A 137,402-nucleotide genomic window follows, 5' to 3' on the forward strand; every position below is an offset into this window, starting at 1 on the left:
ATCTCTTCTCTTTTCTTTTTTTTTTTTTTTTTTTTTTTTGAGATGGAGTCTCGCTCTGTCGTCGCTCAGGTTGGAGTGCAGTGGCGCCATCTCGACTTACTGCAAGCTCCGCCTCCTGGGTTCATGCCATTCTCCTGCTTCAGCCTCCCCAGTAGCTGGGACTACAGGCGCCCGCCACCACGCCCAGCTAAGTTTTTGTATTTTTAGTAGAGACGGGGTTTCACCGTGTTAGCCAGGATGGTCTCGATCTCCTGACCTCGTGATCCACCAGCCTCAGCCTCCCAAAGTGCTGGGATTACAGGCGTGAGCCACCACGCCTGACCTGAGGTGATCTCTTAACTACCAAGTGATGTGCCTGGAGTAAGGCTCTGTTTGTTTCCTTTCCTGTATAACTGTGCATGCAAAAGTATAACACAGTAAGTAAAGAAGTCAGTCAGCTTGCACATACTAAGAACTAACCAAAGGAGTTTATCATTTTTTTTTCCAACTTCCATGATAGGTAATTAGGTAGTGGAGACCTCTGCTGGCCAATATGGTAGCCACTAACCGCACATGGCTCTTCCAATTAAAATTACATAAAGCCAGAAATGTAACTCCTCTGTCTCATTTGTGGTATCTCCAAGGCTGGATAGCCACACATGGCTGGTGGTGTCTGGATTAGCTAGTGCATATAAAACATCACTGCAGAAAGTTCAGCTGGGCAACACTGAGTTAGACAGCCTCTGAAGAGGATGTCCCACAGAGAGAATCCAGAACTCACGATCTTTTTTTTTTTCCTTTGAGACGCAGTCCTGCTGTGTCATGCAGTCTGGAGTGCAGTGGTGTGATCTCGGCTCACTACAACTTCTGCCTTCCAGGTTCAAGCGATTCTCTTGCCTCAGCCTCCCTAGTAGCTGGGACTGCAGGCCCGTGCCAACATCCCCAGCTAATTTTTGTGTATTTTCAGTAGAGATGGGGTTTCACTATGTTGGCCAGGCTGGTCTTGAACTCCTGACCTCATGATCGGCTCGCCTCGGCCTCCCAAAACACTGGGATTATAGGCGTGAGCCACCGTGCCTGGCCAACTCAGGATCTTTTGGGACGGTTGGCTCACCTTGCAGGAGAGGTGGCTGGCATGAGCAGTAGGAGCCCAGAGTGGAACCAGGGCCTTCTGGTTGTTAAGTGGACTTGCTGTGTGACCTCGTGTGAGTCTCTGCCCTCTCTGAGCCTCTCACTCCTCACCTGAGATGAGAGAGTTGGCTGCGGTGATGCTGATGCCCCTCGCAGCTTTGACCTCCTGTGATTCAGGGGCCTGTGTGGTACCTGGTGGCACACAGATGGCAGGGAGGATGTGAGATGGCCACACACGGGTATGAGGCAAAGCCACAGCCCCCCAACACACACACACGGGCTAGTCACTGGGACACACACAGAGCTCAAGGCCACAGGGCGGGCGTGGGTTTCCCTCTTTCCTTGTTTCTGTTTTTCTTAGCCTGGGCGCCTCCCTCCCTCCCCCTCTCTCTCTCTCTGGCTCCTTTAGCCTTGGTTTGTTACAATCTCCCTTTCCAAGCCAGCCTCTGTCCCTCCTACTCAACCTGCTTTTATCTCTGGGCCTTCCTCCTTCCTCTTTCACAGTCTGGCTTCTCACATTGTCACTCTAGGTATGCGCTTCCCGTTGATTTCCTCTTTTTCAGTGGCCTCTCATCCCGCCACCCCCAGCCTTCCTGGGGACATGAACCCTCTCCCCGCACCTGGGAAGCCTTCTTGGAACCCGGATCCGGGGAATCCCCACGGAAGCCAGTTCCAAAAGGGATGAAAAGGGGGTGTTTTGGGCACTGGGAGAAGCCTGTATTCCAGGGCCCCTCCCAGAGCAGGAATCTGGGACCCAGGAGTGCCAACCTCACCCACGGTATAATTAGACAGAGGGAAAGGGAGGGAGGGAGCCCGGGGGTGGGGGTAGGGGAGGGCGGAGAAGCTTCCGGACTCCTCAGGGTTAAAAGGGAAGGTCCGGCCAGGGGTCCCTGGGCAGAGGATACCAGCGGCGGACCACAGGCAGGGCAGAGGCACGTCTGGGTCCCCTCCCTCCTTCCTATCGGCGACTCCCAGGTAAAGCTAGTTGCACCTCACCCGGGTTGGGGTGGATTGCGAGAGGATGGGTGGGGACCCCCGGGCCACAGGCAGCAGCCTGCTTGGAGCCTCGGTTTCTCCACCTGCGGGACGCGGAAGTCCCCCCGCTGTAAGGTTGAGAAAGAGGCTCCCACTGGCTCCGAGCCTCGGATCCCCACCCCTCGCGAGAAGGAGGGGGAAACCCCGGGCGCGGCGTGGCTGCAACCGGGGCGCGGAGAGTGCTCCCCTCCGGCACAGGGAGGACGGAGAGATGCTGCGAGGGGCGTCATTAGGGTAATTGCGCTCATTACCGCTGTTCCAGCCCGAATCTCCCATCTGTCTGCCCCTGGGGTTATCGGCTGCAGGTCAAAAGGGTGCTCGCGGGCTGGGGTGGCCCAGGCTGGGCGAATGAGCACGGTGAGGTGGGGGTCTCTAACGGAGCATCTATTTTAACCCGCCCCCCCCCAACACACACACACCCTAGCAGATCCTGGCCATGAGACCCCCGCACCTCCACCTCTCCGCCGCCTCTGGCGCTCGGGCTCTGGCGAAGCTGCTGCCGCTGCTGATGGCGCAACTCTGGGGTGAGGCGGGGGACAGAGGGCCGCGAGAGGCGCGGGTGGGAGGCGCGGGCGGGAGGAGAGTGCGCTCCGGTCACCAAGCTCCGCGCACCTCTCCTCCCCCGGGACCGCAGCACCCACCCAGCGCTCCGGAACAGGGCCCGCCCCCAAGTCAGCTGGGCCCTTCTGGCTTGGCCCCTGGCTGTCCCGCCCCACTCAGGCCCCGTCCGATTTCTGCCACCCGGATCCTCGCTCTTCCGTGGACTCTTCGCCGAGTTCTTTCTCCTCCTCTTACACCACCCCATCCCGGCCCCGCCCCATTTTGCACCACCGTGTTTTATCCTGAGTCTTGCCTTACCGCTTTTTTGCCCTCTCCCTTCATTTTTTCCTTCTTTTTCTTTTCTTTTCTTTTCTTTCTTTCTTTTCTTCTCTTTCGTTCGTTCTTCCTTTCCTTTTCTTTCTTCTTTCTTGTTTTACTTTCTCGTTTTTCTTTCTTTCTTCTTTCTTTCTTTCCCTCTCCTTTCTCTCTCTCTCTCTCTCTCTTTTTTTTTTTTTTTTTTTTTTTGAGACAGGCATGCTCTGTTTCCACGGCTGCAGTACAGTGGCCCAACCAGAGTTCACCGCAGCCTCGACCTCCTGGGCTCAAGCATGCTCAGCCTCCCAAGTAGCTGGTACCACAGGCATGCACCACCACACCAGCTTTTTTTTTTTTTTTTTTTTGAGACAGGGTCTCACTCTGTCGCCCAGATTGGAGTGCAGTGGCCCAATCTCGGCTCATTGCAACCTCCACCTCCTGGGCTCAAGCGATTCTCCCACCTCAGCCTCCCAGGTAGCTGTGACTACAGGCGCATGCGTCCGCGACTGACGTGTGTGTGTGTGTGTGTGTGTGTGTGTGTGTGTGTGTGTGTGTGTGTAGAGACTGGGTCTCGCTGTGTTGCCTAGGCTGGTCTTGAACTTCCGGGCTCAAGCGGTCCAACTGCCTCGACTTCCCAAAGTGCTGGTGTTACAGGCGTAAATCACTGCGCCCCGCCCCTCTCCCGGTTTTCAATCCCGTTTTGTTATTCCCACCCCTTCTCCTCCCCGCTCCCCGAATTCTATCCCCTCTCCCTTACCTCCCCGCCGCGTTCAATCCCCGCCCCTCTATCTAGAACCTGCGGCGCTCTAGCCAGCTCTCTAGGCACGCTGCGTCCATTCCCTGCCCTCCAGACCCGCCCTATTCTATCTCATTACTCCACACTACCCTATCCCAGCTTCCTTCCACTTTCACGCACTTCTTCTCCTCCCATTCCCTTCGGTGCACGCGAAACCCCCCATATTTCCCTACCACCCTCCCATTCTGGCTGCGTCCCCCGTCCCCGAACGCAGTCCAGTCCCACAGCCCAGCTCCGACCCCAAACCCAGCCCCTGCCCTCCTTGCTCTGATCCCATCTCCTTTCTTTCTCCAGCCGCGGAGGCGGTGCTGCTTCCCCAAAACGACACGCGCTTGGACCCCGCAGCCTACGGCGCCCCGTGCGCGCGAGGCTCGCAGCCCTGGCAGGTCTCGCTCTTCAACGGCCTCTCGTTCCACTGCGCGGGTGTCCTGGTGGACCAGAGTTGGGTGCTGACGGCCGCGCACTGCGGGAACAAGTAGGAGGAGATCCATCCCCGAGGACGCCACGGGGGGGCTGTGGAGGTGGCCTCCAGGGAGGAGCGGGCAGGGCCGGGGCACTCGGAACTCCCACAGCTGGAGGTGCGGTCCCTGGTGTCCTTCCAGCAGGAGGAGAGACAGGGCTTGCGCTGTGGCCGCCAGGGGGCGGTGTGGTCCTTCTCCGCTTTTCTGGGCCCGTCACGCTTGTCCCGCTGATTCTCCTTGAGCTTTAGGAGGAGGTGGTTGCCCGCAAGAGACAGAAGCCAGGGTCCGGTGTGGTCAGGAATTTAGAACTAAAGGAAAAGGTTCACTTCGTGAGTCCCCACTGAAGGAGGAAGGGCTGGGTATGATCACAGAGAAAATGTGGAGTAGGTCCGGGCTCCGTGACTCACGCCTGTAATCCCAGCACTTTGGGAGGCCGAGGCGGGTGGATCACCTGAGGTTAGGAGTTCAAGACCAGCCTGGCCAACATGGTGAAACCACGTCTCAACGAAAAATACAGAAAACAAACAAACAAAAAATAGCTGGGCGTGTGGCGGGCGCCTGTAATCCCAGATACTCAGGAGGCTGAGGCAGGAGAATCGCTTGAACCTGAGAGGTGGAGGTTGCAGTGAGCCGAGATCAAGCCATTGCATTCTAGCCTGGGTGACAAGAGCAAAACTCTGTCTCAACAAATAAAAGAAAATGTGGAAGGCTTACCTAGGTGTCCAGGCCCCCAGCCCCCTCAATTCCTGCAGATCCTTGAAGCTCAAATACCTGATTTCTACTCCCTACGTCCACTGAGGTCCGATTCTCCCCCAAGACCCTCTTCCCTCAGACCCCTCCTATCTACGGGCCCCAGTATCTGCCCTCACCCCACTGCCCACGCCCGCTTTCCCAGTCCCTATGAAAGGTTTGCCTTCACATGCCTCTTCCTCCTCCCAGGCCACTGTGGGCTCGAGTCGGGGATGACCACCTGCTGCTTCTTCAGGGCGAGCAGCTCCGCCGGACCACTCGCTCTGTTGTCCATCCCAAGTACCACCAGGGCTCAGGCCCCATCCTGCCAAGGCGAACAGATGAGCACGACCTCATGTTGCTGAAGCTGGCCAGGCCCGTAGTGCCGGGGCCCCGCGTCCGGGCCCTGCAGCTTCCCTACCACTGTGCCCAACCTGGAGACCAGTGCCAGGTCGCTGGCTGGGGCACCACGGCCGCCCGGAGAGGCAAGAGCTGGGGCCCTGAGGCTGGAATCTCAGGAGGAGGGGGCTGGGGGCCTGAACCCCTGGATCTGAGGAAGGATGGGCTGGGGACTGGACTCCTGGGTCTGAGGGAGAGGGACTGGGGTCCTGGATGCCTGGGTCTGTGGGTCTGAAGGAAGGAGGGGCTGGGGACCTGGACTCCTGGGTCTAAGTGGGGAGGGGCTGGGGCCAGGATTCTTGAGTCTGAAGGAGGAGGAGCTGGGGCCTGGAATAGAAACAGTCTTGTATCTGGATTCCTGGCTCCCCAAGGATTGGGAGCTGGACCCAGTGATTACTGGCATATTCTCCCTTTAGTGAAGTACAACAAGGGCCTGACGTGCTCCAGCGTCACTATCCTGAGCCCTAAAGAGTGTGAGGTCTTCTACCCTGGCGTGGTCACCAACAATATGATATGTGCTGGACTGGACCGGGGCCAGGACCCCTGCCAGGTAGGGTCTGAACAAGGAGAGTCTCTGACTCCTGGGAGGGGAGGACAGGGAGGTTATGGGAAAAGAGCAGACCCTGTCCCCGCTCCCCAACTCCATTCCCAAACCCATCCTTGACCCCAACTCCTTCCCAGTCCTAACCCCCTCCTCATCCCTAACCTGGATCCCATTTCCATCCTAACCCCGCCCCATCCCCATTTCCAAGCCCGTCTCCATCCCCTCACCTTCCATGAACTACAATCCTAACCCCAGTCTCACTGTGTCTTCATTCCCGTCCCCCCGTCAACCCCCCATAACCTGAAGTCAACCTCCATTCTCACCCTCCAGCCTCATACCTAATTCCAACCCCATCCCAACCTCGTCTTTATCCCAACCCAACCCCTTCCTTCCCCACCTTCAAGTCCACAGGCTGTGCCTGAGGGAGTCAGGAAAGGCTTCTCAATGAGGGGACATTTGTGTAGGGGTTTAAAGGATAAGTAGGAGTTCACCAGTGATCCTTCTGGGATCGCTTTTGCCCCAGATCCCAAAGTGACAGTTCTCATGTTGGCACATTTATTTGAGCTCTCCTTCCTGCCACCCGCAGAGTGACTCAGGAGGCCCCCTGGTCTGTGATGAGACCCTCCAAGGCATCCTCTCATGGGGTGTTTACCCCTGCGGCTCTGCCCAGCATCCAGCTGTCTACACCCAGATCTGCAAATATATGTCTTGGATCAATAAAGTCATACGCTCCAACTGATCCAGATGCCCAGAGGCTCCATCGTCCATCCTCTTCCTCCCCAGTCGGCTGAACTCTCCCCTTGTCTGCACTGCTCAAACCTCTGCCACCCTCCACACCTCTAAACATCTCTCCTCTCGTCTCATTCCCCCACCCATCCCCATTGTCTGACTGCACTGAAGCTGAAATGCAGAGAATCATTATTCCAGAGAAGCGAGGAAGCCAGTCATCGCCCAGTCTCTGACAGCAGTTGTTGGGGTCACCCAACCTGACTTCCTCTGCCACTCCCTGCTGTGTGACTTTGGGCAAGCCAAGTGCCCTCTCTGAACCTCGATTTCCTCATCTGCAAAATGGGAACAATGATGTGCCTACCTCTTAGCCATGTTGTGAGGAGACTATGATATAACATGTGTATGTAAATCTTCATGGTGATTGTCATGTAAGGCTTAACACAGTGGCTGGGGAGCTCTGACTAAAGGTTACCTGTTGTCATGATCTGACCACATCCCAGTGAGAGCATGTCCAGGGAAGAAGTGCACAGCGTAGCCCCCAATCCCAACCCTGCGCCCCCATCCCTTAGGGATGATGGAAGAATCATTTTCCCCACCCCAGTTCCAAGTCCCAGGAACCACCTTTTAACCACTTCCTTCTCATCTCCCACTGTTTCCCACTTCTGGTTCCACCCAACACCAGTTCCTCCTGTCTTGGTAGGAACTAGGCTGGCCGTGAGTCATAGAGCACCTTCTCTGCCTTCAGGGGGCCGTTGGAACTCAAGGGACCTCACCTTGCTTCCATCCTAGCCTCTAAGACCAGAGGACCGAGGGGTAGTGAAGATTGGGGAACTCTTGCCACCTCAACTGCCAAGTTTGTGCCAAGAAACTTCCCTCTGACATTTAGGGGAAAAATCTTTGGTTTGTCTGTTATGAATTGGCTGTGAGATTTTCGTCCTGAAAACTTGGGAGGAGGAATTTTTTGACTCTCCCTGAAATTGGGGGAGGAGAGGGGAGTTAATACACAGAGTCCAGGTGAAGCTAATAGAAGTTTGAGTGTGTACCGGGTGCAGTGGCTCACGCCTGTAATTCTAGCACTTTGGGAGGCCGAGGAAAGTGGATATCTGAGGTCAGGAGTTCAAGACCAGCCTGGCCAAAATAGCAAACTCTCATCTGTACAGAAAATATAAAAATTAGGCTGGCATATAATCCCATCTACTTGAGAGGCTGAGGCAGGAGAATCACTTGAACCCCGGGGGCGGAGGTTGCAAGGGGCCGAGATTGCACCATTGCACTTCAGCCTGGACGAAAGAGCAAAACTCCGTCTCAAAAAAAGAAGAAGTTTGAGTGTCTCAGCTTATCCTGAACTTTGAAGCAGTAACATAAGCTAGCTGAATATAGGCACAGTAGAAATTTCCCATTAAGCACTGGTTTGTTTGTCCTTTCAGTCACCAATTTATGGAGCATCTAGTATGTGCCAGGCCCAGTGCTGGGTGCTGCGGACATACACAGGGGTGATCACAAGGTCCCTCCCGCTGCAAAACCCACAGGAGATTGACATACAAGGTCTGAGCACAGAGTCTGGTACATAGCTCCCTTCCGTGGCCTCTTTCCCATTCTGCCCCCATTAGCACACCCAGGAAATGTCAGTCAGTCATATCAGCTGGGTTTGTCATCCAAGGATCAGAAGCGAGGTCAGTGCAAATTTGAAAACTCGACTCATTTTTAAAGGCAACTCACCCATCCCTTTAGTCACTCCACGATGTTTATCGAGCCACGTCTTATGCCAGGCCTCAAAGATGAATCAGATCAGGCACTACCCTCAAGGAGTTGCTAGTTAGGTCAGGGAGAGAGGCCAGCCTTACATTCCTGTCATTCGGGTGTCCACTCAAAAGTCACCTCCTCCAGGAGGCCTTCCTGAATTGCCCAGGCTAGAGGAGTTCACTTTTGGTCACCCAGTCCTGATGCTCCGTTTATTTTTTTATAGCACCTATTATACCTGAAATTATCTCATTTATGTTTACTTGATAATGGTCTATGTCACCCTTCCCCACAAATTCTGTGAGGGCAGTGATTCAGATATTTGTTCACTGTGATTTTCTAAGCACCTGCATTGTGCCCGGCACACAGAAGTCACCCCCATTGCTGTGTGAACACAGCACAAATAGATCAGTGCTGTAACAGAAGGGGGTATGGGGTGCACCACATCAAGTCCACAGGCTGTGCCTGAAGGAGTCAGGAAAGGCTTCTCAATGAGGGGACATTTGTGTAGGGGTTTAAAGGATAAGTAGGAGTTCACCAGGTAGGGAAGGAAATGCATTTCAATCACTTTGCTGTATGACTTCGAGCAAATTACTTGAATGCACTGTCTTCCTCAGTTTTCACTCTGTGAAATGGAGACACCTGCTTAATTAGACTCTCGTGAGAGTTAAATGAGATAGGCCGGGCGCAGTGGCTCACACCTGTAGTCCCAGAACTTTAGGAGGCTGAGGCAGGTGGAGTGCTTGAGCTCATGAGTTTACGATCAGCCTGAGCAACATAGTGAAACCTCATGTCTACTAAAATAAAAAAAAAAAAAAAAAAATTAGCCCTACATGGTGGTGCACACCTTGTAGTCCTAGCTACTCAGGAGGCTGAGGCAGGAGGATTACTTGAGTCCAGGAGATTGAGGCTGCAATGAACTATGATCATGCCACTGCACTCCAGCCTTGGCAACAGAGACCCTGTATCAAAAATAATAATAATAATAAAAACTAAATGAGATAATATACATGCAAAGTTTACCTAACACCAGGCACTGATAACACAGTTGGTAAAGGTAGCTATTAAAATGTTCCTTGTTTTTTCCTTTCTTTCTTTTCTTTTCTTTTCTTTTCTTTTTTTTTTTTTTTTTTTTTTTGAGAGTCTCGCTCTGTTGCCCAGGCTGGAGTGCAGTGGCACAATCTAGGCTCACTGCAATCTCCGCCTCCCGAGTTCAAGCAATTCTCCTGCCTCAGCCTCCCGAGTAGCTGGGATAACAGGCACCTGCCACCATACCTGGTTAATTTTTGTGTTTTTAATGGAGATAGGGTTTCACCATACTGGCCAGGCTGGTCTCGAACTCCCGACTTCAAGTGATCCACCTGCCTCGGCCCCACCAAAGTGCTGAGATTACAGGTGTGAGCCACTGCGCCCGGCATGAGCCACCGCACCTGGTCTAAAATGCTCTTAATAGCAATTAAGGTGGCACTTAGCACATAGTGGATACCCGATCCCTAATCTCAAGGGCTTCCCTGTCTGGCAAGGGAGTGGGACAACTGCAGGCAAGGGTGAAATGCGCTATGATAAAGGCACCGCAGGTTTCTGCAGCGGATGCATAGACATTGAAAGTTTACCATGTGTCAGACACCGTTGTGCTCCATGTGTGTAAATTTGCTTAATCCCCCCAACAACCCTTGTTATTACTGCTACTTAACAGATGGAGCAGGCCTGGCGCCGGTGGCTCACTCCTGTAATCCCAGCACTTTGGAAGGCTGAGGCGGGCGGATCACGAAGTCAAGAGTTCGAGACCAGCCTGGCCAACATGGTGAAACCCTATCTCTACTAAAAATACAGAAATTAGCTGGGCATCGTGGCACACGCCTGTAGTCCCAGCTGCTTGGGAGGTTGAGGCAGGAGAATTGCTTGAACCCAGGAGGCGGAGGTTGCAATGAGCCGAGATCATGCCACTGTACTCCAGCCTGGGTGACAGAGCAATACCCCATTTTGGAAAGCAAAAAACAAAAAAACAAAAACAAAACAAAACAAAAAAACCAGATGGAGCAACTGAAAGAGGTCTGGTGACTTGCCCAAAGTCACACACCTCATCACTAATCACACCTAATCATTGAGATTTGGATACATGTGGTTCAGTTCCAGAGTCTGTGCTCCAAACCATGACAACATAGTGAGAGAACATTCAAGGGGAGCCCAGACCCAGCTTCATAACCAGGCCTGTGGGCAGGAGAAAGTGGAAAGGATTGTAAGTGCCCAGGGGAGGCAAAGATGGACTCTGCCTGAGGAAACCAGAGATTTCCTGGAGGAGGGAGCATTGAGGTTGGGTGTTGAAGGGTGAGTAGGAGTTCACTAGGAAAAGAAGGATATGGAGAAAGACATTCACTCATTCAATGAACATCTCCTGAGGACTTCTGTAAGTCCTGTTCCACCTGGAACTGGGTGATGCTGGGACACAGAGATGACTCAGACCTGAGCCCAGCCCTCCAGAAGCTGTCCACCTGGTGAGAAGGAATGATGAGGAGAGAGGCAGGGAGGATGAGGTGATGGAAAGGACAATGGGGTGGGGGTCAGGGAGATGGATGAAAAAGATATATAGCAAATGTTCTCAGGATTTGGCAAAGATCAGGATGTACTAAGAGACAGCACAAGGCACTTGCTTCCTGGAGGGTTGGGCAGCTAGGTCCTTGGGTGGTGGAGCTGTGGGGAAGGGGGCAGGTTATGACAAGAGTGGGTTAATCCAGATGGAACCAGATTTCTCAACATTCTAGGAGAGGGCCTTGTCCTTGTGGGAAGAGGCCCAAATCCCCAGGGCAGGGAAGGTTCTGCGAGGTATGTAAACCTGTGCAGCTGCCTGTGGTCTCTGCCTCTCTCCACCTGTGTTTCCCTCAATCTTTCTTGTGTTCTCTCTCCTCCTCCCGCTCCTCCTCTCACCTGGGGTCCTTCTGTGCCTGTACCTCCCTCTCTTTGTATCTTCCGCTCTTGTGTCTGAGTCCTGACTCTGTCTCCCACCCCTAGCCTGCTTTCTGGTGGTCCTCCTGCACATCCCTCCAGCCTGTTCTGGGAGGTTAGTCTCTGCACACCACTGCTTTGTCCAAAATAAACCTGCTGCACCCCAGGGCCTTAGGCCTCAAGGATCTTCCTACTTTTCCAGGACACAAAAGATTCTGTATCTTGTAGCCCGAGGTGATGAGGAATGAGGGTTCCTACTCTGAAGACCCCAGAGGAGGTGCCCACAACCTCTCCACACCCCCAGCACTCCTCCTCCATTCAGTCAAGCTCTGGCCCAGCAAGCCGCCAGATCATCCCAAAAGGGGGTCCCCCTGCACTTACCTCCTCTCCCAAGGCCCCTGTCACAGCCCCAGGGCTTCCCCCTCCCCCAGGGACATTTCCCAATCCCAATTAATCACAGGGGCGGCCCCATGAAGGAGGAAGGAGATGGCATGGCTTACCATAAAGCAGCACTGGGCGCCGGGTGCACGTTCCAGGATCCAGGTGCCCAGGGGTCATGAAGCTGGGACTCCTCTGTGCTCTGCTCTCTCTGCTGGCAGGTGAGGCTCCGGGCTGGCTGCCCCTTCACGGCTGTACTAAGGTCATCTTGCTCTTCCCTCCCGTCCCAGGCTTCTGCCTCCTGCCCCCTAGGCTTCTCAGCATCCTCTCCCTGCCCTCCCAGACTGCTCCTCGCTGACCCCTTTGTCCGTCATCCCCACCCCAGGGCATGGCTGGGCAGACACCCGCGCCATCGGGGCCGAGGAATGTCGCCCCAACTCCCAGCCTTGGCAGGCTGGCCTCTTCCACCTCACCCGGCTCTTCTGTGGGGCGACCCTCATCAGTGACCGCTGGCTGCTCACAGCTGCCCACTGCCGCAAGCCGTGAGTGACCCGGGCTGGCCACGCTGGGGAGGGGCGGGGGCTGGGGGTCAGGAGAGAGTGAGGGGTGCTATAGGCCGGAAGTGTAGAGCCTCCACTTCTGATACCAAAGGTTCAACTCTTAGAATTAGGAAGGGTAGCCTCCCAAATCTTAAAATTCTAGAGTCCGACAACATCTCGTTTGAGGAGTGTAAGATTCGAAACTTAGGTTCTTCGAATCCTAGACTGATCCAGAGAAATCCAGAATCGTAGAATCCTAAAATCTTGAATTTATGAAATTCTGCAATAGCTTCTTCAAATTCTAGAATCACAGATTCGCAGACTATTAGAATCTTAGCAGTCTGGGTCAGCACTGCCCCGAGGGATTGTGATGCCAGTCACATGTGTAAGTTTAAATTTCTGGTGGACACATTTAAAAAATAAGGAATGAGTAAAATTAATTCGAATAGATTTAACTTGACACACTCAAAAACTTATTTTGACATGTAATCAATGTTTAAATAAGTATGAATGGTACAGTTTACTTTTGTTTTGGTACTAAGCCTTTGAAATCTGTTCTGTATTTTACACATATAGCCTGTTACAAAACGGACTAGCCACATTTCAAGTGTTCAATAGCCATAATGGCTAGTGTGATCCTACAATCTTAAATTTAGAGCTTTCTAGATTCACTGAATATTGAAACTCACAGTACTAGAATCTTTGACACACAGTATCCTAGAATATTGAGTTTCAGAGAATTCTGGAGTCTTAAACTATTTGAATCCCAGACTCTTAAATTTCTAAGGTTATAGGTTTACAGAATTATGAAATTCTAGTCATCTTTTTTTGAGACGGAGTCTTCCTCTGTTGCCCAGGCTGCAATGCAGTGGCACGATCTCAGCTCACTGCAACCTCTGCCTCCTGGGTTCAAGCAATTCTCCTGCCTCAGCCTCCTGAGTAGCTGGGATTACAGGCGTGTGCCACCACGCTAGGCTAATTTTTTTTTTTTTTTTTTTTTTTTTTTTTATTTTTAGTAGAGACAGGGGTTTCACCATATTGGCCAGGCTGGTCTCGAACTCCTGACCTTGTGATCTGCCCGCCTTGGCCTCCCAAAGTGCTGGGATTACAGGCATGAGCCACTGCACCTGGCCAAAATTCTAGTCTTTTTGTCCCAGAATATTAAAATTCTAGGTTCAAGTCTTAGATTTAATTCAGATAACGTTAGAATCCTGGAGTTTTTTGATCCAGGGGAATCTGGAATATTAGGATCTTGGATTCATAAAACTCTAAACCTTGAGCCTCAAGATTGTAGAATCATGGATAATAGGGTGTCAGAATCTGAGAATTCGAGAATCTTAGATTCTGGGCATTCTAATAGAATCCTGGAAGCTACCTGATGCAGGAACCCTCTCTCCATTGCCTCTGAAAAGTGACCATCCATACTGTTCCCATTTTCTTCCCTCCAGGAATAAAGCACTGATGCTGGTAAGAGATGCTGTGTGGGAATTTCCCATCACGCATTGCTCCATGATGGGCCCTCTTTTAACTTAGGCCTGTACATCAGGCTGGGACAACAATGTTCAGTTTCAGCCGAAAGTCAAACAGGAGAAATGCAGAGATATGAAGGTGGAAGAGAGTCAGAGGCAGGGGAAGGGTAGGGGGATGAGGGGATATAGAGTTGAGGACTATTTTCCCAGATCCAGAGCCAAGACAGCAAGAATGACAGAGAGACAGAGACAGATGTCTCTGGTTCCCCAACCATGAATATGCAGTCATTAGCCTGCTGCCTAATGTCAGAGGTTAGAGGCTGGGGAATAGACTTGTCGACCCCAAAAGGATCCCAGCTGTCTAGGGCATGGCCAGAACGGGAAAAAGTGGGCTGGAACTGTGGTAAGGGCTTAAGGTTAGACACCAGGAAGACATGCATTGAAGGGTGAAGGATATGATAGACAGGAAAAGCTAAGGCCAGAGATGACCCCCAAGTCGGGGATTTTCCATATGCCATCCCCTTTCACACATATGCACACATATACACACACACCACTCAGACATACAGAGCCACTCCCACAGAAGCCACCAGACCTGTGGGGGCAGGGGTGGGGCTGTTGTTATGTGGTAGGTGGGGCCCCCCGTGCCCACACCGTTCCTGGGGACCCAAGTCACCACCAAGGCTCCAGGTGAGTAGGGAGGAAGGTGGCTCACTCAGCCTGGGACTAGGAGGGGGTGCTGTGTGGGGACAGCTACAAAGGTGGGGGCACACAAAACATCAGCGTGAGGACCAGGGACACAGAAGAGGTGTGTGCCTTGCTTAAAATAACAGTACCCTGGGCTAGACATAGATGATGAGGGCCCAGAGAGGGTGTGTGGCTTCTGTAGGGTCACATAGCACCCTGATGGACAGGAAAAGAGGGCTGGGACTGAAAGGACCTTTACCTTCACCCGGCTTGACCTCTGAGGCCTGTCCCAGCAGGTATCTGTGGGTCCGCCTTGGAGAGCACCACCTCTGGAAATGGGAGGGTCCAGAGCAGCTGTTCCGGGTCACAGACTTCTTCCCCCACCCTGGCTTCAACAAGGACCTTAGTGCCAATGACCACAATGATGACATCATGCTGATCCGCCTGCCCAGGAAGGCACGTCTGAGTCCTGCTGTGCAGCCCCTCAACCTCAGCCAGACCTGTGTCTCCCCAGGCACGCAATGTCTCATATCAGGCTGGGGGGCCGTGTCCAGCCCCAAGGGTATGACCTGGCCCAGACCTCTCTCTGAAATCTTTTGCCCAGGATCTGGCTCCCTCACCTCTCTGTCTCTGCCTTTTCATCTCTATCTTCTTCCTTTCTCTCTCCTCTCTCTCTCTGTCAGTCTATCTATCTGCCAATCGATATATTTAATCAAATCTAAGGTGCTATGATTTTTTTTTTTTTTTCTTGAGACGGAGTCTCACTCTATCGCCCAGACTGGAGTGCAGTGGTGCAATCTCAACTCACTGCAAGCTCTGCCTCCCGGGTTCACGCCATTCTCCTGCCTCAGCCTCCTGAGTAGCTGGGATTACAAGCGCCCACCACCACGCCCACTAATTTTTTGTATCTTTAGTAGAGACGGAGTTTCACCGTGTTAGCCAGGATGGTCTCGATCTCCTGACCTCATGATCCACCTGCCTCTGCCTCCGAAAGTGCTGGGATTACAGGCATGAGCCACCGCGCCTCGCCGATGCTAGAATTTTTAAGATGTGCCATTATTTTATGAACTCGAAGAAGGAGAAAGGGGAGAAGGAGGAGGAGGAGAAGAGGAGGAGGAGAAGGAGGAGGAGGAGGAGGAGGAGGAAAGATCCCATTGATTATATAACATCATTTTCTGGAAAACACATTCTAATTTCAGAGTTTTTGTTTGTTCGCTTGTTTGTTTTTGAGACAGGGTCTCGCTTTGTTGCTCAGGCTAGAGTGCAGTGGTGTGATCACGGCTCACTGCAGCTTTGAACTCCTGGGCTCAAGCGATCCTCTCTCTTCAACCTCCCAAGTAGCTGGGATTACAGACATATGCCACCACATCCCACACCCGGGTCATTTTTTTATTTTTAGCAAAGATGAGGTCTTGCTATGTTGTCCAGGCTGGTCTCAAACTCCTGGCCTCCCAAAGTGCTGGGATTACAGGTGTGAGCCACTGTGCCTGGCCCAGAGATGTTTAAACATGAAAATACATTCATCTTAGAATGGGAGTAAGGCCATGTCTCTCAGAGTCACGGATCACTGACCCGTTAGCCAAACTGGGTCAGTGGATTGCAAGAACAGTCTGAATTTGTTGCTGCCAATATCTAAAACTTGGAAGGTTTTATACAAAAGCCAGTTTCTGGATTCACTTGAAAAAGTTTGAAGAACTCACATTTCCAAAATAGCAAGCACTGGGCTGAGTCAATGGAGGCTGCCCCCTTTCAGCCAAGACAAGTTCTCTGATCCACTCCAATGGACCCCAATGGCTCCTGTCTCCCTGCACAGCCGCCATCCCCAACTTCCGTTGACCAATTCTGTTTTTCATGTCCCTTGATGCATCTGAGTCTGCACTCATGTCTTATACAGATGCACATATGTATTATATACCCATATCCACATCTATACTGACCACACTGTATCTGGTATTTCTATGTCTCTGTCTCCATCAGTGCCCATCTTCCTGTGAATCTCTTTCCCTTTATCTCACTGCCTTCCTTCCACCCCTTGAGGTCTCTGGGTCTTGCTCTATTTCTTCCTTTTTTTTTTTTTTTTTTTTAACAGATGGAGTCTCACTCTTGTTGCCCAGGCTGGAGTGCAGTGGTGTGATCTCAGCTCACTGCAACCTCCACCTCCTGGGTTTTAAGCAATCCTCCTACCTCAGCCTCCAGGGTAGCTGGGACTACAGGTGCACAACAGCACGCCCAGCTAATTTTTTGTATTTTTAGTAGAGATGGGGTTTCACCATGTTGGCCAGGATGGTCTCAATCACTTGACCTTGTGATCTGCCCGCCTCAGCCTCCCAAAGTGCTGGGGAGTTATATATGCATCTCCTCTTGTCTCTTGGCTCTCTGCATGCATCTTTCTGTTTCTCTTCCTTTCTTCTTCTTTTTCTTTTTTTTTTCTTTTCTTTCTTTTTTTTTTTTTTTGAGATGGAGCCTGGCTCTGTCTCCCAGGCTGGAGTGCAGTGACCAGTCTCGGCTCACTGCAACCTCCACCTCCCAGGTTCAAGTGATTCTCGTGCCTCAGCCTCCCGAGTAGCTGGGATTACAGGCGCCTGCCATCATGCCAGGCTAATTTTTGTATATTCAGTAGAGACAGGGTTTCACTATGTTGGCTGGGCTGGTCCCAAATTCCTGACCTCAAGCGATCCGCTGGCCTCGGCCTCCAAAATGTTGGGATTACAAGTGTGAACCACTGTGCCCGGCCAGCCTCTCTCTCTTCTTGGCCCTCTTCCTCCTTGTGTCCATTTGTTTCTCTTGCATGCTATGACTGTCTCTTTGTCACCGTCTGTTGTCTCTATCTTTGAGAGTCCTAAATGTGGCTCCATGGGTCCTTTGGAGAAGCTGCAGGGAGGACTCAGGGCGGTGGGGTGCAGTGTGTTGGAGACAGTTGCGGATCCTTGACAGTTCTCTTCCCTGACAGCGCTGTTTCCAGTCACACTGCAGTGTGCCAACATCAGCATCCTGGAGAACAAACTCTGTCACTGGGCATACCCCGGCCACATCTCGGACAGCATGCTCTGTGCGGGCCTGTGGGAGGGGGGCCGAGGCTCCTGCCAGGTGAGACCTTATTCTGGGGAAAATGAGGCTGTCCTGCCAAGCTTTCTAGGATTTAGGGGAGCAGAGGGGTCGGCCCCCAGCCTTCCTGGGTCAAAATGAGAAGGAGACTGGGATACCTGGTTCCTGGGAGAGGACGGGACCAGGGCCTGGACTCCTTAGTGTAAAAGAGAAGAGGTCTGGAGCTCCAGACTTCTGGATCTGCAGGAGGAGTGGGCTGGGCGTCCAGAGTCCGAGTCCTGGGGGAGGAGGTGGTTAGCTCCTGCGGGCAGGTGGGGGCTCTGAGCTTTTACTCCTGGGTCTGAGGGAGGAGAGGCTGGAGATGGGGGACTCTCAGATGTTGGAGGAAGAAGGGGCTGGGGCCTTTCTGGGAAGGAGGAAGTGGCCTGTGTAATTGTCATGAGCAGAGTGGCCTAACAGTTCCTCTGCCCTTCTCTCGCGTACAGGGTGACTCTGGGGGCCCCCTGGTTTGCAATGGAACCTTGGCAGGTGTGGTGTCTGGGGGTGCTGAGCCCTGCTCCAGACCCCGGCGTCCAGCAGTCTACACCAGCGTATGCCACTACCTTGACTGGATCCAAGAAATCATGGAGAACTGAGCCTGCGAGCCACAGGGGCACCTTGGAAAACCAAGAGAGGCCGAAGGGCACGGGATCGGGGGTTCCCGCAGGGTGCCAGCCTCAATGGTTCCCGCTCTTGACTGCCGGCTGCCCTGAGACTCCCCTCTGGTCACTGAGACTCCGCCCCTGAGGCTCCGCCCCCTCACGAGGTCAAGCAAGACACAGTCGCGCCCCCTCGGAACGGAGCAGGGACACGCCCTTCAGAGCCCGTCTCTATGACGTCACCGACAGCCATCACCACCGTCTTGGAACAGCACAGCCTGTGGCTCCGCCCCAAGGAACCACTTACACAGAATAGCTCCGCCCTTCGGAACTTTGCCCAATGGGACTTCCCCTCGGGACTCCACCCCTTGTGGCTCCGCCTCCTTCACCAGAGATCACTCCTTCGTGATGTCAGGGGCGCAGTAGCTCCGCCCACGTGGAGCTCGGGCAGCGTCGAGTTCAGCCCCTTGTGGCTCCGTCCTGGGCGTGTCCTGGGTTTGAATCCTGGCGGGGACTTGGGGGGAAATTGAGGGAGGGTCTGGATACAGCCAATGGATGATTTTACAGTAAACGCGGGAAACCGCACCTTCTTTCTGCATGAGCTGTGAGACGAGTGGAGGGCAAACGGGTGGGCGATGAAGGGCAGATGAGGGCACCGGTACCGCCTTGCAACTCCCCCTTAAACCCCTAGTAAGTCCTGCCTAAAGTCTCTCTCCATCAGCCCTATTGCAGCAAGACTCCTGGGTTCTGCTTGGGTTGGTCTTGCCGCCTCCAGGGGAAGGGGAAACCAGGTCACAGTGCCTCCCAAACCTGCCCTCCCAGATCCCGGACCTCTCAGGGGGCAGCAGGCGGGGCCTGATCCACCCTCTGGTTTCTGACCCAGGAAGACCTGCCTTTCTTCGGTTCCGGGTTACTGGCAGCAGCCCCTCCTCCCACAAAAGATCAGGCTCCAAGCTGCTCCTTTTAAAAGTACTTAGAATTTAGCCCCCAGCTCCCTCCTCCCTCACACCCAGGAATCCAGGCCCCCAGCCCCTCCTCCCTCAGACCCAGGAGTCCTGGCCCCTATCAGGCCCCTCCTCCCTCAGACCCAGGAGTCCTGGCCCCTATCAGGCCCCTCCTCCCTCAGACCCAGGAGTCTCAGCCCCTAGCAGCCCCCTCCTCCCTCAGACCGAGGAGTCTGGGCCTCCAGCCCCTCCTCGCTCAGACCTAAAAGCCCAGGTCCCAGCCCCTCCTCCCTCAGATTTAGGAGTCCAGGTCCCCAGCCTCTCCTCCCTCAGACCCAGGAATCCAGGTCCCCAGCCTCCTCCCCTCTCAGAACTAAATTCTTGGCCCCCAGCCCTTTACGTTTCAGATCCTAGAGTCTCAGCACCGAGTCCTTCCTCTCCCTAGCCTCAGAAGTCTGAGATTCCAGCCCCTCCTCCCTCAAGATTTCACATTCAGCCCCCTCCGCCCCTTCTCACTCACACCCAGTGTTCCAGTTCCCAGAAGCTCCCCAGGCTCTAGTGCAGGAGGAGGAGGAGCAGGAGGCGGAGATTCCCAGTTAAAAGTCTCCAAAATCGAGCTAAAAGCCTCCAGAATCGTGTACCAGGCAGTGAGAACTGAAGTACCGGGGCCTCCTCCACTGGGTCCGAATCGGTAGGTGACCCCGGCCCTGGATTCTGGAAGGTGAGGTGCAGAGGTACTCAGACACAGACATCAGGCCCCCGACCCTTCTTCTCCAGATTCCAGGACCCGAGCCTCAGATGCCCTTCTCTCTCCAGACCCAGCAGTCTGGACCCCGGCTTCCTCCTCTCCCAAATTTAGGAATCCCAGCTCCCAGCTGCCTTTTCCCTCAGACCCAGACATCCAGGACTCCCTCCTCCCTTGGAATGTGGGAATCCGGTCCCCCAGCCTCCCCCTTCCTCCAGAGAAGCCCAGAACAACTCCAGATATTCTCGGCTCCCTTCCCCGTCCCCAAATCCAGAACTGGGGTTTCAGGCTCCTCCTTCCTGTCTACCGGCCCCGCCCTCTCCATTTACCAGACCTCACCATGGGATGCCCCCGACCTCGTGCAGCCAAGACGTGGATGTTCCTGCTCTTGCTGGGGGAAGCCTGGGCAGGTGAGGAGGGTTGCGGAGGCCTCCGGAGGGCAGGGCTCTGAAGGCAGCTGTGGGGCTGGGGAGTCTGTGGGAATGCCGCCGTGGTTATGTGGGTGCGTGTGCACGAATGTGAAGAGTATGATATGATGCAGGAGCTTCTGTGGGCTTTCCTCAGGGTAGACAGAGGCAAGAAACAGGTAGCAGCAGGTAGGAGGAGGTTTGGTGATGCTGTAAATTGTCTGAATACCTACAGCCTGTAGGGGGCTGCTTGCTTGGGGGCATAGATTCACATGGGAGTACACGGGGCATGTAGACTCAAGTGGAAGCATGTGGGGGCATTCTGTGGTGTGTGACTCTTGTATGATGACACACGGACTGAAATGAGTGTGCCTGTGTGGCAGCGTGTGGATGCCTGGACCTCCCTCACTAAGCTGTATGCGGAGAACTTGCTGTGTGTCCATTTGAACCCACAGTGGCCTTCCCAGCCCTGGCACTGCCCCAGAGGGTGGCGATCCAACCCTCTCCCTCCTGCTGCAGGACACTCCAGGGCACAGGAGAACAAGGTGCTGGGGGGTCAGGAGTGCCGACCCCATTCGCAGCCTTGGCAGGCAGCCTTGTTCCAGGGCAAGCAACTACTCTGTGGCGGTGTCCTTATAGGTGGCAACTGGATCCTTACAGCTGCCCACTGTAAAAAACCGTGAGTGGATGACGGGTCCTGAGGTCGGCTGGGGCTAAAAGGAAAGAGGGGGCTGGGGTTTCGACTCAGGAAGAAGAAAGCTGAGGACTGGACTCCTGGCTCTGAAGGAGGAGGGGACTGGGTTCAATACCACTGCCTGGGTCCCAAACTATTCCCGCCATTACAGGAAATATACAGTACGCCTGGGAGACCACAGCCTACAGAATAAAGACGGCCCAGAGCAAGAAATACCTGTGGCTCAGTCCATCCCACACCCCTGCTACAACAGCAGCGATGTGGAGGACCACAACCATGACCTGATGCTTCTTCAGCTGCGTGAGCAGGCATCCCTGGGGCCCAAAGTGAAGCCCATCAGCCTGGCAGATCATTGCACCCAGCCTGGCCAGATGTGCATCATCTCGGGCTGGGGCACTGTCACCAGTCCCCGAGGTAGTGGGCTTGTCCACTAATGGGAGGGAGAGGAGGATCTGGTTGGCTCAGTGGACCCCAAGCTATTAGCAAAGCTTGGTCCCCCAGAGGGAGACAAGGAAGGGAAAGTGATCATGATGTTGAGATTCACAAGCAGGAGTCATATTAGAAGCCTCGAAGACCAGACTACTAACAAGAGTGGTGAGAGAAAGAGAACCAACTAGCAGATTGCTAAGCAGGCCAGAAAAGCCTCCTTTATGGCGGAGAGCGCTATCCTATGAGAACTTTGGTTGTATAGGATTTTATATAATCTTAACACACTTGGGATATTTGGACTTCTCAGAGGCCCAGGAAAAGAGGCTCCTAAGCACCTTCCCCCCGACCCTCCTCCTTTTTTTTTTTTTTTTTTTTTTTTTGCTGGGGGAGACAGTTTCACTCAATTGCCCAGGCTGGAGTGCAGTGGCATGATCTCAGCTCACTACAATCTCCGCCTCCCGGGTTCAAGTGATTCTCGTGCCTCAGCCTCCCGAGTAGCTGGGATTATAGGCACCCGCCACCAAGCCCAGCTAATTTTTGTATTTGCTATAGAGATAGGGTTTCGCTATGTTGGCCAGGTTGGTCTCAAACTCCTGACCTCAAGTGATCCGTCTGCCTCGGCCTACCAAAGTGCTGGGATTACAAGCATGAGCCACTGCCCCCGGCCTTTTTCTCCTTCTTGAACCCAGGAAACCTGGGCCCTAGTCCCCTCTTCCCTCAGAACCAGGATTCTAGGCCCTTCTTCTCCCAGGATCCAGCAGTCCTAGCTCCCTCTTGACTCTGGACCCCAGAGTCTGGACCTCCAATGAAGCTGTCCCTTTGGGACTCCAGAATCCAGACAGCCCCTCGTCTTCCTTCACAGTGAAAACATTGGGACTCCGCTCAGAGAGTCAAGGAGCTTCTCCAGGAAGTGGCAAAATTGGCATTCGGGTCCCTGCCTGCCTCGCTCCTGCTCTGAATGCTTCCGATGAGACAGTTTGCTGCTGTAGAAACACACATGCTCGCAAATCAAGTGGATCAGTTCAAACTATCGCTCTGCCCCTTCCCCCTGGGCAAATTCCTTTCCATCTCTGAGCCTCACTTTCGTCATCTGCAAAATGGGAATCACTAACCAATAGATTTTTTTAGCTACGTGAGGGTTCAGGTTCCATCAGTTTTCTTCATTGTGTTCTGGTGCTCAGAATGGTGCCTGCTACATGGTAGATGCTCAATAAATATTTGTGGAACGGATGGCTGGATCAAGAAATAATGAAATGAATGAATGCATCCCTCCTTCAAAGCGCTGTTGGGAGGATTAAATGAGATTATGAGCATATTGCATTTGGCACATAGAGATGCCAGATGGAAGGTTTTCCCCCTCAGAGAGGCTTTGAAGAAGTCTATTCCTCAAAAGAGGTTAATAAAAAAGATCAATTCCACTTTCAATCATTAATTCAACTCTTGTTTATTGAGCACCTATTACGCCCCAGGTGCTGTTGCAAGCACTGGCTATACAGCCATGAGCAAACTGTACAAAGTTCTTGTCATTATGGAGTTGCAAGCTAGGTAGGAGAAACAGACAATAAACAAATACACATAAAATATTAGGTAGAGTTAAGTGCTGTAAGGAAATATTGTGGAGCGTAAAAAGATAGGGAGTAATGCAGGGATGGTATTTTTTAATTTGAGTGATCAGGGAAGGCTTCCAGGAGGAGGTGACATTTGGAAGGAGCAGAATTTAGCACAGATGGAGGACCTGGCTGTCTGACGGCAGGAAGACTGGAAAGAGAGGCTCAGAGGTATCATCAAGGGGTGCCTCCAACTAACCCCCCTGCCCCTTGATTTGAAATTGGCTCAGGGCAAGAAAAAACATGTGAGATCCGAGAGCTCCTCTCTAGATGGAGAAAGCCCAATAGCAGTGAGTACAGCTTTGTTTCATGTGGTGAGAAGTGAGGTCCCCTGTGCAAGTGTCAGAAAATTCCCCCAGGCAGCTGGAAAACTCCCCCATTACATCCTGGAAAGAAAGGGGGTTCGATCCAGACAGGGATGAAGGCAAACGGCTGCTCTCTCAGGGAATCTTACAACCTCTTCCCCCTCAGAGAATTTTCCGGACACTCTCAACTGTGCAGAAGTAAAAATCTTTCCCCAGAAGAAGTGTGAGGATGCCTACCCAGGGCAGATCACAGACGGCATGGTCTGTGCAGGCAGCAGCAAAGGGGCTGACACGTGCCAGGTGAGCGATTTCTGAGATCCTCCTCCTCACTCATCCCTCATGGCCCTCTAGAGGTTCAAGGCTTGGATGGGGGTGGGGGTGGTAAGGGGAGTGACCCCAAAGACTTAGCACCCGGAGTGGTTGCCCCTATCTCTACGGAGTGGGAGCCAGGTTCAGAGAAGGCCAAACTTTCTCTGAAAGTCACACAGCATAGGGGTTAGAAGGATTTAATTGCTACTGTTTTCTTTCGAACCCTTACCTACAGGACAGGGTGCAGAGCTGGGGGCTATAGAGGGTGGGGTAGATGTCCAGGAAGGAGAGAGTCTGAGGCTAGAGGTGAGGTGAGTTCCCTGCTCTCGTTCCCAGCATTACATCATGGAATTTGTGCCGACTTTACCACTGGCCAGGTGATCAGCCACTTTTCTTTGAGACCAGGCTAGAATCCCAAGGCTGGTTCCCTTCCGTGATTGGTTCCTTGGGAGACAATGGTGTCTTCCCAGTTGGCTGGGGGAAATGGTGCCATTGACTTCAGTGCCTCCTCAATAAGCTCCCATCCCTTTCTCTTGGGATTGATTATAGATATAACTCTCCTAACTGCAACTTCGTTGTTCCTAGCACTTACCCCTGGCTTTGTCCCCTTCCTGGAAGCCCCACCGCCTTTGTCAATGATTGGTCCCTAAAGACAATGCTTTCTTCCCCATTGGCCAAGAATGGAGTCATTTCCATCAGCGATACTGCCATGAAAGCTAGTCTCTCTGGATTGTTCTATAGAGACAGTGGTGTCTTCCACAAAGATTTCAGCCATTGTCCCTTGGGGATATGGTGTGTGTGTGTGTGTGTGTGTGTGTGTTCACAAGAATCTTGATCCTTTCTCCTGTGTTTGGCAACTGCAATCAATGATGCCTTCACTATTGACCAGGAATGGAGGAAACTTAAGCTCGGTCCTCTACATGTAATCCCTACTGTCTTCTCCCTGGATTGGACCCTCGAGAACTTTCTTTTTTTTTTTTTTTTTTGAGACAGAGTCTCGCTCTGTCCCCCAAGCTGGAGTGCAGTGGCACAATCTTGGCTCACTGCAGCCTCTGCCTCCCGGGTTCAAGCAATTCTCCCACCTCAGCCTCCCGAGTAGCTGTGATTACAGGTGTGCACCACCACACCCAGCTGATTTTTGTATTTTTAGTAGAGACAGGGTTTCACCATGTTGGCCAGGCTGGTCTGGAACTCCTGATTTCAAGTGATCCACCTGCCTCGGCCTCCCAAAATGCTGGGATTGCAGGCGTGAGCCACCAAGACTGGTTGGGATTTCATTCTTTCCCCTCTTCTGTCAGTGTTTTGACCACTACCCTTAGACACCATGTCTGTCTGTACATGGAAGCCCCAAGCCCTGTCCTGACTGGTCTCAGGTGACAATGCTTTTATCCCCATTGGCTACAGGGGACCAGTCATGCTAAAGAACTGGTAAAACGCTGGCACAGCAGGAAAAGGGATGTTGTGGACATCTCAGATGCAACCCTGTTCTCATTCTCCCTGTCTAGGGCGATTCTGGAGGCCCCCTGGTGTGTAATGGTGCACTCCAGGGCATCACATCCTGGGGCTCAGACCCCTGTGGGAGGTCCGACAGACCTGGTGTCTATACCAACATCTGCCGCTACCTGGACTGGATCAAGAAGACCATAGGCAGCAAGGGCTGATTCTAGGATAAGCACTAGATCTCCCTTAATAAAACCAGCCATCTCTGGTTCCTCGCCTGTCTGTGTTTTGGCCCTGCGGGGAGGGCTGGATGGGGATCTGGGGTTGTTCCTGCTGGCAGGCTAGGTGGGGATCTGCAGAGACCAAGTTCTCATGGTTACTTTGGCCATCACCACTGCCTAAAGTGATCCCTCATTTTCCCGGAAGAACTTGGGTAAGAGCTTTATTTCACGGGAGAAAACACAGGTTTTCAAACATTCAGTGGGTTGGTATGTGAAAGACAGTTTTGAAAGAGTTTGTGTTTAGTTTTCCTGGGCAAAGTGTTCACAAGCTTTGGAGGTAAAATTTTCCACGTATAAAAAAATAATTGACCAGGCGCGGTGGCTCAAGTCTGTAATTCCAACACTTTGGGAGGCCAAGGCGGGTGGATCACCTGAGGTTAGGAGATCGAGACCAGCCTGGTCAACATGGCAAAACCCCGTCTCTACTAAAAATACAAAAATGGGCCAGGTTTGGTGGTGGGTGTCTGTAAACCCAGCTAACTCAGGAGGCTGAGGCAGAAGAATCGCTTGAACCCAGGAGGCAGAGGTTGCAGTGGGCCGGGGATTATGCCATTGTACCCCAGACTGGGTGACAAGAGCGAGACTCGGTCTCAAAATAATAATAATAATAATAATAATAATAATAATAATAGTGCCAGCTATGGTGGCTCATGCTTGTAATCCCAGTACTTTCACAGGCTGAGGTGGGAGGATCACTGGAGCCCAGGAGTTCAAGACCAGCCTGGGCAACAATGTAAGACCTCACCTCTATTTTATTTAAAAAATAATAACAAAAAAGGAAAGAGAAAAAATTGTGAGATATGCATAGAAAAGAGTGCAGAAAATATATGAAGAGCTTAAATATTCACAAATGAACAACCATGAAACCACCACTCGGGTCAAAAATCTTGAGAGCTCCCAAAAGTCCAGATAGAACTCTTTCTCACAGCCTAGAGCCATCTGGTGGTGTCTGCTGTGGTAGAAGGAAATGAGTGGTGTGTGCAAATTGAAAGGGCATTTTGGGAAGTTTTCATTAAAGCAAAGGCTTAACTTGTTTTAGGGAAAGACGAGTGTGGAGGAAGTAGTTATTATAAGGATATAAATAGTCACTCTCCTAGTGGTGCAGGTCAGGTGAGCCCAAAACTGGAGCTCAGCCAGGGAGGGTTCCTGGCTTTGCCCAGCAAATAATTCAAGGGCAACCCAGTGATGTTAGTGACTTTTCTTGAAACAGTACTGCATAGTAGCAGAGGCACTGCTCCTTGCAGAGCAGGGCTACCCCATAGGCATTGAGCACAAAGTAGCAACTCAGGGCCAGTTCTGTAGTCATATTTAGTCCCATTTTCAATTACATGCAATTTAAGGGTTGGGTTATTCAGCAATTTCTAGAAAAGGGCTGGTAAATTCTGGGTGTTGTCATGGCAATGGTAAACTGTCATGGTGCTGGTGGGCACATCTTATGGAGAGGTGCTTTTGGTGCCTTTTCCCTGTTCCAGCAGTCTTCAATCTAGTCCAGAGTCAAACCCCGCCTCCTCTTTCACTAGGATCTCTCAGATAATAGTCTCAGGAAAGAGAATATGATCCGTCTCGCTCACCTTTTCTTCTTCAGCCATATCATTGGTCACTGAATGGCCAATCATTTGATCGCATCCCAGTCAGGTGACCAAATCTTAGCCAATCAGTGGCTGCTTGGAGTCATGTGATATGAAACATGGCCACTTAGTGCTATGAGAAGGCAGTGCCCCACAAGGGGCCTGGGTGTGTGAGATACCTTGCATTCATCAATCTCCCTGATGCTTTATGACAGTTCCCCCATACCAGAAATTCTGAGGAAGCCTTTCAAGCATGGCATTAAACTTCTGATGCCAGGGATGCATTTCTGGGTGGACATCTCCACTCAAAGAATTGTTTTATAATTTTTATTGTGGAAAATTTCAAACATATGTAAAATAGAATAACATAATGTATCTTCATATACCACCATCCAGCTTCGATAATGAATGCAAGGTCTGGTGCAGTGGCTCCTGCAACCCCAGCACTTTGAAAGGCTGAGGCACGAGGATTGCTTGAGCCCAGGAGTTCAAGACCAGCCTGGGCAACATAGGGAGGCTCTGGTCTCTACAAAAGATTAAAAAATTAGCCGTGCATGGTGGCATGCATCTGTGGTCCCAGCTACTCAGGAGGCTGAGGTGGGAGGATCACTTGAGCCTGAGAGGTTGAGACTGCAATGAGCTATGATTGTACCACTGCACTCCAGCTTGGGTAATGGAGTGAGACCCTGTCTCAAAAAAAAAAAAAAGAAAAAAGAAAAAAGAAAAAAAAAAGTTAATGCAAAACCAATTCTTGTTTCACCTATACTCCCACCACACACTTCCCTAATGCCAGAATATTTTGAAGCAAATCTCAGTCATCACATCATCTCATTCTTAAATATTTTAGTATGCATTTTTAATACAGGGGATGGCAAATTACAGCTGTTGGACCAATTTCCCTGCTCCAAAAATACTTTTTTTTAATTTTTTGAGACAGAGTTTCGCTCTTGTTGCCCAGGCTAGAGTGCAATGGCGTGATCTCAGCTCACTTCAACCTCTGCCTCCTGGACTCAAGCAATTCTCCTGCCTCAACCTTCTGAGTAGCTGGGATTACAAGCATGCACCATCACGCCCAGCTAAAATGTTTTGTATTTTTAGTAGAGACAGGGTTTCTCTAGTTGGTCAGGCTGATCTTGAACTCCCGACCTCAGATGATCCGTCCACCTCGGCCTCCCAAAGTGCTGGGATTACAGGCATGAGCTTGATAAGGAATAGTAACAAAAAAATTTGTACTAAATTATCATTACTACATTTTGAATTTCATCAATTAAAAATTGTGAATTTTTTTCTCTCTTGCTATTAAATATCTACATAGTAGCTTCCATTTTTCTCTCTTAGTCCACATAGGCTAAAGTATTTACTGTCTGGCCCTTTATTTTAAAAATTTGCCAATCCTTGTTCCAAAAGAGACTCGTTTTAAACATAACCAACTTCCATTATCACACCTTACACAGTTGATACTTTCTTAGTATCATCCAATGCCCAGGAGATTTTTTTCTATTTTGAGACAAGGTCTTACTCTGTTGCCCAGGTTAGAGTACAGTGAGCATTGCACAAACAATGCTTAAGGCAGTTTCTACCTCCTGGGTTTCAGCCATCCTCCCACCTCAGCCTCCTGAGTAGCTGGGACCACAGGCATGTGCCACCACGCCCAGCTATTGTTTTTTTTTTTCAGTAGAGCTAGGACTCTACCATGTTGCCCAGGCTGGTCAAGGAGAACTTTAATGTCTCCAATGGAATATAAGCCTGAAAAGACTTGGTGATTGATTTATTCAATCTTAGGTAGTAAGGAGGGGCATGGAGGGAACATAGCAGCTACTAACAGAAACGAAAATCTCCTTTCTCTTGGCATCTTGATATTAATCCCAGGGAGGAACTCTAATTGGTCCAGTTTGAACTGGGCCAACCCCTTGAATCTGTCATTGTTGCCAGAGAGAAAACACTAATCTTGTTGGCTTGGCCTGGGTCATTTCTCCACCTCAGTGGTTGGGTGGAGTTGGAGAACTATAATTGACAGTTTCACCATGACTATAAGAAATAAGGCGGCATCTCCCCCAAAAGAAATGGGGTTCTGCCGGGAGGCGGAGGTTGCAGTGAGCCAAGGTCGCACCACTGCACTCCAGCCTGGGTGACAGAGTGAGACTCTGTCTCAAAAAAAAAAAAAAGAAAGAAAGAAAGAAAAGATAAAAGGAGGAGGAGAATCCATGAAGTATGAAACAATGGGCCATCAGAACCCATGGGCTGAGTCAGGAGGTACGAGGGTCACAGTGTTCAGAATCCCTCAGGGAAGGGCACAGCTGGCAAGATTGTCAGATGCCAGTTCTCAGGTGTGATCATGAGCTAGAAGATGAGTCATTTAACAAAGGCTCAGGACGTAGGTCTGAGGGCGACAGAGATATAGGGCTGGGTGTCTGGGTGAGACTTAGCAACAGGTGCTGAGACTAAATGCAAAGGGCACAGGGGGCCTGGATTTGGGCCTCTCTCTGACATGGGGGTATGCATCATTAATAGACCAAGGGTAATCCAAGTCTGTTTTGAACCAAATGAGACTCAGAGGGTATATGTGGATGTAACAGGGAAATTTCCTTCTCAGAGTATGGATTTGTGCAGTAGTGATACCATGGGCCTTTGAATCCCAATGTTCAAATTCTGACTTTTCTTTTTTTTTTTTTTTTTTTCCTAAGATGGAGTCTTGCCTTGTCTGGACACCCAGACTGGAGAGCAGTGGTGCAATCTTGGCTTACTGTAACCTCTGCTTCCTGGCCTCAAGTGATTCTCCTGTCTCAGCCTCCTGAGTAGCTGGGAGTATAGGCACGTGCCACCACATCTGGCTAATTTTTTATATTTTTAGTAGAGATGGGATTTCACCATGTTGGCCAGGCTGGTCTCGAACTCCTGACCTCAAGTGATCCACCCACCTCGGCCTTCCAAAGTGTTGGGATTACAGGCTTGAGCCACCGCGCCCAGCTGAATTCTGACACTTCTGACTCCTTAGCTCTGTGACTTTGCTCAAGTGATCTAGCCTTTTTTAAAATCTCCATTTTCTCATCTATAAAATGGGGATGATGGGGCAAGGGGCGAAAAATAAAAGTGAAATGGAGATAACAATCCTCACCTGGACCGATGTGAGGAAAACAGATGAGGTCCGTGTAGCACCTGACACACCACACTAAATATAGGGGAAAATAAAAATGGGAGCTGCTTCTTCATTCCGTGGGTGATGGGCTGAGGGAACTCTTGTTCATTCAGTACCTGTTGCATGCCCATCAATTTCCCATTCATAATTTTATTTAATCCTCCCATTTGCCTCGATAAATAGGTTTTGCTCTCTTCCACTTTAGAGAGGGGCAAAGTCAGACTCAGAAAAATGAAATCACTTACCCGAAGTCACAGGGTGGGCAACCAGGATTCAAATTTGGGTTGAAGGTCCAAGTTCTTTCTAGTTCTTTCTGTCACACCGCATGGTGGAATGGCTCAGGGATCAAGGCGGGACTGAATCTAAGGCCTGTGGACCTGTAGATGCCAGAGGTTTGCAGACTAGTATTTATTTAAGTACCTCCTATGTTCTCCGGTCAGGGCGGGGTGCTGAGAAAAAAAAAAAAAAGAACCCCACACACATTTCTTCTGCTTGTGATGACCAGTGTTTGGCAACAAAATCAGGTTAAATAATTAAGAATATAATTTACAGAATGATAGATGATGAAAAGCAGAGGATAGACGTTTTGGTGACTTTGGAGTGAATAGCAGGGCTCTAGAGTAGCCCAGCTCCTTCCTCTTTCTAACAGGTGCTGAGGAGGCAGAGGACTGAGGGAGTAGAGAATCTAAGGATGAAGATGCAGGCCGTAGATAATACACTAGAAGTCTTGCTACCATTTCTCTCTTTGAGAAGCCGGGAAGGAAAGATACAGATTGCTGAGTCATGGAGCTGTGAGGTCAACTGGGCTGCAGTCTGCTTCTCCTTGATTTGGGAGCCCAGGTCAGGAATGTCGACACCCTTCACAATCAGAGTCCTGCTGTGGAATGGGCAGGGCTAGATGTCCAGGTTCTGGGATCTAATATTGGATTTGATGAGAGTAAATGTCTCAGAAGATTTGGGGACTCGGCTTGAGTTGGGTATTATAGCATCAATGCTAGCAAGGTAATAGTTGGCAGACTTTATTTTAGAGTGTTTGCAAAATGAAGGGTCAAAGTTGTGTGGGGAGCTGGAGAAATAAAAACAGAATTGGGAAAAGAATTGGGGATGGAAATGAGAATGGGATTTTAGGTAGCAATTGGGTTGAGGATGAGAATAGGGGTGGGACCGGGGTGAGAGTGTTAGAACTGGTGTTGGATGTGAGGGGATGGGTTCATGGGGGAGGATATGAATGTGGGCTTCCTAGAATATGATGGGAATGGAGACTAGTGTCTGAATTATCCTGGGGCAAGTTTGATACTCAGGCTATGGTGACATTCACTGCTCAGGTCAAGGTTGAATTTGGCTTGTGGCTAAAGGTTCGGGATTCAGGTCAGGAGGGTTAAGGTTGGTTGAGGTCTGGATCCTAGCCTGAGTTGATATTTGCAGTCAAGAACTCAGTCAAGGTTTAGGTTATTGGTTGAGATACAAATTGGCGTTGATCAAGGATAAAGCAGAATTTGAGGTTCAGGATTGGGTACAGATGAAGGTTTGGGGTTAAGACTGGAGCTTACTAAAAAGTCAAAAAAACAATAGATGTTGGCATGGATGTGATGAAAAGGGAACGCTTCTACACTGCTGGCGGGAATGTAAAGTAGTACAACCTCTATGGAAAACAGTATGGCTATTTCTTAAAGAACTAAAAGTAGATCTACAATTCAATCCAGAAATACCACTACTGGGTACCTACCCAAAGGAAAAGAAGTCACTATATCAAAAAGACACATACACACATATGTTTATCGCAGCACAAGTCACAATTGCAAAGATATGGAACTAAACTAAGTGCCCATCAACTGACGAGTGGATAAAGAAAATGTGATGTGTATGCACCATGGAATACTACTCAACCATAAAAAGAATCAAATAATGTCTTTTGAAGCAACTTGGATGGAGTTGGAGGCCATTATTCTAAGTGAAGTAACTCAGGAATGGAAAACCAAATGCCTTACGTTCTCACGTATAAGTGGGAGCTAAGCAGTGGGTACACAAAGGCATACAGGTGGTATAATGGACATTGGAGACTCAGAAGGGGGAGGGTATGAAGAGAATAAGGGATAAAACACTATAAACATTGGGTACAATGTACACCACTTGGGTGATGGGTGCACTAAAATCTCAGACTTCACCGCTATACAATACATCCATGTAACCAAAAGCCACTCATACCCCAAAAGCTACTGAAACAAACAAACAAACAGACTGGGGCTTATGTCAAAATACGTGTTCGGAGTTGTGTCAAAGTAAAGGTTGGAGTTAGAGTTCTGCTTGAAGTCAGGGTCTGAGGTCTATTCTTGCCATATCAGAACCATTTGACCATATCTCCCATGTCTCCTCAATGAATGGCGTCACTGTCCATCCAGCAAGAGACTTTGAAATCTTAACATCTCCCACTACCTCAACACAACCTTCATTCTGTCTATCACCAAGGTCTGTTGGTTCTGTCTCCTAAGTGCATTTTGAATCCATGTACTTAACATCGGCTCCACCTTTCAACCACCTGTATCCAAGTCACCATCTTCCCTCGTCTAGACAACAACAATGACTTCCCCCTATGGTTGCCCAGTGTCTTCACATCCCACCCAAAGCCAGCTTTCACAAAGCCACCAGGTTGATGTTTTGAAAATACAAATCTTGTTATGTTATTTCCCTGACTAAGGTTCAAATGGTTCTTCATTATCCATAGGATAAAGCAAGACTCAGAATGACATACAGCTTGTCATTATGTGGTCCCAGTTAAGCTCTGGCCTCTGAGCTCCAGCCATAATGCCTTCTATCTTGGGCCTTTGCACATGTTGTTTTCTCTACACAACACACTCCCCATTCTCCTCTCATTTTCTTCTGGTTACCAGAAGAAATTTTCTTCTAGTTTACTATTTCTAGTTACTAGAAAATTTATTCTAGTCTACTTCTAGTTACTAGAAGATTTCTTCTAGTTTACTATTCTTTCAAATCTCAGCTCATAGTCAATTCCCAGGTCGAAACCCTCTGGAAGTGCCTTCATAATACCTTGCACCTTTCTTTCAGAGCATGCCTTGTTGTTGTAATTTTACACTTGTTTATGAATTATTTGACTGTCTTTCTTTTATATGAGACTGTCAGCTCCTTGAGGGAAGAGACCCTATCTAGATTTGTACACCATGATATCCTCATTGGTAGAGAGCTACCACCCAATACATATTTGTTAAATATATAAAGGATTGGTGTTAAAATATTGCATAAACAATCAACAACTTTTCATTAAAAAAAAACAAAAAATGCACAATATAGAAGAAAAACTAAGAAAAAATAAATTTAGATGAGAGGTAGTCAGGTATATGATCAAAATTACTATTTTTTTAAAAAAAGACTATTAATCTAAAAATTAAATTGGCCATCTTCACATTAACAATGGCCAAAATGGAATATGGGCTGAAATGGGATACAGGAATGAGGGCTGGGAAGAGAGCTAAGACTGGAGGCATGGTTGAGTTTGTTGATTTATGTGACTTCAAGATATGGAATCAAGTTAGAATTGGATGTGGATTTATGGCTTGGAATCAGATTTGGGATCTGAGTCAAGATTCTGAGTCAACATTGAGGTCTTATAAAGATGATTTTGGCTACAAGGACCAAGCAACTCTAACCAAGAAAGGGAATCTGAAAAAGTTTTGACATGAAGAGGCTCCATCATTGGTTAATTCACCAGCTCAGTGACTTCATCAAAGACCCAGCTGATCCTCACCTCTCTGGTGGGCTACCTGCAGTGTTTTGACTTGGTCCTCTGGTCACTTCCCTCTGTGGTCCCTGGAGTGCTGGCACAGTCCAGAATTTGCATCCAGAAAAGACACCATCTAGCAGAAGAAAAAAGACCCCTTTCAGTGCCTCTTTTAAAAAATGAGAAAGTCTTTCCCAGAAGTGCCCCAGTGGTCTTCCCCTCCTCCTCATTGGCCAGAAGAGCAGCACATGTCCATTTGCAAACTAATCAAGCAAACAAAATATGGCTTTGATGCTTGGTTCATTGAGGCTTATAGTCCTGATGAGGATAAAGTATTATCCAAACAAAATGGAGCCTCTGATAGAAAGACAGAAGGAGTGAATGCTTGGGTACACAACAAAAATGTCTACTATTATGGGTCAAATGTAGAATTGAGTTGGGGTGCCAGGCGCGGTGGCTCACACCTATAATCCCAGCACTTTGGGAGGCCGAGGTGGGCGGATCACCTGAGGTCAGGAGTTCCAGACCAGCCTGACCAACATGGAGAAACTCCATCTCTACTAAAAGAAAAAAAAAAAATTAGCCGAGCATGGTGGTACATGCCTGTAATCCCAGCTACTCGGGAGGCTGAGTCAGGAGAATCGCTTGAACCTGGGAGGCGGAGGTTGCAGTAAGCCGAGATCGCGCCATTGCACTCCAGCCTGGGCAATAAGACCAAAACTCCGTCTCAAAAGACAAAAAAAAAAAAAAAAGAAAAAAAAAGATTTGAGTTAGGGGTCAGGATTGAGATAAGGTTTAGGTCCGGGGTAGAGGAATAAATCCCATTTTGGGGATCTAATTTAGAGGTTGAGGTCAATTCTAACTTTAGGAGTGTGTCCAACAATGGTTCCTGTCTTACTCAAAATAAAAGCCAAAGACCTTTCAGACCCCATGTCATCAGAGTCCTGTTATATTTCTGGCCTCATCACCTTCCCCCATCTCCTTTGGTCACTCTGTTCTGGTCGCAGTGGTTTGTCTGCTGGGGCACTTCAGACATGCTCCCTGGCTAACACACTGGCCCGCTTGCTTTGCCTGGAACTCACTACCTTCAAGCAGCCACCTGGATCCCTCCACCATCTCCTTCAAAATTTTGCTCAAATATCACCTTCCCATGGGGTCTTTCCAACCAACCTTCCTGATATCATAACCTCAGGAATCCTTGAGGGTAGAGGGAGTCAGTAACTCCCCAACCCTCTTCCTTGCTTAGATTTTCCCTCATAGCACTTACAACCACCTAACAAACTCTACATTGTATATGCTTATTTTTGTACTGACCTGACAGTACAAAACGAGAGCCTCTATGAAGACAGGAATATTTTTTATCTGTTTTATCACTGCTGTGTCTCTGAGAGCCTGAATAGTTTCTGGCACAGAGTAGATGCTCAGTGGATGTTGTTTGAATGAATACAATGAACAAAGACGAATGTACAAAGAAGTTCATCTCGGCATTACTATAATTAAAACTATCCAAGTGTATTTCAATTTGAGGCAGATGACATGTACCATGATACAAGCATAGTATGGAATATTACATAACCATTATAAAGGAAGAAAAAGCAATCTAAATGTACTAAGAGGGAAAAGTTTTTCTCTTTTTAAAAAATAAATGTTATTGTGTATATTTAAAGTGTACAATATGATTGAATGTGATGTATATACATAGTACAATGATTACTGTAGCTGAACAAATTAACATATCCATCATCTCACATAGTTACCCATTTTCCTCCCCTGTGGCAAGAGCAGCTATAATCTACTCATTTAGCAAAAATCCTCGGCTGGGCGCGGTGGCTCAGGCCTGTAACCCCAGCACTTTGGGAGGCCGAGGCCGGTGGATCACCTGAGGTTAGGAGTTGGAGAGCAGCCTGACCAACATGGTGAAATCCCATCTCTACTAAAAATACAAAAATTAGTTGGGCATAGTGGTGCACACCTGTAATCCCAGCTACTCGGGACACTGAGGCAGGAGAATCACTTGAACCCGGGAAGCGGAGGTTGCAGTGAGCCAAGATCATGCCATTGCACTCCAGCCTGGGTGACAGAGCCATATTCCATCTTAAAAAAAAAAAAAAAGGGCCGGGCGCGGTGGCTCACGCCTGTAATCCCAGCACTTTGGAAGGCCGAGGCGGGTAGATCACAAGGTCAGGAGATCGAGACCACGGTGAAACCCCGTCTCTACTAAAAATACAAAAAATTAGCCGGGCGCGTTGGCGGGTGCCTGTAGTCCCAGCTACTCAGGAGGCTGAGGCAGGAGAACGGCGTGAACCCGGGAGGCGGAGCTTGCGGTGAGCCGAGATTGCGCCACTGCACTCCAGCCTGGGTGACAGAGCAAGACTCCGTCTCAAAAAAAATAAATAAATAAAAAATAAAAATAAATAAATTAATTAATTAAATAAATAAATAAATAAATAAATAAATAAAAAGAAGAAAGGTTCTTCTCCTCCATGTGTCCACGTAGTCTCATCATTTAGCTCCCACTTGTAAGTAGCAAGTTGCCATATTTGGTTTTCTGTTCCTGCACTGGTTTGTAAGGGTAATGGCCTCCAGCTCCATCCATGTCCCCTGCAAAGGACATGATCTTGTTCTTTTTTATGGCTACATAGTATTCCATGGTGTATATGTACCACATTTTCTTAATCCAGTTTATTACTAATGAACATTTAGGTTGATTCCATGTCTTCGATATTGTGAATAGTGCTACAAGGAACATACGTGTGCATGTGTTTTTATACAGGATGATTTATACTCCTTTGGGTACACACACTGGGGCCTATGAGAGGGTGGAGGGTGGGAGGAAGGAGAGGATCAGAAAAAAATAACTAATGGGCACTAGGCTTAATACCTGGGTGATTAAATAATCTGTATAACAAACCCCCATGGTGCATGTTTACCTAGGCAACAAACCGGCACATCCTGCCCGTGTACCCCCGAACTTAAAAGTTAAAAAAAAGAAAAATAAATATTAGCTTAATAAATTCATAAATGAAGCCCTAAGAAAAGGTTCTATTAGATAATGTTTAGTACAGACATTTTTGTTACAAATAAATAATATACAAAGAAATCTATGTATAACATGATTAAAATGACCATGAGAACATAGATCCTAAACAGGGCAAATATTAGTGGGGGTAGAGTTAGGGAAAGCATTGTTTTTAACTTACACCTCTCTATTAGAGTTGGGAATGGGTTCAGGCTTACAGGCACGACTGGGATCAGCTTGGACAAGTTCCCACAGGCAGGCCAGAATTAGGATGCAGGGTCTAGGCCACCCCTGAAAGGGGGTGAGGGCAAGAAAACAACCCCAGAAGCCGGGCGCGGTGGCTCACGCCTGTAATCCCAGCACTTTGGGGGGCCAAAGTGGGCAGATCATGAGGTCGGGAGATGGAGACCATCCTGGCCAACATGGTGAAACCCTGTCTCTACTAAAAATACAAAAAATCTGGGAGTAGTGGTGCCTGCCTGTAATCCCAGCTACTCAGGAGGCTGAGGCAGAAGAATCGCTTGAACCCAGGAGACAGAGGTTGCCGAAATCATACCACAGCACTCCAGCCTGGCAATAGAGACTCCGTCCAAAAAAAAAGAAAGAGAAGGAAGCAAGGAAGGAAGGAAGGGAGGGAAGAAGCGAGGGAGGGAGGGAGGAAGGAAGGAAGGAAGGGAGGGAGGGAGGGAGGGAGGGAGGAAGGAAGGAAAAGAAAGAAAGAGACAGAGAAAGAAAGAAAGAGGAAGAAAGGAAGGAAGGAAGAGAAAGAAAGAAAGAAAAAAGAAAGAAAAAGAAAGAGAGAGAGAAAGAAAGAGGAAGGAAGGAAGAAAGAGAAAGAAAAGGAAAGAAAGAAAGAAAAAGAAAGAAAGAAGGAAAGAAAGAAAGAAAGAAAAGAGAGAAAGAAAGAAAGGAAAGAAAGAAAAAGAAAGAAAGAGAGAAAGAGAGAGAAAGAAAGAAAGAAAAGAAAAGAAAAAAGAAAAGGAAGGAAGGAAGGAAGGAAGAAAGAAAGAGAGAAAGAAAGAAAGAGAGAGAGAGAGAAAGAAAGAAGAAAGAAAGAAAGAAAGAAGAAAGAAAGAAAGAAGAAGAAGAAAGAAAGAAAGAAAGAAAGAAAAAGAAAGAAAGAGAAAGAAAAGAAAGAAAGAAAGAAAAGAAAAAAGAAAGAAAGGAAAGAAAGAAAGAAAGAAAGAAAGAAGAAAGAAAGAAAGAAAGAAAGAAAGAAAGAAAGAAAGAAAGAAAGAAAGAAAGAAAGAAAGAAAGAAAGAAAGAAAGAGAGAGAGAGAGAAAGAGAATCCAATCACTCCGGACACTGAGACAGGAGAGGCCCCAAAGAAGGACCCAGCCAGAGCCTATTCCCTGAGCTCAGCCGGTCCTTGAATCCCGCTCCTGCCCCTCAGACCCAGCGCACCGGGTGCCTCCCCTGAGAGCCGCCAGGAGGGACTGTGGGACCGGAACGTGCGGGGGCGCAGGAGCTGGGCACCGCCCGTCCTTCGGAGGGAGGGTGGAGAGAGAGTGCAGTGGTGCCAATTGCTCTGGCTGCGTCAGGGGTTCCAGATAGCCAGAACCGCAAAAGCAGGCGGGGGTGTCCCAGAGTCAGCTCTGCCTGCACCCCAGGGCACTGGGGCCGGGCGTGGGGCGGGGGGTGGTATAAGAGGACCGCCCAGCAGACGGCTGGGGATCTTGGAGCCCAGCTGTGTGCCAGCCCAAGTCCGAACTTGGATCACATCAGATCCTCTCGAGGTGAGAAGAGGCTTCATCAAGGGTGTACCTGTAGGGGAGGGGGGCGATGCTGGCTCGGAGCCTGACTCTGCTCCCGAGAGGCAGGGCCTGCAGCCTGGACTCCCGGTCCTGAGCAGTGAGGGCCTGGAAGTCTGCAATTTGGGGCCTTTTAGGGAAAAAGGAACTAGGGACTCAGAAATTTGGGTTCCATAGGGAGGGGCAAGATCGGAGCCTAGATTCCTGGCTCTCTAGGGATCTGAAGAACAGGACTTTGGGTCTGAGGGAGGAGGGGCTGGGGACCTGGACTCCTGGGTCTGAGGGAAGAGAGGTTGAGAGTCTGGACTCCTGGTTCTGAGAGGAGGGACTGGGACCTGGACCCCTGGGTCTGAGGGAGGAGGGTGCAAGAGTCTGGACTCCTGGGTATGAGGGAGGAGGAGATTAGGGGTCCGGACTTCTGAGTGTGAGGAAGGAGAGGCCAGAGAAATTTCTGGGTCTGAGGGAGGAGGGGCTAGGCCCTGGACCCCTGGGTCTGAGGGAGGAGGGGCTGGGCCTGAATTGCCTTCTCCTTCTCAGCTCCAGCAGGAGAGGCCCTTCCTCGCCTTGCAGGCCCTGAGCGGCTCAGCAGGGCACCATGGCAGGATCCCTTCTCCTGCCCCTGCAGATCCTACTGCTATCGTTAGCCCTGGGAACTGCCGGACAAGAAGGTGAAAACTGGACTGGGAAGCTTGACCTCACCTCGGGGCCCCCACTGACCCTCTCCAAGGAGTCCCTGAGTCAGAACCCCTCCCTCCTCAAACAGCTTCCATCCTGGGAGGACCAGACTGTCGGCTGAAGCCCCTGCTCTTCCTGCTTCTGCTGCCTCAGGGGTCTCTGTCCCCTCCAGGCCCTGCCTCCTGTGCTCAGTGTCTCTCTGCGGTTCCCCCAATGAGATGCACCTCCTGGGTTTCTGAGTGGGCTCCTTCTCTGTCTCTATCCCTGTCTCTTGCTTTCTCTGTATTTCTCCACGCGTTTCCGTCTGTCTCTCTCCATCTCTGACTCCGGGAATCCCTGAGGTGCAGCTTCAGCCCTCCCCTGAGGCTGGCTACCCACATGCTCCTGTATGTCTCCATCCAGCCCAGGGTGACAAGATTATTGATGGTGCCCCATGTACAAGAGGCTCCCACCCATGGCAGGTGGCCCTGCTCAGTGGCAATCAGCTGCACTGCGGAGGCGTCCTGGTCAATGAGCGCTGGGTGCTGACTGCCGCCCACTGCAAGATGAAGTAGGTGCCGCCCAAGGCTCTGCTGGAGGTGCGCCAGCATCTCCAACTCCCAATGGAGAGGTGGGGGGGTGGGGGTGGTTGTCTTTCTGTGCCTAGGGCTCTATCCTCCTGTCTCTGGGTCTCTGTCCCCCTCTCCCTGGATCTCTGTCCTCCTTTCTCTGGCTCTCTGTCCCCCTCTCTCTCTGGCTCTCTGTCCCCCTCTCTCTCTGGCTCTCTGTCCCCCTCTCTCTCTGGGTCTCTGTCCCCCTCTCTCTCTGGGTCTCTGTCCCTCTCTCTCTGGGTCTCTGTCCCCCTCTCTCTCTGGGTCTCTGTGTCCCCCTCTCTCTGGGTCTCTGCCCCCCTCTCTCTCTGGGTCTCTGTCCCCCTCTCTCTCTGGCTCTCTGTCCCCCTCTCTCTCTGGGTCTCTGTCCCCCTCTCTCTCTGGGTCTCTGTGTCCCCCTCTCTCTGGGTCTCTGCCCCCCTCTCTCTCTGGGTCTCTGTCCCCCTCTCTCTCTGGCTCTCTGTCCCCCTCTCTCTCTGGGTCTCTGTCCCCCTCTCTCTCTGGGTCTCTGTCCCCCTCTCTCTGGGTCTCTGTCCCCCTCTCTCTCTGGGTCTCTGTCCCTCTCTCTCTGGGTCTCTGTCCCCCTCTCTCTGGGTCTCTGTCCCTCTCTCTCTGGGTCTCTGTTCCCCCCTCTTCTCTCTGGGTCTCTGTTCCCCCCTCTTCTCTCTGGGTCTCTGTTCCCCCCTCTTCTCTCTGGGTCTCTGTCCCCCCTCCTCTCTCTGGGTCTCTGTCCCCCCTCCTCTCTCTGGGTCTCTGTCCCCCCTTCTTCTCTCTGGGTCTCTGTCCCCCCTCCTCTCTCTGGGTCTCTGTCCCCCCACCCCCGGGTCTTTGCACACCCTCTCTGTCACAGTGTCTCTTCTGAATCTCTGAATGTCACTCTCTCCTCCCAGTGACTACACCGTGCACCTGGGCAGTGATACGCTGGGTGACAGGAAAGCTCAGAGGATCAAGGCTTCGAGGTCATTCCGCCACCCTGGCTACTCCACACAGACACATGTTAATGACCTCATGCTCGTGAAGCTCAATAGCCGGGCCAGGCTGTCATCCACGGTGAAGACAGTCAGGCTGCCCTCCCGCTGCGACCCCCCCTGGAACCACGTGTACTGTCTCTGGCTGGGGCACTACCACGAGCCCAGATGGTAGGTGGCCTCAGTGACCCAGGAGTCCAGGCCCCACCACCCCGCCCTCAGACCCAGGAGTCCAGACCCCAGTCCCTCCTCCCTCAGACCCAGGAGTCCAGATCCCCAGCTCCTCCCTCAGACCCAAGAGTCCAGACCCCAGCCCTCCTCCCTCAGACGCAGGAGTCCAGACCCCAGCCCCTCCTCCCTCAGACGCAGGAGTCCAGACCCTAGCCCCTCCTCCCTCTGACCCAGGAGTCCCAGGCCCAGCCCCTCCTCCCTCAGACCCAGGAGTCCAGACCCCCAGCCCTTCCTCCCTCAGACCCAGGAGCCCAGACCCCAGCCCCTCCTCCCTCAGACCCAGGAGTCCAGACCCCAGCCCTCCTCCCTCAGACCCAGGAGTCCAGACCCCAGCCCCTCCTCCCTCAGACCCAAGAATCCAGGCCCCCAGCCCCTTCTCCCTCAGACCCAGGAGTCTGGGCCACAGCCCCTCTGGCCCTCACCCCATCCTCTCTGACTGGCAGCTCTCCCTGCTCCTCCCTGCAGTGACCTTTCCCTCTGACCTCATGTGCGTGGATGTCAAGCTCATCTCCTCCCAGGACTGCACGAAGGTTTATAAGGACATGCTGGGAAATTCCATGCTGTGTGCTGGCATCCCCAACTCCAAGAAAAACGCCTGCAATGTGAGACTGTCCCCCCAATTCCTCCCCAGTCCTGGGTACCCTGTCTGCATGCCCCAGGGGCAGAGCTTGACCCAAGTGACTGGGCACCGAGCCTGGCCTTGCCCTCCCCCCAGGCCCGGCCTCCTCAGCTTTTTTCACCTCATTCTCTGCCTAGGTCAGGGGTGGGAGCTTACTTAGGGGTCGATGTGGCCCTGGGGATGGGACAGAGAGTTTAATAGGGGTGAGAAAGTGGGGGCGGGACCAGGGAAGGAGAGTGAGGTGCTGGTCCCAGGCCCAAACCTTAAGGGGGCACCGAAAACCTCAGTGATTGAGATAAATCATAATGCAATATTTAAAAATAAAAAATAAAATTAATGCAGAAGCCCACGATGGATAAAATGTTTCCATTATAAATAAAGAGCAGGTGAATCTTACTAAATTTTCCCTCACCATAGGGGCCAGCGTGGCTCAGCACAGCACTGTACTGGCGCTGTCTTCATTTCAAATGTGGATACGATGTCCATCATGCAGTTTGGTGTATTACATTTGATTTTGTTAAATGCTGCATTGAAGTATTATGTATTACCGTTACTGAGATTTTGTGCCTGAAGCTGATGACACTCAACTGACCCTGGCCCTGGTCCCGGGGAAAACACTGTTTCCCTCCACCTCCTCCCTGTTCCCTCTTCCTGGCCTTTTGTCATCCCCTCTCTGTTTCTGAACAGTCTTCCCACATCTCTCTTTGTGACATAATTTCATTTCATCCTTTTCCTCTTTGTTCTTTCTCTGTGTTGAGCTAGCTTGCTCTCTCTCCCTTGCTGTCTCTCCACGTACTCCTCTCTGCTCTCTCTCTTCTCCCTCTTTCTCTCGCTTCTCTCTCTCCCCTCCCCTCCCTCTCTCTCCTTTCCCTGCCCCACTCCTCTCTCTTTTTTCCTGTCTCTCTGTCTCCTCTGTGGCCCTCTCCTCTCTCTCTCTCCCCCACTTCTTTGTCTCTCTTCATCTCTCTCCCTCCTCTCTCCTTGCCCTCTCCTTTCTACTCTGTCTCTCTCTCTCTTCTATCTCTCCCCTCCCCACCTGCTCCCCCATCTCTGTCTTTCTTTCTCTCTCTTTATTCTCCTCCTCTCTTCCAGTCTGTCTCTCCTCTCCCCACCCCCACCCCATCTCTCTCCCCACACCTTCCCCCCTCCCCCTTCTCTGTCTCTCTCTTCTCCCTCTTTCTTCTCCACCCCCATCTCTCTCTTCTCCTCTTCCCACACCCTCCCCCTCTCCCTCATCCCTTTCTCTCTCTCTTTTCTCCCTCCTTCTTCTCCACCCCCATCTGTCTGTCTCTCTCTCTCCCCATACCCTTTCCCTCTTCCCCATCTCTCTTTGTCTCTCTCTCTTTTCCCTCTTTCTTCTCCACCTCCAACTCTATCTCTCCACACCCATCCTCCTTGCTCACATCTGCACCTTCAGCTCTCAGGGGATGTGGGATGGTGAGTGTTAGGGATAGAGGTGATGGCAGAGAGATGACTGTTCTAGAGAATAGGGTGTTCCCCTTCTCCCCTGGTAAGGGCCAGTTCCATGAATGTGCAAGCTCTGCACTGACACAGAGCCCCACACTCAGAAGGGTCTCAAACTTAGTCTAATGCATTCCTCTTGTTGTCTTGAAATTCTTAATAATTTCTGAACAAAGAGCCCTGCATTTTCATTTTGCACCAAGCCCTGTAAATTATGTAATTGGTCTTGACCCTGGTCTCCAAGACCATCGTGTCCCCCTTTCCCATGCGAGACGGCATGCATCCACCCCTTGGAGATGATGTTTCTTCTCCCACTAGCTTGGAGCAGGGTCCTTAACATTGGAAAATAAAGAGTGCTCTGATCCGGAAGCCCCACCCCTTCTCTGCAATTGCTCTCATTGGCCAAGGGTGAAACCAGTGTCTTCAAAGTACCTAGTGTGTTCCTAGCACTAGCTCTCCCATTGGTCCCCAGAGACAATGAGTCTCTTCTCATTGGCTGTGGTGGAAGTCCATAATCTACAAGACGAAGACCGATAACTGAGGAATGTATGATAATGAGTTGGGTTTTGATCTGAAGCCAAAGTTAATCTCTGGCTCTATTCCCTCTAGGGTGACTCGGGGGGACCGTTGGTGTGCAGAGGTACCCTGCAAGGTCTGGTGTCCTGGGGCACTTTCCCTTGCGGCCAACCCAACGACCCAGGAGTCTACACTCAAGTCTGCAAGTTCACCAAGTGGATAAATGACACCATGAAAAAGCATCGCTAACACCCCACCAAGAGTTAAATAACTGTGTGCTTCGAACAGAAAATGCACAGGAGTAAGGACGCTGATGACCCGTAAAGTCATATTTGACTTTACCTTTCCTCAGAGATATATGTAAACCTCATGCCCTGTTTGTAAACCAATCAAATTGGTAAAGACCTAAAACCAAAACAAGTAAGGAAACACAAAACCCAGGGTGCTGGAGAAGACTCAGTGAGACCGTCACTCTCAAACACTGGAAGTGGACGTTCTATAATCTTTATGGAAGACAGTTGGTCAACGTACACCGAGACCCTTATTCACCACCTTTGATCCAGTAACGCTAGTCTTTGGAAGAACCTACTACAAAAAAAAAAAATCCAAAATGTAGAACAAGACTTGAATTTATCATAATATTATTTATCACAGAAATAAAGTGAAAACATCAAACATGTTCCAAAAGTACTGGATGGCTTAAATAATAGTCTGTTTTGGCACAATGATTTTTTTTTTCTTTGAGAAAGAGTCTCACTCTGTTGCCCAGGCTGCAGTGCAGTGATGCAATCTTGGCTCATTGCAACCTCTGCCTCCTGGATTCAAGTGATTCTCATGCCTCAGCCTCCCAAGTACCTGGGACTACAGGTGTGCACCACCACACCAGGCTAATTTTTTGTGTATTTTTACTAGAGACAGGGTTTCACCATGTTGGCCAGCGTGGTCTCGAACACCTGACCTCAGATGACCCACCTTGACCTCCCAAAGTGCTGGGATTACAGGCATGAGCCACAGTGCCTAGCCCACGATGATATTATAAACCTATTAAAAATGATTCTTAGACAGAATTGTTAGTATTATGCAAGAATGTTTAGGCTATATGATGCTAAATGACAAAAGGAAGAGACAAAAATATATATGTATATGAACTTAACCATAAAAAATAAAATATTCACAGAATCAAATCTGAAAACACATGTCCCAGACTGCATACTGGGGTCGTCATGAGGTCTCTCCTTCCTTCTGTGTACTTTTCGTTGAATGTGCGCTTTTATAACATGAAAAATAAAGGCAGGAAAAAAGTCTGAAGATCTGCGGTTGGAGAGAGAAGACTTTTCAGGAAGGGAGCCTAGAAAGAAAACTGTGACTGCTTTTCAGCCCTGGTCCTGCCCGCCCTGTTCCAGGGTATAGTTCCGTTTCCCAGATCTCAGTTTTTCCTTCCTGTAAAATGGGAGAGAGAAGAAAGGACGGAGAGAGGAAGAAGGAGGGGAGGAGGGAGGAGAGAACAGGCCGACTTCATCAGTGTGGGAAGGGGTGTGAAATTGCTTCTGAATATCTCACGAGTGACAAGTGAGGAGGGAGCCAGGCGGGTTTCAGAGGGATTGGGATGGTGGTAGACAGGACACAGGGGTCCCACAGGGGTCTGCCAGAAGTGAGCAAACAGTGCTGGAGGAAGACGGTGGCACCTGCTCCCCAAGAAGGGAGGGAAAGGAACCTCAGGAAGGAGGTAGGATGAGGGAGGAGTCCTCTGTGACTCAGAGCCTGGCCACACCCCCAGCCTTCTAACATCAAAGATCCTCTGTGCGGTCACACCTCAGACGCTGCTGACCGAGGAACCACTCTAGCCCAGGATGCGCCCCTCCTACCTGTTCTTCCTGTTTCTCTCCCAGAATTCTGTCCCCACCAACATCCTCCAGATCTTTCCTCTCCTTATCTCATCTCCCTCTGAGTCTCTCCTAACCCAGGCACCCCAGCCCTGTCATATTGCAGAAATTCTGCAGCCACTAATTCTGATTCTCCCATATAGGTGGCTAACACACAAAACACAGGAGTCCAGGATCCCAGCCCCTCCTCCCTCAGACCCAGGAGTGCAGGCCCCACCCCCAGCCCCTTCTCCCTCGGACCCAGGAGTCCAGATACCCCCACCAGCCCCTCCTCCCTCAGACCTAGGAGTCTAAGTCCCCTCTCAGCCCCTCCTCCCTCAGACCCAGAAGTCCAGGCCCCCCAGCCCCTCCTCCCTCAGACCCAGGAGTCAAGGTCCCCAGCCCCTTCTCATTCAGACCCAGGAGTCCAGACCTCCTCCCCAGCCCCTCCTCCCTCAGACCCAGGGATCCAGGTCCCCTCTCAGCCCCTCCTCCCTCAGACCCAGGTGTCCAGACCCCCCAGCCCCTTCTCCCTCAGACCCAGGAGTCCAGGTCCCCAGCCCTTTCTGTTTCTGGGCCTGTCAAGTTTAAAGAATGTCAAAAATTTTCGACCACTCATTCCCCTGAAGTTTTATCAACATTTTCTCTCTCTTCTACAAACCACTCCAATATTCAATCTAGAATTTTTAAAAGTAACAAAACATTGCCTTTGCACTAAGTCAGCCCGGAGATCCCCGGCCCTGGCCCTCTGCTCTCCTATATGCAAGGTACAGGTAGATTGGTTTGCAATGATTGAGATGGTACTAATGTTGATTTTTTTTTTTTTTTTTTAAGTAATACATTTTTCTTTGGGTAAGGAGTATAGTGTGGTAGTTAAGGGATTAGCTCCGAATCCTGGCTTCTTAGGTTCGAATCCCAGTTCTAGCCCCTACAAGCTATTTCCTTTAAGCTCATTAGTTCCCCCGTCCCTGTTCCTTCATCCCTGAAGTGGGAGAAAAAGCACCTATTTCTAGGGTTATTACAGAGATTCAATAAGTTAATATACAGAAAGTGCTCAAACATTTTATGGCACAGGGTAAGCCTTCAATGGGCATTGGTTTTAGTTTTTGTTTGTTTTGTTTTGTTTTGTTTTTGAGACAAAGTCTTGCTCTTGTTATCCAGGCTGGAGTGCAATGGCGCGATCTCAGCTCACTGCAACCTCCGCCTCCCAGATTCAAGTGATTCTCCTGCCTCAACCTCCCAAGTAGCTGGTATTACAGGCGACTGCCATCATGCCCGGCTAATTTTTGTATTTTTAGTAGAGATGGGGTTTCACTATGTAGGTCAGACTGGTCTCAAACTCCTGACCTCAGGCGATCCGCCCACCTCGACCTCCCGATGTGCTGGGATTACAGGCGTGAGCCACCGCGCCTGGCCTAGGCATTGGTTTTTATTGTTTATGACTTCTGGCACTTTTTTCTGCTTACAGTCTCATGAAGTTTCCTTATAAATTTTTTTTCTTTTTTTGATATAGGGTCTTGCTGTATCATCCAGGCTAGAGTGTGGTGGCATGATCATAGCTCACTGCAGCTTCAATCTCCTGGGCTCAAACAATCCTTTTGCCTCAGCCTTTTGAGTAGCTGGGATCACGCCTGGCTGATTTTTTTTTTTTTTTTTTTAGTAGAGATGGGGTCTCACTATGTTGTCCAGGCTGGTCTCTAATTCCTAAGCTCAAGTAATCCTCCCCCTTCAGCCATCCAAAGTGCTGGAATTACAGGTGTGAACCACTGCACCCAGACAAAATAATCTATTTATTGAAGATTTTTGCAGAGCAAGTCAGTCTGGAATAGAATATCCAGTAAAGAAGCATTAAAGTATGCAGAGATGGCAAACCATGAAGGTCACCAGAGAAGTGGTAGAGTTAGGAGTTTCTTTCTCTTCAAAGTCCCTCCACTCCCCACAGCCTAACACCTCTCTTCTTTCCCCACCCAGCTCTCAACAATTCCTCCCAAGTTCACTCACCTCGTACTGTCATAAGATAGACCCAGCCAGGCCACCGAGGGATGGGCCACATCCACTGCCGTGTCGGAAGTTGAGTTCCCATTCAGGCTCCACCATTTCCTGGATGTTTGATGTTGAGCAATGAACTTCCTGTTCTGAGCCTCAGTTTTCTTATCTGTAAAATGGGAGTGGGTGTGATAAAGTCATTTAGTCATTTGATCAGTCTTTCCTAAGGCTGATTCTGGGCCAGGTCCTGTGTGGTTGCTTGGGACACAGGGATGAGTCAGTCCCGTACCTGCCCTCAAGGAGCTCATGGTCCAGTGGAAGAGACGACGAATGTCAATCCAGGTGGCCCCCGTCCAGGGTGAGTTGAGGGAGACACCTGCTGTGGGAACCTACGTGAGAGAATGAGTAGGTGGAAGTTGGGTGGTGTTCAGGGAAGGTTTCCTGGAGGAGGTAATGTCCAAGCAAAGACTTGAAGGACAGGTTATTGCCAGGAAAAGGTGGGGAAAACATGCTAAGAAGAGAGAATAGGCTGGGTGCGGTGGCTCACACCTGTAATCCCAACACTTTGGGAGACCGAGGTGGACAGATCATCTGAGGTCAGGAGTTCATGACCAGCCTGGCCAACATGGTGAAATCCCATCTCTACTAAAAATACAGGCATGGTGGCATGTGCCTGTAATCCCATCTGCTTGGGAGGCTGAGGCAGGAGAATTGCCTGAACCCAGGAGGCAAAGGTTGCAGTGAGTAGAGATCACGCCACTTCACTCCAGCCTAGGCGACAGAATGAGAGTCCGTCTCAAGAAGTAGAGGGAACAGCATTCAGTGAAGGGCCAGAGGCCAGACAGCATGGCATGGGTCAGGGAAGCTTGATGTGTTCTAGAAAGCTGGAGCCACACGGAGATGTAGGCATAGCTGTGTCATGCAGTGTGAGGGCCACTCACCACTCAGGACTCTTTTTAAAAAAATTTTTTGACAGGATTTGGCTCTGTCACACTGGAGTGCAGTGGCATGACTATGGCTTACTGCAACCTGGGCCTCCAGGCTCAAGGAACTATCCACGTCAGCCTCCTGTAGAGCTGGTACCACAGATGTGTGCCACCACACCTAGGAAATTTATATATTTATTTATTTATTTATTTTAGAGAGATAGGGTCTCACTATGTTGCCCAGGCTGGTCTTGAACTCCTAGGCTCAAGTGATCTTCCCACCTCTGCTTCCCAAAGTGCTTGGATTACAGGTATGAGGCACCTTGTCCAGCCATGTCCAGGGCTCTTGATGGCTTAAAATGAGCTCCAACTGAGACATCTGTAAATATATATGACACAACAGATTCCAAACACTCAGGGTGCCAAAAAGGAAGAAGGGCAAATAATCCCTTTACTAATTTTCTTACTTTTATTTAATATGATAATATTTTGGATATATTGAATTCCACGAACTATTAGAATTAGCTGCTCCTGTTTCTTTTTAATTTTTACTTTCTTTTAAATTTATCTATTATTATTATTGAGTCAGGGGTCTCGCTCTGTTGCCCAGGCTGGGGCGCAGTGGCACAGTCACAGCTCACTGTAGCCTCGACCTCCCAGGCTCAACAATTCTCCCACCTCAGCCTCCTGAGTAGCTGGGACTACAAGTGTGCACCACCACATCTGGCTAATTTTTTTGTTTTTTGCAGAGATGGTTTCTCACTATGTTGCCCAGGCTGGTCATGAACTCCCAGACTCAAGCCGTCTACCCACCTTGGCCTCTCAAAGTGCTGGGATTACAGACATGAGCCACCATGCTTGGCCTTAAATTTATTTTTTAATCGACAAGTAAAAATTGTATATATTTCTGGTGTATAACATCATGTTTGATATACATATGTATACATTGCGGAATGGCTAAACCAAGCTATTTAACATATGCATTATTTTACACCCTTAGTTTTTGTGGTAAGGACACTTAAAAAATCTTCTGACTTAAAAAAAGTGTGGTGATTGGAAAACATAAATGTGCATGCGTGCTTGGCATCACATTTCATCGGCCAGGGCTTCTCTGGATGCTAAAGGTTCTCAAACGTCAGGCTGGGGGGCTGGGACTCGGTCCCAAGAGAGATGGGGACCCAGGGCAGGGCTGTGAGAGGAGAGGGAAGGTCAGCACAAGGCACAGGAAGGCCTCTCTGGGGTCAGGCGAGGGATACAGAGAACAGAGGGATCCTGGTCCAGGTGGGAGAAGGTGCAGCTCTGAGTTGGGGTTGGGGGTGTGGGGACAGAGAGGAAGGGATCCCCCAGAGAGAGGAGGCAGAGGGATAGGGCCTGGTCACTGGGCTGTGCAACGTCAGACCTGCTGTCTGTGAGGATGGCAGGTCCTGAGAAGAAGATGCTGAGGTCAGTGGGGACCAAGTGTGAGAGGGAGCACCCAGAGAGGATACTGAACACCAAAGTAGTCTTCTTCCCTGGAGTGATGGGGGCTGGGCAATGCAAGATGACAATTAGATTCAATGCAAGAGAAATAAAAGGGTTGGCTGGAAGCAGAGGCTCATGCCTGTGGTCCCAGCTCTTGGGGAGACTGAGGTGGGAGGGTCGCTTGAGCCCACGAGGGTTGAGGCTGCCGTGAGCAAGGATCGTGCCACTGCACTCCAGCCTGGGCAACAGAACAAGACCTTGTCTCAAAAGAAAAAAAAATTTTTTTTTAAGTGACCTGTAATGCCCAGGCCAAGCAGGTGCTGAGCCAGACTCATTCCTATCACTGTCCTTATTACCCAGTGACGTCCCCCTCCTCATTTCCCTCCACTCTGCCACACACACTCCCTCACCCTCCAGCCCATACCAACCACCCCAACCCCTGCCTGAGGTTTCCCATGTGCACCCAGGCCAGGCCTTTTCACAGCCTCTCCTCCTGAACTACGCCTGGCTCAGCTTTCTAGGCCCAAGTTCAAAGGCACCTCCCTAAGTCTTCCCAGATTCCTCTGCCACTGCCTGGCACGACCATCTCATCACAGCCCCGCGTCGTTCCCAAGTGCTCTCCGGTTTCCGCTTAGCTCCATGCTCCTCACTGTGTCTGCATCTCATCAATAAGTCCTCAAGTCCTCCTGCGCCCTGCTAGCTTCCTCATCGCTCGGGAATCATCCCCGCTAGATCCTGGGGAACCTGACTCCCTTCTGGGCACACACGGTGCTTCCCCCGGGGAAATCTAAGAAGAGACCCAGGAGAAGATAAACATGGAGAGTCAGAGAATCAAGGGGAAAGAAAGGGAGAGAGGCCGGGCACAGTGGCTCACGCCTGTAATCCAGCACTTTGGGAGGCCAAGGTGGGTGGATCACCTGAGGTCAGGAGTTTGAGACCAGCCTGGCCAATATGGCGAAGCCTCTTCTCTACTAAAAATACAAAACAACATTTAGCCAGGCATGGTGGTGCGCGCCTGTAATCCCAGCTACTCGGGAGGCTGAGGCAGAAGAATTGCTCGAACTCAGGAGGCGGAGACTGCAGTGAGCCGAGATCACACCACTGCGCTCCAGCCTGGGCAACAGAGCAAGACTCCATCAAAAAAAAAAAAAAAAAGAAGGAAGGAAGGAAGGAAAGAGAGATGAAGGGAGAGAAAAAAGAGAGAGGGAGACAGGGACAAAATAAAGTGGAGAAAAAAGTAGAGAGACACAAATACAGAGACTGAGATGGGAGAGAGAGAGATAGAAGCCCCCTCCCCTCCACGGCCAGCGAGACAAATGCAGCGAGAGACCTCAGGGGTGGACAGGCTTGGAGGAGCGGGACCAGGAGGATGCAGAGTGCCGAAATCTCCAGTCAGGGCTGGGTGGGCAGTCAGAGACTGCAAAGGAGGACTGTCAGACAGGGACAAAAGGAAGCCATTGATGTAACCGCCCTCCCGCCTGCCCGCCGGAAGAGAGGTTGAGGCGCGGAGCTGCCGGGAGCATGGCACTGGGGTGCTGGGGGCGGACAAAGCCCAATTGTTCCTTGTCCCTTTCCCCATAGCGCCTTGGCCTGCTCCCCAGCCCGGGGCAGGGGCGGGGGCCAGTGTGGTGACACATCTGTCTCCTGCCGGGCTGGCTCGCTCTCTCCTGGGGACACGGAGGTCGGCAGGCAGCACACACAGGGACCTACGGGCAGGTGTGTGAGTCACCCCAACCCCACTGAACCTGGGCAGGCTGGTTCCCAGTGCCCGAGGGCTCTGGAGCCCGGAGTGAGGGCCTGCAGGTCCCTGGGTGGCACAGAGAGTGCCGGGGGTGCAGGGAGGCCTGGGGCACCATCTGCTTGCCCCAGAGGCCGGAATTTGTCTTTAGACACTTGCTTTCTCCAAGACCTGGAGGTCTAAGGACTGAGCCGACTAGAACTTCCTCTGCCTCAGATTCAGGCCCCAGCCCTTCCTCCCTCAGACCCAGGAATCCAAGTTCCCACTTCCTCCCTCAGACCCAGGAGTCCAGGCCCCCAGTCTCTCCTCCATCAGACCCAGGAGTCCCGTCCTCAGCCCCTCAGACCCAGGAGTCCAGGCTCCCAGCCCCTCCTCCCTCAGACCCAAGGGTCCAGGCTCCCAGCCCCTCCTCCTGAGACCCAGGAGTCCAGGCCCTCACTGCACTCAGGGACCAGGGCTCCCCTCCCTGGAGGCCTGGTCAGGGGTCACCAGGAGCAGAGCATGGGGGCGGGAGGAATGTGTGTGGGAGGCCTGGGTAAGGAGGAAAAGGGTGTAGCCAGTCTCCGTGCTCAGGGACCTGAGAGACAGGGGTTAAAAGGACGTTCCAGAAGCATCTGGGGACAGAACCAGCCTCTTCCAGGGAGGCCTGGGAGCTGGGGGTGTGTGTCTGGCAGTCCCTGCAGCCCTGGGCTCCGCGGCCCCTGCGTCCTCTGCTTAGCTCTGCCACTGCATCTGAGCGTCTTCTCTTCCCACGGCTCCCGGCGTTTCTAACTCTTTCTGCTTCCTCGCCTCGAAGCAGTTCCTTCCCCGCACTCCAGAATCCCCAGAGGCCCGGAGGCCTGCAGCAGGTAAGATCACAGGCACCACAGAACCTGCCGGGTGGGCGGGGTGGGTGACCACTGAGCACAGAGCCGGGTTCAGAGGAAAAACTTCCTCTGAATACAGAGGAAGAACGCTAGGGCCCCCTAGGGTAACCCTCTCCTGTCTACAGGAAGGCAAATCAACGCCCAGTAAAGTAGAAAGATTTAATCAGAATCTCCCCATGAGTCACTGGACCAGTGGACGGAGTTCTGAATTCTCTTTGGCACTGTTTTCGTGGGCTCCTCTGATGGAAGACATGGGCTGGGGAAGAAGAAATCAGCAGGCTAGACGGGAAGGACAGAGGTCAAGGCAGGAGAGCGTAGCAGGCCAGGGAGGAAGGAGAGGATGCGGAGGGCGCAGACAGAGGCATGTGGGGAGGGTTGAGGCGGTGACTGATGGACCATGTGGCTTCCCCTCCCAGGAGCGGCCATGAAGAAGCTGATGGTGGTGCTGAGCCTGGTCGCTGCAGGTGGGGAAAGGGCATTTGGATGGGGGAGGCTTACAGGCAGGACTGGGCCTGCTGATGGAGAAGAGGCTGGTATTGGGGATGGGGATATGCACAGGGTTGGGGTTGGGGGGCTTTGAAATGAGGAAGACGTTGGGGATTAGGCTAAGGGTGGGAATACAGATGGGGAGGGTGGTGGGAGGTGGGCTTGAAGATATGAGGGTTTGGGGTGGGGTTGGCTTGAGGGATAGGGATCTAAATGAAGAAGAGGTAGGAGGTAGGTTGGAAAGTTGGAGAAAGCCCAGGGATAGGGGAGACAGTTGGGTTTGCAATGGGAATGGGGTAAGTTTGGGAATGGAAATACAGAGAAGCTTTTTTTTCTTTTTCTTTTTTCTTTTTTTTTTTTTTGGAGACAAGGTTTCGCTCTGTCACCCAGGCTGGAGTGTAGTGGCACGATCCATACGATCCATAGTTCACTGCTGACTTGAACTCTTGGGTTTCAAGCGACCCTCCCACCTCAGCCTCCCAAGTAGCTGGGACTACAGGTGTATGCCACCATACCCTGCTAATTTTTATTTATTTTTGTTTTTATTTTATTTGTGGAGACGAGGTCTCAATGTGTTACCCAGGCTGGTCTCAAACTCCTGGGCTCAAGCGATTCTCCTGCCTCAGCTGGGATTACAGGCAGGCATAAGCCACTGCACCTGACCAATCTTGACTGGAGTTCATCTTGAGGGGGATGCGCTTGGTTTCTCCAGAACTCCTCTCTGACTCAGATCCTCTCTCCCTCAGCCTGGGCAGAGGAGCAGAATAAGTTGGTGCATGGCGGACCCTGCGACAAGACATCTCACCCCTACCAAGCTGCCCTCTACACCTCGGGTCACTTGCTCTGTGGCGGGGTCCTTATCCATCCACTGTGGGTCCTCACAGCTGCCCACTGCAAAAAACCGTGAGTCTACGCCATAAATGAACAGCGGATGCGACTGAACCCCGAGGGTGTCTTGTGTCTTGTAGATGTCAGGCAGGAGGTGACACAGGCATCCCCCCATCCCAGCACGAGGCCATCTGATAGCCAGGTGCATTCGGCCATTGCTTAATTGAGTACTTAATGTGTGCCAGGCCCTGCGGGCATAGCAGTGGAAAAGAAAAAAAAACAAGCAAAATTGCTGTCTTCATGAACTTACCTTCTAATGGGGGAATCGGATCATTTGGGAACCTGCAGGGCATGATGGGCATTTGGATTTAATTCTGAGCACAGTAGGAAGCCACTGAGCAGTTTGTTTTTGTTGTTTGTTTTTTGAGACACAGTGTTGCTCTGTCACCTAGGCTGGAGTGTAGTGGCATGATCTCAGCTCACTGCAACCTCCGCCTCCCGGGTTCCAGCAATTCTCCTGCCTCAGCACCCCAAGTAGCTGGGATTACAGGTGTGCACCACCTTGCCCGGCTAATTTTTGTGTTTTTGGTAGAGACAGGTTTCACCATGTTGGCCAGGCTGGTCTCAAACTCCTGACCTCAGGTGATCTGCCCACCTCGGCCTCCCAAAGTGCTGGGATTACAGGTGTGAACCACCATACCCGGCCTGATTGACATTTTTACAAGCTACCACGTGGAATGTGGACTGGGCAAGAGAAGAGGGAGGGAGGCCCACGTGGGGGCTGTTGCTTTCACCCGGCGACATGAGAGGGTGGCTTGAACCCAGGCGGTGGCAGTGGGGATGGAGGGATGTTGAATATCTTGGGATGTGGAATTTTGTGACTGAGCCAGCAGAATTTGGCAACAAGGAACAGGAGGGAGAGGAAAGAAGCAGGGCTGGATTCTGGGTATTTGTCCTGAACAACTAGGTGTTTTGCCATGTCTTTCTCTGAGCTGGGGGAGAGGGAAAGAGAAACAGGCTGGGTGTGGGCAGGGGAGCGTCTGATATTTTGCTGTAGCCCCGGTGAGTTTGAGATGCCTGGGAGATGTCCCAGCAGGGAGGCTGGGGAGGCCTCTGGAGCTCAGAGGAGAGGTCAGGGCTGGAGGTTAAAATGAAGGCATCGTCAGCAAACAGGTATATTTAAAACCATGGGACTAGATGAGATCATCCAAAAAGCTGGCATAGTTGGAGCAGCTGGAGGGCCCAGGACGAAAACCCCAGGTGCTGATTCTCACGAGTTAGATTCACAAAAGCTGCCACTTGTTTAATGCTAACTACCAATCAGGTGCTGAGTGAAGCCATTTACATATCTTTCCCAGAATGCCCACCACAAGGTACTCTTGGCACCATTTTGCAAATGAGGAAACTGAGGTGCAGTGAAATGGCAAGTGACAATCCCTGGGATGGTTCCCCCAACCCCAAGGAGACCTGGGATGACTCTCACCACCATCATTCATTCTTTTGATGCATATTGACTAAGGGCCCCGCTAAGTCCCAGGTTCGAGTTGGGCAGTGGAGATTCAGCAATGGATGAGACATCATCATCCCTGCCCTTGGGAGCACAAGGACAGAAAGGGGCAGACAAGCAGTTATTTAAGAAGCAAAGTGGGGGCCGGGCACAGTGGCTCACGCCTGTAATCCCAGCCCTTTGGGAGGCCAAGGTGGGTGGATCACCTGAGGTCAGGAGTTTGAGACCAGCCCGGCCAACATGGCGAAAACCTGTCTCTACTGAAAATACAAAAAATTAGCCAGGCGTGGTGGTGGGCTCCAGTAATCCCAGCCACTTGGGAGGCTAAGGCAGGAGAATCACTTGAACCTGGGAGGCGGAGGTTGCAGTGAGCCGAGATGGTGCCACTGCACTCCAGCCTGAATGACAGAGCAAGATTCTGTCTGGAAAAAAAAAAAAAAAAAAAGGAAAGAAAGAAGAAGCAAATTGGGCTGGCCGTGGTGGCTCATGGGAGGCCGAGGCGGGTGGATCACTTGAGCCCAGGGTTTCAAAGCTGCAGTGAGCTGTGATCTACAGAGCACCACTGCAGATCCAGCCTGGGCAACAGAGCGAGACCCTGTCTCAAAAAAACAAACAAAAGAAGCAAACCCTTCAAAACCCACACAATTACAAATTATGAAGGAAAAGAATAAGGGTATCTACTTTAGATGGAGGAGGGTCAGGAAGGACTTCCTGATGAGATAAAATCCAAGTGGAGGCAGGAAGATGGGAACAGAGTGTTCAGGGCAGAGGAAAGGCAGTGATAACACCCCTGAGGTGAGAACCGTCTTGAGTATTCTCAGAAAAGAAAGTTTCCCGTTCACTGGGGGGCAGAAGGTGCTGGGAGATAAGACTGGAAAGTGACCACAGCCAGATTCACACAGGGTCTCCAGTGCCAAGTGGAGGAGTCCAGGCTTTATTCTTAGGACAGTGGGGAGCCATGGGAGACGTTTGAGCGAGGGAGTGACTCTCTGTTTCAGGAATATGTATCAAACACCTATCATGTGCCAGGTGCTGATCAAGGCACTAGAGATACTATATCTGAATAGAACAAAAATTCCCATCTTGACATCCTAGAGCTGCACTGTCTAATGTGGTAGCCATCAGTCACATATAGCAAATTATATTGAAATGAATGAAATGGAAAATCCACAAGCCACATTTCAAATACTCAGCAGTCACCTGCAGCTTGTGGCTCCCCCAGCCACCTCTGGACAGTGCAGATAGAGAACATGGCATTGTAGCATTGAGTGGACACCATTGCTCTGCAAGGAGGAGAAACAATACAATGAGTAAATATTTAACGATCATGTCAGATGATTGTGATAGGTTCTCTGGTGGAACAGAAAGCAGTGGAGGGAGATAGGAATTGCCTACTGGAATAGGTACTTGTATTTTAATTGGGCCACTAAGGAAGGCTTCCCTGAGAGGCGACATTTAAAGGCAGTGAGGGAGTGAGGTATGCAGACACTTGGAGGACAGACTTGCTGGCAGAGGGAACAGCAGTGCAAAGGCCCTGGGGTGGGAAGACCACTATTGTGTTCAAGGCAAGACGGGGAAGCTGATGTTTGGCTGGAGCAGAGGGAGGGAAGGGGAGAGTGGAAGGAGAAGACGCCTGAGAGATGATGGGACAATGCTTGCAAGGCCTGGTGCACCACGTTGAGGACTTTGGCTTTGATTCTGAGTGAGACGGGAGTCATAGGAGGGGCTGAGCAGAGGAGGCACGGGACCAGCTTATGTTGTTAAAATATATCTGGTTGCTTTGTGGAGGATGGACTGTGCGGGGCCAGAGACAGAGCAGGGAGCCCAGTGAGGAGGCTACTGCTCTAGCTCAGGTCAGAAGTGAAAAGGCAGCTCAAACCAAAATGGTAGCCATGGGAAAGGTGAGATGTGGTCTGATTCTGGATATGCTTCAGAGGGACAAAAGCATTTCTGGATAGCTTGGATGTAGGGCATGAAATAAAGAGAGTGAAAAATAGCCCCTAAGATTATTCTGAAAGGATGGAATTGCCATTTACTCAGCTGGGGAAGACTGTGGGAGGAGCAGGCCAGCTGATTCATGACTTCTCAGCCCTCTCTGAAGCCTCAGCTGTAGCCCAAGGGCTCCAGGTGAGACCCAGCCCTCTTCCTTCCCAGGAATCTTCAGGTCTTCCTGGGGAAGCATAACCTTCGGCAAAGGGAGAGTTCCCAGGAGCAGAGTTCTGTTGTCCGGGCTGTGATCCACCCTGGCTACGATGCTGCCACCCATGACCAGGACATCATGCTGTTGCGCCTGGCACGCCCAGCCAAGCTCTCTGAACTCATCCAGCCCCTTCCCCTGGAGAGGGACTGCTCAGCCAACACCACCAGCTGCCACATCCTGGGCTGGGGCAAGACAGCAGATGGTCAGTAGTGGGAGACTGGTGGGGAGCAGGCTACTGGCTATTGTGGGGAGTGGGCCAGAGGATGGAGGGTGGGACAGCTGGTGAGGGGCCATGGGAAGATGGGCTAATGGTGAGGACCAATGGGACAAGGTTTCAATAGGAGAAAGGTCAAGGGGGAGGGAGGGTGAATTTGGGAGCTGGGCCAATGAGTGAATAGCCAATGGAAAATGTAGACCAATGGATGAAGAGCATGGGAAAGATGGAACATAAGATGAAGGTTCAATGAATAGGGAAGGTCAGTGGGAAAACTCTAATCAGGAAGGAGACCAGAGGTCAAAGAGGACTGATTAGGATTCACTGAAGAGCAGGAAGGAATAGTGGAGAAGAAACTGATAGAAGAAGAGAAACCAATAAAGCACAAGAGCAGACTGAAGGATGTGAATTGAGACAGTAAATGGGGGTAGAGCTGATGGAAGAGGGACTAAGAGGAAAGGGTCAATGGTCCAGAGGAGTCACTAGAGGAAAAAACAGGTGCAATAGATCAGCAGGAACCATGAAGGTGGGCCTGTGTGTGAAGGGCCAATAAGAAAGGTGAACCACTGGATGAAGGGCCAATGGGAAGGGAGAGCCAGTGGGGTGGGGGATGGAGCAAGTTAGAAAAGGACCAATGAGGGAGGTGGACCATTGGATGAAGGGCTAATAGGAAGGGAGAACCAATTGAGGATGGTGAGGCCAGTTAGAAAAGGACCAAGGAGGCCGGGCGCGGTGGCTCAAGCCTGTAATCCCAGCACTTTGGGAGGCCGAGATGGGCAGATCACGAGGTCAGGAGATCGAGACCATCCTGGCTAACACGGTGAAACCCCATCTCTACTAAAAAATACAAAAAAACTAGCCGGGCGAGGTGGCGGGCGCCTGTAGTCCCAGCTACTCGGGAGGCTGAGGCAGGAGAATGGCGTGAACCCGGGAGGCGGAGCTTGCAGTGAGCTGAGATCTGGCCACTGCACTCCAGCCTGGGCAACAGAGCGAGACTCCCTCTCCAAAAAAAAAAAAGAAAAGAAAAGGACCAAGGAGGGAGGCAGACCAATAGGAAGAGAGACCCAATGAGGGAGGGCAGGGCTAGTTAGGAAAGGACCAATGAGGAAGGTAGACCATTGGATGAAGGGCCAATAGAAAGGGAGGACCCATGAGGGAGGGTGGAGACAGTCAGAAAAGGACCAATGATGGAGGTGGACCATTGGATGAAGAACCAATAGAAAGGAAGAACCAGTGGGAGAGGGCATGGCTACTTAGGAAAAGACCAATGGTTATAGAGTGACCCATCAAGATGAATCAATGAGCAAGAAGTGTCCAATGAAGAATGGACTACTGAGCAGGAAGGGTACAGTAGAGGAGGGCCTAATAGAGGCAGAGACCTCCAGGTCAACTGAAACTACTGAAGAAAGTGGGACCAGTGGGAGAGAGAAAAGTGGAGGAGGGACCTAAGAGAAAAGGAAAACCAATAGGAAATGAGGACTCCTGGAGACGAGACTATTAATGAGGAAGACAGCCAATGGGAGGGAAGAATGATAGAAAGAGGGACCAATTAGGAGGCAGGTATGATGGAAATGAGCTGTAAGAATGAGAGACAAACAGGAAGAGGGGAACCAATGGAAAAGAGGTACCAGTAGGGGGTGGAGGACTTATAGGGGTTGGGGGATGGCTGGGGAGGATGTGGGGAGTACAAGGCCTGGGCTGAGTCTGGCTCATCTCTCTCCTTACAGGTGATTTCCCTGACACCATCCAGTGTGCATACATCCACCTGGTGCCCCGTGAGGAGTGTGAGCGTGCCTACCCTGGCCAGATCACCCAGAACATGTTGTGTGCCGGGGATGAGAAGTACGGGAAGGATTCCTGCCAGGTGAGATGACCAGGACCTGCCAGTTACACAGCCAGAAACAGGACAAAGACACAAAAACATGGCCAGACACAGGAAGAGAAAGACACAGGCTAAAAGAGAGCTTTACAGAGACAGACAGAGACAGGCTGAGGGAGAACCCAAGCCCTGAAAAGGAGATACTTAGTAAAGATGGGGTGTCACCATGTTGGCCAGGCTGGTCTCGAACTCCTGACCTCATGATATGCCCACCTCAGCCTCCCAAAGACACACAGAGACACAGTCAGGGACATGCAGAGATATAAAGACACAGCCGGCAGAGACAGGAAGTGCAGAGACAAGGATGGAGGTGGAGGGGTCAAGAATCAGAGAGAACCAGGCATGGTGGCTCACGCCTGTAATCCTAGCACTTTGAGAGGCCGAGGTGGGAGGATCACCTGGGGTCAGGAGTTTGAGACCAGCCTGACCAACATGGTGAAACCCTATCTCTACTAAAAATACAAAAATTAGGCCGGGCACAGTGGCTCATGCCTGTAATCCCAGCACCTTGGGAGGCTGAGGTGGGTGAATCACCAGTCAAGAGACTGAGACCATCCTGGCCAATATGGTGAAACTTCATCTCTACTAAAAATACAAAAATTAGCTGGGTGTGGTGGTGGGTGCCTGTAATCCCAGCTACTCAGGAGGCTGTGGCAGGAGAATCACTTGAAACCAGAGGCGGAGGTTGTTGCAGTGAGCCGAGGTCGCGCCACTGCACTCCTGCATGGGTGACAAAGCAAGACTCTGTCTCAAAAAAAAAAAAAAAAAAAATTATCCAAGTGTGGTGGCACACACCTGTAGTCCCAGCTACTCGAGAGGCTGAGGCTGGAGAATCGCTTAAACCCGGGAGGCGGAGGCTGCAATGAGCTGAGATCGCGCCACTGCATTCCAGCCTGGGGACACAGCCAGACAGACTCTGACTAAAAGCAAAAAGAACCAAAGAGAGGCAGTAAGGAGGCAGATGGTGTGAGGGGACTGTCCTTCCTCAAACACAGCCCCCACGAGTTCTGCTCAGAAACGACCAGGCTCTGGAGGAGGGAGACACTAGTTGGGGAAAGGGGACTCCCTCCTGAATACTTTAACTTGGGTTCCCTCTATTGTCATCCATCCAGGCTCTCCTCTTTGTGCCAGAATGACTAATGCATTGAGGGATGTGCAGAGACCAACCAAGAGGGAGACTGAGGCAGAAACAGAGACAGAGACAGGGAAAGCAATATATAGCAACTTGGACGCAAAGAAAGGGCAGGCAGGCAAGACTGTCCTCAAGACACAAGGTGGAGAGGTGTCCCTGGACAGAACAGTGCCAGGCATCTCTCTCCCTGGGCCTTCCCTACCTCTCCCACCTGGGTCTTATCGTCTCTTCCCCCTCCCTCTCCTCCTCCCCCTCCCCCTCCTCCTTCTCTTCCTCCTCCCCTTCCTCCCCCTCCCCTTCCTCCTCCTCTTCCTCCTCCTCTTCCTCCTCCTCTTCTTCTCCTCCTTTTATTCATCTTCTTTTCCTCCTTCTCCTTCTTCTTCTTCATCTTCCACTCCCTCTTCTCCTCCTCCTCTTTCTCCTCCTCCCTCTCCCTGACCCCCTCCCCCTCCCCCCTCCTCCCTCTCCTTCCCCTCCTCCCTCTCCTCCTCTTCCTCCCTCTCCTCCCCTTCCTCCCTCTCCTCCCCTTCCTCGTCCTCCTCCTCTGTCTTCATCTTCGTCGTCTTCTTTTCTCTGTCTCTCCATCTGCCTCTACACCTCTGCCTCTCTCCACACCTCTCAATCTCCATTCTTAAATTGTTTCTCTTTCTTGCTCTCCATGTTCCTCTGCACCTTGGTGTTTCTGTCTCTGTGTCTTTGAGTCTCCTTTATTTTCTCTACCATCCTCTCTCTGTGCCTTTGTGTGTCTTACTGTCTCTCTCTCTGTCTCTCTGTCCTTGAGTCTTTCTCTCCATCTTTGAGTATCTCTGTCCCTTTCTCTCTCTCTCTCTCTCTCTCAGTCTCTGGGTTTCTGTCTGTATCTGACTTTCTCCCTCTTTCCTGCAGGGTGATTCTGGGGGTCCGCTGGTATGTGGAGACCACCTCCGAGGCCTTGTGTCATGGGGTAACATCCCCTGTGGATCAAAGGAGAAGCCAGGAGTCTACACCAATGTCTGTAGATACACGAACTGGATCCAAAAAACCATTCAGGCCAAGTGACCCTAACATGTGACATCCACCTCCCAACCTACCACCCCACTGGCTGGTTCCAGAACGACTCTCACCGAGACCTTGCCTCCCCTCCCCTCCTGCCCAGCTCTGACCCTGATGCTTAATAAACGCAGTGACATGAGGGCCCTGATTCTCCCTGGTTTTACCCCAGCTCCATCCTTGCATCACTGGGGAGGACTTGATGAGTGAGGACTTGGGCCTAGCTCTGACCCCCACCGCTAAGAGAATACAGGAAAATCCCTTCTAAGCATCTCCTCTTCCCGACCATTCCACACATTTGATTTCTTCCTGCAGAGGCCCGGCCGCGTGTCTGGAACCCCAGCTCTGCCACTCACTATCTGTGTCCCCTTGGGATGTGCCTTCCTTCACTGTCGATTTCTGTAAAATGAAGCTAAGGATGATACAGTCTCCATAAGGCAGTGGCTGTGGGGAAGATTTAAGGTTTCACACCCATGACATACACGGAACAGCGCCTGGCCCGCCATGCACTCAGTCAAGAATGAATTTTATTATGAGTAGAGCTTTTTGCTTTGATTTGAATTCCACCTTTCTGAAATCTAGATATTTTCAGTTCTCCTGTACAGCCCTATTTGATTTTTCCTCCCCTCCAGGAAGGCACCCTTGATGCCTCCACCTTGTGCCACCTCAAAGATGGCTCTTGCCCCTAAACTTTTCTTTTTCCTCCCCAAGACGGAGTCTCGCTCTGTCACCCAGGCTGGAGTGCAATGGCGCCATCTCCGTTCACTGCAACCTCCGCCTCCCGGGTTCAAGCAATGCTCCTCCCTCAGCCTCCCGAGTAGCTGGGATTACAGGCATGTGCCACCATGCCCGGCTAATTTTTGTATTTTTAGTAGTGACAGGGTGTCACCATGTTGGCCAGACTGGTCTCGAACTCCTGACCTCATGATCTGCCCACCTCAGCCTCCCAAAGTGCTGGGATTACAGGCGAGAGCCACCGTACCCAGCTTAAACTTTTGTCACAGCAAAACCAGGAAGGTTGGAGGGTAGGAAGACCACCGTGCATGGTTAAGGGTGATGGGAGAGGAGGGCAAGGGTCAGGTCTCCAAGAACCTCAGATGCCAGCGTGAGAGGCTGGGATCTTCTGAGGGCACTGGGGAGCCATGGAAAGTCTGTGAGCCAGGACAGCCCTGGGGCTATGTGCAGGATGAACCAGAAGGGAGACACTGGAGGCTGGGGTTGGGGAGGAGGTTGAGGTGATGGTGCAGGGAGAGAAGATGAGGGTTGAGGTGGGGCTGGGCCTGGGAGGGCTGGAAAGGAAGGCTGGATATGAGTTCACCCTTTGGAGAAGTTTGGGTGGGTGGCATTGTCACAGAAGGAACAACATGTAGAAAAACCTGGGGGTGTGAGGACACCTGTGAAATGTCCTGGATGGTGGAGGCTGGAGTTTGAGGTGGGAGAAATGAATGACGTGGCCGGAAATGTAGGTCAGCGGAAGATGATGTCACTGAGAGCCAGGCAGAAGAACTTGGACCCGATCCCGAGGGCCTGGAGAAAAGGAAGGACACAGACAGATCTGGGCTTTAGAAAGACCCTATAATCTTTGTCTTAAGAATCAAAGAAATGCAACATTTTATCATGGGGACATGAAGACTCAAAGAAATGCAACATTTTATCGTGGGGACGTGATGGAAGGAAGTGGCTGATTTGTGAGCTGATGGAATTATGAAGTCATGTGAATGGCCTGGGCCCCCCTTGACCAACCTTCTCTGGACAAGCTGTGAAATTCACCAGGGTCACCAAGAGGAACCCAGTCAATGACGGTCAAGACCAAAATCAGCAGCAGTTAATTGAGAGAAAATTGGCTTTCTTTTTTTTTTTTTTTTTTTTAACGGAGTCTCAGAGTTTCACTCTGTCACCCAGGCTGGAGTGCAATGGCACAATCTCAGCTCACTGCAGCCTCCGCCTCCCGGGCTCAAGCAGTTCTCCTGCCTCAGCCTCCTGAGTAGCTGGGATGACAGGCGTGTGTCACCACGGCCAGCTAATTTTTTTTTTTTTGTATTTTTCTTTTTTAGTAAAGACAGGGTTTTGCCATGTTGACCAGGCTGGTCTCAGACTCCTGACCTCAAGTGATCCATGCATCTCGGACTCGCAAAGTGTTGGGATGGCAGGCGTGAGTCACTGTGCCTGGCTTGAAACTGGCTTTCTGAATGGATAATAAGAATAATGATAGTCATGACAACAATAATAATAATAATAATTTAAAATACACTTATCAGCACTTGCCGGGTACATATATTAACTAATTTGTGCCTTACATATATTAACTAATTTGATCCTCATTGCAAGCCTGTGAGGTGGATACCATTATTGTTCCCATTTTACAGACAGGGAAACCAAGGCACAGAGAGGGTCCATGGTGTGACCAAAGTCTCACAGATAGTAGGTGGCCGCACCAGAATTTAAATGCTAGGGGCTGGTGCCACAGTTTGGGCTTCTAACCACTCTTCTGTACTGAAGTGTTCTTGTAATTCTAATATGTTTTGGAACTGAGCATTAAAAGGTTTAGCCATCCAACCCTTCATATGAATTTTATTTTTTTGAAGCAGAATCTCTACACTTTCGGTATTTTAGGTGATTGTGAGTCTAAGAGAATTTCACCTGTTCTAAGGAAAGCCTTGTGACTTCAGCTTTAAATGTGTAATAATTGAGCTGTGATTTTTAAGATGGCGTTACACCAAGTTAATATCCAGCATTGGGATATCTGAAAGAATGCAACATGGATCATATTTATGAGTACATCTGTACACTCAGATGTACAAACTCACTTCAATGCTTTGGAAGTGTTTCCTAAAAATCAAGGGACTTCCAGAAGAGATTGAACGTGTTGGTTTTAGAAATGTAGTTTAAAATGTCTGAAGGTGTTTAATGAACTTAGTTTGTGAATAGGACCAAACATTATTATAAGGACCCCATAGGCCGGGTGCGGTGGCTCACACCTGTAATCCCAGCACTTTGGGAGGCCGAGGCGGGCAGATCACGAGGTCAGGAGATCGAGACCATCCTGGCTAACATGGTGAAACCCCGTCTCTACTAAAATACAAAAAAATTATTAGCCAGTGTGCCTCCTGTAGTCCCAGTTATGGAGGAGGCTGAGACAGGAGAATCGTTTGAACCCAGGAGGCAAAGATTACATTGAGCCGAGATTGCGCCACTGCACTCCAGCCTTGGCAACAGAGCAAGACTCTGTCTCAATAAATAAATAAATAAATAAATAAATAAATAAATAAAAGCAACAGATGTCTAAAAGTAAGAAAAAAAAAGATTTATCTAGACCAAAATGGGTTGTAAACAACTTAAAAGACTAAGGAAGAAGTAGGTCACTGGTTTTGTCACTTAATTAATTAATTAATTAATTTTGAGATGGAGTTTCACTCTTGTCTCCCAGGCTGGAGTGCAATGGCGTGATCTCAGCTCACTGCAACCTCCACCTCCCAAGTTCAAGCGATTCTCCTGCCTCAGCCTCCTGAGTAGCTGGGATTACAGACGTGCGTCACCATGCCCGGCTAATTTTTGTATTTTTAGTAGAGACAGGGTTTCACCATGTTGGCCAGGCTGGTCTCAAACTCCTGACCTCAGGTGATCCACCCACCTTGGCCTCCCAAAGTGCTGGGATTACAGATGTGAGCCACCACACCCGGCCATGGTTTTGTCACTTTAATGAATGAAATATTAATTCTCGTAATCAAAATAGACCTCAGAATAGGTTTTTGTTATTTTGGGGGTTTTTTTTGTTTTTTGGGGTTTTTTTGCTGTGCCCTAAAACCAGTCTTGAGTGCTCTAAAATCTCCCCTTTAACAGAATTACAGATGTGAGCAACACAGCTTGGTTTGTTTTTTACCCTCAAGGAATGAGGGCTCAAAGAGGACAGCATGTTCAGGAGTCTTTGTCATCTTGTTCACGGACACCTGAGTCTGATTGTTCACGGACACCTGTGTCTGGCACATCACAGATGAATGTTTAGTTAGTTCTTACTTCCTAGTGAGGACAGAGACAAGGAGACATGAAGACAGATGCAAAGAGCTGGCAGCAGAGGGAAAGAAAAACTGGCGTAGAGACAAGGTCAGGAGAGGCGGCCTCAGATGGCCTAGGAGTGGAGAAGGAGAAGCTACCTTTCGGGTTCCCCACCCAATACCCATTTACCAAGCCATCTGCCCCTTTCCTGGCCTCTTGATCTATTTTCCCATCAACAAGTAGCCCTGCCCAACGTTCTCACCCATGCCTGGCCACAGCAGCTGAGCCACGGCACCTGCGGGTTCCCAGACTGGGAACCTCTTTCTGGGCCTGCCTCTTTCTGGGCCCAGAGTGAAGGCAAGAGAAGGAGTTGAGGGCTCCCTGTACAAAGTGGCTTGAGTCTTCCCTGCCCAAAATGCAGGGAGAGGGAGGCAGAAAGACAGGGAAGGAGGAAGGGGTGGGGAAGAGAGAGAGACAGAATGATACAAATACAGAAACACAGAGAAAACACACAGAGAGCCTGGGACAGAGGGGCACACAAAGTCAGAGAGAAAAGAGAAGATACAGAAAGATACAAAGGGAGACACAGAGGTGTAAAGAAAGAGAGATTAACAGAGAGTCCCACATACATGCAAAGGGGCAGGAGCACAGTTTTCAGGGTGGTGTCTATGATCATCCTCTTGATTATGGTGATGGTGTGACAGGTACCTAAAGCCATCAGACTCCACCCTTTAAATATGCAGTTTGGGCCAGGCATGGTGGCTCATGCCTGTAATTCCAGCACTTTGGGAGGCAGAGGTGGGTGAATCACTTGAGGCCAGGAGTTCAAGACCAGCCTGGCCAACATGGTGAAATCCCATCTCTACTTAAAAAAAAAAAAAAAAAAATCAGCCGGGCATCGTGGGGCACCTGTAATCCCAGCTACTCCAGAGGCTGAGGCATGAGAGTCGCTTGAACACACAGGAGGCGGAGGTTGCAGTGGGCCGAGATCACACCACTGCCCTCCAGCCTGGGCGACACAGCAAGACTCTGTCTCAAATAAATAAATAAACAAACAACCAGTTTGTTATACCTTAGCTATACCTTAAAAAAAAAAAAAAAAAAGCTGTCAACAGATAGAGCAGAAGTGAAATAAAGGAAAATAAATGGACTGAGAACTCTAAGGTATATTTGACAAATCACTCAGAACCTTTAAAAAAGAGAGAATCACAGAGGCATAGAGAGACAGAGAGCGAGGAACGGGGAGACAGCACCACTTGTGGCCCAAGGAGAGAGAAACAAGGCTCCTAAGACAGACAGGAGAGAGAGAGAGAGAGACAGCCAGAGAGAGAGAGAGAGAGAGAGACAGAGAGACAGAGAGGCGAGAGGGAGAGAGAGAAAGAGAGAGGGGTGGGGTGGAGAGAGACACGAGATATTGAGAGAGACTCAAAAAGACAGCCCTGGGAGAACCACAGAGCGATGGAAGAAGACTCTGGGAAAAAAAAAAAAAAAAGAAAAACACAGAGACAAAGATGGAAAGAGGAGTATCGAGCGGGAACAGACAGTGGTGGAATGAGCAAAACGCAGAGAAGCAAGCAACAATCCAGGCGCCGGGAACAGTGAGTGACACAGAGTTGGTGAGAAGCCAGATCCCTAAGGCTGGGGGAGGCAGGGAAGGGGCTGGTCTGGCTTCCGGAGACCCCTCCCCATCCTCTGAGCCAGGGAGGTAGGGAGTGGTATTCCGGACGGGATGGGGGGTGCTCTGGGGGTGGAGATGGGGGGAGCAGGAGGAGCGATTGCTAAGGCCCAATAGGCACCTCATGGCCCGGGAATGTGCCCCAGGGAGCAGTGGGTGGTTATAACTCAGGCCTGGTGCCCAGAGCCCAGGAGGAGGCAGTGGCCAGGAAGGTGCAGGCCTGAGAAATCCGCGGCTGAACTGGAAGCGAATCCCCCACCCCCTACCTGGGGGACAGGGCAGGTGAGACCTGGGGAGGGTGGCTCAGCAGGCAGGGAAGGAGAGGTGTCTGTGCGTCCTGCACCCACATCTTTCTCTGTCTTCCCTCCTCGCCCCGTCTGGAGGTTGCTAGACTCCTATCTGCTGAATTCCATAGTGCCTGGGTCTCAGCACGGTGCTGATGGCGGCACAGCGTCTTGTGCTTCCTCTCCACCTGGGGAAATAAGGTAGGGGAGGAAGGGGAAGTGAGTTAAGGGCTCCCGGGATCCCCTGGGCCTCCCAACCATCTGACATCCCCCATCCAGGTGCAGCGGCCATGGCTACAGCAAGAACCCCCTGGATGTGGGCGCTCTGTGCTCTGATCACAGCCTTGCTTCTGGGGGTCACAGGTAACCAGAACTCTGGGGTGGGGGGGGCGTGGGATAGGGAGGACTGCCTCTGCGTCACTAGAGTGCCTGTCCCCTGGGGAACTGTGTGAGCCTGGGCGTGACTCCGGGACTGGGTGAATGGGAGTCTCGGTCTGTATTTGTGGTTGTGCGATTGTATGTGGCCCTGTGACTGCCACGGTGTGTGTCGGGGAGGGGGATGCCTTTTCCCATATCAAGTGACTGTGCGGCAGGTGGCACTGACCCTTTGAGGCTGTATGTGTGGTTTTGTGATTGTGTGTGCATTTAAGATTGTGTGTGGCTCCACAGTGATGTGGGTGAATGCATGTGGCACTGGGGGTGTTTACTGTGTGTTTGGCTGTGTGTGGCGACTTGGCTTTGTGTATGACTGCAGGGATCTGCAGTTCCTGTCCCTGAGGTCCCGGGATTTCGTGCAACAAAAGCGGTCATCACCATGGAAATGTGTGACTGTGTGCTTGCAGGTGATTGTGTGATTGTGGCTGAGTGCGGCATTATGGGTGCTTGTATTTGTGACCTTGTGACTCCCTGAAGCTCTATGTAGGGTGACTGTACGTGACTGTGTGTGTCTGTGTGAGGCCGTGTAAATACTACGGTATGTGTGATGGTGCAGCTGTGTGTCTGGAGTTTCTGTCTCTGCCTGGAGGGATAGAGGGTGCAGGGATGGCTGTCTCTGGGAGATGGGTGCTAGGTGACCGACTTGAGGTGTGTGCCTGTGTGCAGAACAGTGTGTGGCAGTCTGAACATCTATGCAAACATGGCATCTTTGCATGCACTGAGACACTGTGGATGAGGGTGTGCGATCCCGCAAGGCTGCCCAGGAGCATATGTACCTGGTGAGCGTGTGTACCTGGAGACAGAGCTGTACTGTCAGCTGCGCCTGTGGAGGCAATGCGTGCCTGTCTGCAGAACCGCGTGCACGCTTGGAGGTTACTGCTGTTGTGTGCATGGTTCTCCGGGTGAGTTTGTGAGTGATGGTGGTGCCAGGGCCATTAGCAAGGGTAAGATCCAGGCCGGGCGTGGTGGCTCACACCTGTAATCCCAGCACTTTGGGCAGCCAGGGAGGGTGGATCGCCTGAGGTCGGGAGTTGGAGACCAGCCTGGCCAACATGGTGAAACCCCATCTCAACTAAAAATACAAAAAATTAGCTGGTGTTGTGGCGCATGCCTGTAATCCCAGCTACTCGGGAGACTGAGGCAGGAAAACTGCTTGAACCCGGGGGGTGGAGGTTGCGGTGAGCCGAGATCGCCCCATTACACTCCACCCTGGCCAACAAGAGCAAAACTCCATCTCAAAAAAAAAAAAAAAAAGAAAAAGAAAAAGAAAAAAAGGAGTAAGAACCAGTGAATGGGCATGGGAGGACTGATGATGGAGTGGGGCATGTATGTAGTCTGTAGGTCTGTATACGAGAGGAGGGGATTGACAGGATCCAGGAGGCAAGGTTGTATCCGAGAATTCAGAAACCTATGCCTGCTCTTTCCCCTCCACGTGGCCCCCTAAGGTGAGCCCTTCTTTCCTGGTCTAGCTTTGGGAACCCCAGCTCCGCCCATGAGCTCTGACCCCACCTCCTTTCCTCAACCACGCCCCTAGGCCAGACTCTAGTTGACCCCGCCTCAGGCCGCAACCCTTTGAGCCAGGCTCCAGTCCCTATTCTGTGGGCACATTCTAGAACCCCCTTCAAAGTCAGAGTCAGAAGTCAGAGGGTTTTGTTTGTTTGTTTGTTTGTTTTGGAGACAGAGTCTTGCTCTTTCTCCCAGGCTGGAGTGCAGTGGCATGATCTCGGCTCACTTCAACCTCTGCCTCCCGGGTTCAAGTGATTCTCATGCCTCCACCTCCTGAGTAACTGGAATTACAGGCGCGTACCACGCCTGGCTAATTTTTGTGTTTTTAGTAGAGACGGGGTTTCACCTTGTTGGCCAGGCTGGTCTCGAACTCCCAACCTCAGGTGATCCGCCCGCCTCGGCCTCCCAGAGTGCTGCGGTTACAGATGTGAGCCACTGCACCCCGCCCAAAGTCAGAGCTCTTTATAGGAGACTATAACATATAACCCTGGCCTCGGCCCTGACCAAGTCGATTCCAAACCCTTTCCTGCCTCCAGCCCTGACCCCACTCACTGAGGCCTGACCCCACTTCCTGAGACCAGTTCCATCCCTAAAGCCCTGGTCTCCCTCCCATCCCCAGGCTCCAGCCCCCACAGCCTTGGCTGTACCCCTGAGCTTGTCCAGGAATCCTGTACCCAATTTTATCCTCCCATTTAGTTCTAGCCAATTCCAGGAATCCGTGAGGTCCAGTTAGAGTCCAGTAACCCTACCTGAGCCTGGGCTCTGTCCTTACGCTTGAGCCTGGTCTTGAGCGGAGCCACTCTTATTCTCCAGGCCCCGCCCCTAAACCCTGGCCCCGCCCCCTCAGCAGGTCAGACACCCACCCTCTAGCAGGTCTGGCCTCTTGAGTCTGAGACCCACCCCGAGCCCAAGCCCCGCCTCTGAGCCCCGCCCAACCCATTTTCCGTCCTCAGAGCATGTTCTCGCCAACGATGATGTTTCCTGTGACAATTCCTCTAACACCGTGCCCTCTGGGAGCAACCGGGACGTGGGAGCTGGGGCCGGGGACGATGCCCGGTCGGATGACAGCAGCAGTCGCATCATCAACGGGTCCGACTGCGATGAGCACACCCAGCCGTGGCAGGCTGCGCTATTGCTAGGGCCCAACCAGCTCTACTGCGGGGGGGTGCTGGTGCATCCACAGTGGCTGCTCACGGCCGCCCACTGCAGGAAGAAGTGAGTGGGAGTTCCAAGAGGAGGGCTGGTGGGGACGGAGGAAGTGGGGTTGGGGGGCATGGAGGTGAGGGCTGGTGGGGATGGGGAAGTGGGGTTGGGGAGGCATGGAGGTGAGGGCTGGTGGGGATGGGGAAGTGGGGTTGGGAGGCATGGAGGTGAGGGCTGGTGGGGATGGGTTGGGGATGTGGGAGCAGCAGGAGGTCGAGTTGGGGATAGGACTAAGGATGGAGTTTTGCGGGAGAGTAGGGTGGGAGGATGAGGTTGTGGAGGGGCCAGTGTTGTGGTAGGGAACAGGAAGGAGCTAAGGACGGGTTGGATTCGGGGTTAAGAGCGTGTAATTGTTGAATGGTTTGGGGTGGAGGTGGAATTGGGGTTAGGAGCGTATATTGGTCGAATGGTTTGGGATGGAGGTGGAACTGGGATTGGCTTTAGAATTGGGGGTGGGTGAAAATCGTGCTGGAGTGGAAATGAAGATGGAATGGAGATGGTGTTGGGATTGGGAACAGATACAGAATTAAGAGTGGGGATTGGAATTTGGGTTGGGGTTGGGGATGGTTGGATTTGGGCTCGAGAATGCATGTGTGATGGCTTCTGGGTAGCGAAAGGTTTAGGGTTGGGAATGAGATGGGTTTGGAATTGTGATTGGGATGGGGACAGGCATGGAATTGGAGACCAAGATGGAGTTGAGGATGGTTTGGGGACTGGGGGTGAGGGTGGGACTGGGGCTGGGGCTGGGTGTGGGGTTGGGATTGGCGTTGACATGGAGATAGAGATCAGGGCTGGTGGTGACCTGCCCCATCTTCCTCAGAGTTTTCAGAGTCCGTCTCGGCCACTACTCCCTGTCACCAGTTTATGAATCTGGGCAGCAGATGTTCCAGGGGATCAAATCCATCCCCCACCCTGGCTACTCCCACCCTGGCCACTCTAATGACCTCATGCTCATCAAACTGAACAGAAGAATTCATTCCACTAAAGATGTCAGACCCATCAACGTCTCCTCTCATTGTCCCTCTGCTGGGACAAAGTGCTTGGTATCTGGCTGGGGGACAACCAGAAGTCCCCAAGGTGAGTATCCAGGTTCTTCTTGATACCAACCCATCTCTGCCACCTTCCATCTTTCTCCACCTCTCATTGTGTTCCTGTTTGACAGTGCACTTCCCTAAGGTCCTCCAGTGCTTGAATATCAGCGTGCTAAGTCAGAAAAGGTGCGAGGATGCCTACCCGAGACAGATAGATGACACCATGTTCTGCGCTGGTGACGAGGCGGGTAGAGACTCCTGCCAGGTGAGGACACCTCTCTCTTTATTCAGCAGATGCACACTGAGTGCCAGCTCAGTAACATGAACTTTGCCAAGTTCTGAGAATCCAGCCATCGCCAAGACAGTCAGGACCCCTGTTCTCACAGAGCTCAAACCCTAGAGTAGTGGTATTTAGTAGAAATAATGCTGAGCTGCTTATGTCATTTCCAGTTTTCTAGTAGGCACATTAAAACAAGAAGAAAAGGCCGGGCGCAGTGGCTCAGGCCTGTAATCCCAGCACTTTGGGAGGCTGAGGCAGGCGGATCACTTGCGGTCAGAAGTTCGAGACCAGCCTGACCAACATGGCAAAACTCTGTCTCTACAAAAAAAAAAAAAAAAAAAATACAAAAATACAAAAATTACCCGGGCCTGGTGGTGGGCACCTGTAATCTCAGCTACTCAGGAGGCTGAGACACAAGAATCACTTAAACCCAGGAGGTGGAGGTTGCAGTGAGGTGAGATCACGCCATTGCACTCCAACCTGAGAGACAGAGTGACACCTTGTCTCAAAAAAAAAAAAAAAAAAAAAAGAAGGAAGGAAAGAAAGAAAGAGGTGAAGTTAACTTTAATAACCCAATGTATCCCAAATACAATTATTTCAAAGTTTAATTAATATAAAACAATTATGAATGAGATACTTTACATTCTTTTCTTGTTTTCATATCAAGTCTTTGAAAGCGAGTATGTATTTTATACTGACAGCACATCTCAATTTGGACTAGCTACATTTCAGGTGCTCAGTAGCCACATGTGGCCAGCAGTTACTGTATTGGATAGCACGGGTCTAGAGGGAAAGATCAAGGCTGTTTTGTATAGTTGGGCAGGTTGTGCACTGCATAAAGATACCACATCTAATGGGGGCACTCCATATTACAGACATCAGTTTTGGCAGTTTTCAGGCATGTGGTAGTGTCTTGTTTCAACAAAATCTGTCATATGACAGTTTTCCAGCAAGTGCTGGTAAAATATCTTGAGGAGGGAAAAGAGAAATCTGGTAGGTATTTTTGCAAGAGAATATTTAATACAAGGGATTTATTACAAAGCTGCTGGAAGGACTGGAGGAACAACAAGGTTAAAAAATAAAATAAAAAACTCTGTGGTCAAGAATCTGCATAAATAGGGCATATTCAGAGAGCAGTAAGGGTTAACCCCAAAATAAAACATGGTTTTAGGATAGTAAACAATAAGGGCAAATATTCAAAAAGGTGGTCAGGGGAGCCTCCTTGGAGAACTGGCATTTGAGCAGAGAATGGATGACACAAAGAAGCTAAACTTGTGAAGTTTAAGGGGAAAGAAAAGGCATGTGCAAAGGCCCTGAGGCAGAAAGGAGTTTGACTGATTCAAAGAAGAAAAGGAAACCAGTGAAAATGGAGAACAAAAGTGGGGGGAGCAGTAGGAAGTGAGGCTGGAAGGGTAGGCAGGGGCGAATGTTCTACCAGTATTTACTGGTCACCAACACAGAGCTTCCCTATGTTCTAATGGAAGCTGTATCTGCTGAGGAAGACAGAATTTAAAATCAAACTGTTACATCAACCAGCACCCTCCTTTGTATCCAGGCTCCCAAGGGATCTAGAGGGACTTAAGTTAACAAGCTCTCATTAGCAGGGTGTGCATTTCAACAGTAGATAGGAAGCTGAGGATTCAGGAGTACTCCAGTCCCATGGCTACAAAAAGCTCCCCCCAAAACTGTACAAACCTGACAATTGCAACAACTTCCCAGCTCTCCCAGTTTCTTCTCTGTGCCCTGGGTGTAGGGGTGGGTGGCAAGGGGGGAGACTTTTAACAGAAGAAAGCACATCTCGGCCAGGCGCGGTGGCTCATGCCTGTAATCCCAGCACTTTGGGAGGCCAAGGTGGGCAGATCACAAAGTCAGGAGATCAAGACCATCCTGGCTAACATGGTGAAACCCCATCTCTACTAAAAAAAAAAAGTAGCCGGGTGTGGTGGCAGGCACCTGTAGTCCCAGCTGCTGGGGAGACTGAAGCAGGAGAATGGTGTGAACCTGGGAAGCGGAGCTTGCAGTGAGCCGAGACTGCGCCACTGCACTCCAGCCTGGGCGACGAATGACACTCTGTCTTAAAAAAACAAAAAAACAAAAAAAAAACACACACATCTCATTCAAATGGTAGCATTTAAAACTATTTAGCCTTTCTGTAGGCAAGGTTACTGTCTTGTTTTTCCAGACCTCAAGGTGTTTTTTTGTTTGTTTTTTTTTTCATACCGGTGTGTGGTCTGGGTGTGACCACTAAAAGCTGCAAGCAAGAAATAATAACAACTACAACAATACTAATACTAATAGTATAAAAGTAATAGCATCTGGCTAATTGCTGGACACTGTTTTAAGTAGTTTGCATGCCTCCACTCACGAACTCATTCACCTGTTATTATGAGCCCTATTTTACAGACAAGGAGCCAAGGCTCAGAGCAGTTAACTAACAGCCTTCCAAAAGAAACTCTGCAGAGGTATTAAGTTTAAAAAATAATGAGAGAAATGAAACCACAAGAAAGTTGAAATTTAGAGGTCCAGGCAGCTAAGCTGGTTTGCCTTGAAACAGTGTCTGCTACTGAGAAAAAGGCAAGTCTTGGCGTTCCTAATCATTGATTCCAGGACTCCCTAATTATTCACATTTTGCATGCATGTAAATAAGAAATGAGGCCGTGTGCAATGGCACATGCCTGTAATCCCAGCACTCTGGGAAACTGAAGCAGGAAGATCACTTGAGCTCAGGAGTTCAAGACCAGCCTGGGCAACTAAAAATAAAAATAAAAAAATACGAATTGTTTTTATTTTAGTAGATTTTATTCATACCGCTCACATAATTATTGTAGTATGTACATATTTATCTCTAACAGAGATAGATATTGCTTTTCTTTTCTTTTTTTTTTTTTTTTTGAGATGGAGTCTCACTCTGTCACCCAGGCTGGAGTGCGGTGGCACCATCTCAGCTCACTGCAGCCTACGCCTCCCGGGTTTAAGCGTTTCTTCCACCTCAGCCTCCCAAGTAGCTGGGATAACAGGCACCCACCACCATGCCCGGCTATTTTTTTTTTTTTTTCCGTAGAGACGGGGTTTCACCATGTTCGCCAGGCTTGTCTTGAATTCCTGACCTCAAGTGATCTGCCTGCCTCAGCCTCCCAAAGTGCTGGGATTACAGGTGTCAGCCACCGTGCCCAGCTGGGAGATAGATATTTCTCTCTACCTCAAACAGAGATCCATTCAAGCTACTTTTCTTTTTTTTTTTTTTTTTTTTTTTTTTGAGACGGAGTCTCGCTCTGTCGCCCAGGCTGGAGTGCAGTGGCCGGATCTCGGCTCACTACAAGCTCCGCCTCCCGGGTTCACGCCATTCTCCTGCCTCAGCCTCCCGAGTAGCTGGGACTACAGGCACCCACCACCTCGCCCGGCTAGTTTTTTGTATTTTTTAGTAGAGACGGGGTTTCACCGTGTTAGCCAGGATGGTCTCGATCTCCTGACCTCGTGATCCGCCCGTCTCGGCCTCCCAAAGTGCTGGGATTACAGGCTTGAGCCACCGCGCCCGGCCCCAAGCTACTTTTCATTTCCTTCATAAATATTAGCCAAGTGCCTATTTTACACCAGCAATGGTTCCAGGTGCGGTGGATATGGCATCGGGCAAAACAGACCAAAAACTTCCTGCCACATGGACCTCATGTTCCCCAAGTGGGAGACAGGCAATAAAGAGTAGATAAATATGTACTATTTTTTTTTTTTAATTAGCTGAGTGTGGTGGCTTGCACCTGTAGTTCCAGCTACTTGGGAGGCTAAGGTGGGAGAATTGCTTGAGCCCAAAAGTTTGAGGCTGCAGTGAGCCATGATTGCACCACTGCACTCCAGACAGCAGCCTGGATGACAAAGCAAGAGCTTTTTGTCACAAAGAGAAAGAAAGAGAGAGAGAAAGAGAGAGAGAGAGGGAGGAAGGAAGGAAGGAAGGAAGGAAGGAAGGAAGGAAGGAAGGAAGGAAGGAAGGAAGGAAGGAAGGAAGGGAAAGAAAGGAAGAAAGAGAGAGGAAGGAAGGAGGTAGGGAGGAAGGAAGGAAGGAGAGAAAGAAAGGAAGAAAGAAAGAGGAAGGAAGGAGGAAGGAAGGAAGAAGGAAGGAAGGGAGGGAGGGAAGGAGAGAGAGAAAGGAAGAAAGAGAGAGAGGAAGGAAGGAAGGAGGAAGGAAGGAAGGAGAGAGAAAAAAGGAAGAAAGAAAGAGAGAGAGGAAGGAAGGAGGAAGGAAGGAAGGAGAGAGAAAGAAAGGAAGAAAGAGAGGAAGGAAGGAGGAAGGAAGGAAGGAAGAAGGAAGGAAGGAAGGAAGGAAGGAAGGGAGGGAGGGAGGAAGGAGAGAGAGAGAAAGGAAGAAAGAGAGAGGAAGGAAGGAGGGAGGAAGGAAAGAAGGAAGGAGAGAGAAAAAAGGAAGAAAGAAAGAGAGAGAGGAATGAGGAAGGAAGGAAGGAAGGAAAGGAGGGAAAAATGACTGTTGAAGAGCAGTGAGTATTATTATGGGAGGGTAATTATAGGGAGGTATGGGGAATTGAGGACGGGAAACACAAATTAGTCAGCGCGAATGGATTTCTACTGGGAGTGATTCTGCCCCCTAGGAGACATTGGCAATACCAGGAGACATATTTGGTTGTCACAACTGCGTGGAGGGTCATTACTGGCATCTAGCGGGTAGAGGCCAAGGGTGCTGCTCAACATGCTATGATGCACAGGACAGGCCTCCACAACAAACCATTATCCAGCTTCAGATGCCCACAGTGCCCAGATCGAGAAGCCCTCATCCAGGGGCTGAGAACTGTATTTTTGTAGAAGGGAGGTACAAGGATGGATTGGTGAAGAGTGAGGAAGGAAGGCGTGTGTCCAGTAAGAGAAATAAGGCCTGCACAGTCCGGAGGGGAGAGTGAGAGAGAAAGAGAGGTGGAGAGACACACGATGAGGGAGACTGGCTGGAACAGAAAGTAGAGACAAAGATTCGAGATGTGGAGAGGCAGGGTCACAGACACCCCGAAATGATGTATGGACAAGAGGAATCTGGAAGAGGAAGAGTGAGTGGAGACTGACAAATGGGGTCTAAAGGTTGAACTTGGAGGCTGGGCGTGGTGGCCCACGCCTGTAATCCCAACACTTTGGAGGCTGAGGTGGGCGAATCACTTGAGGTCAAGACTTCGAGACTAGCCTGGCCAACATGGTGAAACCCTGTCTCTACTAAAAAATACAAAAAATTAGCCGGGCGTGGTGGTGGGCGCCTGTAATCCCAGCTGCTTGGGAGGCTGGGGAGGGAGAATTGCTTGAACCCAAGAGATGGAGGCTGCAGGGAGCTGAGGTCGGGCCACTGCCCTCCAGCTTGGGCAACAGAGCGAGACTCTGTCCTCCAAAAAAAAAAAAAAGTTGGATTTGGGGTGAAATGTTAATAACATTCTCCCTCTCTCTCTTTTTGCCTGCGTCTCCATCTCTGTCTTTTTCTGCATCTCTTCATCTCTGTACTTTCCATCTCTGTGTGTCTGTCTCCATCTTCTCCATCTGTGGGCATCTCTGGGTCTCTCGTGTCTCCTTCTGCCCACCTTGCCACATCTCTGCCTCTCTCGTGCCTCCCTTTCTCTCCCGCAGGGTGATTCTGGGGGGCCGGTGGTCTGCAACGGCTCCCTGCAGGGACTCGTGTCCTGGGGAGATTACCCTTGTGCCAAGCCCAACAGACCAGGCGTCTACACCAACCTCTGCAAGTTCACCAAGTGGATCCAGGAAACCATCCAGGCCAACTCTTGAGTCATCCCAGGACTGAACACACCGGCGTCCCTACCCGCTGCAGGGACAGCCCCAACACTCCTTTCAGACCCTCATTCCTTCCCGGAGATGTTGCGAATGTTCATCTCTCCAGCCCCGGACCCCGTGTCTCCTGGACTCAGGGTCCGCTTCCCCCACGGTGGGCTGACCCTGTTTCCCTAGCTAAACCCTGGGAACAATTTCCACAACTGCCCAGGGTGGGGGTTGCATCCCAATCTCCCTGGGACACTTTCATCCCAAAGCTCAGGGCCCATCCCTTCTCTGCAGCTCTGCCCCAAATTTAGTCCCAGAAATAAACTGACTGAGAAGTGGACTCTGTGTGTGTCTCCTCCCTGTGCAGGGTGGCTGTGAAAAAGTCACATCTCCCTCTCCAGGCTCGTGTGTTTTGTCTATGAGGTCACTTGGGTTATGAGACACAGAGGTCCTGTCGGACTACTTTTCACCTTCTTCATAAATCTTGGCCAGGTGGCTATTTTTTAATTTATATTTATTTATTTATTTTTGTCTTGCAATAGAGTCTCACTCTGTCAACCACACTGGAGTGCAGTGGCACAATCTCAGCTCACTGCAACCTCCACCTCCCAGGTTCAAGCGATTCTCCTGCCTCAGCCTCCCAAGTATCTGGGATTATAGGCATGCACCACTACGCTCAGCTAGTTCTTGTATTTTTAGTAGAAACGGTTTCACCATGTTGGTCAGGTTGGTCTCGAACTCCTGACCTCAAGTGATCTGCCCGCCTCGGCGTCCCAAAGTGCTGGGATTACAGGCATGAGCCACCACCCCTGGCCCCAGTGGCTATTTTGCACCAGGAATGGCTCTAGGCACTGGGCAAAACAGACCAAAAAATTCCTGCCTTGTGGAGCTCACATTCTAGGAGTGGAAGACAGACAATAAAGAGAGAGATGATTGGGAGGCCGAAGCGGGCGAATCACAAGTTCAGGAGATCGAGACCAGCCTGGCCAACATGGTGAAACCCCCTCTCTACTAAAAATACAAAAATTAGCTGGGCATGGTGGTGCGCACCTGTAATCCCAGCTACTCAAGAGACTGAGGCAGGAGAATCGCTTGAACCTGGGAGGCGGAGATTGCAGTGAGCTGAGATCACACTACTGCACTCCAGCCTGGCAACAGAGTAAGACTCCATCTCAAAAAAAAAAAAAAAAAAAAAGAGAGAGAGAGAGAGAGGTGCCATAGCAGTTATGTAAGTAACATGAACGCAATGAGAGCAGGGCATGAGGCAAGAGAAGAAATGTCATGGGTGGGGGAGTCTCTGCATTGGATGATCAAGGAGGGAATGGGAGGCAGCATAATGCCTCCCTCCCACCTCAAAATGCCATCTTAACTTCTGGAGCCTGTGAATATGTTACCTTCTATAGCAACGGGGCTTTGCTGATGTCATTAAGGGTCTTGAGATGGGGAGATGATCCTGGATTACCTGGGTGGGTCCAGCGTGATCAGAAGGGTCCTTATAAGAGAGAGACAGAAAGATCAGAATGAGAGACTGGAAGATGATATGCTGCTGGCTTTGAAGACAGAGGAAGATGAGCGTGGTGACTCACACCTGTAATCCCAGCACTTTGGGAGGCCAAGGCAGAGGCATGGCTTGAGGCCAGGGGTTCAAGACCAGCCTGGGCAACATAGGGAAACCCCATCTCTAAAAAAAAAGAAAAAAGAAAAAGAAAAGTTTTTTAAAATTTGCCGGGAGTGGTGGTGTGTGCCTGTAGTCCCAGCTACTCGGGAGACTGAGGTGGGAGGATCACCAGAGCCCAGGAGTTCAGGACTGTAGTGAGCCATGATTGCACCACTGCACTCCGGCCTGAGCAACAGAGCAAGACCCCATCTCTAACAATAATAATAATAATGAAGATGAAGGAAGGGGCATGAGCCGAGGAATATGGGCAACCTCTGGAAGCAGGGAGGACATGGGAATGGACCCCCCAGAGCCTCCAGAAGGAACCAGCCCTGCCAACCACCTTGATTTCTGCCCAGTGACATCTTTAGGACTTCTGACCTCCCAAACTACAAGAGAATAAATCTGTGTTATTTTAAGCAACTAGACCCTCAGTGATTTGTTACAGTAGCCACTGTAACAAACACAAAGGGCCTCACTGAGGAGGTGGCATTTGAGACTGAGAGGATAAAGAGTGGCCAGCCCCAAGCAGGGTGCAGTGGCTCACGTCTGTAACCCCAGCACTTTGGGAGGCTGAGGCAAGTGGATCATTTCAGGTCAGGAGTTCGAGACCAGCCTGGCCAACATGGGGAAACCCTGTCTCTACTAAAAATACAAAAATTAGCCGGACGTGATGTCACACGCCTGTAATCTCAGCTACTCAGGAGGCTGAGGCAGGAGAATCACTGGAACCTGGGAAGCGGAAGTTGCAGTGATGCAGTGACCCAAGATGGCGCCACTGCACTCCAGTCTGGGTGATGGAGGGAGACTCCATCTCCAAAAAAAAAAAAAAAAAAAAAGGTGGGGGGCCAGCCCCTATGAACATCTGGGGCATTGGTGTTCCAGACAGAAAGGAGGTCAAGTGTCAAGTGCTGAGATGGGAGCATGGAGCATGCTGGACATTCTCCAGGAGCTGAAAGAAGACCCATAGAACTGGACACTTGTTTGTTTTCTCTGAGAAGTTGGGGAGTCATTGGAGATTTTTCAGCCAAATCTGGTTCATGCACAAAGGAGATCATTCTGGCTCTTTGTGGAGAACAAACTGGAGATGCTTGTTGGCCAGGGTAGAAATGGGAGGTGGGTTATTGTATTAGTCCATTCTCAAGTTGCTGCAAAGATACTACCCAAGACTGGGTAATTAATAAAGGAAAGAGGTTTGATTGACTCGTAGTTCAGCATGGCTGGGGAGGCTTCAGAAAACTTATGATCATGGCAGAAGGGGAACCAAACATGTCCTTCTTCACAGCACGGCAGAAAGGAGAAGGGCAGCGTGAAGGGGGCAAATTATAAAACCATCAGATCTTGAGAGAACTCACTACCGTCACAAGAATAACATGGGGGGACCGTCACCTCCCATGAGATCCCGCCCCCAGCACGTGGGGATTACGATTCAGGTTAAAATCCAAGATGAGATTCAGGTGGGGACACGGGGCCAGGCCATATCAGTTATCGAAAGAATATTCACGAATTTAAATTGGAAAATGTCAGGGCAGAAGCAGCTGCCTGTGGGATCTCTATCCCTTCTTCTCTAGTTATGTGTCTTTTACAGTCTCTTTCTTCTCATCCCACCTCTATTTTCTCATTACATTGACTGCCTGTTGCCTATCAAAGCATCTCCTGTCTCCCCCATAACTGGCTGCAGTTATTGGTTTTCTTAGTTCATAGCCCCTAGAGAAAAAAAGAATTTTTGGTTGGCTGTCCTAGGGTCAGATGCAGATTCTGTCTCCAGTCTGAAAAGCGGGTCCAGAGTGCAACATGGATCCCCCAGCCACCCCTTCATCCACAGCAGTGGGCAGGGCAGGGCCCCTAAGAAGGTTGTGGGCATGGTAGTCATTGAAATGGACAACACATCAACGGACAGATATTTCAGTCTTCAGCACTTTCTGAGTGACCTGTGTAAAGGTCATTTGTACTTTTACTGAACCTCAGTTTTTCTACCTGTAAAATGGGAGGATTGAAATGTAATGATCTCCACGTGCCAATCCAGCTCTAAGATTCCTCAAGGTACTCAGGGGTGGTTATAGAAAGTCACTCCAGGGAATACTCTGGAAACTGAACACTCTAGAAAAGGAATTACACTAGAAAATTTTGTCAGTAACAAAATGCCCAACTCAAAGTGGATTAAGAAATAAGCATGTGGGCCGGGCGCAGTGGCTCACGCTTGTAATCCCAGCACTTTGGGAGACTGAGATGGGTGGATCACAAGGTCAGGAGATCAAGACCATCCTGGTTAACATGGTGAAACCCAGTCTCTACTAAAAATATAAAAAATTAGTTGGGCGTGGTGGCGGGCGCCTGTAGTCCCAGCTACTCGGGAGGCTGAGGAAGGAGAATGGCGTGAACCCGGGAGGCGGAGCTTGCAGTGAGCCGAGATGGCGCCACTGCACTCCAGCCTGGGCTACGAGCGAGACTCTGTCTCAAAAAATAAAAAATAAAAAATAAAAAAATAAAGAAAGAAGAAATAAGGATGTGTATTATTTCACATAAGAAGAAGCCCCAAAAGAGGGAGGTACTGTGGTTTGGTGATTCCTACATTTTGTCCTTAGGGACCCATCTTTTTTCTCTACTGCCCTCTGCATTCATTCATTCATCCATTTATTCAGCTCATGAGCACCTGTGAGAGCCAAGCAATATTATAGACACTTGGGATAGACGGATTAATAAAGCAGACACCAAACCCCTGCCTTCCCTCAGCTTATGTGCGGGCAGGAAGAAGAAAATATGTCAGCTTTCTCCTTCAGGCTTGTAATCTCGTGGCTGTAAAATGACTGCCACAGCTCCAGGCATCACATTCTCATGCACCATGACAAAAGGCAGGAAGGAGAGACTCTGCTGGCAGAGCTCTCTTCAGTAGGAAAGAAAGTCTTTTCCAGAGTCCCCCCACACCCCTGGATCTGTTCTTGGGTTGAGCTCAATGGCCACTCATTGGAGAAGGTCCCAATGCTGACACTCTAGCTTCAAGAGAAGCTGGGAGAGTGAGTTTCTGACATTTCTCTGTCACGTCTTATTCCTTACCAGCAAGGAAGAAGAGACAAGAAGTGTCTACCTGATGAACAGTCGACGATGTGAGAGAAGGACACATACATCAAAATGATACAATAATTGTCACCGTTATCTTCCCCTTTGTGTCCAGTCATTTACAAGTCCTCACAACTTTTTAGGGAAACATTCCAGAAAGGCTGGGGTGCCAGGGTGTGTGGTGTGGTGTGAAAATAGGGGCAGATAGTACTGGGTGACAGTTGTAATTCAATGATTTTTGTTTGTTTTTTTGTTTTGTTTTTTCTTTAGACAGAGTCTCACTCTGTCACCCAGGCTGGAGTGCAGTGGCATAGTCTCGGCTCGCTGCAACCTCCGCCTCCCCGGTTCAAGCCATTCCCGTGCCTCAGCCTCCCAAGCAGCTGGAACTACAGGTGTGCACCACCACGCCTGGCTAATTTTTATATTTTTAGTAGAGACAGGGTTTCGCTATGTTGGCCAGGCTGGTCTTGAACTCCTGACCTCAGGTGATCCACCCACCTCAGCCTCCCAAAGTGCTGGGATTACAGGTGTAAGCCACCGCACTGCACCTCAATTTTTTTTTAATATTAAAAAAAATCTAGATAGGAGCAGAATCCTAGCTAAGGAGCAGTCTTGAGCACGTTTTCCAAAATGATGTTTCTGGTTAAGCTGCTTTGAGGAACAAGTAAGAGAAGATTCACGCTGTCTTCAATAGTAAATAAAGTTTTAATTTCACATATCAAGAAATCCAGGTAAGGGCAACTCCAGACACAGGGTGTCAGGGCTCGCTGCATCTCTGTTTCTCTCTGCTTCTCTTGGTTCTCTTCGGTGGGGGGTCATCATCCTTAAGATCAACATCTGTAGTGGGTCTGTCTTTGAGAAGGATGATGCTTTTCCAGAAACCACCCCAGCAGAATTTTATCTTATTCTTACTGGCCAGAATTGGGTCACATGTCCTTTGCTAAACCAGTCACAGACTGGTGGGACAGGGTGGGGAGGGAGGTGGAGAGGTTAACATGGTTGATTTGAACCAAACAGGATTATTCTTTTTAGGGGAGTGGAGGACCTCCCCTAAAGCATGTGGAGCTGCTCCTTGAGAGAAATCAGGATTCTGTCATCAAAGGAGAGGAGGAGCAACCAATGATGTCTGCCCCATGGATGCCCTTGCAGCAATGTTTTAAATTAACTTTTATTGAAAGACAATGAGCATAAAGAAATGTGCACAGGGCCGGGCACAGTGGCTCACGCCTGTAATCCCATCACTTTGGGAGGCTGAGGCGGGCGGATTACCTGAGGTCAGGAGTTCGAAACCAGTATGGCCAATGTGGCAAAACCCTGTCTCTACTAAAAATACAAAAATTAGCCGGGCTCGGTGGTGGGCACCTGTAATCCCAGCTACTAGGGAGGCTGAGGCAAGAGAATCGCTTGAACCCGGGAGGCGGAGGTTGCAGTGAGCCAAGATCCTGCCATTGCACTCCAGCCTAGACGACAGAATGAGACTGTTTCAAGAAAAAAAAAAAAAAAAGAAAGAAACAAGCACGGAAGTATCATAAACGCCAGTGAATTTTCACAAAACAGAGCACACCCTTGTAACCAGCATTCAGAAGGAGCCATGGAACATAAGCAGCTCCCCAGAAAAACCAGTGGGGTCTCCTTGCAGTCACTACCTCCCCCCCCAAGTGTAGCCAGTTCCGCTACTACCTAACTCCCTCGCCTGCAAGGGTAGCGATTTTCATGACTTCTCCCCAAGTGTAGCAACTTTTGTAACTTCTATCACCATAAATTAATTATGCCCATTTATGAACAACATCTAAAAATAAGTGTATTTATATAGATAGAAATATAATATGTTTATATAAATTAAAAATAATCAGATCTTGTGAGAATTCACTATATTATTTTGTGTTTGGCCTTTTTTTTTTCTTTTCTTCTTTTTCTCAATATTACATATTGTGTGGTTCACCCAGGTTTTTGTTTATGGTTGTAAATGTTTTATTCTCAATTATTTTATTCTCATTGCGCAGTATACCATTGTGTAAATGTACTCTGATTTATTGATCCATTTTTTTAACTACGAGGAGACATTTGGGTAGTTTCTAGTTTCTTTAACCGTTGTAAAGGTAATACACTGGTGGAACAATTGCTAAAACCGTGATGAAAAGAAGAGAGGCTGGGCATGGTGGCTCACACCTGTAATCCCAACTACTTCAGAGGCTGAGGCAGGAGGATTGCTTGAGCCCAGGAGCTTGAGACCAGCCTGGGCAACATGGCCAGACCCTGTCTCAAGAAAAATAAACAAAGAGTTTGGGAGAAGCAGTGTGCTTCGTTCTCTGCCCACCACAGATGCGAGCACTATCCCCACACACGCTGATTGTTGCTAATGGCAGAGCCTGGATGCACTTTCCCATCAGGTTCAGGCTCAAGGGCAAACAAGTGAACAGAGGGGAGACGTGTGTGGACTAAGAGGCAGAGGTTGGTGTTTTGTGACTTGTCTGACTTGGCACAGGGCAAGCTGGGTGCAACTGAGATCTACTTATCATTCTTCCCACTGCCTTGCCGGCGAGCCCAAGTATTGCTCAGGTTGGCACATGACCTGGATACATCCGGGTGGCCATGTGATCCAGTTCTAAGCAATAAGACAAAGCTGGAGTTTCTGGGGAAGTTTTTGTTTTGCTGATAAAAGAGAGAGAGTAGACCAGGCGCAGTGGCTCACGCCTGTAATCCCAGCACTTTAGGAGGCTGAGGTGGGTGGATCATGAGGTCAGGAGTTCGAGACCAGCCTGGTCAACATGATGAAATCCCATCTCTACTAAAAATACAAAAATTAGCCAGGCGTGGTGGCGGGCGCCTGTAATCCCAGCTACTTGGGAGACTGAGGCAGGAGAATTGCTTGAACCCGGGTGGCGGAGGTTGCAGTGAGCTGAGATCACACCACTGCACTCCAGCCTGGGCAACAGAGCAGGACTCTATCTCAAAAAAAAATAAAAAATAAAAATAATTACATAAATAAATAAATAACAGAGAGAGAGTAATGTTTGGACCTTTGGACCTTCCACCTCTTCTCACCTGGAATATGGGTGCCTGGAGGCAGACCAGCCACCTCGCATGATGAGAATAAAAGCTGCAGGATAAAGACCGGATTACAAAAAGCAGCTCACATTTCTGATTATTTCCTTAAGAGCTCCATGCATGGACTTCCTACATCTGGGCTTGGAACAGACAGAATACAATCTCGGGTGTCTGGGCTACCGTAGTTGGTTTTCTATGTGCCAACCTAGAGAGGATGGTATGGGAAACGAAGCTTCTAGAAACTGAAAGATGAGCTAAAACATTGTGCAGATTTTCCTGGGCAGCCTTGACTTTCTTTTCCTGGATGAGGATGCCTTTTTTTTTTTTTTTTTTTTTAACACGGAGGCTGGATCCAGAACCAGGAGGGGACAGATGTCTGTAAATCATTCCCATTAAGGGTGGAGGAGATCAGTGTATTTCCTGCATGGTGATGTAAGTGGTGAGAAAAATAGGGCTGCTGTGGTGCAAGAAATAAACTCCTTGCCCTACTAGATATTAAGACATGCTACAAAACAAAATCAATGTTTTTAAAAAAGGGTGGGATCAGTGCAAGAACAGACAAGTAGACCAGAGAGGCAGGAGAGAGGTCCCAGAGAGAGAATCATAGGAAATTGATGTATCATCATATAATATATTAGGGAGTTAATATAAGATAAAATAGCAACACAAATTAATGGGAGAATGATGGTACATTTATTTAGTAAGCAGCATTAGAAAAGCTGGTGTGCTGTGCAGAGAAAAAGAAACCTATCTACTACTACACATGAAAGTGCATTCCAGGCCGGGCGTGGTGGCTCAAGCCTGTAATCCCAGCACTTTGGGAGGCCAAGGCGGGCAGATCACGAGGTCAGGAGATTGAGACCATCCTGGCTAACACGGTGAAACCCCGTCTCTACTAAAAAATACAAAAAATTAGCCGGGCGAGGTGCAGGCGCCTGTAGTCCCAGCAACTCGGGAGGCTGAGGCAGGAGAATGGCGTAAACCCGGGAGGTGGAGCTTGCAGTGAGCTGAGATCCAGCCACTGCACTCCAGCCTGGGCGACAGAGCAAGACTCTGTCTCAAAAAAAAAAAAAGAAAGTGCGTTCCAGCTGTGTTAAAGACCACTGTGTGAAAGATAATATTATAAAATTAATAGAAAAAATCATGGTGAATAGATATTTATTTTATTTTATTTTATATTGTTTGAAGACAGAGTCTCACTCTATCATCCAAGCTGCAGTGCAGTGGCATGATCTGGGCTCACTGCAACCTCTGCCTCCCAGGTTCAAGTGATTCTCATGCCTCAGCCTCCCAAGTAGCTGTAACTACAGGCACATGCAACCATGTCCAGCTGCTTTTTCTATTTTTTGGTAGAGATAGGGTTTTTGCCATGTTGGCCAGAGGCTGATCTCGAACTACTGACCTTAAGTGATCCGCCTACTTTGGCGTCCCAAAGTGCTGGGATTACAGGCATGAGCCACCACACCCAGCCTGTTTTTGAATCTCTGTGATAAGGGATAACTTCTTAAGACCTAAAAAAACACACATCATATAACAAAACATTGATTCGTTTGATTAATTAAAAATTAAACATTTTGGTTTAAGGGAAGGTAAGGACCATTGGTAAACATTTATCAGAATGGGAGAAGTTATTTGTAATATTCAAAATGGACAAAGAACTAGAACCTATAATAGGCAAGAAGTACCTGTGAATTAATGAGAAAAAAGATGGATATCCTTATAGGTAAACGGATAAAAGCTACAAACAGGTGATTTGCAGAAGCAGAACTCCAAAAGCTAACATGCTCAAAGAGATGTTCAAGGCTGGGCACGGTGGCTCATGCCTGTAATCCCGGCACTTTGGGAGGCCGAGGCGGGTGGATCACTTGAGCTCAGCCGGTCGAGACCACCCTGGGCAACAGGGCGAAACACGGCCTCTAAAATATTAAAAGTTAGCCAGGCATGGTGGTGTCAGCCTGTGGTCCCAGCTACTCTTGAGGCTAAGGTGGGAGGATCACTTGAGCCTGGGAGGCTGCTGTGAGCAGAGTGAGACCTGGTCTCCAAAGAGAGAGAGAGAGGGAGATGTTCAAACTTTTTAGATACTGAAACAACAGTGAGATGTGACTTTACATCAAGTAGTCTGGAGAAAATGAGAAGGGCGGATAAGGTCAAGGGCTGTCAGGGATGTGCAGACATTAGAATGTTCAAGTACAACTGGGTTGAGTGTGGTGTCTCCAATTATGAAAACGGAGCTGACGTTATTTCATCAAACAAGTATACACACACCCAATGACTCAGCGATTTCTCTCCTGGCTATACATCCCAAAGCAATTCTTACACACCCACAAGGGGACACGTACAAGCTTGCGCTTTGCAGTGTTCTTTGCAGTGGCCAGAAACTGGAAGTCACCAAGTACCCATCGGTACGGGAATTGTGTAAACGTGGTGGACGCCCCACCATGAAGTTCCGATGCAACAGTCAGATGCAACAAACACATGTATGAACATGTAACAACACAGGTGGGTCTTAAAAACATAGTGCGATTTGCAGAGTGTCTTAGGATACAGTAAGAATATCATCCAATGCCAATGACGTAAATTAAAGTCCACACACACATAAGAACCACACTGCACATTTTGTAAGACTGAGGGAGAGTAGGAGGGAGGAAAAGAAGGCAGGGAAAGAGACAGAGAACATGAAGAAAGGGACCGGGCACGGTGGCACGCCTGTAATTCCAGCACTTTGGGAGGCCGAGGTGGGCAGATCACCTGAGATGGGGAGTTCGAGATCAGCCTGACCAACATGGAGAAACCCCCTTTACTAAAAACACAAAAAGTTAGCCAGGCATGGTGGCGCATGCCTGTAATCTCAGCTACTCGAGAAGGCTGAGGTAGGAGAATCGCTTGAACCCATGAGGTGGAGGTTGCGGTGAGCCGAGATTGCACCACTGCACTCCAGCCTGGACAACAAGAGCAAAACTCCATCTCAAAAAAAAAAAAAAAAAAAAAAAGGCCAGGCACAGTGACTCATGCCTGTAATCCCAGCACTTTGGGAGGCCAAGGTGGGCAGATCACGAGGTCAGGAGATTGAGACCCTCCTGGCTAACACAGTGAAACCCCGTCTACTAAAAATACAAAAAAAAAAATAGCCGGGCGTGGTGGCAGGTGCCTGTAGTCTCACCTGCTGGGGAGGCTGAGGCAGGAGAACGGCGTGAACGCAGGAGGTGGAGCTTGCAGTAAGCCGAGATCATGCCACTGCACTCCAGCCTGGGCAACCGAGCAAGACTCCGTCTCAAAAAAAAAAAAACAAAAAAAGGAAAAAAGGAAAAGAAAGAAAATGAAGAAAGGAATCTATGTGAACCAGTGATGATAATAATGCATTTAATACTCAACCTCTTCACTTAACCTATAAAGGGAGTAAAAAGTAGCTTGTCAAATTGTCAAGCCATAGCTTGCATGGATGTTGACCTGGGGCTAAGCCCCCTGTGAGACTAGAGAGTGTGTGTGTGTGTGTGTGTGTGTGTGTGTGTGTTGTGGTTCCTGCTCACTGTGGCCACCTTCGGATGCTGTTTTACATCCCTGCCTTGTTAAACCAGACACTTAATGTAACCCAGTGGTAGCTGGTTCCCACTTGAATACATATCTCTCTGAAATGCACAGAACTGTGACTCACACCTGTAATCCCAGCATTTTGGGAAGTCAAGGCAGCAGGATCGTTTGAGCCCAGTAGTTCAAGGCCAACCTGGGCAACATAGTAAGACCTTTCTCTAAAATAAAAAGAGAAATAGATAAATAACTTTTTTAAAAAGAAAAAATCATGAAATGCACAGAATTGGCTGAGGTTCTCAGAGAGGCTTTGACTGAGGGCGAAAAGCGTCAGCGGGTGTGGCTCAGAAAGCTGGTACATTCTCCACCCGGTCCTCACTCGTGGGGTGGTTGATCCTGGTGAGAAACCGAGGTCAGGGAGTGGCCCCAATTTTATTGGTGGGAGGGCCCTCCCCCCATGCATTCCACATGCCAGATAAGCATCTAATTGTTGGCTACAGAGAGGCTGGCCGTGGGTTACCTTTTATTAGTAATAATAATAATGAGGATGATGACAATAGCTACCATTCATCCAGTGCCAGACACCTCACTGCATTCATCGCATGCTTATTCCTCCTGGTCCTGACAGAAACCTTAGGCGCGAGGCCCCCAGCCAGCCAGGAGGCTGAGGAGCAGGGAGGTTTGGTGAATTTGGCTCAATTTCTGCAGCTAGTACTTGGCAGAGCTGGAATCTGAGTCAAGGGTGTAGGAGTCCTGAGCCCGTGCCCATAACCACAACACTAGATTGAGCCAGCGAAAGCAAACATAGGTACATAGGGCCAAAGCCATAAGGATGTAAGGTGAAGGGGTAGGAAGCGGGGAAGGAGGGAGACTCTGAGAACTTTAAAGAAAGAAAGACTCCGCCAGGTGTGGTGACTCATGTCCGTAATCCCAGCACTTTGGGAGGCTGAGGCAAGCTGATCACCTAAGATCAGGAGTTCAAGACCAGCCTGGCCAACATAGTGAAACCCTGTCTCTACTAAAAATACAAAAATTAGCCCAGCATGTTGGTGGGCGCCTGTAATCCCAGTTGCTCAGGGGGCTGAGGCCAGAGAATCACTTGAATCCGGGAGGCAGAGGTTATAGTGAGCTGAGACTGCACCATTGCACTCCAGCCTAGGCAACAGAGCGAGACGGAAGGAAGGAAGGAAGGAAAGAAGGAAGGAAGGAAGGAAGGAAGGAAGGAAGGAAGGAAGGAAGGAAGGAAGGAAGGAAGGAAGGAAGGAAAGAAGGAAGGAAGGAAGGAAGGAAGGAAGGAAGGAAGGAAAGAAGGAAGGAAGGAAGGAAGGAAGGAAGGAAGGAGAGAAAGAGAGAGAGAAAGAAAGAAAGGCTCAAAGAGATGTAAAGACAGACTCAGAGAGAGATGGAGAGAGACAGATTTGGAGGGGAGAGGAAGGAGGGAGAGAGGAAGGGAGGACAAGGAAGAAAGAGAGGAACACAGAGATATACTGGAATAGATTTAAGGCAGATGGACTCAGAGAGACTTAAAGAGAGCAATTTGGGGAGACAGAGACAAACAGACTCAGATTTTTTTTTTTTTGAGAAAGAATCTTCCTATGTTGCCCAGGCTGGACTCAAACTCCTGGACTCAAGGGATCCTCCCGCCCCAGGCTCTGGAGTAGCTGGGACTGTAGGCTCACACCACCGCACTAGCAAGACTCAAGTTTAAAGAGACTGGGGGCGGGGAGGGGACAGAAAGACTCAGAAAGAGAGGAAGAGCTAGCTTTGGACACATTCAAAGAGACAGAGAGAGACTAAACACTGATCATAGAGAAAGTAATGGAAGAAGGACATAGGGAGAGTAAGAGGGATTGAGGAAGGAAAGGTGGGAGAGAGGAGGGGAGATGAAGAGAAAGAGACCCAGAGACAGACCTGGAAAGAGAAGGGCAAACAGAGAGGGAGAAATGAGAGAGAGAGAGAGAGAGAGAGAGAGAGAGAGGATTCTTTTGGTGAGAGTTGTAAGGGAGGTAGTGCAGGATCTGGGCTTCCTTTGCAGATTTATTATTATTATTATTATTATTATTATTTGAGAGGAGTCTGGCTCTGTTGCCCAGGCTGGAGTGCAGCGGCACGATCCCAGCTCACTGCAACCTGAGCCTCCCGGGTTCAAGCAATTCTCCTGCCTCAGCACTACCACCCCGCCACCAGTAGCTGGGATTACAGGTGCTCACCACCACGCCCAGCTAATTTTTTTGTATTTTTAGTAGAGACGGGGTTTCACCATGTTGGCCAGGCTGGTCTCGAACTCCTCAAGCAATCTGCCCACCTCGGCCTCCCAAAGTGCTGGGATTACAGGCGTGAGCCACTGCGCCCGGCCCTTTGCATATTCTTGATCTCACCCTTCCCCCTAATCCCTACAATCCCGCTGCCTAAGGGGCCTCGTCCCACCGCTTGGCCTTGCAGCCAATCCCCCAGAGCCCGGGCCTCTCTTCCCCCATGCCTTGGGCTGAGTCCCCCAGGGATGGCATCTATTCTGTAGGAAAAAGGGAAGGGGTGCAATAGACACAGACTGGTTCAATTCTACCTGTTTCCCATTCTGTAAAATGATGCTACTTCCTAACACTGCCTTGAGCATTAAAGGAGAGAATGCACATAAAGGCAAAGACAAGAACACAGAGAACGGCACAGAATAGACATGTGGAAATGGTTGTTTCTGTGCCTGCGATGAACATCATTGTTACTGTTCTGGAGTTGGCTGCCTGCACAGGTGTGGGCGAGGGCTGTGGATCCCACTGAATGAAGCTCTTGCTGCTCAAAGCTGAAGCAACATGCCCTGGGAGCGTATTAAAAAACACAGTTCCACTCCAGACCAACTGAACCAGACCAACTGAACCAGAAGAGGCATTTCCATAAGACCCTCTGGTGTTTTGTGCGCACGTTCAAGGGCCCCACCCTGCAAGCGTCCCGGGAAGAAATTGCAAACCCAAGTTAGCGGAATCCACCATTTGCTCTATCGCGCCACCTGGAGGCCTTTGAAAGAACTGAGCTGGGACCGAGGAAAGTTGTGGGAAGGGCATGAAATTTGGAGTCCAGGGTGGGGCGCGGTGGCTCACGCCTGTAATCACAGAACTTTGGGAGGCCAAGGCCGGTGGATCACTTGAGGTCAGGAGTTCAAGACCAGCCTGGCCAACATGGCGAAACCCTATCTCTATTAAAAATACAAAAAATTAGCCGGGCGTGGTGGTGGGCGCCTGTAATCCCAGTTTCTTGTGAGGCTGAGGCAGGAGAATCACTTGAACCTGGCAGACAGAGGTTGCAGTGAGCCAGGATCACACTGCTGCACTCTAGCCTGGGTGACAGAGCGAAAATCCGTCTCAAATTAAAAAAAAAAAAAAAAAAAAAGAAAGAAAAAGAAAAGGAAAAAAGAAAGAAAAAGAAATTTGGAGTCATAAATCCTGCAAGCCATTCCCAGCTGTCTAGTTTTGGGCAAGTTCCTTGACCTCTCTGAGCCATGGTGCATAGGTCACATTCTTCACCTGTAACACCAAGATGACAATTCCACCTCATGCACAGTGCCTGCCCCAGACTTGTCACAGACCAATCTGGTTTCGCTTTTTTTTTTTCTCCCAGACAGAATTTTGCTTTGGTCGCCCAGGCTGGAGTGCAGTAGCACGATCTCAGCTCACTGTAACCTCCACCTCCCAGGTTTAAGCGATTCTCCTGCCTCAGCCTCCTAACTGGGACTACAGGTGTGCGATACCATGCCCAGCTAAGTTTTTTGTATTTTCGGTAGAGACAGGGTTTCACCATGTTGGCCAGGCTGGTCTCAAACTCCTCACCTCAGGTGATCCACCTGCCTTGGCCTCCCAAAGTGCTGGGATTACAGGCATAAGCCACCATGCCCAGACTGGTTCCACTTTTATGTAACAAAGTTGTGAGTTGTTTTTCAGTTGCCGTGGTATTTCAGGTCACATAACCTGAGCACACCCAGATGAACCATGCATGCAACCACAGGGGTAACCAAAGCGCTCAGATGGAGGAGCAGGGACTGAATTAAGAAGCGGACACTGTATGGCAGGATCCAGGATCCAATCAGATTTGAGCCTTGGTGTCACCCCACCATGGCAGGATCCAGTCAGATTGTGCTTTTCAAGCATCACCTTATTGCAAGATCCAATCAGATCACACCTCCTTATTCCATGCTTATAAAACCTGCTCCAGCCTCAGCTCAGGAAGACAGATTCAAGTGTTTCCTCCTGTGGCCTTTTGCTGGTCAACTTGCAATTAAGCTTTTCTTTTCTCAAAAGCTGGTGCCATGGTGTTGGCCTCTATGCACATGGGGCTGTGAGCCCACTGGTTGCATGGTAACACTACCACTTTTGGGAGGCATCACCGATGCATCTGAGATGTAGCCTAGAGCCTGGACATTATTTAAAGGGCAGGCTACTGAATTATTGAATCCATAATGTTATAGGTTAAAGTGTTTCCCCCACAAAAAGATATGTTGAAGTTCTTTTTTTTTTTTTTTTTTTTTTAGATGGCGTTTCACTCTTATCACCCAGGCTAGAGTGCAATGGCGCAATCTTGGCTCACTGCAACCTCCGCCTCCCACGTTCAAGCAATTCTCCTGCCTCAGCCTCCCAAGTAGCTCAGATTACAGGCGTGTGCCACTACACCTGGCTAATTTTTGTACTTTTAGTAAAGATGGGGTTTTGCCATGTTGGCCAGGATGGTCTTGAACTCCTGGCCTCAAGTGATCTGCCCACTTCGGCCTCCCAAAGTGCTGGGATTACAGAGGTGAGCCAGCACGCCAGGCCCCATCATTATTGATCATTCACATTTCGCAGACGATAATAATAAACCTACGCTCACCAGGGAGCTTCAAACAAATGAACGATGCAGGAGTTAATTTTGTGATGGCAAAACATTGAATATAAATACATCCAGCCTAAGCAAGATCTTCATCCCACCTGGTGAATTGTTTTACTATTGCCGTTATTTCTCTTTGAGTAATTTTTTTTTTTTTTTTTTTTTTTGAGACAGAGTCTCACTCTGTCGCCCAGGCTGGAGTGCAGTGGCCGGATCTCAGCTCACTGCAAGCTCCACCTCCCGGGTTTACGCCATTCTCCTGCCTCAGCCTCCCGAGTTGCTGGGACTACAGGCGCCTGCACCTCGCCTGGCTAATTTTTTGTATTTTTTAGTAGAGACGGGGTTTCACCATGTTAGCCAGGATGGTCTCAATCTCCTGACCTCGTGATCCGCCCGCCTTGGCCTCCCAAAGTGCTGGGATTACGGGCTTGAGCCACCATGCCCGGCCCTCTTTGAATCTTAATAACTGGTTCAAATATACTTTTCAACCATCTACCTTATCTTTTCAACAAAGGAGGACGCCCACGCTCCATATTCCCACGGCGCTTAATCAACCTTTTCCCTCCTAAACTTCCTCATTATGTCCCATCCTAGCATGTGGCCTGAGGTTTGCTTTCATTGCAACTAAGCCTGGATTAAAGCAGCAGTTAGATCTTACAGTGCTGCATTTCCTCAGGACCGAAATAAAATAGAAAGTTCAGCCCAGGGATCATCCAGGAACCTCTGGAAATAGTACAGAAGAGAGAGGCAGGTTGATTCTGATCTTGGCCCCGAAAGCCGTGGGTCTTCACTGTGAGGTAGTGTGAATGTGTGTACGTGGGTATGAGTGTGAGGTCGTGTCTGAGGGTGCTGTGAGAGTGTGAGTGTGGGCTTGTAGGCGTGTGTTTTATGTAGGTCTGTGATTTTGTGTGTGAGCGTGAGACGTGTGTGAGTGAGCATGGCGGAGTACGTGAGCGTGTGCTTGTGTGTGTGTCTGTGAGCTTGTGTTAGAAAAACCCCACACTCAGCACCATGGTCAGAGGCTGTATTCTAGCCTGGACAGGGGCCTCCCCTTTATGGGGTAGCTGACCGCCCCTCCCGCTTCCCTCTACATGTAAAAGCTGGGTTTAAATTCCAGGAAAGCATTTCTGATAATAAAAACCCCAGCCTGGGCTGGGCGCGGTGGCTCATGCCTGTAATCCCAGTACTTTGGGAGGCCGAGGCGGGTGGATCTTTTGAGGCCGGGAGTTCAAAACCAGCCTGGCCAACACGGTGAAACCCTGTCTCTACCAAAAACGCAAAAATTAGCCAGGTGTGGTGGTGGCAGGAAACTGTAATTCCAGCTCCTGGGGAGGCTGAGGCAGGACAATCGCTTGAACTCCGGAGGCGAAGTTTGCAGTGAGCCAAGATCGCATCACTGCACTCCAGCCTGAGCGACAGAGCAAGACTCTGTCTCAAAGAACAAAAATGAAAAAACACCCCATGGTGTCACCAACCAAAGGAAACCAATGTTGACATTTGTGTACGTGTTTGTGTATGTGTGTGTGTGTGTGTGTGTGCGCGCGCGCGCTGCACAGAGACAGGAGAGCAGAGCAGCTAGGCACACAGCCTTCCAAGCCAAAATGCAAGAATAATAGTACAGCCTCACAGAGTTGTTTCAAGGATAATGGGTTACTCAGCAAAGCTTTGGATTTGGATTTGGGTTTCAAGAAAGACTGTCGAGAAACCGCTCTACCAAAACACCCCTGCAAGGCAGTGGACAAAGATGAGCGAAATTGTTCATCTTCACAATTAGGAGTTTGTCCTGAGTTTTTGTAGCTTTTTAAAACCGTGCACCTTAAGAAATAAGCCAGGGCTGCATCATTTATCTCCACTGATAACAATTAAGGGAGTCATTGCTAGTTTTCACACTTAGTCACTGTTGTATAACTTACGCAACTGACTAAATGATGTTTCGCAAAGTTTGTAACCAACTCAGAGGCGGTCTTTTGTTTTGTTTTGCTTTTGTAGATAAAGTTTTATTGGAACATAGTCATGCTTATTCATTTACATATTGAGTATGAGTTGTTCAACGAAGCAGAGTTGACTGGTTGATAACAGAAACCATAGAGTCCACATAACTTAAAATATCTTTAAAATTGTAATTTAAAAACATTTCTCTTATTATTTTATTTTATTTTATTTTATTTTATTTTATTTTTTAGAGTTGGAGTCTTGCTCTGTTGCCCAGGCTGGACTACAGTGACATGACCTCAGCTCACTGCAACCTCCACCTCCCGGGTTCAAGCGATTCTCCTACCTCAGCCTCCTGAGTAGCTGGGATAACAGGCATGCGCCAGCCACCACGCCCAGCTAATTTTTGTATTTTTAGTAGAGACAGGGTTTCACCATGTTGGCCAGGCTGGTCTCGAACTCCTGACCTCAGATGATCTGCCCGCCTCGGCCTCCCAAAGTGCTGGGATTACAGGCGTGAGCTACCACACCCAGCCTTATTCATTTTTAAGTGTATACTTCAGTATTGTTAAGTGTATTCACATTGTTATGCAACCAATCTCCAGGACCTTTTCATCTTGCAAAACTGAAAATCTGTATTCACTCAATAATTCCCTGTTTTCTTCTCCCAGCAGCCCCTGGCAACCACCATTCTACTTTCTGCCTCTATGAACTTGATTAGGTACCTCATATAATTCTTGTGCTTCAGCCTCCCAAGTAGCTGGGATTACTGGTGCATGCCACTACACCCGGCTATTTTTTGTATTTTTAATAAAGAAGGGATTTCACCATGCTGGCCAGGCTGGTCTTGAACTCCTGACCTCAAGTAATCCACCCACCTCAGCCTCCCAAAGTGCTGGGATTACAGGCATGAGCCACTACACCCAGCCTGAAAATTTCTTTATGGTGATGAAATAGTTCTGTATCCCAACTGTGGTGATGGTTACCTGTATCTATAGAGCTACGAGAACTATATACATGAAAAAAGAGAGATAAACAGAGACAAACAGACGGTGGGGATAGGGGTGGAGAGAGAGACAGAAAGACAGAGAGAGATGTAAAAAATGATGAAATCCAAATAAGGTCTCTATGTGAGTTAACAGCATGGTATCAACGTCATTTTCCTAGTTTTGACAGTGTACGATCCTTATAAAAAGTGTTACCATTGGGAGAATCTGGATGACAGGTACACCAGCATTCTCTGCAGTCTTTTGCAACTTTTTGTGAGTTTTGAACTATTTCAAAATAAAATGTCATAATAAAAATGTGTCTGGCATATCGGAAGTGCTCAGTAAAAAATGTTATCATCCCCCTAGATCTCTCTGACTGCATTTTCCCTTCTATTTCATTTGCTTTATTGCCAGTGTCTATTTTCTGGCCAGCTCTAATCATTGCAGAATGAGCAATGAGATCCATTTAAAAAAGAAAAGTCCTGGCTGGGCGCGGTGGCTCAAGCCTGTAATCCCAGCACTTTGAGAGGCTGAGACGGGAGGATCACGAGGTCAGGAGATCGAGACCAGCCTGGCTAACACGGTGAAACCCCGTCTCTACTAAAAAAACACAAAAAACTAGCCAGGCGAGGTGGCGGGCGCCTGTAGTCCCAGCTACTCGGGAGGCTGAGGCAGGAGAATGGCGTAAACCCGGGAGGCGGAGCTTGCAGTGAGCTGAGATCCAGCCACTGCGCTCCAGCCTGGGCGACAGAGCGAGACTCCATCTCAAAAAAAAAAAGAAAAAAGAAAAGTCCTGAGTGCTCCCAGGCTGAAAGACTCTCTAGCAGAAAGCTTGACAGCCATATGTATAATTATGAATCATCCGTAATCTTCACACCAGCTATTGTTTTATAACTTGTGTAGTTATCCAAACAGTGTTTCACAAACCTTGACACTAACCAGGCATTACAGGTCTTCAATGCTCGTAACAGGAAAGAGAATTCACCAAGTGTTCTAAGCTCCGGGAGACACCTTTCTTGGTGCCGAACCCAGCCAAGTGGCTAAAGGCAAGAGAAAAAAAAAAAAACCACATCTTTGTGTGCATTTGTACATGTGCCACAAAACCCTGGGAGATGACCCAAAAAAACATATTCTAGTTTTTGTGTTTTGAAGAGGGGTAAAGACAGGATAGGTAGGGAACAAAAGATGGAGGTTTTTCACTCTGTATTTTTTATAAACATATTTTGGTTTTTTTCCACATAAAATTTTTTTTTTTTTTTTTTTTTTTTTTTTTTTTTGAGACGGAGTCTCACTCTGTCGCCCAGGCTGGAGTGCAGTGCCGCCATCTAGGCTCACTGCAAGCTCTGCCTCCGGGTTCACGCCATTCTCCTGCCTCAGTCTCCCTAGTAGCTGGGACTACGGGCACCTGCCACCACGCCTGGCTAATTTTTTGTATTTTTAGTAGAGACCGGGTTTCACCATGTTTGCCAGGCTGGTCTCGATCTCCTGACCTTGTGATCCGCCCGACTTGGCCTCCCAAAGTGCTGGGATTACAGGTGTGAGCCACCATGCCCGGCCTACACAATTTTTTTTTAATAGAGAAGTAATCTCACTATATTACCCAAGCTGGCCTCGAACTCCTGGACTAAAGCAAACCTCCCTCCTCAGCCTCCCAGGATCAAAGGTGAGATTAAAGGTGTGAGCCATGGCACCTCGGCTTAGAAAATGACTTTAATCTCCCTTTGCCTCCATTTACCCCTATTTATAGTGACGATAGAAACAGTAGTAACCTCCCAACGTGGCTGGGAATATAAACAAGTTAATTCCTGCAAATCCCTTACAACTGTTTTACAGAGCACATACTTAGCATGTGTTAGCAATTAGAGGCAGTGTTCTCCCCCTTGAGTAAGTGTGGAACCAAAGAAAGATTTGCTTTCCTCTCACCTTTCACCAATCTAACAAATCCAGCCACTGAGAATTTTACTGAGAAAAGCTGATTTCCTTTTCAAATGGGGAAAGAAATCAATTCAGAAACTATTTGCAGACAACTGTGTGGCAGGTGAGCGTGCTGGGCTTTTGTTGTTTTGTTTTGCTTTGTTTAAAGACAGGCTTATGATTTTACCCTATAAGATTAAGTACAATAACTCAAGTTAAAGAATCTGCTGGGTGCGGTGACTCATGCCTGTGATCCCAACACTTTGGGAGGTGGAGGTGGGAGAATTGCTCGAGGCCTGGAGTTCAAGACCAGCCTGGGCAACGTAGTGAGACCCTGTCTCTATTTTTTTTAAATGACTATAGCCACTCAATATATGTGAGTGGTTAATTATTATTACTATCTGCATGGTCGTTATTTGAGTATATGGGTGCACAAAGGAGCGGGAGATGGCGAAGGACATCCAAGGTCACCATGTGACTTCATCATACTCATAGCAATAATTGAAGATACCATTTGCTGGGCTCTTGTGTGTCCAACATGTTGTGTGGACGTCCACATTGAAACCTCACATAAACCCACGCGATGTCGCTATCCTCAGCTGAGGAAGGCCGACCCTGAGGCCGGACACACACAGCCCTTGCCTGATGTCACGCTTGAGACCCTCCCTTTACATCTGAGAGACCCAAAGTCAGGACCAGGACTTGGTGTCCCCAGATGGAAAGCTCTGGTGGCGGCCAGCCCCGCTTCCTGCCACCTCTGCTCCTATTTCTGGAGCCAGAGCCGGATGCAGTGGCCCAGGGTGACTCGCGCAAGAGAACGCGGGACCCACAACCTTTAGTCCTTCCCCGGTGTGTCTCTCTGGCTCCACTAGGTGGCGGTATTGCACAGTGGTAGGCGCACTTGTTCTGCGCTTGGGGACTGCAGAGCCCAGCGCTCTCACCTGTCCCCTCAGTTTTCTGCAAACAACCCCGGAGCTTCTCTGTGACTCTTTCTTTAAATCTATAAAGAATCTATAAAAAATAAACTTTCTAAAAGATCCGAGACCTATCTCATAGTTTCAGGATTCACAAGTCCTCTGGACTGTATTTTCTCGCTCCTTGAGTTTGTGCTGAGCTCAAGGTGGACACAATAGGAATCTTCCAAAGTGTTGCTGAGGTTTTTAATCTCTTTGGAACTACATACGAATCTCCTATGCTTGGGTTTGCATCATGTTTTGTTAAATATCATTTCAGATATTTGCAGAATAATATTAATAATGACAATGAAAGCTAACGCTTCTGAAGTACTTCCTTTGCACCTGGCAGAGTTAATAGTTCCTACCTCATAGGATGTTGAGGAGATTAAATGAGTTCACATTTATAAAGACGTTGATGATCGGGATGATGGATGACTCCTTTTGTTGCGGTGTTTTGTTATTTGTGACTTTCTTTCCCTCTGATCTCTTTATATCCATGTCTCTGTGTATCGATGCCTCCACTTTTTTCTCCACCGAAGTCACAAACTCAGCCACCACCTGGGGCCAGGCAGGAAGTATAAATGAGGGAAGCTGACTGTGTGTGGGCCAAGGAAAACCACAGGGTGCCCCCGGGGTGGCCACTCAGCACCTGCTGATGCTGGCTTATGGCCACGTGGGAATGCAGGCGTGATGTTGACTGATACCATGGCCTTTTCCAGAGAAACTTGCAATCTCCTGACCTTTTAATGCTCGTAATCCATTCAAACAAACAAACAAGCAAACAAAAAAGTCCAAATTCTATGAGACAGGCCGGATGTGTCTGCAGCCTGCATGTTGTTCAAGAACCCTCTATGGGTGGCCGGGGCAGAGATCCTAAGAAACTGCAATGAATTTCACTCCATAACCACAGGAGCCAAGAAGCAGTTCATGAAAGTTTCCTTTTATGAAACAGAAATAAGGCTCTTTCCTCTCCTTTCAGAAAGAAACCACGGCTTTCCTCTTTAAGAAGGAAATCTGCTTTTAATCATCAGTTTGGCAGCTGAATTTGTCAAGCTAGGAGAATGAAGTCCAGACTCAGTTTTGAAATGAGTTTTGAAAGAAAAATAAATCTTGGGGCCCCCAAAATGACTAAGCTAAAGGGAAAAGTCCAACTGGGAACTGCTTAGAGCCAGCCAGATTCCCATTCTATTCAAATCCACTCTCTACTCACTGAGATAAATGCATATCTGGCTGGGGTGCAGTGGCTCACGCCTGTAATCCCAGCACTTTGGGAGGCCAAGGCAGGCGGATCATGAGGTCAGGAGATGGAGACCATCCTGGCTAACACAGTGAAATCCTGTCTCTACTAAAAATACAAAAAAAATTAGCCGGGCGTGGTGGCAGGCGCCTGTAGTCCCAGCTACTCGGGAGGCTGAGGCAGGAGAATCGATTGAACCCGGGAGGTGGAGGTTGCCATGAGCTGAGATCACACCACTGCACTCCAGTCTGGGTGACAGAGCAAGTTTCTGTCTCAAATAATAATAATAATAAATAAATGCATACCTGATTGCCTCCTTTGGAGAGGCTAATCAGAAACTCAAAAGAATGAAACCATTTGTCTCTTATCTACCTTTGACCTGGAAGCCCCCTCCCCACTCGAGTTGTCCCACCTTTCCAGACCAAACCAATGTTCATTTTACATATGCTGATTGATGTCTCATGTCTTCCTAAAATGTACAAAACCAAATTGTGCTCTGCTGACCTTGGGAACACGTCGTCAGAACCTCCTGAGGCTGTGTCATGGGCGCACGTCATCAACCTTGCCAAAATAAACTTTCTAAAAAATCCGAGACCTGTCTCATCGTTTCAGGATTCACAAGTTCTCTGGACTGTATTTTCTCACTGCTTGAGTTCGTGCTGAGCTCAAGGTGGAGACAATAAGAATCTTCCAAAGTGTTGCTGAGATTTCTAATCTCTTTGGAACTACATACGAATCTCCTATGCTTGGGTTTGCATCACGTGTTGTTAAATATCACTTCAGGTATTTGCAGAATAATATTAATAACGACAATGAAAGCTAATGCTTCTGAAGCACTTCCTTTGCACCTGGCTGAGTTCTAACTGCCTTGTATGTACTAATTCATTTAATCCTTCTAACATTCTATGAGACAAGTACTGTAACTCTCCCCATTTCACAGATGAGAAATTGAGGCACACAGACAGTACAAATTTGCCTAAGGCTGCCTGGCTCGTGAATGGCAGAGCAGAGATTTGAACTATGACAGTGTGCCTTCCAGAGTCTGTCTCCTAATCAGTGTAAAATGCAATGCCAGTTTCAAAACGGTTTCTGTTACTATAAATAAGTTGTTCATTAAGAGCATGAATTTTTCTGTCCTTGGAACATTTGTCCTCAGTAAATGGTTTTGTTTTGTTTTGTTTTGTTTTTTGAGACAGAGTCTCACTCTGTTGCCCAGGCTAGAGTACAGTGGCATGATCTCGGCTCACTGCAAGCTCCACCTCCTGGGTTCACGTCATTCTCCTGCCTCAGCCTCCCAAGTAGCTGGGACTACAGGTGCCCGCCACCACACCCAACTAATTTTTTGTATTTTTAGTAGCGATGGGGTTTCACCATGTCAGCCAGGCTGGTCTCGATCTCCTGACCTCGTGATCTGCCCGACTCGGCCTCCCAAAGTGCTGGCATTACAGGTGTGAGCCACCGTGCCTGACCAGTCCTCAGTGAATGTTTACTGATCAACTACTATGTGCCAGGCATCGTCCTTGGCATTGGAGATACAATGGTGACCTTGAGAGGGTCATGTTTTGTTCCTCATGGAGCTTACGGTCTAGGAGAGGCAGGCACAATAAACGAGCAAATCACTGAATATGCCGCAATTTTTGAGTACACAGAATAATGCCCCCTCTCCAAGGATATCCATGTCTCCATCCCCAGAACCTGTGCATATGTGACCTCATGTGGCAGAAGAGACTTTGCAGATGTGATTAAGTGGAGGATCTGGAGATGGAGAGATGATCCTGGGTTACCTGAGGGGGCTCCAGGTGATCACAAAGATCACCTTGATCACCCATAAGAGGGAGACAGAAGAGTCAGTCAGAGAAGGAGGGTAAGTACATGAAGCGGAAGTCAGGATGATGCATGTGACCATTGGCTTTGAAGATGGAGGATGTGGCCGCCAGCCAAGGCATGCAGGTGACATCTTAAAGCTGGAAACAAGGGGGAAACAGAGCCTCCTCTGAAGCCTCCAGAAGGAATCAGTTCTACTGACACTTTGACTTTAGCCCACTTTAGACACTTTGGACTTATGACCTTTGGAATTGTAAGAGAACGCATCACTTTTGTTTTAAGCCACTAAGTGTGTGATAATTACTACAGCAGCAATTGGAAATGAATACAGACTTATATACTTGACAACAACAAAATCAGGATAAAAAGGTGGAGCCATTCTAGACAGGGGGTCAGGAGGGAACATTTAAGAAGAAACCTGGACCAGGTGCAGTGCTTCACGCCTGTAATCCCAGCACTTTGGGAGGCTGCGGCAGCCACATCACATAAGCTCAGGAGTTCAAGACCAACCTAAGCAACTAGTGAGACCCTGTTTCTATAAAAATAAATAAGAATAATAAAAAATAAATTAATTAAAAAGGAAAAAGAAACAGGTAAAATTAATCGTAGTAACATATTAAACTTGATATATCCAAACTTGTCATTTCCACGTCGCCAATGTAAAAAAATCAGTAAGAGAATTTACATTCTTTATTCCACACCAGTTCTTCGAAATCCAGGGTATATATTTATTCACACAGCACACCGCAATTTGGATGCTAAGTTTTTTTCAGAAATATTTGATCTGCATTCAGAGCCCAGAAAGTTTAGAGTTGAAAAAGATGATTCATGCACCCAGGTTGTTCCAAACATACTTAGTTAAAACTCTCCCAGTAACTGCAACAAGTGTCGGTGTTTACATTTAAATTAATTAAAACTAAATAAGGCCAGGCATGGTGGCTCATGCCTGTAATCCCAGCACTGTGGGAGGCCAAGGTGGGCAGATCATTTGAGGTCAGGAGTTCGAGATCAGCCTGGCCACTATGGCGAAACCCTGTCTCTACTAAAAGTTAGCCGGGCGTGGTTGGCGTGTGCCTGTATTCCCAGCTACTCGGGAAGCTGAGGCAGGAGAATCTCTTGAATCCAGCAGATGGAGGTTGCAGTGAGCCGAGATCACACCACTGCACTCTAACCTGGGCGACAGAGGAAGACTCCATCTCAAAAAAAAAAAAAAAAAAAAAAAAAAAACTCAATAAAATTTAAAAGCCAGTCCTTTGACGACACCTGCCCACTATGGCCTGCACAATCAGATCTTAATTGATTTCAGTCTGCTCCAGGTCCACTGCCCTGTCCCCATCTTCCTGGCAAGAAATGTCACAGCTACTTTGGGATCCCACCATCCTCCATCCTCCATAGAGTGACATCTGATGACTCAGCTTGGTTGGTGCTAGAAAGATGGGGGATGCCTAGGCCTTTGGTCAATGAGGTCACTATAATAACTTCTGCTCCTTTTGCTTTTGTGGGGTTTTGGGGTAATTTTTTTTTTTTTTTTTTTTTGTGAGTGTGTATGTGAGAAACAGAGTCTCACTCTGTCGCCAGGCTGGAGTGCAGTGGCACGATCTCGGCTCACTGCAATCTCCACCTCCCAGGTTCAAGTGATTCCCCTGCCTCAGCCTCCCAAGTAGCTGAGATTACAGGTGTGCGCCACCACGCCCGGCTAATTTTTTGTGTTTTTAATAGCGACGGGGTTTTGACATGTTGACCAGGCTGGTCCTGAACTCCTGACCTCAGGTGATCCATCTGCCTCGGCCTCCCAAAGTGCTGGGGTTACAGGCGTGAGCCAACACGCCCAGCCTTGTTTGTCTGTTTTTGGTCTCACAGGCTGGAGTGCAGTGGTGTGATCTTGGCTCACTGCAGCCTTGAACTCCTAGGCTCAAGTGATCCTCCTCCTGGCTTAGCCTCCCGAGTTGCTGGTACTACAGGTGTGTCGCGCTATGCCTGGCTAATTTTTTTTATTTTTAGTAGTGACGGGGTCTTGCTATGTTGCCTAGGCTGGCCTCGAACTCCTGAGCTCAAGTGATCCGTCTGCCTCAGCCTCCCAAAGTGCTGGGATTACAGGCGTGAACCACTGTGCCCAGCCCTCCTTTATTATTTACTGGGGTTCTTCTACTTGCAGCTGCAGAGAGGCTGGGAGATCCTCCCCAGAGTGGTCCCCCCAACCCACAGCCATCCTCCCATCTTGCTGGCAAACAGGCTGTGTTCTCTCTGCCTCCCCGCACCTCCCTCACGCTGGAGTGAGCGCCATCTCTCCTTCTCCCAAAGTCCCTCTCTCCATCCTCCCCACTTCTGGAGGGGACCCCAGGATTGCACCACTCAGTCCCAGCCTCTCTCTTCCAAAACAGGAGCAGGAAAAGGAGTCACTCACACCAGGACCTGTGAGTTCTCTTCCTACTGAATGTCCCATTGTCCATACTAAGGAAGGAAAAGACTTTTCTTGTGTACTATAATCTACCCCAAGGTAGCCTTATGTTATTGAATAAAAGGCAAGGATGGGCCGGGCGTGGTGGCGTGTGCCTGTAATCCCCACTATTCGGGAGGTTGAGGCAGGGGAATTGCTTGAACTGAGGAGGTGGAGGTTGCAGTGAGCCGAGGTCACGCCACTGCACTCCAGCCTGGGCGACAGAGCGAGACTCCATCTCAAAAAAAAAAAAAAAAAAGCAAGGGTGGTGCCTTCCTTCCACCCTTGAGCTTTGTTCAGATCAAGCCTACAGGAGTTCCCTGAGGTTACCGAGGAAAACTCAGGGGTCAGGTCCCTAAGGGCTGCACTGGGCACCCCAGCAGAGACGGCCGGGGCTGCCTTGGGGCCTTAGTGCAGCAACTCCACTGCAGCCAGAGATTCATCCCTCTTCTGGCTCAGCCAGCGCTCAGGGGGATGGGAGGCAGAAAGGCTTGTTCTTCCAGTTACACAGTAAGAGTGGGCTCTCTGGGAGGGCCAGGTGGCCCCGTCTGCCGCCGCATTCCCTCCCCTCCCCAGCAAGGCTCCCTGGCTTCTCTGGCTGAGACTGCATCTCATCTGCAGGTGGGGGTGAACTCAGATGACTCAGGTGACAAACAGTGGGCCAGGGTGGGCCCCTATGACCTGTGTATCTTCAGGAAGGCCCACCTGTCCTTCGGCTTCAGCTTCTGTTTCCTGACTTACAGAGAGAGGTGGCATACAGAGAGTTCAAGATATGGGCTCTGAGATCAGGCAGCCCAGGTACATGGCTGCTTTGCTGTGTGACCTCCAATAAGTAGCTTGACTTCTCTGTGCCTTCATTTCCTCTTTCATCACATTGGGAATAAAGGTGAGTACTTCAGGGAGTTATGAAAATTAAAACAAGTTAACTTGTATAAAACTACTACCATGACAACTAGAAGAGAGGTGATATATAAATGTTAGATATTTTATCATTATTATTATTATTTGTTTGTTTGTTTTCTGAGCTGGAGTGTCACTCTTGTTGCCTAGGCTGGAGTGCAATGGCACGATCTCCACTCACTGCAACCTCTGCCTCCCAGGTTCAATTAACTGTCCTGCCTCAGCCTCCAAAGTAGCTGGGATTACAGGCACCCGCCACCACACCCAGGTAATTTTCATATTTTTAGTAGAGATGGGGTTTTGCCATGTTGGCCAGGCTGGTCTCAAACTCCTGACCTCAGGTGATCCACCCACCTCGACCTCCCAAAGTGCTGGGATTGCAGGCGTGAGCCACCGCGCCCGTCCCAATATTTTATTATTTTTAAAATGATGATTATTCCTAGTTCCTGAAATGTGTCTCTCTTTCAGTGTCTTCCTCTCTTTTTGGCCACATCTCTCAATGTGTTCCCAGCTCTCTCCTATTCTCCATCTACTCACCTCTGTCTGTTCTTCTCTTTTGGCCTCAGTCTTTCTGTGACTGAGGTAAACTACTTACCCTCTCTGTGCCTCAGTTTCCTCATCTGTCAAACAAAGCTCATAGCAGCATCTACTTATATTTTTTTGAGGAATACATGTGTTATTGCATTTAAAATACTTAAAAGAGGGCCAGACATATGGTAAGTCCTTGACCTCCTTACAATTAGTTTAACATATTCTAAAGGTTAATTAATAGTAAGCTACCATTACAGTCTGTTGTTATTTTCTCTCTCTATATCAGCCTTTGTCTCTTTCTCTCCTGTCTGTCTCTCTGTCTTTGTATCTCCCTTTAGCCATCCACTCAACACATCTGCAGTGAATAGCTTTCATCAGTGAACACAGCAGACACCAGCCCTGTCCCCAAGGGGCTCCCACACTAGTGAAAGAAACAGCTACTAGAAAAACAAAACACACAAGCCGGGAGCGGTGGCTCTCGCCTGTAATCCCAGCACTTTGGGAGGCCAAGGTGGGCGGATCACCTGAAGTCAGGCCTTTGAGACCAGCCTGGCCAACACGGTGAAATCGCATCTCTACTAAAAACACAGAAATTAGCCAGACCTGGTGGCGGGCACCTATAATCCCAGTTACTCAGGAGGCTGAGGCAGGAGAATCGCTTGAACCTGGGGGGCGGAGGTTGCAGTGAGCTGAGATCGCACACACCACTGTACTCCAGCCTGGGTAACACAGTGAGACTCCATCTCAAACAAACAAAAAAGAAAAAGAAACACACAATAATACGTGTATACACTGTACCAAATGCTGTAAAGGAGCGTGTAGGATGCTATAAGATGAAAAAACAAATAGGGGAGTGAAGACCCTGAATCAGACTGGGGAAGGGCTCAGGGAAGGCCTCTGAAGAAATAACATTTGAGTTGAGACAGGATGAAGACAGTGAAGGGAAAAGTGTTGGAAGCACATGGAAAACAAAGACGGAGCGACATGAGAGAAGACAGGAGGGAAGGGGAGACAGAGAAAGTTGGACAGAGACACAGGTGCAGAGCCACAGACAGAGAGACAGAGACAATCAAGGAGAGACAGAGACGGGAGGAGAGAGAGACACAGAGAAAGATGGACAGAGAGGCAGGTGTGGAGCCACAGACAGAGAGAGAAGGCGAGGGGAGACAGAGACAGGAGGAAAGAGAGACACACGGGGCGGAGAGACACAGACAGAGATCGGAGGGTCACAGACAGAGGTCAGAGGGAGAGCAAGAGAGATGGGGTCAGAGAGAGAAAGGGACAGGGACAGGGGAAAAGAGAGACAGACACCTGCCAAGGCTTCCTATTCTGTGGCCCCAGCCTATGTCCTGTCCTGCCCAGAGTTATTTGGGGGCGCACAGGCCCAGGACAGAGTTGGGGGAGGGTCTCACTTGGGATGTTCCCAGCCTGGCAGGTGAGAGGAACAGAGACAAGGGCGAGACAGAGACAGAGATGGGACCAGAGAGACAGAGGAAAAGAGAGCCAGAGAGAAGAGAGACAGAGACACGCGGTGGGGTGTGGGGGAAAGAAGGAAGGAAGGAGAAAGAATGAATGTTAGAGAGACAGAGACACGGGGTGGGGTGTGGGGGAAAGAAGGAAGGAAGGAGAAAGAATGAATGTTAGAGAGACAGAGACACGGGGTGGGGTGTGGGGGAAAGAAGGAAGGAAGGAGAAAGAATGAATGTTAGAGAGACAGAGACACGGGGTGGGGTGTGGGGGAAAGAAGGAAGGAAGGAGAAAGAATGAATGTTAGAGAGACAGAGACACGGGGTGGGGTGTGGGGGAAAGAAGGAAGGAAGGAGAAAGAATGAATGTTACAGAGACAGAGACACGCGGTGGGGTGTGGGGGAAAGAAGGAAGGAAGGAGAAAGAATGAATGTTAGAGAGACAGAGACACGGGGTGGGGTGTGGGGGAAAGAAGGAAGGAAGGAGAAAGAATGAATGTTACAGAGACAGAGACACGCGGTGGGGTGTGGGGGAAAGAAGGAAGGAAGGAGAAAGAATGAATGTTACAGAGACAGAGACGGGGCCTAGGAGAGACGGAGAGACACAGAGACATTTCTGTCTCATCGCGGTCATCTGCGGGCACCGCCCCTCACTCGTGCCGGCGCTGCGGTCTACACCCACCCACTCCTTGGGTGATCTCATCCGGCCTCGTGGCTGTAAACGCCACCTCTCCCCTAATGAGTCCCCACTGTTTCTCGGCAGTCCTGACCTCGGTCTGCCCCTCCGTGCACCCTCCGCGGTCTACCGCACCCTCGCGCGCCCTACCCCCTTCCCGCACCTGTGCGTCTCCACAAGCTCCCTAGGGCGCAAGCCAAGGGACCAAGCCTCCACGCCGTCCTTGGCTCCTCTGCTCCTGACCCCCTACTTTTCATCCATCGGGCAGTAACTTGACTCCACATGCAGAGGGGACCCCGCGTCCCTTCACCTCTCTTCTCCCTTGACCGGGTCTCCTCCCACCTGGGCCGTTGCCACCGCCCCCCGCCCCACCCCCACCATCACTCTCCACCCTGGAAGTTTTTAAAAAGTAAATAAGATGATGTCACTCCATCCTCGTGCTTAAAATCCATTGCACTTAAGTAAAACCCAAACTCCTTAACCCTGGTAGGTAAACAGGGCCACAGACAGAGAGACAGAGACAGACAGAGAGCCAGAGGCCTGCAGGCCGACTGGGTTCCTGGTCTGCCCTCCTGCCCGTCCCGCCCTCCTCTGGCTGGAGTCAAGTTCTTCCCTGCACCGCACAACCTCCCCTGCTGCGTGGACCCCGCTCCTCCTCTCCACTGGGTTCTCAGCTTAAATGTTCCCCTGCTCTGAGACTCCCCGACACAGCAGAAAGACTCACCACCTTATGGTCCCTGCAGTTTTCCTTTATTGTCTGTGCCCCGCGGTAGGACGCGATCCCCAGTGGCGAGGGCTTTGATGGTTCCTCCTGTGGCCCCAGCACCTGCCGCAGAGCTGGGAGCGTGGTAGGCGCTCAGCTGCTTTTCACTGAGCGAGGCTTTTTACTTCTCCCACTCACCACAAGCCTACGATGCACCTGGCGCCGTGTGCCTTTCCCTGAATGACCTCTTTGAATCCACCTGGGAAATGGGGCATCATGGTCACTCTAGTTTTACGGTTGGAAAACAGGCTCACCAGGGTGCAGTCACTTGCCCAAGGTTCCAAAAATAGTGTGTGATGTAGGCTGGATTCGATCCCGGGGTAATTTGCTGGAGAAGCACAGCAAGAGAGGGATGAAGGAGGGGAGAGAGAGAGATTGAATTTAGAAACAGAAAGAACATGAGAGAGAACAGGAAAGAATGAGAGGAAATGAAAGAAAACACGAGAGAGAGAGAATGAGAGAAAGAAAGAAGAGAAAGAGACAATGAGAGATACAGGTGAGAGCGAAGTATCTCGTGAGAGAGAATAAGAACATGAAAAGAGATAGAACGAGAGAGAGAGAAAGAAAAGGGAGAGTGGAGTCTAGGATCTGGGGAGGGGTCTCCTCTCTGGGCCCTGGGCCCCTGGCGCCTGCTGCCAGCCCCATCTGGGCCCCCAACCACTGCCTGGTCAGAGTTGAGGCAGCCTGAGAGAGTTGAGCTGGAAGCTCACAGCACCTGACCCCTGGAATGCATCCCCTGGGGGGCAGGCCAGCCCAGACTGAGGATGCTTATAAGCCCCAAGGAGGCCCCTGCGGGAGGCAGCAGGCTGGAGCTCAGCCCAGCAGCGGAATCCAGGAGCCCAGAGGTGGCAGGTAAGAGGCCTGGTGGTTCCCCACTAAAAGCCTGCAGTCTTCGTGATCCGAGTCTCCCTCCAGCTCCATGTCGCTGGATTCTCAGCCTCTGTGCCTCCTATCTCCACGTCTCCCCACACAGATCCCTCCCTGTCGCTAGTTAGGAGTCCATCTCTTTCTCTGTCTCTCTCTCTGGGTCTCCCTTAGCCTCTCTGTCTCTCTGAATCTATATCTCCGTGTCTAACTCTCAGACTGTCTCTGAGGGTATCTCTCAAACGCTCTGTCTCTCCGGCTCTGATTCTCTGTGTGTCTTCCCTCTGTGCTTGTTCGTGGATGGCTGGACACCATCTCTCCCCACTCGTAGACGGCTAGATGCTCTCTCTAGACTTTCCTTTCTACCTAGTTCTCTCTCTCTCTCTCTTTTCCCATCTCTCTCTCTTTTTCTCTTTCAGTCTCTAAATCTGTCTCTCTAGGTTCTGGGTCCATGAATGGGAGTGGGGGTAGATGGTCTAGACTCTAGCCTACCTAATAACATCCCAGAGGGAAGAAAGGGAGGGAGAAAGAGAGGGATGGAGAGACTTGGACTGAAGACCCCCAGATAGGGCTAAGTCTCAGTCCTCATCCCCAGGTGCTGACGTGATGACCACAGCAGGAAGCCCCCGGGGCTGGCTCCTGGGGTACCTCATCCTCGGTGCCACAGGTATCTGAGTATGCATGTGTGTGTGACTGTGCTTGGGGGCACAGTGTTTGTTGATGTTCGGGCGTGATTCAGTGTCCTCCTGCTCATGACTGCAAAGCTGGCTGTGAGACGGTACCATGTGATCCGCCCCCCATGGCTGTCCCCCGGAATTGTGTGTGGCAGTGTGCCTGGGTGTGTGGTTGGACCTGTGGGACACTGACAGTTTGTGCCTCTGAATATCTGGTGGAGTGACAACAGTGTAATGATGAGGTAGGGACAGGGGAAGCCGAGGGTGCAGGAGATTGTGCTTCCTGGGGAATAATCCATTGCTGGGCATCTGTGCCTACTTCCTGGGTCTTCAGTCCTGAGATCCCCCTCTCCCATCCCCAAGGAACTCACCTCACAGGACTATTATAATGGTGTTTTGGTGTGAATGGGCTCGTGGCTGGGTGTGACTGTGGGTAAGGCTGGGAGAGGATAGGACTGACTCGGTGCAGGACTCTGAGCATCAGTCTGTGCAGAGAAGTGACCCGATCTTTGCTCCCAGCAATAACTCCACCCCCTGAGCTTTAATCCAGGCCAAAGGACCCGATCCCACCGCTATGAGCCTAGACTCCCCTGTTGAACCCCTGACCGTGGCTTTGCACCGCGATGGCACCAGTATCACCTCCAGAGCCCACCCCAGAGCCCTGACTCCACCCCAGGAGACCCGGTCCCACCTTCTGAGAATGCCCCTATCCATAACCCGGCTCTTGAAGCCGTGACGGCGCCCCTGCGCTGTAACCCCAACCCTAGGAGCACTAATCCCGACTTCTCAGCCCACCCCCATGCCCTGACTTCCCTCCCAGAAGCCCTGAAACCCTGACCAGGCTCCCGCACCATGATCACCGCCCCTGGGAGCCCTAGGCCAATACCCTGGACCAGCCCTTGAAGCTCTGATCATGCCCCCTGCACCATAACCCCACCCCCAGAAGCCCTGGGTCCGCCCCCTGCGCTCGTTCCCAGCCCTGACTCGGCCCCCAAGAGTCCTGACAGCTCCTGAAGCCCTGATCGCGCCCCTACTCCGTAACCCCACCCCCAAAAGCCCTGGGCCCACCTCCTGAGCCAGCTCCCAGCCCTGACTCCACCCCGCGGAGCCCCGACTGCTCCTGAACCTCTGACCACGCCCCTGCTCGGTAAGCCCACCCCCAGGAGCCCTGGGCCCGCCTCCTAGACCAGTCCCCAGCCCTGACTCCGCCCTCAGGATCGCTCGTCTCTGGTAGCAGCAGTCGAATCATAAACGGCGAGGACTGCATCCCGCACTCGCAGCCCTGGCAGGCGGCACTGATGATGGAAAACGAATTGTTCTGCTCGGGCGTCCTGGTGCATCCGCAGTGGGTGCTGTCAGCCGCACACTGTTTCCAGAAGTGAGTGCAGAGGTAGGGCGAGTGGGCAGGGCCTGGGTCCGGGGGCAGGGCCTGGATGTTACTTTGGCTGAAGGCAGGGGCCTAGTATCAGGTTCATCCTGGGGTGCTCGGGGGAAGCAGCGGTGAAGGCTCTGGGAGAAGGACGGAATTAGCCTGGATCCGGGGAGCCCCGAGGGAAGGGCTGGGAGGTGGGAACCTTGCTTTGGAAGGATTCAGAGAGCCCTGGGTTGAAATCTCAGCCCAGTGCTGAGTCTCTAGTGAACTAAGGCAAGTTCCTGTCCCTGAATTTTTGTGAATGAGGATTTGAGACCATGGTTAAGTAGCCCGTAGGGTGTTTAGCGAAGAGGGTGGGGTTGGGGTTAGGGAATGGGGATGGGAATGGGGTTGAAGATGAGAATGGAGATAAGGATGCAGTTGCCACAAAACTGACCTGCCGTCCGTGGCCCTCAGGTCCTACACCATCGGGCTGGGCCTGCACAGTCTTGAGGCCGACCAAGAGCCAGGCAGCCGGATGGTGGAGGCCAGCTACTCGGTGCAGCACCCAGAGTACAACAGACCCTTGCTGGCCAACGACCTCATGCTCATCAAGTTGGACGAAGCTGTGTCCGAGTCTGCCACCATCCGGAACATCAGCGTTGCTTCGCGGTGCCCTACCGCGGGGGACTCTTGCCTCGTTTCTGGCTGGGGTCTGCTGGCGAACGGTGAGCTCGGGGGGGTGTGTCTGCCTTCTTCAAGGGGTCCTCTGCCCAGTCGCGGGGGCTGACCCAGAGCTCTGCGTCCCAGGCAGAACGCCCACCGTGCTGCAGTGCGTGAACTTGTCGGTGGTGTCTGAGGAGGTCTGCAGTGAGCTCTATGACCCGCTGTACCACCCCAGCATGTTCTGCGCCGGTGGAGGTCAAGACCGGAAGGACTCCTGCTACGTGAGACATGGGAAAGGGGAGGGCAGGCGACTCAGGGAAGGGTGCAGAAGGGGGAGACAGAGATACACAGGGCTACATGGAGAGATGCAGAGATGGAGAGACACACAGGGAGACAGTGACAACTGGAGAGAGAAACTGGGAGAAACAGAAATAAACATAGGAATAAAGAGAAGCAAAGGAAGAGAAAAACAGAAATAGACACACGGGGAGGCAGAAAAACACACACATAGAAATGCGAGTGACCTCCCAACAGCATGGGGCCTGGGGGTGCTGACCTCCACCCAACAGAAGATCCTTGTATAACTTTTGACTCCCCAAAAACGTGACTAGAAATAGCCTACTGAGGGCCGGGCACGGTGGCTCACGCCTGTAATCCCAGCACTTTGGGAGGCCGAGGCGGGCGGATCACGAGGTCAGGAGATCAAGACCATCCTGGCTAACATGGTGAAACCCGGTCTCTACTAAAAATGCAAAAAATTAACCAGGCGTGTCGGCGGGCGCCTGTAGTCCCAGCTACTCCGGAGGCTGAGGCAGGAGAATGGTGTGAACCCGGGAGGCGGAGCTTGCAGTGAGCCAAGATCCCACCACTGCACTCCACCCTGGGAGACAGAGCCAGACTCCGTTTCAAAAAAAAAAAAAAAAAAAAAATAGCTTACTGTTGACGGGGTGCCTTACCAATAACATAAATGGTCAATTTATGCATATGTTTTATGCATTCATGATATACCTTTGTTGGAATTTTTTTATATTTCCAAGCTGCACAGTTCATCTGTGAATTTTTTAAAATTGTTGCAACTCTCCTAAAATGTTTCTAATATATTTATTGAAAAAAATCCAAGTGGACTTGTGCAGTTCAAACCAGAGTTGTTCAAGGGTCAGCTGTGTACCCAGAGGCAAACAGTGACACAGACTCACAGAGATGAAACACGAAGAGAAATAGGAAAAATCAAGACTCTACAAAGAGGCTGGGTATGGTGGCTCACGCCTGTAAGCCCAGCACTTTGGGAGGCGAGGCAGGCAGATCACTTGAGGTAAGGAGTTCAAGACCAGCCTGACCAACATGGTGCTATCCCATCTCTACTAAAAATACAAAAGTTAGCTGGGTGTGGTGGCAGGCACCTGTAATTCCAGCTACTTGGGAGGCTGAGGCAGGAGAATCACTTGAATATGGGAGGCAGAGGTTGCAGTGAGTCAAGATCGCACTACTACACTCCAGCCTGGGCAACAGAGTGAGACTGTGTCTCAAAAAAAAAAAAACGACTTTACAAAGAGATGCAGAGACACTGAGACAGACAAGCCACGAAGGAGACAAAGAAGGAAAGACAGAAACAGACAGACAACAAGCCCAAGAGAAGCAGCCAGCATTCAGGACATAGGACATCGGGAAGCAGGATTAGATGAGGTCAGGGATCTGCAATGGGACTTCCAACAGATACGTTGCTGGGCTATGTTGTGGTTGATGATGGTTCTGTCTTTGTTTCTCAGTCTCATTGAGTTCCTCTCTGATCCCACATCCATTTCCACCTCTCTGTGTTTCGGATTCTGACTCTCCCTCTCTTCACAACAGGGTGACTCTGGGGGGCCCCTGATCTGCAACGGGTACTTGCAGGGCCTTGTGTCTTTTGGACAAGGCCAGTGTGGCCAAGTTGGCGTGCCAAGCGTCTACACCAACCTCTGCAAATTCACTGAGTGGATAGAGAAAACCGTCCAGGCCAGTTAACTATGGGTACTGGGAACCCATGAAATTGACTCCCAAATACATCCTGAGGAAGAAATTCAGGAATCTCTGTTTCCAGCCCCTCCTCCCTCAGGCCCAGGAGTCCAGGCCACCAGCCCCTCCTCCCTCAGACCCAGGGATCCAGGCCACCAGCCCCTCCTCCCTCAGACCCAGGAGTCCAGCCCCTCCTCCCTCAGACCCAGGAGTCCAGCCCCTCCTCCCTCAGAGCCAGAAGTCCAGACCCCCAGCCCCTCCTCCTTCAGACCCAGGAGTCCAGCCACTTCTCCCTCAGACCCAGGGCTCCAGACCCCCAATCCCTCCTCCCTCAGACTCAGAGGTCCAGGCACCCAACCCCTCCTTCCCCAGACCCAGAGGTCCAGGCTCCAGGCCCTCCTCCCTCAGATCCAGCCTTCCAAAGCCACCTAGACTCTCCCTGTACACAGTGCCCCCTTGTGGCAAGATGTTGACCCAACCTTACCAGTGTTAGAGTTGGTTTTTCATTTTTTGTGCCTTTCCCCAGATCCAGAAATAAAGTCTAAGAGAAGCGCAGGTTCTGTTTGTAGTGTCCTCCTTGCTTCCCCTTCCATTCAAGAGATTCCAGCAAATGGCTTTTCCTCCATGGGTCTCAGTTTCCCTATTTGGGAAATGGGAGCTTTGACCAGGAGGGCCACAGGGTTTCAGAGGGAGGGGCCATTCCCTGGGTAGTTAAGAGAAACCAGTGCCATGGATGTTGTCCAGTTTCTGAAAAGTCAAGTCAGCAAATGGTAACTGTAGAGATTTGCTTGCTTAGTTTAACTATTCAGCTTTAGTTGATCTATATTTGTTTTTGTCTTCTTAACTGCATTTCAAGAATTTTTAACTTGCATCTGTCTCAGGACTTGGCTGCTGCAGCTGGAGTCTGGTGGGAAGAATCGTGGAGAGGGTTACTGTGAGTGACAGCTACAGAGACCAAGGAGCAGAAAGAGGGGAGGTTGAGGGCCAGAATGGGGCAACTGAGGGGCAAGGAGATGGGAGACTGGATAGGTATATAGATAATTTGAACAATACAATTAGCACATTCTGGTCAGATATGGAAAGTTGCACCCAGTACCTGAAAAATATAGAATCATTTCAAAAGACATACAGCTGCCAGATGGCTAAAATTGAAAAGAATAACAGCATCAAGTCTCGGTTATATCTATAGTAGCTGTAACTCTCCTACAATGCTGGGGGTAGGGGGTAAAATGGTACAACCACTTTGGAAAACAGCTTGGTAAATTCTTAGAAAGGTAAGCATAGATCCACATGATGGCTAGCAATTCTACTCATAGTATTTATGTAATAGCCATAAAAAGACTTCCCTAAGAATGTTTATAGTAGTTTTATTCATAATAATGAAATGGGAAATGAAGCAAATGTCTATCAGTAAGTGAGTGGATAGGCAAACTGTGATATATCCATACCATGGATTGCTACTCTGCACCAGAAAGAAATAAACTATTGATATAAGCAACAACATACATGCATCTCAAAATCATTATTCTGGCCGAGCGCAGTGGCTTAAACCTGTAATCCCAGCACTTTGGGAGGCCGAGACAGGCAGATCACGAGGTCAGAAGATCGAGACCATCCTGGCTAACATGGTGAAACCTTGTCTCTACTAAAAAATACAAAAAAACTAGCCGGGCGAGGTGGCAGGCGCCTGTAGTCCCAGCTACTCAGGAGGCTGAGGCAGGAGAATGGCATAAACCCGGAGGCGGAGCTTGCAGTGAGCCGAGATCACACCACTGCACTCCAGCCTGGGCAACTGAGCGAGACTCTGTCTCAAGAAAAAAAAAAAAATCATTATTCTGAGTGAAAGAAGCTAGACACAAAATATGATACACTATATGATTACATTTATATGAAATTCTAGAACAGGCAAAATTAATCAATGTTGCCTGGTTGCTGGGATGGGAGAGGGGAGTAGGTATAGAAACAGATTGGGGTCAGGTGCGGTGGCTCACCTGTAATCCCAGCACTTTGGGAGGACAAGGTGGGCAGATCACTTGAGGTCAGGAGTTCGAGACCAGCCTGGCCAACATGGTGAAACCCTGTCTCTACTAAAAATACAAAAATTAGCCAGGCACGGTTGCAGGTGCCTATAATCCCAGCTACTTGGGAGGCTGAGGCAGGAGAATCACTTGAACCCCAGAGATGGAGGTTGCAGTGAGCCAAGATCACACCACTGCACTCCAGCCTGAGTGACAGAGCAAGACTCTATCTCAAAAAAAAAAAAAAAAAAATTTAGATGGATGTGTTGGTGAGCGCCTGTAATTCCAGCTACTCTGGAGGCTGAGGCAGGAAGCTTGCTTGAACCCAGGAGGCAGAGGTTGCAGTGAGCTGAGATCACACCACTGCACTGCAGTCTGAGCAAAAGAGTGAGACTCCATCTCAAAAACAAAAACAGAAACAAAACAGATTGGGAAGAAGCATAAAAGAACTTTCTCGGGTGATGGAAATTTTCCTTAACTTTACAGGAGTGAGGATTACATGAGTGTATGCATTTGCCAAAACCCATTGAATTGTAATGCCACACTGTGCATACCTCAATAAAAACTTTACCTCAATTTAAAAACCACACACAGCATTTACAAACATGAACCTGTTATTGAGGTACGAAGCAAGTCTCAACACATTTCCAGGTTGGAATATATAGAGTATGTTGTCTGACCACAATGTAATTAAGCTAGAAATCATAATAACCAGAAAATCTTCATGTGTTTTCAAAATGGTCTTAGGGAGTGCAAGTGCAGGTTTCTTACAGGGATATGTTGTGTGGTGGCAAACTCTGGGCTTTTTACTGTATCCATCACCCAAGTAGTGTGCACTGTACCCAATAGGTCATTTTTCCTCCTTCACCTCACCCCCCTCTCATGCTTCCACCTTCTGGAGTCTCCGGTGTCTATTATTTCACTCTATGCCTGTTTGTACCCACTGTTTAGCTCCCATTTATAAGACAGAACATGTGGTATTTGACTGGCTGTTTCTGAGTTATCTCATCTGCCACCACACCCGGTTAATGTTTTGTGTTTTTAATAGAAATAGGGTTTCACCATGTTGGCCAGGCTAGTCTTGAACTCCTGACCTCAGGTGATCCACTCGCCTCTCCCTCCCAAAGTGCTAGGATTACAGGCGTGAACCACTGCACCTGGCCAAGATATGCATATCTAATGCGCAGAAATTTCACTCCTGAGTATACGCACTAAAGAAACCCATGCAGGCCAGGCGCAGTGGCTCACACCTGTAATCCAGCACTTTGGGAGGCCGAGGCGGGTGGATCACGAGGTCAGGAGATCGTGACCATCCTGACTAACACAGTGAAACCCCGTCTCTACTAAAAAAATGCAAAACAATTAGCTGCGCGTGGTGGCGGGCGCCTGTGGTCCCAGCTACTCGGGAGGCTGAGGCAGGAGAATGGTGTGAACTCAGGAGGCGGAGCTTGCAGTGAGCAGAGATCGAGCCACGGCACTCTAGCCCGGGCAACTGAGCGAGACTCTGTCTCAAAAAAAAAAAAAAAAAAAAAAAACCTTATGCATATCTGCAATATATATGATATATATAGTGATTTAGACTCTATATATGTGCGTCTATATATATGTGTTCATGGAAACATTTTTTTTATAACAGCATCTAACTGGAAACAACCAACCCAACAGACAAAACTAGTAAATTGGAGAAGTAATTTGTGACATATTCATAACAATAAATATTCAGTCATAAAAAGGAATAAAATACTGAACATGGATGAACTTTGGAAACATGAGGCTAAGTGAAATAATTCAGCCACAAAGGGCTGAAATATTCCATTCGATGTTTTGTGGCTGAATTATGCTTCCATTTATATGAAATACAGAATAGGTGAATCTATAGAGACAGAAAGCAGATTAGTAATTGCCAGAAGCTGGGGATCGGGGGGAGTGGGGAGTGATCGCTAATGTGTACAAGGCTTCCTTTTGGGGTAATAAAAATGTCCTGGATTAATAGTGGTGGTGGTTGTACATCGTGAATGTACTAAATGTCACTAACTGTAAATTTTATATTTTATGTACTTAACCACAATAAAAAAGAATGAAAATATGTTTTCATAACACTATTAACCTATTTATACAATTTCTACACATAGAAATCTAAACCTAACCCACTTTGGGAGGCCATGGCGGGCAGATCACCTGAGGTCAGGAGTTCGAGACCAACCCGGCTAACATGGCAAAACTCTGTCACTACTAAAAAAACAAAAATTAGCCAGGCCTCGTGGCACATGCCTGTAATCCCAGCTACTCAAAAGGCTGAGGCAGGAGAATTACTTGAACCCAGGAAGTGGAGGTTGCAGTGAGCTGAGATGGCGCCACTGCACTCCAGCCTGGGCAACAGAGTAAGACTTCATCTCAAAAAAAAAAAAAAAAAGAAATTCACAGGGACCAGGCACTGCAGCACTTTGGAGGCTGAGGCAACAGGATTGCTTGAGGCCAGGAGTTTGAGACCAGACTGGGCAATATAGCGAGACTCTATCTCTACAAAAAAAAGTTTTTAATTAGCTGGGTGTGGTAATGTGCACCTATAGCCTCAACTACTCAGGAGACTGAGGCACAACAGTTGCTTGAGCCCAGGAGTTCTTGGCTGCAGTGAGCTATGATCACACCAGCCTGGGTGACAGAGCAAGACCCTGTCTCTAAAAGAAAAAACATTCATAAGACCTCAGGGGATGAGTGGACAGTTCATATGACCTTAGTGAATGGACGGATAGATCGTTTTACTCATCTTAGGTTTACCTGGATAGACATGAACTTGATCAGTAATTGTGCCTCAGATGGTTCTACAAGCAGCCTGGAGGGGTTGGCCTATAATAACAAAATGGTGACACCTGGGCCCCTGCAACACTCCTTGCTCTGAGGAAAAGACAGACAGTTCAGGTCAACTCCATAGGATGATGTCAGACCTCAGTTAGTTGGATAGAAACATGTCCAATCGCAGGGAGCAGGCGGGAGGCCCCAGTGGTAGGAAGGGCAGGCCTCTCTCTCTGTGTTATATGGACAACTAGTCCAAACGACTTTTCATGATTATCTAGGCAATGTTTTATAAAGGTCAGGTAGGAGACTGGCAAGGCGTGTTTTCTGGTCACGACCCTGCTGACCAAAACAAGTTCAGACAGGATAAAATTTTAAAAAAGGAAAAAAAAAAAAAAAACCAGCAGGAATGACCAGATGAAGACAAAAGTGATCCCTATCTGCTCTCATTGCTCATTGGTATAGAACACCCTCACCAGTGCCATGACAGTTTATAAATGCCATGGCAATGACCCCGAAGTTACTTCCCCTTTCCATGGCAATGACCCCGAAGTTACTTCCCCTTTCCATGGCAATGACCCAGAAGTTAACTCCCCTTTCCATGGCAGTGACCCGGAAGTTACTGCTCCTTTACTGCTCTTTTCCTAGAAAGTTCTAAATAAACCGGGCGCGGTGGCTCAAGCCTGTAATCCCAGCACTTTGGGAGGCCGAGACGGGCGGATCACGAGGTCAGGAGATCGAGACCATCCTGGCTAACACGGTGAAACCCCGTCTCTACTAAAAAATACAAAAAAAAACTAGCCGGGCGTGGTGGCGGCACCTGTAGTCCCAGCTACTCGGGAGGCTGAGGCAGGAGAATGGCGTAAACCCGGGAGGCGGAGCTTGCAGTGAGCTGAGATCCGGCCACTGCACTCCAGCCTGGGCGACAGAGCCAGACTCCGTCTCAAAAAAAAAAAAAAAAAAAAAAAAGAAAGTTCTAAATAAACGACCCCTCAATTTGCATTGGTGCATTACTCAATTTGCATGTAATTGAAAGTGGATTTACATGAGTATAAATATAGTTGCCAAGAGCCCATAGATGGCTGACTCTGGGCACACTGCCTATGAGTTAGCCCTGCTTCGCAAGGAACAGCACCACTCCTAAGACTGCTGTCTCACACCACCAGCTCACCCTTGAATCCTTTCCTGGGTGAAGCCAAGAACCCTCCCAGGCTAAACCCCAATTTCAGGGCTAAACTGTCCTGCAATGAAGTGACAGTCTTTTGTGATCTACATACAAAGAGTCTTAACTCCAAAATGAAGATCTCAGTCACCAAATTCAGATTCTAGACTTTGAGCTTCATCTTCCTGGAAATCAGACTGGTGGTCCAAACTCTAGACATCAGACCAGTCTTTGGCCTCTAGAACCAAGACTTCCATTTCTGGATTCCATTTTCCAGGTTTCAGTTTAATCAAAAGGAAATAAATTACGCCTGCAGGCCAAATCCAGCTGCTGTGTCTTTTTGTAAATAACATTTGGTTGGAACATAGATTAATTCCTTCACGTGTTGTCTATGACTGCTCTTATGCTGGGACAGCAGAAACGAGCAATTACAGCACAGACTGTCTGGCCCACAAAGCCTAACATAATTACTTTCTGAACTTTTACAGAAATAGTTTACTGATGTCTGGTCTAAATTCCAGATGCTTCACTCCAAACCCCAAAATCCCAGAATTCAGATTCGAAGCTCTAGATTCCACAGCACAAACTGGAGATTCTGAAGGTTGACTCCAGACCACAGACCCAGGCTCCAAACTCCACTCCTCTGCTCTAGATTCCCAACTCCAGAACCCTGACAAGACCCCAACCACCCTCCAGAGACCCAGAGATCTCTCCAGTGAGAGATCTACTGAAAGAAACAGGAAAGAGTGATGGAGAGAGTGTCAACCACTGGGAGACAGATAGAGTGAGAGTGTGTGTGTGTTAGTTGTCTGTCTCCATGGCAGATGGAAACAGTCAGACAGGCAGTACCCCGATCGAGAAGCTCAACTGAGAAACACAGTGATAGAAATAGTTTGTGGCCATCCGTTCATTCTCATTTACTCAGTAAGTACTTATCACGTACCTACTATGTGCCAGGCACTGTTTTAGGGGCTTTGGATAAACCAGTGAACAAAACTGGCAAAGATCCTTGTCCTTGTTGTAGCTGAGAGATACAAACAATAGAAAATAAACCCAATAAAATAAATCACAAATTAGATATACATTTATATGTGTTAATATAATATTGTAAATTCGTACAAATCGTATACAATAAGTTAAATAATAAGGAAGATTGGGGAGAGGGAAGTTTACAGTATTAAAGCAGTGACAGATGTTCCATAAACTGGTGAGTAGACAAATAAACTGTGGTGTATCCATACAATGGAATCCTATTCAGCTGTGAAAATGGAATAAACCACTGATAGCTGTGAACCCATATGTACATGAACCTCACGCTGCCGGCTGTGCCAAATAAATCAAGTCCTTTGTCTACTCTAAAGCCAGTCCTTGCTTCTTCATGCCAATCCTGAGCGCATCCCCCATGTCATCTTGCATGGTGTGCAGTTTCCTCCTGCTCTAGGCTGTGAATCTCTGTGGCTAAGAAACTGTTGATCTCATATCTCCAGTGCTATGTGTGGGGTGTTCAACCATCTTCATAACCCCAGGGTGGGAATTCCTCCCTCACCAATGGTGTGAAAAGAAGGCAAATAAAACAATGATTGAATGCTCTTTGAGTTCAGTGTCATTCCTCAATTTTCCCCTATTTCTGGATTCTTCTTTGTAGGGATAGCTCCATAGATCACCTGATCACAAGACCAAACCAAATCCCCAGGGGGGTTTCCTTATCCTCTCCCTTTCCCTCACCCCCTGTACAGTAAAAGGTTGACGCAGCAGCCCTGCACTGCTCAAAACCTGTACATTCCAAGTAAAGGGCTCATCCTTGAATAACTCCTGGGAGATGATATTTGATTCCTTGGACTGTTCTGCCCAAGTGCCTTGGTATACTTGGGGCCTTAGGCCATGCCAGACGCTTCATGCTAAAAATGGGATTTGTGATGCATGCCTGTTTTTGTACATCTGGGACTCTGGGCCGTGCTGTATCTGTTTGAACTCTAGAGAACCTCAGGTCTGAGGACTTAAGGTCAGTTATTCAAGTACTCCATACTCATCCTACAGACCCCCAGTAAAACCCTGGACACTAAGGATCAGGTGAGCTTCCTTAGTTGGGATTACTTCATACATATTATCATGTATCCTTGCAGGGAGAATGATGTGTTGTCCATAAGACTCTACTTGGAGAGAATAACTGTCAGATATGCCCTCCATCCAAAGGGAAAGGCCCCTACCTAGCTAGTTCCTTTATCAGCTGGATCAGCTACACTCCACAAGGTCCTCAGCCTAATAGGTTTCACTTCCTGACAGTCTGAAAACTTAGCAAAGCCAAGTTGCTCATCTTCGTAACTACAAGTTTTCCTCTGTTTTCTCCACACTATAATCTATACGTCTGTTTTATTTGCTGATTTCAATATGTATCCTATCGATGTAACAAACCATAATAAACCACAGCATGATGGCTTTCTCTATTTCTGGAAGTCCTGCTAGGAAATCATCGAATCTGGCGGTGGTTGGGGAACCTGAACACACCTCCTGTAATTAATCAGCTTCCAGTTTTTCCCCTTAGTCCCTCCTTCAACAACATAGGAGGACCCTCCCCTTCTTTCTGCTCACGGTCTTCTCTAGGCTTCCCAGTGCCCCCAGGACAGAGTGGGCTATGTTTTCAGTGTCATCCTTGCTGTGCACGTGCCTCGTGCGTTGTGCCTCCAGCTTATGTTCAGTGATCCGTAGAGAGTGTCCACCTTGTGTCACTGTCCGCTCTTCCAGGGTGGGCCCCACCCCTCCCGTCTCTGCACACCACAAACAACATGGTTGTGTGTGTCCTCACTGAAACTGAGTGAGAAGTCTCCAGACACAGCCAGTGTTCCGAAGGAGAGGATGAAATTACACGAATTTCAGAAACACTGGCATACACCTGTGTCTGCCCATTCCTTTTCCTAGCGGCCCTGGAATCCACACCAGAGAGCACAGGTCAGTAGGACTCAGGAGGCTCAAGCTTTGGCCAGGTGAGTTCCAAGCTTCAGGTGTCCAGCATCCAGAAAGGCCAAGTAATGCCAGAACGTGAGGTGGATTTAAATCTACTAGAGGTAGGAGTGGGACGGGGGGCACTCAGGGGTTGGCTGCGATCGTGTCCTTGATCCACTTCCGGTAATGCACCACCTTGGTATACACAGCAGGCTTTTCAGGCAGGGCACAAGACTCAGGGCCCCATGACGTGATACCCTGAAGCACACCATTACAGACAAGTGGACCCCCAGAATCACCCTAAGGGTAAAGGGGGAGAGAGACAGTGAGAAAGATTGGCCCCAATATCTGCCTAGGCAACTCCGTCTCTCAGAACTGTGCAGGTAGGTGACTGAGAGCAATTCCCAGCTCTCACGAACAGAGAGAAACGTCTCCAGAACCCACTCCCACAAGAGTATGGGCGGAGAGTCCAACAGAGGGAACAAGGCTCCAGTCCTGGTCTATGGGGAAGGGACTTCAGGGTCCAGCTCCTGCACAGGGGGCAGGGTCCAGGAGGACAGTCCCTGCAGACAGGTCAGTGGGAGGAGGAGCTGGACCATCTGCAGGTGCATCACAGAGGTCACCTCTCCAGGACTACTCTCTGACTAGATGTCCCCTCTCCAGGGCATCTGGGAGCCATGGAGGGCCACAGGCAGGGCTGGCCATGGTCAGTTCAGTGATCACAATGACCCACTGGGGGCCAGGTGGAGAATGGAGTGGAGGGGAGAGACTGAGGGCCAGGAGACTGTGAGGGAGGCTGGGTGAGGGCCCAAGTGGGGACAAGGCCTGGAGCCACCTCAGGTCATCCTCATCATCACTTCCCCAACACCCCGGCTGCCCTCCCCCCCTGCAGTCTGATCCCACAGGGAGGCCAGCAGCAGCCTCTGGACACCTGAGCCAGGCCCTTTCCCGCTTCTGTCCAGCACCATCCATAGCTCCTGACTCCTCTGAGGAAAAGCAGTGTCCTCCTGTGGCCCAGGTGAGGCCCTCCGGAAGGGGCCCTCTCTTCCCCATGTGAGGCCATCTCGCGCCCTGCCCCTTGTCTCTCGCTCCAGCCATGTAGACCCCTCGCTACTCCTCACACCCTCCAGGCCCCTCCTCCCAGGCCTGAGCAGGTGCTGCTCCCTCTGCTCCCCCAGGTGCCGCAGGGCTCTCCCCTTCCCTGCGGCAGGTGTTTGCTCACTCCTACCTTCTGCAGGATGTCCCCTCGCAGTCACACTCCCCACCCCTCCTCCCTGCCCCAGAGCCCGATCACTTCCTGATACCCTCCAGCATTTCCGCGTTGTGGTCCCCATTCCTGCCTGTGCCCCTCACCAGCATGGGGGTGCTCTGTCTGTTCACTGCTGCTTCCCAGGGTCTATGACAACGCTGGTCACGCAGCAGGTGCCCAGTAGGCATGTGCCCAACACCGGAATGGGTGGATTATGCTGTGAGAATCGCCTGTCGCGTTGAGGGAGTCAGGGAAGGGGGAGGAGGGTGGCAGATGAGGCATGGGGAGGGGGCGTGGCTACAGCTGGGCACCAGGGGAGGCAGATGTCTGGTTGGTTTTCAGATCCCAGCCCAGAATTAGGGTCTCCACTCACCTTTCCCCTCCAGACGTTGGGAGTAAGGATGACTCACCCCACAAGTGTCTTTACCACCTGTCCAGAGCCCAGCACACAACATGAACGCTGTCACCTTCTCAGAGTAAGCTCCAGCACACATGTCGTTGGACAGGAGATGGAGGCTCACACACTGAAGACTCTTTGGGCGCAGGACTATGGGTCAGAGCAAAAACTGGGCTGTGGCCGGACCCCCCCTGGTTCTTTGGCCCCACTTCCCTCAGACCCAGGCATCTGGGCTCCCAGCTACACTGTCTGGCCCAGGCGTACACTCCTTTGGTTGGATGCTGCCCCAGCCTGAGGCATAGCAGGTGGTCCCAGGTGCTGGCTCCTGGGTGGGCAGGCCCAGGACCTTCACAGCGTCTGTGATCTTGGCAGGCTCCGACAGGCGGAGCAGCATGAGGTCGTGGCTGGAGTCTTCATCCGGTCTAAGGCTTCGACGCTTCAGAAGGCTCATATTGTAGAGCGGGTGTGGGAAGCTGTGGCTGACAGGGACCCTCTGGCCTGTGTCTTCAGGCTCAAACAGGTTGTGCCAGCCCAGCCAGACCTGGCTATTCCTGGGGAGGAAAGGGGTGGATGCATGAGGAGAGAAAAAATGGGGAAAGGTAGATGGGGCAGGGGAGGATAAGGGAGACTCCAAAGGGGAGAAAAAGAAACAGTGAGAAAAACAGGGGTGGGGGAGACAAGTCATGGTGAAATACAGACAGTGAATTAGAGAACAGGAGTGTGGTTGTGTGAGAGGCAGACACAGAAACTGAGAGAGACGAAGTGGAGAAGAGAGAGCACAAAAAGGCACAGGAATGACAAAAGCAGAGGGGAGAACAGTGAGGATTAGGATGGGCAAAGAAGAGACAGAGACAGTGAGAAACAGACACGGGCAAGAGGAAGGGACAAGGAACAGAACCAGGAAGGGAGTGAGAAATGGACAAATGAGAAAAGGACGCGGGAAGTCAGAGAGAGAATGAGAAACAGCGGAGAGGAAGCCGGGGTGATACAGTGTGGGAGAGAAAAAGGAGGGAGGCCAGGGAGGCATCTGAAGGGGGTGGGGTAGCAGGAGGAGGAGGAGAGGCGTGAGGGTGGCTCACCTGAAGCTGGGGCTCAGGGCTGCAGCCTCCCTTCTTTCTCCAGCTCCTTTCCCCTCCTTTCGCTTTTGTTTTTCTTTGTTTTTGTTATTGTTTGTTTGTTTCTGAGATGGAATTTTGCTCTGTCACCAGTTGGAGTGCAGTGGCACAATCAAGGCTCACTGCAACCTCCGCCTCCCAGGTTCAAGCAATTCTCTTGTCCCAGCTTCCCTAGTAACTGGGATTGCAGGCATGCACCACCACGCCTGGTTACTTTTTGTATTTTTAGTAGAGATGGGGTTTCGCCATGTTGGCCTGGCTGGTCTCGAACTCCTGACCTCAGGTGATCCACCCATCTTGGCCTATCAAAGTGCTGGGATTACAGGCATGGGCCACTGCGCTCAGCCACCTTCCCCCTCCTTTCTTGTTTTTCCTTCTCTTTCCTCCCTCAATTGCGCACCCAGCTGCGGCTGAAACCAACCTTCCCTGTGTCTCCCCAGGGTGGAGGGTTGTCCTGGAGAGAGTGCTGTGCAGTGACAGGCACCCCCTCACACACACACACACACACACACACACACACACACACTGAGCTTAAAGCCCTTCCTTTTTCGGGGTGCTCCCCACCCACTGTCACAGGCCCATCTGGGTGTGTTCAGTAGTGATGACGAAGGGCTGAGGCAGAGACCCAGGAGAAAGACAGGCAAAGAGATGGAGGGTGAGACACAAGGAGACAGAGATGGCCGCAGAAAGACCCAGAGACACACAGAGATGGGGGAGACACCAAGACAGGGAGACAGAAAAAGGGAAGGAGATAGAGACCAAAACACATACAGACACAACCATACAGACACAACCAGAGCCAGACACCAAGAGACACAGTGAGATCAGACACAGAGAGAGACACAGGCAGCCATGGGGAGAGTGGTCCAGCCCCAGCCCTGCCTCCCAGTGCAACCTGGGCCAGGACTTTCCCTCTCTCCTTTACTCTTAAGTCTCACCTAAGAAGTGACCCTGGGGGAAGTATCCAGCTGTTATTCCTGTGGGACACAGACATTCCCTCCCTAGTTCCCAGGATCCTACTTACTTCTTTAGGCAATGGGCAGCTGTGAGCACCCACTGGGGGTACACCAGGACACCCCCACAGTGTGCCCATCCATGACTGTACACAGCCGCCTGCCAGGGTTGGGAATGCTTCTCGCACTCCCAGCCTCCCACAATCCGAGACTGGATGAGGGGCACTGCACCTGCAGAGGGGGTGCTGGGTCAGGGGGATCAGACCCAGAAGAATTGGATAGGGGAGGGAGCTGAGCTGTGGGTTTGAAGAGATATGGGGGCAGAGGACGAGGACTGGGAGTCCAGGACACAAGCAAGGGGTCCCGGGAGGGCTGGGAATTCTGTAGCTATTCCCTGGGTTGGCAGGTTGGTGGCTGGACCAGGTAGGGAGACTTCACGCTCTGAGAGCAGAGCTGACCCGAAATCAGAGTAGGGGACATGGGACAGCATCTGGAGCAGGCATCGGGTTGGGGGTTGGGTCATTTGGAGTGATTTGGGGTCTTACACTGGGAGAAGGGAAACTGTGGTGGAAGCTGTGGGTTCTAAGAAAATAAGGGGTTCCAGAAACCAGGGATAAGTGCCCAGTGGAGAGGTTTAGTTGCTGGGAGAGGAAGGTTTGGGACGGTTTACCATGTCCAAGTTTAAGCAAACCGTTCTGTCTGGGTTGTTTCTCGCTTTGTTTTGTTTTGTTTTTGAGGTTTTGAAAAGGGTGCAGATTTAGGGCATCAGAGAACTGGCTGTTGTGGTTGGGGATGTGGTTGGGGGTGCTCCTATTTTTCCCATGGAAAAGGCTGGCCATTGAATGAAGAGCCTGGGGCAAAGAGTCAGGGAAGGAGCAGTTTTCAGAGCCCCAGTGCCAGACTGGGGGTGGGGGCAGCATTTGTTGTCTTAGGCCAGATAGCCTTGGGGGAAGAAGGAAGTGTCCGGTGGAATCCGGTGGAATCTCGGTTTCCTGGGACAAGGCTGGGAAGCCAGGTGTCAAGGTCCAGGGCACAGGGTTCAATGCTCACAGCTGAACGGGACAAGTCAGTAGACTGTGGTAGGACTGAGGGGCTCAGGAGGCAGCCCGATGATAGGGTCCAAGGAACCAATGGCATGGAGAGAGGTCCTTGAAAGGTTTTGAGCCCCATAAAGAGAAACACAGAGATGCCCAGAACTTGCTCTTTAGTAAAGCGGCTGGGAGCAGGGATTTGGCTGGGCAATGGGAAGAAAGGTCTGAGGTAAGTGGGAGGGAGCGGGGACCTAGTGTGGGCATGAGGACTACTGCCGTGTGGAGGAGTCAGGGGCACATTGTCTGGGATGAACTGTGGGCGGAAGGGACGAGGGCGGGGTGCTGGGTGGGAGGGAAAGGGCTTCAGCATAAGAGTCAGAACCCGCCCCCTTTCCTTTATCTGTCCATCTCACCAGTGCACCCCACAGACAAGGCGATGAAGAGAACCAGGACCCACATGCTGACACAGATGTCCACAGCCAGGCGGAGAGCTTGGGGCTGGGGAGCCTCCCTATAAAGCCCTATAAAGGGCTTTATTCTCCAGGACTCCGCCCCTGCCCTGCAGGCACCTAGATGCTGATCAAGGCCCTTCCTATGAGGCTGGAGGCTGGACAACCCCCTCCCATACCCAGAGCTGTGGAAGGGGAGGGACAGCCAGCACTTGCCGTTCCACACAATACTAGATAAGTCTGGAGGCATTCCCAGGGTGTGAGGCCAGATTGGGCAGGGCCTATGGATCATGGAGACATAACCTAGGGGACAAAGCCAGAGAAGGCAGCCTCAGGATGAACAGCAACAGGGGTTGGGATGATCACTGACTCTTTTTTAAAAAAAAAAAAAGATTCTGAGACAGAGTCTCACTCTTGCCCAGGCTGGAGTGCAGTGGCTTGATCACAGTTCACTGTAGCCTTGAACTCCCAGACTCAACTGATTCTCCTGTCTCAGCCTCCAGGATAGCTGAGACCACAAGCATGCACCACCACATCCAGCTAATCTTTAATGTTTTGTAGAGAGAGAGTCTGGCTATGTTGCCTAGGCTGGTCTCCAACTCCTAGGCTCCTAAGCGATCCTCCCACTTTGGCCTCCCAAAGTGATGGGATTACGGGCGTGAGCCACCACGGCCAGCCCCAATCATTGATTTTCAATACAAAGTCTCATGTGCCTAAGTCCCAAGTACTTCCTTTGCACCCCAAGACCTAATTTGCCCTGAAATATCAGAACCATGGGATTGTGAGACCTTCTGGTCCCTATACCAGTCTAGGCCCAGAAGGTGGACCTCCAACTCACCATGTTCCTGAAATAGAAGCTTCGGCATTCAGTGCTCTCTGATTCTTGCACTTCCACACTCAGAAAATAGTTCCCCACATATATTTCTCCTCTCATCATAAAACCTTGTGATACCATTGGAGATTGGATTCTCCAATCCAGAAACACGAGTCTCCCAGACCAAGTTCCCTATTATTTCGAAATCCAATGTCCAATAAACAATATGGGGTTCCAGTGGCTCCTCACTCCTCATTCTCCACACCTGTGCACTCTATTTGTACAACGGGGATTCCTGTTGACCTGCCCTCCTAGGTCAGAATTGTCCTCATGCAAAATCCAATGCCTGCTTCTCACTGAAATGTCTAGCTATCTATCGGGAGCCAAGTCTATACACTCCAAGATTAAGTTGCAAGCCAGGCACGGTGAGTGGCTCATGCCAGCAATCCTAGTGCTTTGGGAGTCCAAGGCTGAAGAATCACTTGAAGTCAGAAGTTCAAGATTAGCCAGGGCAACAGAGTGAGACCCTATCTCTAACAAAAAATTTTTTTAATTAGCCCGGTTTGGTGGCAAGCACCTGTAGCCCCATCTACTCAGGAGGCTGAAGCAGGAGGATCCCTTAAGTCCAGGAGGTCAAGGGTGGTTCAGTGAGCTATGATCACACCATTGTGCTCCAGCCTGAGTGCCAGAGCAAAAGACCCAGACTATGTCTCAAAAAAAAAAAAAAAAAAAAAAAAAAGAATTAGGATGGAATTGAAAAAATCTCATTTTGGTGTCTCAGAAAAGAATCAAGAATAAGAGTCCTGGTGTTAACTCTTGTTATAAGAGTCCACTGTTAACTCTACAAGATTTCTTAGATTTTGAAAAACAAAAAATGTGATTTCATCTGTTCAATAAAACCAGAGCAGCTTACACTGATCCAGACCCAGCTGTCGTAAGAGAATTGCTTGAACCCGGGAGGCAGAGGTTGCAGTGAGTGATATCACACCATTGCACATCAGCCTGGGAGACAGAGGGAGGCTCCATCTCAAAAATTTAAAAAATAATAATAAATAAATAAATAAATAAATAAATAAGGAGACCATTTTACACTTCCTTAGGCAATGTATGACAATAGGGTATTATCTAGAAAAGGCTGCAGGTGCACACTACCAAACTGTTGGGATGAATTTATATTCTAGATTCCACCTTCTTTCCTTCCAATATTTCTGCCATCCTTTCTCTCTAGGACTTTTAACAGTGAAGCTTTGCCAATGAAATTTCTAACTGTCTTCCGGCTTCTTGGCTTTTCCATCTTCCTCTTCAATGGCACGGTATGTATCCTTTGATCTGAGGTCTTTCAAATATTTTAAAATCCATCAGACATGTCTCTACTAATTTACTCACATACTTCCTCCTTTCCCATTGCTTTCTCCTCCTGAGACTTTAATGTCATTGACTGTACTTCTAGCACTCACATGGTTTAGCAGTTCCTTAAAATTTTTCTGTCTCTGTCCTTCAATCTGGTCTAAAAAGTCCCTATTATGTTCTTTACCTCTTTTCCATTCTGCTACTCATGCATTTTTTTTTTTTTTTACTTTTTTCAACTATTATACTTTTCCTACCTAGTATTTCACCTTGGTCCTATGTTATATATTGTCTCATTCAATGTACCTAATGTCTTCTCTAATCTCTTTTAGTATGCTAATTAGATTAACTTGTAGTTAAATACAACAGCAATTGGATGTGTAAAAACAATTCCTATGCAACCATAAAAAAGAATGAGATCAGGTCCTTTGCAGGAACATGGATGAAGCTGGAAGCCATTATCCTCAGCAAACTAACACAGGCACAGAAAACCAAACACCGCATGTTCTCGCTTATAAGTGGGAGCTGAACAAGGAGAACACATGGCCACAGGGAGGGGAACAACACACACTGAGGCCAGTTGTGGGAGTCAGGGAGAGGGAGAGTGTCAGGAAAAACAGCTAATGCATGCTGGGCTTAATACCTAGGTGATGGGTTGATAGGTGCAGCAAATCACCATGGCACACGTTTACCTACGTAACAAAGCTGCACATCCTGCACATGTAGCCCAGAACTTAAGATAAAATAAAATAAAATAAAATAAAATAAAATAAAATAAAATGAAATGAAATAAAATAAAATGTAAAATAAAATAAAATAAAATAAAATAAAATAAAATAAAATAAAATAAAAGTCCCATATCGCAGGAAGAGCTCCAAGGAGCTCTGGACCCTGGAACACAAGCCCAAACCAGACCTGAAGGAACTTTCGTCCTCCCCTCCTTTCCCTCACCCCCTGTGCAGAATCAAATATATATTCACACTCATGCAGTATAAAGTCAGAAAATAAGATTCCATTTTATTTGCTGCCTTAGTACTTGTAACTGAAAGAGTCTCAAAGGTTTCTATTGCCAGATATATCCCCCACCCCTACAACGGGAAAGGCCCCCACCTGGCTACTTCCTTTATCAGTCGGGGCAGCCGCCCTCCACAAGGTCCTCACCCTGATGGGTTTTATTCCCTGCCAGCTTGAGAAATTTGTAACAAGACCATCACATTCCCCCACGGGAACCAGAGTTCACCCTGCCCTCTTGTTACAACAAATCCCACCTCCCACAGTCCTTGCTTCTTCAAGCCAATCCTGAGTGCAATTCCCATGTCATCCTGCCTGGTGTACAGTGTCCTCCTGCCCTAGGCTGTGAAGCTCTGTGGCTAAGAAACTCTTGTCGATCTCGTATCTCCAGTGCTATGTGTTAGGTGTTCAGACATCTTCATAACCTCAGGGTGGGAATTCCTCAGCACCAGTGATGTGAAGAGAAGACAAATAAACCAATCACTGTATCCCCTTTGAGTTCAGTGTCCTTCCTCGACCTTCCCCTATTTCTGAATTCCTCCTTCTTGGGATAGCCCCATGGTCCACTTGACAACAAGACAGAACCAGATCCCCAGGCGGTTTCCTCACCTTCTCCCTTCCCTCACTCCCCGTACAGTAAAAGATTGACTCAGAAGCCCCGCACTGCTCAAAGCCTGAACCTTCCAAGTATGGGGCTCACTCTTGGATAACTCCTGGGAGATGACATTTAATCGCTTGGAATATTCGGCCCAAGTGCTTTGGTATACCTGGGGCCTCAGGCCGTGCCAGATGATTCATGCTAAGAGTGTGATTCATGATGAATGCCTGTTCTTGTACATCTGAGGCTCTGGGCCATGCTGTATCTGTTTGAACTCTGGGGAACCTCAGGTCTGAGAAGTTAAGGTCAGCTATTCCAGTACTCCGTGCCTATCCTACAGACACCCAATAAAAACTCTGGACACTAAGGCTCAGGTGAACTTCCTTAGTTGGAAATACTTCATACACATGGTCATACATCACTTCTGTGTGATTTAGGTGCTGTCCACAACACCCCACTAGGAGAAAACAACTGAAACTTTTTCCCTGTTTTCTCCACACCCCCACCTAGATGCCTGTTTCCTTTGCTGATTTCAGTGGGTCTCCTGTCAATGTAACAAACCAGAATAAACCACAGTATAACAGCTCTTTATTTCTGTGAGTTCTACTAGGAAATCATCAAATCTGAGTGTTGTCTGGGGGACCTCGACACACCTCTCCCCATGGTGAATCAGCTTCCAGGGGGTCCAGTCCCTCTCCTTACTTCATCCCCATCCCATGCCACAGGAAGACCCTCCCCCTCCTCGGTTCACAGCCTTCTCTAGGCTTCCCAGTGCCTCCAAGACAGAGTAGATTATGTTTTCAGCTCCATCCTTGCTGTGAGTGTCTGGTGCGTTGAGCCTCCAGCTTCTGCTCAGTGCTTCATGGACAGCATCCAGCACGTGTCACTGTCTACTCTCTCAGTGTGGACCCCACCCCTCCTTCATCTCTGTATCCCACAAACAACACAGACACCCCATCCTATCTGGGTCCTCAAAGAAACTGAGTGAGATGTCTCCAGGCATGGCCAGTGTCCCCCAGGACACGGAGAGGACAAAATTACACCCATTTAAGAAACACTCTGGTCTACACCTGTGTCTGCTGATTTCTTTTCCTAGCAACCCTGGACCCCACACCTGAGGACAAAGGTCAATAGAACTGGGGAGGCTTGAGCCTTGGCCCGGTCATTTCCAAGGTTCCAAGTGCCTGGTGTCTAGAATAGCCAAGTGATGCCAGAACTTGAGGTGGATTTTTTTTTTTTTTCGTTACAAGTAGGGAGTTGATGGGGTGCTCAGGGGTTTGCCATGATGGTGTCCTGGATCCACTTCCGGTAACGCACCACCTTGGTGTACAGGGCAGGCTTTTGGGGCAGGGCACATGGTTGACTGCCCCATGACGTGATACCTTGAAGCACACCGTCACAGATCAGTGGGCCCCCAGAATCACCCTAAGGGTAAAAGCGGGGAGAGAGTGAGATAGGTCAGCCCCAGTTTCTGCCTGGGCAATCCTGTCTTTCAGACCCGGACAGGCACATAACAGATAGCAGTTCCCAGCTTTGGGAAAAGAGAGAAAGGTCTCCAGAGCCGACTCCCAGAAGAAGGTGGGCAGGGATTCCAGTAGGGGGGACAGGGGCTCCAATCCTGGCCGATGGGGAAGGAACTTCAGGGTCCAGCTCCTGTGCAGGGGGGAGGGTCCAGGAGGACAGTCCTTGCAGACAGGTCAGCGGGACGAGGGCCAAGAGCATCTGCAGGATGCTGCCCCCGTGGCTCATCACAGAGGCCACCTCTCCAGGACTACTCTCTGACTAGACACCTCCTCTCCAAGGCACTAGGGAGCCATGGAGGGCTGTGAGCAGGGCTGGCATGGTCAGTTCAGTGATCAGAATGACCCACTGGGGCCAGGTGGAAAATGGAATGGAGGGGAAAGACTAAGCGCCAGGAGCCTGTGAGGGAGGCTGCGTGAGGCCCCAGGTGGGGACAAGGCCTGGAGCCACCCTCAGGTCAGCCCCATCATCGCTCCGCCCACAGCCCTGCCACCCTTCCTCCTTGCAGTCTGATCCCATAGGGAGGCCAGCAGCAGCCTCTGGACACCTGAGCCAGGCCCTTTCCCACTTCTGTCCAGCACCATCCCTAGCTCCTGACTTCTCAGAGGAAAAGCATGTCCTTCTGCGGCCTGGGGAGGCCCTGCAGGAGGGGTCCTTTCTTCCCTGTGCGAGGCCATCTTGCCCCCGTCCCTGATCCCTCACTCCAGCCACGCAGCCCCCTCGCGGCTCCTCACACCCGCCAGGGCCCTCCTCCCAGACCTGGGCAGGTGCTGCTCCCTCTGCTGCCCCAGGTGCTGCATGGCTCCCCCACCCCCTGCGGCAGGTGTTTGCTCACTCCCGTCTTCTGCAGGACGTCCCCTCCCAGTCATACTCCCTACCCCTTCTCCCTGCCCCAGAACCCTTTCACCTCCTGACCCCCTCCAGCATTTCTGCCTTGTGGTCCCTGTTCCTGCCTGTGCCCCTGACTGGCACGGGGGCTGCAGAAGGGAGGGGCTGCTCACTGCTGCTTCCCAGGCTCTAGGGCAGTGCTGGGCGCATAGCAGGTGCCTAGTAACCGTGTGCTGAACGCAGGGATACAGGGACTGTGCCGTAAGAATCACCTATTGCCTTGAGGGAGTCAAGGAAGGGGGAAGGAGGAAAGGAGATGAGGCACAGGGAGGCAGCGTGGCTACAGCTGGGGAACAGGGAAAGCTGATGCCCGGTTGGCTCCTGGGCCCCAGCCCAGAATTAAGGTCCCCACTCACATTTCCCCTCAAGATTTGGGAGTAGGGATGACTCACTGAGCAGGTGCTTTTGCCGCCCCTCCAGCTTCCAGCACACAGCATGAACTTGGTCACCTTCTGATAGTGAACTTGCGCACACACATCATTGGAAATAATATGGAGGTCCACACACTGAAGTTTCCTGGCAGTCAAGTCTACGGGCCAGGAAAAAACACTGTTGTGGTCCGTACCCCACCTGGTTCCTTGGCCCCTCCTCCCTCAGACTCAGAAGTCCTGTCCCCTCCTCCCTTAGACCCAGGTATCTGGGCTCCCAGCTGCACCATCTGGCCCTGGCATACGTTCCTCCGGTTCGATGCTGCCCCAGCCTGAGGCGTAGCATGTGGTCCCCAGTGCTGGCTCCCAGGTGGGCAGGTCCACGACCTGCACAGCATCTGTGATCTCGGCCGGCTCTGACAGGCGGAGCAGCATGAGGTCGTGGCTGGAGTCATCACCTGGCCCGAGGTATCGATTCTTCAGGAGGCTCATGTTGTAGAGCGGGTGTGGGAAGCTGTGGCTGACCTGAAACACCTGGCCCGTGTCTTCAGGATAAAACAGGTTGTGCCGACCCAGCAAGATCACGCTGTTGCTGGGGAGGAAGCAAATGCAGGAATGAGGAGTGAGGATGATGGGGCAAGAGAGACGGGACAGAGGAGCAAGGGGGAGGCTCCAAAAGAGAGAAAGAAACTGCGAGAAAAACACGGGGTTGGGGAAGACACAGTGAGGGCCAAAAATACAGACAATGAGTTGGGAAACAGCAGTCTGACAGGGTGAAAGATAGATACGGAAACAGAGAAACCAAGGGAAAGAGACAGAGTGTAAAAGGACAGAGAGAATGAAAGGGCAGAGGGGAGAACAGTGAGAAACTAGGTGAGCCAAAAGCATACAGGATGAGAAAGAAAAGAGAGAAACATAGAGAAACAGACATGGGCCAGAGAAAGAGCGAGAACAAAACCAGGCAGAAAGTGAGAAACAGACAAATGAGAAAGGGAACCAGGAAGTCAAGGAAGAATGAGAAATAAGTAGAGAGGAAGTCAGGGGTGATAGAGTGTGGGAGAGAAAAGGAGAGAGACTGGAGCTGAGTGGGCACCGCCGGGGAGGGGAGGCCTCAGAGTGGCTCTGCTGCTTTGGCGTCGGTTTCCAAGTGGGTAGGTAGCCTCGCCTGCAGGCCCGATGCTGTATTCCCCGCCGCTTCCCTCCCCAGGGTCCTTTCCCCCAAACCCTGTTCTCCTTCCCCCTTCTCCTTCCTCCTCCCTCAATTGCCCATCCAAGCTCCAGCTGGAACTAGCCCTTCTCCGTGTCTCCCAAGAGTGGAGGGATGTCCTGGAGAAGGAATGGAGTGAGAGGGGCCTCCTCATACCCACACACACACAAGCGATAAAACCCTTCCTTTTGTTTTCTTTTCTTTTCTTTCTTTTCTTTTCTTTTTTTTTTTTTTAAGATGGAGTCTCCCTCTGTCACCCAGGCTGGAGTGCAGTGGAGCAGTCTCAGCTCACTGCAACCTCCACCACCCAGGTTCAAGCAATTCTCCTCCCTCAGCCTCCTGAGTAGCTGGGACTACAGGCTCGCACCACCACACCTGGCTACTTTTTTGTATTTTTAGTAGAGATGGGGCTTCACTATGTTGGCCAGGCTGGTCT

General features: G+C 49.9%; 9 protein-coding genes across 22 annotated transcripts in view; 7 read left to right on the forward strand and 2 right to left on the reverse strand.

Moving 5' to 3' along the window:
- The first annotated feature begins 1,953 nt into the window (after positions 1 to 1,953).
- On the forward strand, positions 1,954 to 7,488 carry KLK10 (kallikrein related peptidase 10). Its single transcript, XM_073016136.1, has 6 exons — positions 1,954 to 2,085; positions 2,570 to 2,669; positions 4,091 to 4,271; positions 5,197 to 5,471; positions 5,802 to 5,935; positions 6,516 to 7,488. The coding sequence occupies exons 2-6, from the start codon at positions 2,582 to 2,584 to the stop codon at positions 6,666 to 6,668; spliced, it is 831 nt and encodes a 276-aa protein (XP_072872237.1). The 5' UTR covers positions 1,954 to 2,085; positions 2,570 to 2,581; the 3' UTR covers positions 6,669 to 7,488.
- A 4,138-nt stretch (positions 7,489 to 11,626) lies between these two features.
- On the forward strand, positions 11,627 to 18,687 carry KLK9 (kallikrein related peptidase 9). The gene is made up of 5 exons (XM_007997731.3): positions 11,627 to 11,940; positions 12,105 to 12,261; positions 14,711 to 14,976; positions 17,365 to 17,501; positions 17,945 to 18,687. Exons 1-5 carry the CDS (start codon positions 11,898 to 11,900, stop codon positions 18,092 to 18,094), a joined length of 753 nt encoding a protein of 250 aa, XP_007995922.3. The 5' UTR covers positions 11,627 to 11,897; the 3' UTR covers positions 18,095 to 18,687.
- A 105-nt stretch (positions 18,688 to 18,792) lies between these two features.
- KLK8 (kallikrein related peptidase 8) lies at positions 18,793 to 25,784 on the forward strand. Of its 3 annotated transcripts, none has more exons than XM_007997725.3 (6): positions 18,793 to 19,762; positions 20,119 to 20,196; positions 20,713 to 20,872; positions 21,039 to 21,301; positions 23,395 to 23,528; positions 25,043 to 25,784. In XM_007997725.3, the coding sequence occupies exons 2-6, from the start codon at positions 20,127 to 20,129 to the stop codon at positions 25,196 to 25,198; spliced, it is 783 nt and encodes a 260-aa protein (XP_007995916.1). In that variant the 5' UTR covers positions 18,793 to 19,762; positions 20,119 to 20,126; the 3' UTR covers positions 25,199 to 25,784. The 3 variants fall into 3 exon arrangements, with proteins under 3 accessions (XP_007995916.1, XP_007995917.1, XP_037847933.1); XM_007997726.3 differs by having other exon boundaries at positions 18,793 to 19,732; XM_037992005.2 differs by having other exon boundaries at positions 18,793 to 19,732; positions 21,039 to 21,187.
- A 12,676-nt stretch (positions 25,785 to 38,460) lies between these two features.
- Positions 38,461 to 44,830, forward strand: KLK7 (kallikrein related peptidase 7). The gene is given in 6 exon segments (XM_037992004.2): positions 38,461 to 39,134; positions 39,544 to 39,691; positions 40,622 to 40,814; positions 40,816 to 40,870; positions 41,396 to 41,532; positions 43,620 to 44,830. Coding segments are annotated over 6 exon segments (762 nt in total). The 5' UTR covers positions 38,461 to 39,061; the 3' UTR covers positions 43,776 to 44,830.
- A 6,553-nt stretch (positions 44,831 to 51,383) lies between these two features.
- On the forward strand, positions 51,384 to 62,179 carry KLK6 (kallikrein related peptidase 6). Of its 2 annotated transcripts, none has more exons than XM_007997723.3 (7): positions 51,384 to 51,477; positions 52,296 to 52,347; positions 52,782 to 52,829; positions 53,598 to 53,754; positions 57,341 to 57,588; positions 59,328 to 59,464; positions 61,497 to 62,179. In XM_007997723.3, the coding sequence occupies exons 3-7, from the start codon at positions 52,790 to 52,792 to the stop codon at positions 61,647 to 61,649; spliced, it is 735 nt and encodes a 244-aa protein (XP_007995914.1). In that variant the 5' UTR covers positions 51,384 to 51,477; positions 52,296 to 52,347; positions 52,782 to 52,789; the 3' UTR covers positions 61,650 to 62,179. The 2 variants fall into 2 exon arrangements, with proteins under 2 accessions (XP_007995914.1, XP_007995912.1); XM_007997721.3 differs by having other exon boundaries at positions 51,405 to 51,477; positions 52,299 to 52,347.
- A 5,265-nt stretch (positions 62,180 to 67,444) lies between these two features.
- On the forward strand, positions 67,445 to 78,138 carry KLK5 (kallikrein related peptidase 5). Of its 3 annotated transcripts, XM_037992002.2 has the most exons (7): positions 67,445 to 67,586; positions 67,724 to 67,793; positions 67,872 to 67,955; positions 70,487 to 70,748; positions 71,557 to 71,813; positions 71,899 to 72,032; positions 77,652 to 78,138. In XM_037992002.2, exons 3-7 carry the CDS (start codon positions 67,883 to 67,885, stop codon positions 77,805 to 77,807), a joined length of 882 nt encoding a protein of 293 aa, XP_037847930.2. In that variant the 5' UTR covers positions 67,445 to 67,586; positions 67,724 to 67,793; positions 67,872 to 67,882; the 3' UTR covers positions 77,808 to 78,138. The 3 variants fall into 3 exon arrangements, with proteins under 3 accessions (XP_037847930.2, XP_007995907.3, XP_072872235.1); XM_007997716.3 differs by having other exon boundaries at positions 67,445 to 67,793; XM_073016134.1 differs by lacking the exon at positions 67,724 to 67,793.
- Positions 78,139 to 110,924: 32,786 nt separating this feature from the next.
- On the forward strand, positions 110,925 to 115,662 carry KLK4 (kallikrein related peptidase 4). The gene is made up of 5 exons (XM_007997710.3): positions 110,925 to 111,089; positions 112,312 to 112,474; positions 112,925 to 113,175; positions 113,258 to 113,394; positions 114,962 to 115,662. Exons 1-5 carry the CDS (start codon positions 111,029 to 111,031, stop codon positions 115,112 to 115,114), a joined length of 765 nt encoding a protein of 254 aa, XP_007995901.2. The 5' UTR covers positions 110,925 to 111,028; the 3' UTR covers positions 115,115 to 115,662.
- Positions 115,663 to 122,431: 6,769 nt separating this feature from the next.
- KLK2 (kallikrein related peptidase 2) lies at positions 122,432 to 129,257 on the reverse strand. Of its 6 annotated transcripts, none has more exons than XM_073017241.1 (5): positions 129,177 to 129,257; positions 127,804 to 127,963; positions 125,929 to 126,215; positions 125,641 to 125,814; positions 122,432 to 124,318 (listed from the first exon to the last, which is right to left on the reverse strand). In XM_073017241.1, exons 1-5 carry the CDS (start codon positions 129,220 to 129,222, stop codon positions 124,314 to 124,316), a joined length of 672 nt encoding a protein of 223 aa, XP_072873342.1. In that variant the 5' UTR covers positions 129,223 to 129,257; the 3' UTR covers positions 122,432 to 124,313. The 6 variants fall into 6 exon arrangements, with proteins under 6 accessions (XP_072873342.1, XP_037847928.1, XP_007995905.2 ...); XM_037992000.2 differs by having other exon boundaries at positions 125,678 to 125,814; positions 127,718 to 127,963; XM_007997711.3 differs by having other exon boundaries at positions 123,932 to 124,318; positions 125,678 to 125,814; positions 129,177 to 129,255.
- A 4,229-nt stretch (positions 129,258 to 133,486) lies between these two features.
- The window catches only part of LOC103235103 (prostate-specific antigen), a 6,013-nt gene continuing 2,097 nt past the window's right edge, over positions 133,487 to 137,402 (reverse strand). Inside the window, exons 3-5 of one of the 4 annotated variants that reach the window (XM_007997706.3) lie at positions 136,047 to 136,351; positions 135,784 to 135,920; positions 133,487 to 134,407 (exon numbers count right to left, since the gene is read on the reverse strand). In XM_007997706.3, the coding sequence (XP_007995897.1) occupies positions 134,252 to 134,407; positions 135,784 to 135,920; positions 136,047 to 136,351 (598 nt within the window). In that variant the 3' untranslated portion in view covers positions 133,487 to 134,251. Of the gene's footprint in view, positions 134,408 to 135,783; positions 135,921 to 136,046; positions 137,144 to 137,402 lie in introns of those variants that run through there. The other 3 variants (XM_007997704.3, XM_007997707.3, XM_007997705.3) reach the window with 3 other exon arrangements.

Source organism: Chlorocebus sabaeus, chromosome 6 (genome assembly GCF_047675955.1).
Source record: "Chlorocebus sabaeus isolate Y175 chromosome 6, mChlSab1.0.hap1, whole genome shotgun sequence".
In the NCBI taxonomy this organism is placed as follows: Eukaryota; Metazoa; Chordata; class Mammalia; order Primates; family Cercopithecidae; genus Chlorocebus; species Chlorocebus sabaeus.

What these genes read in the sequence shown, in the direction of transcription:
- KLK4 (XM_007997710.3), top strand. Translation starts at nt 111,029, where the DNA reads ATGACCACAGCAGGAAGCCCCCGGGGCTGGCTCCTGGGGTACCTCATC. An exon ending in CCTCATCCTCGGTGCCACAG is followed by an intron (nt 111,090 to 112,311) that starts GTATCTGAGTAT and finishes CTCCGCCCTCAG; the next exon opens with GATCGCTCGTCTCTGGTAGC. An exon ending in CTGGGGTCTGCTGGCGAACG is followed by an intron (nt 113,176 to 113,257) that starts GTGAGCTCGGGG and finishes TCTGCGTCCCAG; the next exon opens with GCAGAACGCCCACCGTGCTG.
- KLK8 (XM_007997725.3), top strand. Translation starts at nt 20,127, where the DNA reads ATGGGATGCCCCCGACCTCGTGCAGCCAAGACGTGGATGTTCCTGCTC. An exon ending in GCTGCCCACTGTAAAAAACC is followed by an intron (nt 20,873 to 21,038) that starts GTGAGTGGATGA and finishes CCGCCATTACAG; the next exon opens with GAAATATACAGTACGCCTGG. An exon ending in CACTGTCACCAGTCCCCGAG is followed by an intron (nt 21,302 to 23,394) that starts GTAGTGGGCTTG and finishes CTTCCCCCTCAG; the next exon opens with AGAATTTTCCGGACACTCTC.
- KLK6 (XM_007997723.3), top strand. Translation starts at nt 52,790, where the DNA reads ATGAAGAAGCTGATGGTGGTGCTGAGCCTGGTCGCTGCAG. An exon ending in GCTGAGCCTGGTCGCTGCAG is followed by an intron (nt 52,830 to 53,597) that starts GTGGGGAAAGGG and finishes TCTCTCCCTCAG; the next exon opens with CCTGGGCAGAGGAGCAGAAT. An exon ending in CTGGGGCAAGACAGCAGATG is followed by an intron (nt 57,589 to 59,327) that starts GTCAGTAGTGGG and finishes CTCTCCTTACAG; the next exon opens with GTGATTTCCCTGACACCATC.
- KLK10 (XM_073016136.1), top strand. Translation starts at nt 2,582, where the DNA reads ATGAGACCCCCGCACCTCCACCTCTCCGCCGCCTCTGGCGCTCGGGCT. An exon ending in GCTGATGGCGCAACTCTGGG is followed by an intron (nt 2,670 to 4,090) that starts GTGAGGCGGGGG and finishes TTCTTTCTCCAG; the next exon opens with CCGCGGAGGCGGTGCTGCTT. An exon ending in GGGGCCAGGACCCCTGCCAG is followed by an intron (nt 5,936 to 6,515) that starts GTAGGGTCTGAA and finishes TGCCACCCGCAG; the next exon opens with AGTGACTCAGGAGGCCCCCT.
- KLK2 (XM_037991999.2), bottom strand. Translation starts at nt 126,691, where the DNA reads ATGCCTCCCTGGCCTCCCTCCTTTTTCTCTCCCACACTGTATCACCCC. An exon ending in CAGCATCCAACCAAAGGAGT is followed by an intron (nt 125,815 to 125,928) that starts GTACGCCTGGGC and finishes TCTGACCCATAG; the next exon opens with TCCTGCGCCCAAAGAGTCTT. An exon ending in GTGGTAAAGACACTTGTGGG is followed by an intron (nt 124,319 to 125,677) that starts GTGAGTCATCCT and finishes CTTTACCCTTAG; the next exon opens with GGTGATTCTGGGGGTCCACT.
- KLK9 (XM_007997731.3), top strand. Translation starts at nt 11,898, where the DNA reads ATGAAGCTGGGACTCCTCTGTGCTCTGCTCTCTCTGCTGGCAG. An exon ending in GCTGCCCACTGCCGCAAGCC is followed by an intron (nt 12,262 to 14,710) that starts GTGAGTGACCCG and finishes CTGTCCCAGCAG; the next exon opens with GTATCTGTGGGTCCGCCTTG. An exon ending in GGGGCCGAGGCTCCTGCCAG is followed by an intron (nt 17,502 to 17,944) that starts GTGAGACCTTAT and finishes TCTCGCGTACAG; the next exon opens with GGTGACTCTGGGGGCCCCCT.
- KLK5 (XM_007997716.3), top strand. Translation starts at nt 67,883, where the DNA reads ATGGCTACAGCAAGAACCCCCTGGATGTGGGCGCTCTGTGCTCTGATC. An exon ending in GCCGCCCACTGCAGGAAGAA is followed by an intron (nt 70,749 to 71,556) that starts GTGAGTGGGAGT and finishes CATCTTCCTCAG; the next exon opens with AGTTTTCAGAGTCCGTCTCG. An exon ending in CGGGTAGAGACTCCTGCCAG is followed by an intron (nt 72,033 to 77,651) that starts GTGAGGACACCT and finishes TCTCTCCCGCAG; the next exon opens with GGTGATTCTGGGGGGCCGGT.